Source organism: Pristis pectinata, chromosome 25 (genome assembly GCF_009764475.1).
Source record: "Pristis pectinata isolate sPriPec2 chromosome 25, sPriPec2.1.pri, whole genome shotgun sequence".
NCBI classification, from domain to species: Eukaryota; Metazoa; Chordata; class Chondrichthyes; order Rhinopristiformes; family Pristidae; genus Pristis; species Pristis pectinata.
This window is the reverse complement of record NC_067429.1, coordinates 7,580,795-7,716,125: the sequence shown is the minus strand read 5'-3', so window position 1 is coordinate 7,716,125 and position 135,331 is coordinate 7,580,795. Positions and strand designations below refer to the sequence as shown.

Here is a 135,331-nt window from a genome sequence, read left to right as displayed (position 1 = left end):
CTGTTATTCCATGTGTGTAGAATGTGTGTGAGCAGTAGTAATGTCCAGGTGACCCCCGCGTTACCAGGCCGGTTGCATGCCTAGAAAACCGTGCATGTTGTGATTTTCCACAACATGGAGCCAGGTCATTTGTGCACGTGTCAAAGAGCGTGGGCTGGCAAAAAAATAAATTTTGTTTGTTTAATTACTTTAATTACCCACAAATTCCCTGAGACCAAATTTTGTTCTGTATCTAAAATTTTTGGGTAGTGATTTGTGAATTCTGTAACCCTTATTCAAACAACTGTAACATTGGTTCTGTAACCCTTATTCAAACAACTGTAACATTGGGGTTGCCTGTATCGTGTTTTTGTTTGTAATCAATAGACATTGCCCTATTTGTGCAATTATTTGACATGTAGCAATTTGCACCCAACAGGCATTTACCTACCTCTGGAACCGATGAGGATTTATCTTTCTGCAATGAATTGGCAGTAGCAGATGTTGTTGAAAGGCTACTGTCAGGGTGTTTGCACTCTAGGTTGCAGCATTGGAATGCACCGGTAGAAGCTCCCAGAATCAGTCATGGGGAGCTAGTTGAATAGTCGTGTTTTATTGAAGTAGCCGAGTCTTGATGAGTTTGTTCAACACCTCACACCACAGTCAAACAGAGAATCTAGATACTACATAGTCTAACCAATGTGCATTTCCTATCAGTGCAATTAATATGCAAACAGCAATTGGCTATTTATGCAATGCAAATAAAAAGGATGCAAATTTTTGACTTAACAAGTACCAAGATTAAACATGAAGTAACATACAGATCCTAATGCAATACAGCATTGCTCCTCATGCTGCAATTAAAATGCACAAGTTTGGAAAGAGAAAATAACTGCATTTATATGTTCCTGTTCATACTGTAAAAACGTTTTTAAAAATGCATTGTTCCTTAAAGGATTAGTTCTTCTTCTCTTCAACTGAGTTTAATGTTTGGGTCCAAGTTGATTCTCTAAGAATCTCTGGAGCCAGAGAGACTGTCTAAAGGGTATCAGTTGGCAGTGGCAGCAGTGAAATAGAGCTTCATAAATCTACGTCTCATCAAATCTTGCTAAAGTTGTAACACAACGTTTCCTGTTCGATAAGATATTCTGATAAGCACAGCAAAGGGCTCTGACATGATCCCTTGAACAACACAGGAGGCCATTTGTTCCATCGAGTCTATGCCAGCTCACGGAGCAATCCCATTCCCCACTAATTTTCGCTGAAATCTGTTCTTCCCCCCATTTCCATCAACTTCCCAGAAAATCTAGCACTCACCTGTACTCGCCTCTCCTACGGTGGCTGGTTAACCTACCAGTCTGTGGCGTGGGAGGAAACCGGAGTACCCAGGGAAAACCCATGCAGTTGCAAGGAGCAAACTCTACACAGGTAGCACCAGAGGTCTGGATTGAAGCACCATTGTGCTGCCACAACGTAATTCAGAGGCAGCATAGAACAGTACAGCACAGGAACAACCCCTTTCGCCTACGATGTTGTGCCACACTAATTAGACTAACTTAAAGCTTAACTAAACTAATCCTTTCTGCCTACATACTGTCCACATCCCTCCATTCTCTGCATACTCATGTGCCTATCTAAGAGCTTTTTAAATGCCTCTATTGTATTTGCTTCCACCACCACCCCTGGCAGCCAGTTCCAGACACCCACCACTCTCTGTAAAAAAAAATAAAAGCTTGCCCCACACATCTCCTTTAAACTTACCCCCCCCCTCACCTTAAATGCATGCTCTCTAGTATTAGACAATTTGACCTTGGAGGAAAGATGCCGGCTGTCTACTCTATTTATGCCTCGTAATCTTTATAAACTTCTATCAGGTCTCCCCTCAGCTTTCACCGCTCCAGAGAAAACAAACCAAGTTTGTCCAACCTCTCCTTTATAGCACATGCTCTCTTATCCAGGCAGTATCCTGGTGAACCTCTTCTGCACCCTCTCCAAACCCTCCATATCCTTCCTATAATGGGGCGAGCAGAATTGAATACAATACTCCGAATGCAGCCTAAGCAAAGTTTTATAAAGCTCCAACATAACTTCATGGCTCTTGAACTCAGTGCCTCAACTAATAAAGGCAAGCATGACATAAGTCTTTACCACTCTATCAACCTGTGCGGCCACTTTTAGGAGCTATGCACTTGGACCCCTATATCCCTCTGTGCATTGCCGGAGGCAAGAGTACCAACTCTGTGCACACTAGCTCTGGGCCACCCTGATATCTACGCTTCCGTACACCGTCACAATTATTAATTCACTCATTGAGAGATTGACACTGACAGAACAGTTACACTCTTTGCTGATTGGGAGCATTTACCTAATTCTGAAATGCCGAATCTGACCACGATTTTCATGGTGGACAATTGCAAGGCTTCTTACAATATCAACAACTAAAAGTGGTCTCAGCACCCTCTCCATTCTATTTAATTTCCAAGCTTCCTTCCTGAATCTGGGCAAAAGTGAAATGTGTTTGACTCTGCAGTCTTGCTCATTTTTCTTTCCACTCTGTGAATTTTTATGATGATTTACTTTCCACCAACAGATTCACGGCTTTCAAAATTGTGCCCGATCCACATTTACTGACTTTTCATCTGAAAGTCGAACAGATGGGCTGATCTACTCAATTTCCTGAAACTTGTAGCTGTTTTGTGCTCGCTGCTTTTTACTTAACTAAGCAGAGAGATACCATCTTGTGTGGTGTAGAGGTTTTGCTTCATTTCTCTCTTAAACACACTCAAAATAAATATCAAAAAATGTATATCTAGCCTTAAATAACAATGCTATTTTTAAAACTTAAACCACCAAAATGATTAAGCTGTGTTTCTAAAAACTTCTCTCGTGCTTTGAGTGATTGAGGAAGTAGAGGAACTTGCCCATTGTTTGTGAAACATTTTATTTTTGAAGATTTTTGCATTGAAAATTATGAAATGCAAAGCCTTGAAAAACAATGTCAGAAGGGGAACATCTGACTACACCTGTCCAAACAAGACAAGTTTTAATAATGGAAGGGTACAGCTCAGAAACAGGCCCTTTGGCCCACCATGTCCATGCACACCTTTTTGCACATCTAAACTAATCCTGTTTGCCCCCATTAGGACTGTATCCTTTTGCAGCAGCAGTACAGTGCAAAGGCATAATTACTGTAAATTACAAAAACAAATAGTGCAAAAAAAAGGAATAACAAGGTAGTGTTCATGGACCGTTCAGAAATCTGATGGCGGAGAGGAAGAAGCTGTTTCTGAATCATTGTGTGGGTCTTCAGGCTCCTGTACCTCCTCCCCGATGGTAGTAACGTGAAGAGGGCATGTCCCGGATGGTGAGGGTCCTTAGTAATGGGTGCCTCAAAGTGGTGGCATCCATCATTAAGGACCCTCACCATTCGGGACGTGCCCTCTTCACGTTACTACCATCGGGGAGGAGGTAAAGGAGCCTGAAGACCCACGCTCAGTGATGTCCTCGATGGCGGGGAGGGTTGTGCCTGTGACGGAGCTGGCTGAGCCTACAACCCTCTGCATCCTGTGCATTGGAGCCTTCATACCCAGGCAGTGATGCAACCAGTCAGAATGCTCTCCACCATACATCTGTAGAAATTTGTAAGATTCTTTGGTGGCATGCCTCTTAAACGTAGTAATTGTATCTGACTCCACCACCACCTCTGGCATGTAAATGAGTGCTAGATGGTTGTCGTGGACTTGTTTATTCTCTGAATGACTCTCTGACTCTGTAACAAGATCTGGTCTGGGCACTCAACCTGACTTCCTTTGGTTGGTATTGAACTGTTTTGACTATTTACTCAAGAAATCTCTTCACTTTGATTGCAACGATTGGAGATATTGGGCCTCAAGTCCATTCAAACCTTTTTTCAACTCTAGGTATTACAGAGATTTGAAGTGGAAATGCTAGGATTAACCTAACTTCTAATAGTTAAATGATTCATGAGTTGATCATGGTGCAATAGTTGATTAACTTAAATACAATGTAACATTAAACTGAGGCCCTGCCTGCCTCTTTAAGTGGAGATGAAAGATTCTACGCCACTAGTCTAAGAAGATGCAAGGGAGTTCTCTTCAGAGTCATTGGCCTTTGTTGATTGCAATAAATGAATTGCAATAAAAATTGGCTTGTAGTGTGTCCAAAATTAGAATTGAGATCAGACTTCAAGAGAATCCAATTAGCTGTAAAACACTGAGTTGTCTCAAATAAATGAAAGGTACAATATTAAAGCAAAGTTTTGAAATTAGAACATGAAATGCTGCACAGGGAAGGTAAGTGGGTGGTGTGGGTATTCTGAGAAGCAGGCTGGAATACCAAGAGTGAAAAGGTTTCAACAGACTTGAGGCCCAGTACCTCCAGTCGTTACAATCAGAGTGTAGAGATTTCTTGAGTAAAGAGTCAAAACACTTTGATGTCAACCAAAGGAAGTCAGGTTGAGTGCCTAAACCAGATCTTGTCATAGCGTCAGACAGTCATTCAAAGAGTAAACAAGGTCCTTCGGCACAACAAGTCCAAGACAACCATCAAACACTCATTTACACTGATCCTATACTAATACCAATCCCCCTTTATGATCCCCACATTCCCACCAACCCCCAGATTATACCAATCATCTACACACTTGGGGCAATTTACAGTGGCCAATTAATTTACCAAGCCACATGCTTTTGGAATGGGTTGGGGGGGGGAACCCATGCGGTCACAAGGAGAACATGCAAACACCACGCAAACATCACCAAAGGTCAGGATTGAACCCATGTTGTTGGAGCTGTGAGGCAGGTAGTATAGGAGTCCTCTCTGCCACCGTGTTGCTCACTTGTGATTATTTCTGGGTCTGTTTCTGCCCACCAGGGTAGTAGGGTCGACAGGCAGCCTCAAGAAACTGTTGAGACAAGAGCAGCGAGCCAAATTCGGTATCAGATAACTGGAATCGTCAGCTGCTGAGCTGTCAGATTTAGAAGGTTCTAGTTTGGGTTGTGGTAGAGTGGAATGGTTCACTGCCAGGTGAACTAGTGCCTGGAGGCCTGGGCTGTTGGAGGTGTGATTCAAATCCTCCCCCATCATCTGCGGGAGTTAAAAACTTGATTTAATAAATCTGGAATAAAAAAGACACAGGACCGCTGGATTGTGATTAAATCACAACTGGTTCACCAAGTTCTGTCACAGAAGGAAATATGCCATTATTATCCATCTCCGCAGACCCATGGAAATGTGATCAATTCTCCACAGCTCCCTGAAATGGCCAGGCAGAGGCAAGAAATGCGGGTCCAAAGACACGAATGCATGACTTGTGTCGAGGGGAGCAGGGGTTATGTTTTTGTGGGTGGTGGTCTATCCTCTGAGTCAGACCTGAAAAAGGCTCGTCAGCTTCGATGTAGGGAGGATGTATCTCCTGGCTAAGGAGACTAGAACCAATGATAGCAATTTATACATTGAGTATAAATTGGCATCAAGATCGGCACAACATTGTGGGCCGAATGACCTGTCCAGTGCTGTACTGTTCTATGTTCACAGTCTTGAAACAAAGGGAAAGCTGCTTAGGATTGAAGGATTTCTTCACTCAGTTGGTGGTGAACCTTTAGAACTCTCCATCCCCAATAGCTATGGAGGCTCGGTTACTGACTGCACTCAAAATGGAAAATTATAGATTTCTGGATATTAGATCGATCGAAGGATATGGTAAGAGGCAGGAAAATGGTGTTTGATGTAGAAGACTATCCATGGCTTTGTTGATTGGTGGAACAGGTGCAAGGGACTGAGCCAACTACCCCTTGTGTTCATCACTGCATTGAGTATGCCACACTGTAGGAAGAATGTGGTTGTGCTGGAGAGATTTACCAAGGTGCTTTCTGTAATGGAAGACATGGAGACATTGGATAGGCTGGGCTTGTCTTCCCTGAAGTAAAGGAGGCTGAGGTGTGACCTGATGGAGCTGTATAAATAGCATGGTATGGTACAGAAACAGCTTATGTATTTCAAGAATTCTTTCAGCTGGAATTTTCTCCTTGCATTTCAAAAGAAAGTAATCCTTTACATTTCAGAGTCGTTCATTTTAATTAATTTATTTTTCTGACTGTGGGGCTGTGCTGGCAAGGCCAACGTCAATCGCCCATCCTTCATTGCTCTTGAGAAAGTGGCAGTGAGTCACCTTGAACTGCTACAGAGCCTTTGGTAAAGGTATTCCAACAGTGCTGTTGAAGCGGCGACCTCCAGGATGAAGGAATGTGGTTCTAATGTGTTCAAGATGTGTTATTCAGAAAGTAACCTGTAGGTGGTTGAGTTCCCATACACGTGGTGGCCTTGTTCTTGCTGTCAGAGTTTGAGGCTTTGGGGGTTAATATTAATGAGTAATTTCAGTACAAACAGTGGCCCCTGTACACCACTGGTGGAGGGGATGAATGTTTAGGGTGGTTGATGGGGTGCTGATCAAATGGGCTGCTCTGCCCTGATGTTGATCTTTTTGAGAATCATTGGAGCAGTGCTCACCCAAGCAAGTGGGGATGCTCCTGACATTTGCCTTGTAGATGACGGAAAGGTTATGGGCGTCAGGAGATGAGTGTCTCACCACGTGATGTCCGCTCTCTGGCATGCTCTTGTAGCCGTGTTGTTTATGTTGCTGGTGCAGTTGAGATTCTAGTCAATGGTGACACCAGGACATTGATTGCAGGAGGCTCGGTGACGCATCATAAAATTGTACAGCACAGAAATGGGCTCTTCACCCCAATATGTCCATACACATCTACATGAATCCCATTTGTCCGCGTTAGGTCCCTATTCTTCTATGCCTTGTCTATTCAAGTTCCTGTCTAAATGTCTCTTCAACATTATGATTGATTCTCCAAGCTCCTTGGCAACAAGTTCCAGATATCAACAACCCCATGTAAAAGAAAAAAACTTTCTGTTCAAATCCACTTTAAAACTCCTTCCACTCACCTTAAACCTATGCCCTCTTGTTTTTGGTACCCCTATCACAGGGAAAAAAATTTCTGACTATCGACCCTATTCATGCTTCATAATTTTATATACCTCTGTCTGGTCACCCCTCAACCTCCACTGCTTCAGGGAAGACAGGCCCAGCCTATCCAATCTCTCCCCATAACTGAAGTTCTCCAATCCAGAAAACATCCTGGTGAATCTCCTTTGCACTCTCTCCAGCACAACCACATCCTTCCTATAGTGTGGCCGTCAGAGCTACACATGGGTGCAGTATAATCAGTGTTTTGTAAGGTTGCAGTGTGATGTCTCAACTTTTATATTCTGTGCCCCGACCTATGGAGGCAAGAGTGCCACATGCCGCCTACATAACCCTACCTACCTGTGTTGCAACTTTCAGGGAAACAATGGACTTGAACCTCAAGCTCTCTCTCTGTTCATTGACGTTCCTTGGTGCCCTACCATTGTCTGCAGGTGTTCCACTCCTGGTTGACTTCCAAAAATGCATCAACTTGCACTTGTCAGATTAAATTCCATCTGCCAGCACTTCACCCAACTTTCCATCTGATGTATGTTCTGCTATAACCTCAGAATGGTTATAGCATTCTTTTATTGGATATAGTCATATGTTCATCACTTAGGCAGTCATTCGGGATTGAGGATAACTTGCATCCACTCAGTTCGACAGATTCTGAGGTGACTGATGATCCAATGTGAGAATTGCACTCTTCCACAGATTGGACACGGGGTGAGTGGATGGGTAGTTTGGGAGGTGGTGTGTTCCTTCCTTGCCATCCTGAATCCTCTGAGTTGTCATTGTTCCCAGAAATCATTGTTAATGCTGCATTTTTTTCAAGGAATCTTTCAGAACGTCCTTGAATCTTTTCCTCTCTGCCTGGTAACCTCTTGCAGTGACAGAGCTTGCAACAGTGTGTCTGTTTTAGAAGCCTGGTGTCCATACCATCTGAAGCCGGGATACCCACTAAACGACAGAACTGATTATCCCTGCAAACCCCATGGGTAAATGTGCAATCTGCAAAACGTCAGGAAGTATAGAACTTGACTGAGAGTCAGAGTGTTGAGTGGGTTAAGTTAGCTGATCTGGTTCAGCTGGTTATAGGAATGCTGCATTCAACAGGGGCAGCCCTTGGCTAGGGAAGGGCTTCATTGCCTGTGTTCTTGCTGCTGCTGCTCGGTATTCTGTTACCCTGGCTGCCTGTAAACCTGTCTGTTCCCTGTACAGATCTGACTGACCTGCTCACTTCCAACAATTGCCAGTTTCCATTCTGAGTTTTTTTAAAATTTTAATTCCATTTCAGGATCTGGGTGTTGCTGACAAGGCCAGCATTTATTGCATATCCTTAATTGCCCTTGAGGGAGTGGTGATGAGCTGCCTACCTGAAATACTGTGCTCGCTCTGGTAAAGGTGCTCCCACAATGTTGTTGACCAGAGGGTTGCAGGATTTGGACCCAGGAACGGTGATAGATATCCAAGTGGGAATGACGTACAGATTGGAGAGGAGCCTGAAGGTCGCGGTGTTTCTGTGCATCTGCTGCTCTTGGTGAAAGAGACTGGCTTTGGCAGATGCTGTCGGAGTAGTCTGTGAGAGCAACTGCAGTGCACTTTGTAGAGTGGAGAGTGAAATTACTATACAGCGGCTCTGGAGGGAATGAATGTTTAGGGTGGCAGATTCAATGTCAATCAAACAGTAGAGCTTACTGAGTGTTATTGAAGCTGTACTCATCCAGGGAACTGAAGGGTGTTCCATCATGCTCCTGACTAGCATCATGTAGATGGGGGAAAGGCCTTGAGGTGTCAGGAGGTGAGACGCACGCTACAGGAGACCCAGCCTCTGACCTGCTCTTGTGGCCAACAGCATATGTGGTTGGTCCAGTTGAGTTTCTGATCAGTGGTGACCCCTGCAGCATATTGGATGTCTTGGGGGAGGTGGTTAGACTATCTCCTGTTGGATATGGTCATTACCTATCACTTTTATGGCGTATATACATCACTTACCAACCCATACCCGAATGCTTTCTAGGTCTTGCTGAATGATGGCGTGGACTGCTTCACTTACTGAAGAGCTGCAAACAAATTTGTCTTTCACTTTCATGATCTGGGGGTCGCCAAAGGTCAACGTTTATTTTTTCATCCCTAATCACCCTTAAGGAGGTGGCGATGAGTCACCTTTATGACCCGCTGGAGACGTTCTGGGGCAGTGTTAGGGAGGGAGTCCCATTGCACAATCACCTTGAACATCCCCACTTCTGACTTCATGATGAATCGAAGGCCGTCGATGAAGCAGCTGAAGATGAATGGGCCGGGCCACTGCTCTGAGCACTCCTGGGCTGGGATAATTGATCTCCAAAAATCCACAACCAGCTTCCTCTGAAGTGTGACCCCAACCTCTGGAGTATTTTCCCCTTTTAATGCTCACTGTCTTCAGTTTTACCCAGGGCATCTTCATGTCACACTTGGTCAAGTGCTGTCTTAACATCAAAGGCACTCACTCCCACCCACACCCCTGGAATCCAAGGGCAGGGTAGAGGCTGGTTCTCCTGTAGCCCGTGTCCCAACCCCCAGAAAGCTCAAGGCCTCTCCACCAGCCACATAGTGCTAGTCAGGAATACTCTTCACTTGCCTCCAGTAACACCCAAGATCTTTGGTCCATGTTTGGACCCAGGCTGTGATGAGGTTTGGAGCCAAGTGGTCCTGATAAAACCCAGACTGGGCATCGGTGAGCAGATGATTGGTGAGTAGGTGCTGCTTGATCAATGGCAGCTTCCTTCGCTTTCCCTGATTGAGAATAGGCTGATTGGGTGGTAATGAGTCAGATTGGATTTGTCTGGCTTCTTGAGAGGCAAACGTCCCAAGGCCAATTTTTTTCATTGTTGGGCAGATGCCAGCGATGTAACTGTACTAGAACAGCTGGGCTAGTCACAGCTAGTTCTGAAGAATATCAGTGCAATAGCTGGGCTCTTGTATAGTCCAACAGCCTAATGCATTTGTAGACAGCCTTCTATGATGGTGGGGATCACCTATTCTGCACTTGTGGCTGAACATGGGTGCGTGCATAACTGTGAGCAGTTCTGGTCTCCTTGTAGAACATAAAACATTACAGCACAGTACAGGCCCTTCGGCCCATGATCTTGTGCCGACATTTTATCCTGCTCTAAGATCGATCTAACCCTTCCCTCCCAAATAGCCCCTACTTGAGGTGCTCACATACTTGAGGAAAGACTTACTGGCTTTGAAGACAGTGCAGAGCAGGTTCACCAGGTTGATTCTGGAGATGAGGGGATTGGCCTGTGAGGAGGGATTGAGTTGCCTGGGACTATACTAAATGGAATTCAGAAGAGGGCATCTTACAGAAACATAAAATTATGAAAGGAATAGATAAGAAGGCAGGAAGGTTGTTTTCACATAGGTGAGACTAGAACTAAGGGACATAGCGTCAAGATTCGGGGGGGAATAAATTTAGGATGGAGATGAGGAGAAACTGCTTTTCCCAGAGAGTAGTGAATCTCTGTCCAGGGAAGCAGTAGAGGCTACCTCATAAGACACAGATTTTTGCATAGTAGGGGAATTAAGGGTTATGGGGAAAAGGCAGGTAGCCAGATCAGCCGTGATCTTATTGAATGGCGGAGCAGGCTCGACAGGCCAGATGGCCGCCTCCTGCTCCTATTTTTTATGTTCTTATGGTAGCCAATGTTGTGGCCTTCAGCACTCACGTACTGGGCCCCACCATCCCTGAGGACAGGACTGTTCTTGGAGTCTCCTTCCCTGGTTAGCGTATTGAATGTCCACCACCATTCACGACTAGACGGGGTAGGACAGTAGAAGGACATGATGGGATGTGAGGTGATTACATGATGTAGATTTCTGTTGCTGCCAATAGTCCACAGATCTATTATCACTGACATAGATGACGTGAAATTTGTTGTTTTGTAGCAGCAGTACAGTGCAAAGAATTAAAATTACCATAAATTACAAAAATAAATAGTGCAGAGAAAAGGAATAACGAGGTAGTTATCTGATGTTCAGAAATCTGATGGCGGAGGGGAAGAAGCTGTTTCTGAATCATTGAGTGTGGGTCTTCAGGCTCCTGTACCACCTCCCCAATGGTAGTAACGAGAAGAGGGCACATCTCGGATGGTGAGGGTCCTTAGTGATGGATGCCGTCTTCAAGAGGCGGTCTTCGATGGCAGGGTGGGTTGTGCCCGTGATGGAGCTGGCTGAGTCTACAACCCTCTGCAGCCTCTTTTATGATCCTGTGCCTTGGAGCCTCCATACCAGGCTGTGATGCAACCAGTTAGATGCTCTCCACCGCACATCGATCAAAATTTAGAAGAGTATTTGGTGACATACCAAATCTCCTCAAACTCCTAACGAAGTAGAGCCACTGGCATGCTGCCTTCGTGATTGCATCGACTTGTTAGGCCCAAGATAGATCCTCCAAGATGTTGACACCCAGGAATTTGAAGCTGCTCACCCTTCCCACTACTGACCCCTCAGTGAGCTCAGTTTTCAGCTGCCAGATCTGTTCTGAGTATCCCATTTGCCAAATTTATACAATGGAGGGTGTTTTCAGTGTGAAGATGGGACTTTGTCTCTGCAAGAAATGTGGGGCAGTCGCTTCCACCAATGCAGTCATATCTAGAAGAAGATTGGTGAGGACAAGGTCAAGTGGGTTTAATCCTCATGCTGGTTGACCCACTAACTGCTGCAGACTGAGTATTTATCACATTTACTTCTATGTTTAAGAGGCATTTGGACAGACATTTCTCATATATATTTATTCAAGAGATGCAGGCTGAACCAGTATACACGTGCCCATCCCCAGTTGCCCTTGAGAAGGCCTTCTTGAACGGTTGCTGTCCTTGATGTCTGGGTATAGAAGGATAAGTGTAAATGAGCAAAGAAGTTGGCATAGATGTGGCTGAAGGGCCTGTGTCTGCTCTGAATGACTTATTCTGGCTGTAGATCTGTGCCAGTGGTGTTCCTCAGGGATCAGTGCTGGTACCTCCATTGTTTGTGACACATAAAAGGTTTGGCTGAAAATGTAGGTGGGCTGATCAGTAAATTTGCAGGTGAAGTTGTGGATAGTGAGAAAGGTTGTCACAGGACATAAATCTGTTGGAAATGTGCATGGAGAAATGAGAGATGGAGTTTAATCCAGACAAGAGCGCACTTTGTGAGGTCAAATATAAAAGGAAAGTATACAGTAAATGGCAGTGCCCTTTAGAGCATGTACAGAGTGATCTTGGGGTGCAAGTCCATAGCTCCCTGAAAGTGTGAATGGTTCCCTTATATGATGAGATGGACTCTGATCTCACAATCTACCTTGTTGTGACCTTGCACCTTATTGTCTACCTGCACTGCACTTCCTCTGTAGCTGTGACACTTCACTCTGTACTGTTATTGTTTTTACCTGTACTACATCAATGCACTCTGTACTAACTCAATGTAACTGCACTGTGTAAGGAATTGACCTGTACGATCGGTATGCAAGACAAGTTTTTCACTGTACCTCGGTACAAGTGACAATAATAAACCAATTCCAATAGAGTGGTAAGTAAGGCATATGGCATGCTTGCCTTCAGTCAGGGCAATGAGTATGAAAGTTGGCAAGTCACATTACAGCTACACAAAACTTTGTTTAGGTCATATTTGGAGTATTGTGTGTAGTTCTGGTTGCAGCATTACAGGAAGGATGTGGAAGCTTTAGAGAGGGTGCAGAAGAGGTTCACCAGGATGTTGCCTGGATTGGAATATATTAGCTATAAGGAGAAGTTGGACAAACTTGGGTTGTTTTCTCTGGAGCGTCGGAGGCTGAGGGGAGACCTGATAGAAGCAGATAAAATTATGAGAGGCATGGATACAGAAGATGGTCTTTTTCCCAGGGTAAAAGTGTCAAATGCTGGAAGGCAAAGGTTTAAGGTGAGAGTGGGGAAAGTTTAAAGGAGATTGTGAGGCAGGTCTTTCACATAGAGAGTGGTAAGTGCCTGGAATGTGCTGTCAGGGGTAGTGGTGGTGGAAGCAGACGCAATAGCAACATTTAAGAGGCATTTAAACAGGCATATGAACAGTCAGGGAATGGTGAGATCACATACAGGCAGATGGGGTTAGTTTATATTGGCATCAAGGTCAGCACAGACATTGTGGGCTGAATGGCCTGTCCCTGTGCTGTACTGTTCTATGTCTCTGACCTTCAAGGTTTACCTACTCAGTCTGTGATGGTTCTGCCAAGACGCTCAAGTTCCCCAGCCAGAGTACATTCTGTTACTTCCAGTGCTTCCAAGTATTGTTCAACTGACATCATCCGAGGTTGGTGGTAAAGAGGAGGTTTCCTTGCTTATGTTTGGTCCAATACCACATGGCTTCATGGGGTGTGGAATTCACGTTGAGGACTTCAGGGCTACTCCCTTCCACCCATGCCACCACCTCTGGTAAGTGTGTCCTGTCAGTGGGACAAGGCACACCCAGGCATTGTGATGGTCTGTCAGATATGATTCTGCGAATGCAACTACGTCAGACAGTTGTTTGACCAGTCTGACAGTCAGCTCTCCCAATTTAGTCACCAGTCTCCAGATGTTTACACGCTAAACTTGTTACAAAATTTGTTTTAAGGTTTTTAGTTCAAAGAAGTAAAGCAGTCAGGTGTTGAACCCTTTCATCCCAAAACATAGGTTCGTCCCCAACTATCCTGAAAGTTTGTGCTTTTCCAGCATGTGTGTAATTATTTAGAAGAAACTGGCTTCTTCCTTAATGTAATAGAGCAAACATGCAAGTCCATGCTCAAACCGTTCATTAATTGTTGTTCCATGATTATTGGGATTGGGGGATGGTTAGAGCTGGGCTGTGCCTGATGCACCTGGGAATGGGACATCTTTCCTCTAAGAAGGGAAAATTTGTAAATTATTTGTAACAATTTTTAAAATGTAATATTTTTAAACTTTTTTTAAATCTTTAAAAAAATTAAAGTTTTATTTTTCAGTTCTGTAATTTTCTATATTGTTTTAATTACAGCAAAGTAATTAGTTTTTATCTATGCTTAAATTTTGTATGCATTTTAATATATGAAATTCTCATTATTTTGTAAAATAATTAAAAAATATTTAAATTATTTCTCGCAGATTGGGAATTGAGCATCTTTGCAGGGCTCAGCCTGTCAATCACGGAGTGGGCGGGTCTTCGCTGGGATCAGCCTGTCAGTCTTGCCAGGACTCACCTGCCAGTCACAGGGAGTGGGCGGGTCTTTGCTGGGATCAGCCTGTCAGTCACAGGCAGTTGCCAGGACTCACCTGTCAGTCACAGCGAGTGGGCGGCGCCAGAATGTTAAAGGGCGCCCATGCCACGCTTGTTTTTCCCGCAAAAATGACGTCCGGCCTCCGGGGCCCCGCCCCCTTTTTCCCGGAGCGGCTCCGTAAGGCCGCCAGTGATTGGGCGGCTCGGTCAGCTGGTGGCCCGAGGCGGAAGCGGGAGTTTGAGATGATTTCTTTAACCCCTGGCTTTGCGAGCGGCGGCTACTGAAGCGGGAGGGGGGGGGGAGGCGAGCAGCGGGGCGGCGGTGCCGGGCCCCTCAGCGGGGTTGGTTTAAACGGGAATGGTAGATTAAGCTGCGGTTAGCCGGGCGGAGCGTGCGGTCCAATCAGGTGCCAGGATGCTGGCAGGTGGGTGGAGAGTCCTGTGTGTTTTTGTTTTAATGTTTTTGTTGAAAAGTTGAAGCCGCGAGAGAATAAAAAATCCCCCCCAGGACCAGATAAACCTTCGAGCCGAGGGACGACGAGCGGGGCAGGGGGGCCGGAGCCGGCGGCAGGATGAATGGAGTCACCAAGAGCAGGTTCGAGGTGAGTGAGGCTGGGAGTTAGGCTTCGGTGCCCCCCGCTAGGCCCCCCCTGGCAACGGCCCCCGGGAGTGGGGGTCGGGCCCGTCCCGCACCCCCTCCCCCGGCCCCGCTCTTCCCCCCCCCCCACCCCGTCTGCACCAACCCTTCCCTTTGTGTGATGAGCAACAGCTGATCAACGTTTGCCAGCCCCCCAGAGTTACTCTTGTGTTTTCCTTTTGTGCCTTTTCCTTCTGATTCTTCGTTTAAGCTAAAATAGATTTAGTTTTATCTTTTTTAAATGTTCCCCCTGATGATTTGAATTTAGATTAAACGCATATTTTTATTTGATTAGTTGTTTTGTGAGTGGGTATAAAGTAAAAGACAAATTCTGTGTGTGTGCATATTAGTATGATGCATTAGCAGTGAACCTTTTTTTTGGGGAAAAAATAGTTAACAGATTCTTTAAAGTTTTTTCTTTAATTTTGGCTATAAAGGAATAAAATGGCTTGTTTAACTGAAGGGTGGAGGAGTTGAAATATTGACTTGTTGAGCATGTAAGTGATTCTGTCTGTGATAATTGGTGATAATCTCCTTCACAGATTGCTAGAGCACAACGCTGATGGGTTTGGTCTTTGTTTACTGCTACAGAATTGTTGGTTTTATTTGAATTGAATGGTAGGGAATGATGACTTTGCACTGCAAGGGCAGATTTTTTTTTCAGTTGGGCAAAATAGGCAGCCTTTTACTATGTAATTAATAGAATAATTGCTTGGTAGGTAACCTCTATTATAATGTCATTCAGAAAGGTGCGTAATTTATTGCAATTCTGGAAATTCAAGGTTTACTTTTTAAATTCAGGTACAATCCCTTCTGTTTCCCAAATTTTCTTTGGCTCTTGCTTGTCTTATGGTTAATATTTTATCTTGTGGGAATGCACGTACGTATCATCATGGTGAGGTAGTGAGTTAAACCAGGAAAATAATCTTCATAAACACGGGGACTAGAATAGACCAGCTGGTTGATGAGGCATGTCCTGAACAATTGCTGTTCACGAAAGTGTTGAGATTTTATGTGAGTGACAGAAGTGGGTATCCTTTGTGATACAGTAGATTAGTGGTTCTGTTGGTAAATTGGTAATCCAGAGGCCTGGACTGCTGATCTGGACACTGACTTCAAATGCCACTATGGCAGCTGGGGAAATCTAAATTCAATTAATGAAAAACTCCTTATTCATGTGTAATCGTCCAGCTGCTTCCTTTTGGGGGCTTCCTTGTACTCTCCATATCCTGTCTAACCTATTTGTGACTCCAGGTTCACACCAGGCTGTTAAAAGGCCTAGGAGGCCACACAGTTTGAAGCCAAGGGAGATTTAACAAAAGGTTGTCAAAACAGTAATAATAGAGGGAATTGGATCATTTTTATACTTGAAAGAGTAAATCAACAATAATTTGTTCACTTTCTGATCCTGTAGTTTAGCAGTGCTGGCAATGCTTTTGGATTGTGTGGATTTTTGCACAGTATTGCAAATTGTCTTAAATAGATGGAGGTTTCGATAGGTTTCTAAAGAGAAAAGGATTGACACAAAGGGCAAGTTAATGTGTCTGAATAGACTTGCTGGGCTGAATGACCTTTGTTCTCAAAACAAATTGTTGTAACTCGTTAGGACATGCAGAAGTTACAGTGCAAGTCTTGAGTAAATTCTTTCATGTGACAGTTAGACCTAGTGATACAGGAAAAAGGCTTTCTGGTAATGCCAGAATTTTAAATGATTACTTTGCTTACTGTTAGTTATTGCACATTAAGTGGCTGTAGTTCAGAATGGAAAGAACTTGCATTAGATGAAACAATGTGTTTTGCACCATGTGTGGTTTTTGGGTGTGAGTGTTGGGCAACATGATCCACAATCGTAAGGATTTTAGATTAAACACTGATAATAGGATTGTTGGATTTGTTGGCAATTGTATTATCATTATAACTTCTGCCACTATTACTGCCAGTCAAAAAAAAAGACTTTCTGAATGGTTGCTTAGGCAGCTTTGGTATACTTTTGGGAGTGATGTGGTGCAGTTCCCTTATTCTAAAGATCCTCATATTTCTTCAGATTAACAATTGTAACTAAGCACTATCTCTTCCCCCAAGTCTCTTTAAAATACCCCGGGCCAAGTTTTCTTTTAAATTGTCTGATCTTGGTTGGACCAGCAGCAGTGTGGCAATCAGAAAGTTGACTGGACCAGCCACACGGCTACAAGAGCAGATCAGAACAGGTATCCGTGGTGAAACGTGCCTCCTGATGTTCCAAAGCATTCTCGCCATCTACAAGACAGTTCATGATGGAGTACTCCTGCTTGCCTGGATGAGTGTAATGTCTAGTCTCTTGAGAGCTGCTGCCACTGTCCAGAACAAAATAACTTTGTGTATTGTCCATACCATTGATGCACAGTGATTATAGTGTAAACCATCCACAAAATGGACTCCTTGTCGAGGCTACTCCGATAGTACCTTCCAAACCCATAACTTTTACTTCCAATGAGGATAAAGGGAGCAAGCACATGGGAATGCCATCACCGGCAGATTCCTTTTCAATCTGCAGACCATCCTGATTTGGAAGTATATTGCTGGTCTAGATCTAAATCCTAGAACTCCTTGCCCAACAACACTGTGAGAAGACCTTTACCAGAAGGATGGGAGCTGTTCTAGACCAGCTGCTATTGAAAAGGCTCTTTATGGGGAGGAATCTGTTGATTGATTGGACAGGTAATGGAATTTGCTTTGTAGCTTTGTCACTCAGAAATAAAGCCTTGTTTTTCCATCAGGCTATTCTCACTGGCTGTGAGATCTGACGCACAATCGGGTGTTTTGGAGGGCAGTGTATGCCTTTGCATCAACTGCCCTATACATTTAATAAGCAGTGGTCACCTTTTGTTATTGCTCTGCTTGCTTGGTCTCCTTACCCACTTTAGTTCCCCCTCTGCTTTCAAACCTGCTGCATTTTGCAGTTACTGATGAGGGTTTTGCCTCTTCAACCACATCAGATAGTATCCATATTCCATATTTCTACATTAAAGCTGTACGAGACCTTGGTAAGGTCACATTTAGAGTACTGTGCATGTAAGGATATCATTAAACTGGATAGGATGCAAAAAAAATTTCCAAGAATGTTTGTGGGATTGGAGGTCTTAGGTTATACGAGAGGCTGGATTGGTTATGACTTTTATCCTTGGAGAGTTGGAGGCTGAGGGGTGACATTGTAGAGGTTTATAAAATTGAGGGGCATAGTCTTTTCCCCAGGGTAGGGGAGTCCAAAACTAGAGGGCGTAGGTTAAAGGTGAGAGAGAAAAAGATTTGAGAGGGACCTGAGGGGCAATTTTTTCCACAGAGGGTGGTGAGTATATGGAATGAGCTGCCAGAGGAAGTGGTAGAGACGGGTGCAATTATGATGTTTAAAAGGCATTTGGACAAGTACATAGATAGGAAAGATTTAGAGGGCTATGGGCCAAATGCAGGCAAATAGGATTAGCTCAGATAGGCAACCTGGTTGACACGGGCAAGTTGGGCCGAAAGGCCTCTTTCCGTGCTGTATAGCTCTATGACTCATGACATTGAAGGAGGCAATTTTGACTGAATAAGCCTATGATGGCTTGCAGCAATTCCATTGTCCCGTTAACTTTACTTGAAGCCCATGGTGTGGCACAGTTAGAAAAGCTGCAGCTTTACATCTCTGTCTACCTGGGTTCAGTTTTGACCTCCAATACTGAACGTGTGAAGCTTCCATTTTCTATGTGTGACTCTGTGCATTTGCTCTGGGTAGATTGGACACTAAAGTTGCCCCTAGTGTGCAGATGACTGCTTGAACCTTATGGGAATTTGATAGGAATGTTTAGAGAATAAAGTAGAATTGGTGTAAATGGTGGTTGATGGTCAGTGTGGACTTGGAGCTGAATGGTCTGTGCTGTGTGAATCTATGACTGTGAGGTAGAGAAGAGTTTGGACATTCTTTGTACTTTTTATCCAGTGAAACATCATGCTAAAAGTATTTAATTCCTTTGCCCACTTGTGTTAACACTTGAATTGATTTGTTGTTAAAAAATTAGTGGTGATGAGAGTATAATTTCATGTCCTTCCATCCCATTCCCTAATCATATGGTAACTCCCAGTTCTGAGCCCACAATTTAAGTAATATCCGGGCAACTGTAACTTTGCTTCAGTTCACCTTCTGCTAATCCTCAGGACTCTCTCAGCTTGGCATGCCACAGACTGGTTTTAGGTAGCTGGCTGTTTCAAGTGAATACTTTGAGGTAGCTTGCTGCTTCTGAACAAGTTCAAATTGCTAGCTGGTGGTTTATCATTGCTGGATGGTTCCTAGGAGACTGACTATTCAAGTTCTTGTTGGGCGCTGGATACCTGGATGGGCCAGATGCACAAGATTATGCATGAAATCTGAAGCCCCCTCCCCCTCCCCCTCCCCCCAATGGAACAGTGAGTTGGGAAGGAATACAAACCACATAAGCAAGTCCTCCTCCATTCAGCCATCAATGAGTTTGAAGCTTGCTTGCTAGCTATCAGATTTTTGAACCACTAGAAGCTGTCTGTCCACAATGAGCAGCCAAACTCTTAAGAAATATTCAGCTAGCCTCTGGGGTATATTTGAGCACAATCAGCTTGCATCAAAACACTGTGGTTTAATAGCCAATTGCTTAAAGCTAATCTATATTGAACTCGGAATCTGCAGCCAGTCATCTCTGCTAGAATGAGTCCTTGGGATTAGTGGGGTCGCTGAAGTGTAGGTAAGAGTATATTATGTCACCTAGAAGTTTTGAAAGCAGAATTGGATTAGTGAGTGAGGAAGAAGAGTGAGAGCAGTTGTGATAAGCAGTGATTGGAAATCCTTGTATCAGTGGTCTCTGTTGCTCACTAGATATATGTGACCTTTTGCCGAGGGGCAGGGAGGAGGAATCATTCAGAAGTGTTATTCTTTCTGTGTTTTTCACGGCCCCTAGATCTTAGTGCTATATCATGCAATGTATTTGTCCATTCACCCATATGAGAGGATGATGCTGGGTGGAAAAACTCAAGTGGCTGTTTTAATTTCCCCCACGCATTCTCAAGGTGCTGATTTGTGGAGTCCTCTGGGTGCAGGCAGCTGTGTATTTAACATAGTTTGTGAGATGGGAGGTGGCAGTATTTCAGTGAGCATTCAGTAACGTCGGGCCTGATCGATTTTTGTTTCATGTCCGCATTTGACCTTCTGACAGGATTCATGCACTGCTTTCTACTAGAGAGCAAGTGTGTGGTTGGTTTCCTTTTCTATCTACCTAGTTATGGAGCATTGAGGCTAATTGTAAAACTTCATTTGCCCTGCTAACTCATTGAGATCGGGAATCATGATTGAACCTTTTATGGTGGAATGTTACTTCAGGCTGGTTACTGATCCACAGGGTTGCCTACCCACAACCACTGTCACCTTCAGCCCCATCCTGGAAAAAATGGAGATTTTTCATTCCTTCATACAGAATTTTGACATTATTACAGATGTGATGGGAATGATTATCCACCATCTCCTGTTTTGTGGTCATACTATAAGGAGTTGTAGAACTGTCTTTCTAGTGGTGACCAAGGGCATTTTGAAGTTTTGGTAGCCTTACTGGGTTGTCTGATGTCTCTACTTTAACTATTTCAATTTGGAACAAATGTAATTGAGAAGATGATGCAAATCCATTCGAAATTATTGCATGTTAATGCAGAATTAACTCCTGCCTGAGCAAGGTCCTGGATCCGCTGCAATTTGCCTATTGCCACAACAGGTCTACAGAGGACGCAATCCCACTGGCTCTCCACTCGGCTTTGGAGCACCTAGATAACAGCAAAACATATGTCAAGCTGCTATTTATTAAATACAGCTTGGCATTCAACACCATCATCCCCTCAATACTAATCAACAAGCTTCAAAACCTGGGCCTATGTACCTACCTCTGCAACTGGATTCTTGACTTCCTTATCAGGAGACTGCAGTCAGTGTGGATTGGCAGTAACATCTCCTCCTCGCTGACAATCAACACAGGTGCACCTCAAGGATGTGTGCTTAGCCCACTGCTCTACTCTCTCTACACTCATGACTGTGTGACTAGGCAAAGCTCAAATGCCATCTATAACATTGCTGATGACGCCACTGTTGTTGGTAGAATCTCAGACGGTGATGAGGGGGCATACAGGAGTGAGATCGGCTGGTTGAGTGGTATCACAACAACAACCTCGCACTCAATGCCAGCAAGACCAAGGAATTGATTGTGGACTTCAGGAAGGGGAAGTCGGGAGAACATACACCAGTCCTCATTGAGGGGTCACCGGTGGAAGGGGTGAGCAGCTTCAAGTTCCTGGCCGTCAACATCTCAGAGGATCTATCTTGGGCCCAACGCATTGATGCAGTCATGAAGGAGGCACGCCAGCGGCTCTACTTCATTAGGAGTTTGAGGAGATTTTGTATGTCACCAAAGACTTGCAAATTTCTACAGGTGTATGGTGGAGAGCATTTTGACTGGTTGCATCACCACCTGGTATGGAGGCTCCAATGTGTAGGATTGAAAGAGGCTACAGAGGGTTGTAGACTCAACCAGCTCCATCACGGGCACAACCCTTCTCGCCATTGAGGACAGCTTCAAGAGGCAGTGCCTCAAGAAGGCGGCATCTATCATTGAGGACCCTCACCATCCGGGACATGCCTTCCACGTTACTACCATCGGGGAGGAGGTACAGGAGCTTGAAGACCCACACTTAATGTTTCAGGGACAGCTTCTTCCCCTCTGCCATCAGATTTCTGAACGGTCTATGAACCCATGAATACTACCTTGTTATTCCTCTTTTACACTATTTGTTTTTGTAACATAGTAATTTTTATGTTTTTGTGTCTTGATCTGTACTGCTGCCGCAAAACAACCAATTTCAGGACATGTCAGTGATAATTCTGATTCTGTCACCTGTGCTGTAGAACTCACTGCACCTCTAGGCAAGATGTTCTGGTATACCTACACAACTGGCATCTATCTGACAATGTCAAAAATTGCCCAGGCATGTATTCAATTCAGTCCACACTTGACAGTTCTACGATGCAACACGTACTTGCTCCTGCTCACCGGTGCCCAGTTAGGGTTTTGCCTGGACCACTCGGCTCCAGACCTCAGCATAGCCTCGGTCCTAGATCTGAATTCCAGAGGTGAGAGTGGTTGCCCACCACATCTAAAGCTGAACTTGGTGACCATCAAAGGGAAAAACCCTCCAGCAGTTGAAGTCATATCTTGCAAAAAGAAGGTGGTTGTTGAGGGCACATGATCCCAACCCAGGACATCATTACAGGAGTATTCTGGGTGGTGTCCTAGGTTGAATCATTCACAGTTGCTTCATCTGTGACCTTCCTTCCATCATAAGGTCATAAGTGGGGATGTTTGCTGATGGTTGCGCTGTAAGAGCAAGTGAGAGGGTGGGCATTTTGCATTGAGTGTCTCACCTCCTGTTAACCTACTCAACGTCACTGTGGAATCACCTTCACCAGAAGGATCTCAGTGATTCAAGGCAGCGGCTTGTCACCACCTTGTGTAGTTTTTGAAAGCCAGTAAATACTGGCCTTGTCAGTAATGTCTAGATCATAGGGAAAATTCAAACTTTTCAAAGAACAAGTTTCAGTGGCCGTTTCTTATCCTTCAGTAACTTGCTATGGAACTGAGTGGTGCATCTTGGGATTGCTTGGTTCACTTTGGGCCTTTGGTTTGGAATTTGCACGATATCTTGACATCTCTTTCCTGGGTAAGGGCCAGATAACCTACTGTTCAACTATTTAGGAAAGGAGTATATGGAAGAATTTAAAAATGGCTCGGAAACTTCATAGAGATTTTTGCATGATAGCCCAGTAACATGGGTTGGGTCCCTATTTATCTATGGCATTAGGATGCATGTTTGTGAATGCAGAAGCTAATTGGTCTTTTTAAAAATTCATACTTGTTTGTATCCCTTGTTGGCCATAGATTGCACGGTGTGTACCATATAAACTGCCTGTCCCAGGGGAAGGAGGCAGGGAAGTGAGCTCATGTAATAGTTTTTATAAAGTTATTTAGTAACTTCACTTGTAAAATGCCCATATTTCACTTTTTCCTTTGCTTGGTGGGAATACAAGGACTCTGCATGAATCACAATATCCAAGGTATGATTGACCATGGGTATAAAGTTTCTTGAGGATGGTATAATGTTCTGAATGGAGCATTTGGCAGAACAATCAGTGACAGTGATGCAATTCCCAAAGGGTTAAAGCAATACTCATCTATTGTGATCCACTCCCGCAATCCATATTTCTCTTTGTATGGAGTTGTACGGGATGGGGACAGGCCCTTCAGCTCACAGAGTCCAGTGCAACCATCAGCTTTCATCTACACTAATCCCATTTTATTCTCCTTGTGTTCCTGGCAAACCAAACCCCCCCCCCACAAGATTTGAAGTGGCCATTCAACGTACCAAACCACATGCGATGTGGGAGGAAACTGGAGCACCCAGAAGAAGCCCATACAGCCATACAGTCACATGGGCAACATGCAAACTGGGGGCTGAGGAATGTTAAAGATGTTAATTGTTTAGAAACACAAATGCAGAGATTTTCTTTGTCTCTTAAAGATAAATGTTAACCTCAAGCACCAGATTTTTTAAAAATCTTGGTTGCACGTGTTTCATTCATAGCTTCCAGTGTGACAGTACACCACATCCTGGAGTTTCATTGCAGAATTATGATAATTGGCATTGGACTTGAGGGTTGGTTTAGGAGTTGCTGGTGGGTAACATTTGAGTGACCAATCCAAATGGCTTAATGGTATGTTGTATGCTAAAAGCAAGGTACGTGGAAGGTGGCGGGGTGGGGAACACTTGGGGTAGGGGTTAATGGCTTTTCCTCATGCCCTGCATTGGTGCTTCCTTTTGCATTATAATTGTCTAGTCAGAGTCATACAGCACAGAAACAAGCTGTTCAGCTCACCATATCGATACTGACCATTAAGTACCCATCAATACTAATCTCATTTACCAACACAAGGTCCATAGTTTAGTATCCTTTGACGATTCAAATGCTCATCCAGATGCTTCTAAGGATTGTGAGAATACCTGCCTCGCCAGTTTCTCGGGTAGCACTGCAGATTATAGCACTTCTCTGGGTGAAAAATATTCTTCCTTCTGTTCCCTTTAAATGCTACTCATCTTAAACCCATGACCTCTGGTCTTAGACACTGCCACCACATGAAAAGTTTCTTACTGTCTACCTTATCTGTGTCCCTCATAATTTTATATACCTCTATCAAGTACCCCCCGGCTGCCTCTGCTCCAAGGAAAACAAACACATTCTATCCAGTATCTCCTCATAGCTGAAGCATTCCATCCCCGCAGCATCCCGGTGAATCTCCTCTGTGCCCCTCTCCTGTGCAATCACATCCTCCTTTGTAGTCTGGTGACCTAGAACTACACACAATATTCCGGCTGAGGAGGGTGGGCTTGTTGTCAAATTTATTCATTTTTTTCCTCCTGATTCCTGCCACCAGTTGTTTTTCTCTTAACATCTTTACCACAGAGGTAGTAAACCACGTCTGACAAATGTTATGCAAGGGATGTGCTTATGCTTTATGAATGTTCTGTGTACCTTTTGGGGATGTGCTGTGCTGTTACTTATGTCTGGACTTTGTTCTACTAGTGTTTATTTGCAAGGAGTAGGGTAGATTTTTATTTGCAGGTAATTTGTATAGTTTATGTCTGTGTTTGCATAATCCAGGAAAATAAGTGATTTATGAGGAATTCAGCTGGTGTGAATAGTTAGTAAATAGTTAACAAAGTCGCAGTTATACAGCACAGAAGCTTGCCCTTTGACTCACCAGACCCAAGCCAATCTTTTTGCCCATCTATACTAATCCTATTAGACCTGCATCCTTCTATGCCTTGCCTATTTAAGTGTCTGTCTAAACGTCTCTTAAACCTAGTGCTTGTATCTGACCTCTTCTGGTAGCGAGTTCCAGATATCAACCACTCTGTGTATTTCTGTTCAAAACAAACTTTGCTCTCAAATTCCCCATTAAAGCTTCTTCTTCTCACCTTAAACTTGTGCCCTTCTGTTTTTGATACCCCTACCATGGGGAAAAGGATTCTGGCTATCTATCCCATCTGTGCCTCTTATAATTCTGTCATCACCCCTCAGCCTCCTGTGCACCAGGGAAAACAAACCCAACCTATCTGGTCTCTCTCCATAACTAAAGTTCTCTAATCCAGGCAACATCATGGTGAATCTCCTCTGCATTCTCTCTAGCACATCCTTCCTGTGGTGTGGCAACCAGAATGGTACAAAATATTCCATTTGCGGCCTAACCAGTTTTTTGTAAAGTTGCAACATAATGTCCAGTTTTTATGTTCTATCACCGAACCTATGAAGATAAGTCTGCCTGATGATATGCTGCCTTAACCACCTTATCTACTTATGTCCCCACTTTCAGGGAACTATGGACTCAACCCAAGGTCCATCTGTTTATCAGCATTCTTTTACGCCCTGCAATTTACTATGTCCTATCCCTATTTGACTTCCCAAAATGCATCACCTCACAGGATTAATTTCCATCTGATCTTTATCTTGCTGTAGCCTTGGACAACACTCCCCATTATCCACAACTCAAAACCAACTTTCTTGTGATCTAAACTTTTTAATCATAACTCTTACATTTGCTTCCAAGTTGTTAATACATCACAGATTAAGTTTATGTTACGCATTGAGCCCCAAACTATTCTGATCTTGAACAGGAAGCTCTTGAATTATTTCATTCTTTATCTTTTTGAGGGACCTTCTTAATGTTGGACTAGCCAGACCTGTCACTAGTGATTCTGACAGAACTTGTATCAGTATGGCATTTCTGATTGCACTGTGCAGTGGTATATAGAGAGTAGCACTCCAGGTAACTATTTGAGTTCAGTCATATGTGGTCTGAGGCGGTAGGTTGTGAGTGATAAGTGATTGTCATGTATAAGATAAGATATATTTATTAGTTACGTGTATTGAAACACACAGTGAAGTACATGTTTTGCATAGTGTTCTGGGGGCAGCCCGCAGGTGTCGCCATGCTTCCGGTGCCAACATAGCATGCCCACAACTTCCTAACCCATGCATCTTTAGAATGTGGGAGGAAACCGGAGCACCTGGAGGAAACCCATGCAGTCACGGGGAGAACGTATAGTCTCCTTACAGACATCGGCCGGAATTGAACCCGGGTCGCTGGTGCTGTAATAGCATTAGGCTAACCGCTACACTACCGTGCCTGCTTGAACGAGGAATGTTAGGAAATCTGTCTATCACTTCTCCCCTCCCTATCCTTTTCTGCAGTTTACCATGCGTTACCATATGTTGCCCATGGTTCCTTGGGTAACACCACATCCCACACCCACTTCCATCATTGTCAGCCTTGATGGATGTGTGCTCATAGAATGTTGCATTCATGCATACCTACACGGATTGATAGGAAATCTATTGAGGAAAAAGAGTGGGAATGTAGACATCTTGTTCAGACCGTGGGCTGCACAGACACTGCAAGTCTTCGTCATTATACCCCTTGAACATCAGAAGTTGATAGTTCTAAAATTTGCCATATTCTCAGACTGACCTACCGTGTGTAATTGTGTGAGGATTCAACTAGTACATCAGTTTCTTTAAAAGTTGCACAAATTTGCATTATGCATTGTGCAGACTGTTTATTGAAGTTATTCTGCATAAATTCGAACTTGGTATTACTTGAGTTTTGAGGCTTTGGTCAGAGAATAGACACCGGGATGGAGTTTGGCTTTGTGTGATAGTTCCAAAGAAATGCTAGCAAAGTAATGGCTTATTTTACATCTCTTGATTTTGATATCTTTGGAAGTAAAACTGAGGAGCGATGGAAGACTGGAGACTCGTGATCACTTGCTTTACACAGGCATAGTCAAAATTTGCCACTTCAAAATTCAAGCTTGGCTAAGATTGTATTCACCACCTGTAATGTCGAATCTACACCTCTAAGTTTATAGCATTCAGTTATTCTTCACCATCTCTATTTTGCTAGCAAAAGGGATTAGTATAGATAAATACTTGATGGATGGCATAGACATGGTGGGCTGAAGGGCCTGTTTCTGTGCATTATGTGACCCATTTTTTCTGGTGGCATTGCTTATCGTCCATTTCAGGAAGCAGCACAGAATAAGTTGGAGGGAATAGCACTCGAGCCAAAATGTGCTAAGAGTAGAAGGCCCAGGGAGAAGTAGAAAAGTTTGGAGCTGTCCGAAGCAATGCTGGCTGGAAGGGGAATTGCACGTTGGTTGGTGGTGCAGAATGAATCTGTGTGGAAGCTGGTGGATGTGCTTGTTGTTGTATTGAGAGATGCTTGTTTTTCCACTGTAAGAATACTGAATTGGTTTATGTAGGTGCAAGCTTACAACGGCCCAGTCAGAATGCTTGCATATCACATCTATTCAAACTGTCTGACATAATGCACTGCTGCAAATATTTGTAATATTCATTTGCTTGCCCAGCTTCATCACTGTCATACTTTTGATTTTGTTGCTACAGTATTTAGCCGTCAGTTGCCTTTGAATAATAAGATTGTGAGTTTGAGTTTCACCACAGTCTTAAAGCAGTTAAATTAAGATGCTTCCATTTCAGTTCTGATGGAATGCTGCTCCTCAGAGGGGCGGCCTTTTAGTTGAGACGTCCAAACCATTTACCCTCCTGGGTGGAGACAGAAAATCCCTTGACCCTTTTGAAGGACAGTAGGGTTGCCTTTCCAGTATTCTGGCCTATATTTATTCCTTGACCAACATTCATAAATCAGAATATCTATCTATTCTTGCGTTGCAATTTGTGAGATCTTGTGCAAAATTATCTTACTGTATTACAGCAGTGAATGGACTTTGATGTGCTTCATTGACTGTAAAGCACTTTGTGGCATCATGAGATTGTGAAGACGTGCATGTGTACAAAGCTTGATTTTTAACAAGTAGGTCTATATTAATAATAGATAATGCTGTTTTTTTGACAATGTTAACAATAGATTTGAGGAAGATCAAACTGACATTTGGAGTGGTTAATGCCAGTAATTAAAATGACCATCCTTGACTCTGAACTGCAAGTTGAAAGCTGGGTTCCAACCTGTGTTATACATAAAGCAGTGGACTTCCTTAAATGAGTGTGGCATTTGCTGATTGACAATGGCCAGTAGCAATGTGAATGAAACAAAGAATTATTTATTGTAGTTTTGGGCACTTCACCTCTGGAATAATTTCATTTTTCCATGTTACATTAATGACTTAGCATTGTAATGCTGTTTTGTTTAGAAAGATAAAATGCAGTCAACAGTGCAGCCTTCCAATGAGCCTGCAAGTGAACAAGTAATGTGCCAGAATGCATAAATTTAATTCTCTTGAATATTCAGTGCAGACCATGGAGGCCCTGTTCCATTTTGTCAGAGGTAACTGTTTCGTTTAACAGTGTGGGGTAGGATTATGGTATGTGCGAACACATGCATTTCTAGGGATAGGGGTTGTGGGTTTGATTTGTGTGCTTTATTCTGCTGGGCTTCAGCAACAACATTGTAATAGTTGCTGTAGGGTTCAAGTTAGAAGTTTTTTTGATGGCGATTCTGTAAAACAGTAGCCTCAATTAGTTTGATAGCTCCCTTTTTTATATCGGATTTCATTTTTTTCCCTTCATTCCTGTGATTTTTGCTATAAAGGTCTTAAAACCAGCTTCCTTGCATTGGCCTGACATGCTGGTGCAGTTTTCTGTTGCTCTAAGGTAATATAACTTAGCAGTGGTTGTCCACACTCTCAATTAAAACAGCCCAATGCAGTCTTTATACTAATTCAAAAAGCAATAGTTTGGAAACTAGCCACACAATTGGCTGCAGTCCCAAATCAAATTAACCACTGAGTTTTTGCAAATTATGTCCCTTTGTAGTTCTTGGAAATAAAATTAAACTGATTCATTTTTGGTAAAATTACTGTTAAATGTACAAGTTTTTTTTTAATTATAGCTGATTTCTATGCATCTAGATAGCTGAATGGTGCAGCGTGTTATGCAAGAATATTTGAGACCTTTGACAAATAACAATCTCTCGGGCAGTTTACAGGGCAGGTCAAACTGGTGTCATTCATTGTCCATGAGACTGGCTCCCATTAAATTCCCTATGTCATAATTGTGTTGAGCTTTCCCACTGAACCAACTTTGGTTCTCTTTGGTATAGCCTAGCCTACTGGGCATGTCCCATGGCCTTGCTATTAGCAATAGATAGCACAGACAGAGAAGCATAATATGCTTCTAACTGCTGCGTTAACTTGTTTATTCTCATCCTGTTCCTTTGTATGCCCATTCCTCCTCCACCTTTGCTACTGAAAACTGCCTTGATTTTCATCTTGCCCAGTTCTGAAAATGAGTCTCTGACCTGAAATATTAAGTTTTTCTCTTTCCACAGATGTTGTCTGATCTGAGTGTTTCCAGCATTTTCTGTTTTTATTGGTCCCATAGAAATAATGAAAATTAGTCCAGTGAATAAATCCAGCCAGCCTGACACTGAAGTGTAAAAGTGCTTTTAAACTGCTTTACTTTCTTTGTAGATCCTCGGTTCTGACGATCCTTAGTTCTGAAGATTGGTACTAAATAGCATTCAGTTGTTTGCTTCATTTGTAGTTTAAATGTATAAATATCTAACCATAATATAGCAACGTAGGTCAATAATTTGGCAGCTTAATGTCAGCAATTTTTAAAAAAAAAACTGGACCTCCCAATGTGTTGCTCGCAATCGGGTAATGGAGAGTGAACCATGTGTATTTTAAACCCTATATTTTGATAATCTGGACTTTTAATCTTAGAGAACATAGAACAATAGAGCACAGTATGGGCCCTTCGGCCCATGATATTGTGCCAACCTATATAAACCTTATCCACATTCCATTCATCCCCCTCTCTATTTCACCCTCCACAACCCTCTATTTTTCTTTCATCCATGTGCCTAGCTAAGAGTCTCTTAAATGACCCTATTGTATCAGCCCCTACTACCAACACCACCACCACCATCATCTCCCCCTTCCCTCCCCACCCCCCCATCCCCGGCAGTGCATTCTAGGCACCCACCGCTCTGTGTTTTTAAAAAAAAAACAAAACCTACCTCTGACATCCCTGAACTTTCCTCCACGCATCTTAAACTGGTGACCTATAGTATTGGCCATTACCACCCTGGGGAAAAGGTGCTGGCTGTCCACCCTGTCTGTCCCTCTCCTAATCTTTTATACCTCTATCAAGTCTCCTCTCATCCTCTGTCTCTCTGAGGAGAAAAGCCCTGACTTGCTCAGCCTTTCCTCATAAGACATGTTCTCCAATCCAGGCAGCATTCTTGTAAATCTCCTCTGTACGCTCTCCAAAGCTTCCACATCCTTCCTGTAGTGTGGTGACCAGAACTGAACACTATTCCAGAGGGTGGTCTAACCAGGGTCTTGTGGAGCTACATCATTACTTCTCTGCTCTTGAACTCAATCCCCCGGCTAATGAAGGCCAGCATGCCATGTGCCTTTTTAACCATCCTATCAACTTGTGCAGCATCTTTGAGTGATCTATGTACTAGACCCCAAGATCTCTCTATTCCTCCAAACTGCTAAGAATCCTGTCATTAACCATATACTCTGCTATTCAAGTTAGATTTTTCCAAAGTGTATCACTTCACATTTCTCTGGATTGAACTCCATCTCCCACTTCTCTGCCCAGCTCTGCATCCTGTCAATATCTTGTTGCAACCTAGGACAACCTTCTGCACTATCTACTACACCACTAACCTTCGTGTCATCTGTAAACTTACCAACCCACCCTTCCACCTCATCCAAGTCATTTATAAAAATCACAAAGAGCAGGGGTCCCAGAACACATCCCTGTGGAATACCACTAGTCACTGACCTCCAGGTCGAATACTCCCCTTCTGCAACCACCCTCTGCCTTCTGTGGGCAAGTCAATTCTCAATTCACGCAGCCAATTTTCCATGGATCCCATACCTCATGACCTTCTGGATGAGCCTACCATGGGGAACCTTGTCAAATGCCTTGCTAAAATCCATATATACCACATCCACTGCTCTACTTTCATCAATCTGTCTTGTCAGTTCCTCTCAAAAGGCTCGTGAGGTATGGCCTGCCCTTCACAAAGCCATGTTGACTATCCCTTATAAGACTATGCATCTCCAAATGCTCATAAATCTTGTCCCCAAGTATCCTCTCCAATAGCTCACCATCACCGACGTAAGACTCACTGGTCTATAATTCCCAGGATTATCCCTTTTACCTTCTTGAACAATGGCACAACATTTACCATCCTCCATTCCTCCGGTGCCACTTCTGTGGTCAGGGAGGACACAAAGATCATCATTAACGCTCCAGGAATCTCTTCCTTGCTTCCCATAGTACCCTGGGGTATATCCTATCTGACCCCAGGGACTTGTCTATCCTAATGCTTTTTGGTAGCACCTACACTGCTTTCTTAACCTCAACATGTTCCAACACATTTGCCTGTTCTATGCTAGCCTCCCCTTCGTCTAAGTCCCTCTCCTCGGTGAACACTGAAGCAAAGTATTCATTCAGGACCTCCCCTACCTCGTCCTAGTCATCCTCTTGTTCCTCACGTGTGGAATGCCTTTGGGTTTTCCTTAACTCTACTTGCCAAGGCCTTCTCATGCCCCCTTCTAGCTCTCCTAAGTCCTTTCTAAGCTCCTTTTTGGCTACCTTAACTCTCAAGAGCCCTGATTGATTTTTGCTTCCAAAACCTTAAATAAGCTTCCTCCTTCCTCTTGACTGAACCTTCCACCTCTCTTGTTAACCATGGTTCCTTCACTCTACCATCCTTGTCTCAATGGGACAAACCTATCTAGAACCCCATGCAAGTGGTCCCTAAACAATCTCCACATTTCTGCAGTACATTTACCAGAGAACATCTGTTCCCAATTTACACTCCCAAGTTCCTGCCTAATACCATTGTAATTTGCTCTCCCCCATTTAAATACTTTCCCATAATGCCTGATCCTATCCTTGGCCATGGCTGTGCTAAAGATCAGAGAGTTGTGGACACTATCCCCGAAATGCTCACCCACCGAGAAGTCTGTCACCTGACCAGGTTCATTGCCTAGTACCAGATCCAGCGTGGCCTCTCCTCTAGCCGGCCAGTCTACATACTATGTCAGGAATCCTTCCTGCACACACCTAACAAATTCTGCCCCATCTAAACCTTTTGCCCTAAGGAGGGGCCAATCAATGTTCAGAAAGTTGAAGTCACCCATGAAAACAACCCTGTTATTTTTGCACCTTTCCAAAATCTGCCTACTTATCTGCTCCTCAGTGTCCCGGTGGCTATTTGGAGTCCTGTAGAATACTTCCAATGAAGTGATTGCTCCCTTCCTGTTTCTGACTTCCATTCACAATGACTAAATGGACAATCCCTCTATGATGTCCTTCCTTCCTACAGCTGCAATACTATCCCTAATTAGCAATGCTACCTCCCTCCCTCCCTATCTCTTTTGAAACATCTAAACTCTGGAACCTCAAGCAGCCACTCTCTGTGATGGCCATAACATCATAATTCCGTGTACAGATCCATGCTCATAGTTCATCACCTTTAACACTTCTCACATTAAAGTAAACACATTTAATGCTAGTAAGATGTTAAGTTGCTTTTGCACATTGTGTAAGTGCTGTACACAGCAGTTTCAGCACACAAATGGCGAATGTTTAAGATGGTGACAGATTTTCAGTAAAGGTATTGCTCTGTCTTTGTCAAACTTTGTGTTGTTGAATCTTCAGCCATCTGGGCAATTGCTGAACATTACATTGCACTCCTACCTTGCAGATGGTACAAAGGCTTGCACAGCTAAGTTTTTGGTCCATGGTGATCCTCCCAGGTTGTTATATTTGTGGATCCAATGATGATGCCATTCATTGTTTATCTTGTGAGATGCTTAATCTACCTCTTGGAGATGATTATTGCCTGGCAGTCATGTTGTGATTGTTACTTGACACTGTTCATCCCAAACCTAAATGCAGGTGGATATGGGTTGCTTCATCATTTAAGCTAATTAAGAATACTGCAATCATCAGTGAACATGTCTACATCAGACCTTAAGATAGAAAGAAAAGACATTGAAGCAGCTGGAGGTAATTGGATCTTGCTCACTGCCTTGAGGAACAAAACATTGGCATCCAACAGCCATAGCGGAATTTCTTTATTCTAGATACAACTCCCCATATTGGAAAGTAATCACTGGATTGCATTGACCAGTTTTGCCAGGACTACTTGAGGCCACGTTGTCAAATGCTGCCTTGATACGAAGGTCATTCACTCTCAAGTCACCTCTGGAATTTGGTCCTTTTGTCAGTGTTTATACCGGGGTTGTAAGGAGGTCCAAAGCTGAGTGGTCCAGGTAGAACCCAAATTGAGCTGTGGGGAGCAGGTTGCAGGCGAGTCAGTGCTGCATCTGTTGACAACCCCTTCTCACATCATTGGTGCTCCTCCTATTTCACTTTGGGATGGGCTGTCTCATGTAAACGTTGCTCTATTCAAGCAGTTTAACTATTGCTTTAGACTAAGTAAATGTCAGAAATTTTTGACTACTCCACAAAGGTGGGAAATAATTTCTATATCTCACTCTGACCGGAAGATTATAAATCCAGACATAGCTAGGACCTGGATTAGCATCAGTCTTAAGCTGTCCAACCCCTGGACCTGACTGGAACCATTGGATGACCTGGGAGCATACATGGGAAAAATTGTCAGGGAAGAGCAAAGGTTTTGTATCTACAGTTTAAAAGTGAAAAAGTTGGCAAGGCTCCTTTTTGGACACATGCTTTGTCCTTTCCAAAATTCCTGTAATAGTGGGATAAGGACAAGGAGTTTGTACATTCTCCTGTGTCTGCATGGGTTTCCTCCGGGTGCTCCGGTTTCCTCCCACATTCTTAAAAAAAATGTACGGGTAGGTTAATTTGGGTTTAAAATGGGCGGCGCGGACTCGTTGGGCCGGAAGGGCCTGTTATCACGCCGTAAATAAAATTTTAAAAAATGGTGATGCGTGACTCAGTTGAACATGCTATGCATCATGTCCATCACCCTATCCAGGTAGAGTTGCCAAGTCCTGGATTGTCTTGGAATGAAATATTTCCCAGAGATTATTGAATGTAACTCAGAAGGCAAATATGTTTTGGAAAAATGTGTTTCTTTTTAAAAGCAACTGTGCTTCACATTTTATCTGGGTTTGCAATCTGCTTGTTTCTGTTAATCGCAGTCATACTAAACTGAGTAGCATTGATGGGGTAGATGGCAGAAAACTTTTTCCTAATCAGATTCAAAATCTAGGAGCCATATGTCAGGGTAAGGAGGAAGAGGTTTAGAGGGAGTCTGAGGAATTTTTTTTCACCCAGAAAGTAGTTGTAAAACTGACTGGGTAGTGGAAGTGGGCATACCAACAATATTTAAGTATCTGGATAAACACTTGAATTTCCAAGGCATACAAGACTATGGCCCAAGTGCTGTTAATTGGGATTAATGTAAATGGGTCGGCATTGCCATGGTGGGTCGGAGGGTCTGTTTCCATGCTGAATGATTCTATCTCATTGGGAATCTGATAGCGTTTAAAAATGATAAAAGTTAGAGGGCAGGCACGGTAGTGTAGCAGTTAGCGTAACACTTTACAGTGCCAGCGACCCGGGTTCAATTCTGGCCACTGTCCGTAAGGAGTTTGTATGTTCTCCCCGTGTGTCTGTGTGGGTTTCCTCCGGGTGCTCCGGTTTCCTCCACATTCCAAAGATGTACGGGTTAGGAAGTTGTGGGCATGCTATGTTGGCGCTGGAAGTGTGGCGACACTTGCAGGCTGCCCCCAGAACACTACGCAAAGGAGGCATTTCACTGTGTGTTTTGATGTACATGTGAGTAATAAAGATATCTTCTTCTTAGAGATATAGAGCAAACCATCCCATTGGTGGAAAGGACAAGAAATAGTGGGTGTAAAATGGTGAATGGCAAAAGAACCAAAAGTGAAATGAGGATAAACTAAGCAGTGAGTGGTTACAGTCTGGAATGCATTGCTAGGGTAGTAGTGGAAGGAAGTTTGTTGCAATATTCAAAAGGGAGCAGATAAGTATCTGAAAGTTGTAGGGCTAAGAGGAGGTAAGGACACGATTGCCCAATGGCCACCTTGCATGCTGTAACCATTCTCTGATTCAATACTAGAAGTTTTCTGTGGTTTCTCCTTGCCATTGACAGCAGATGTGTTTTCTCTGTCCATTTAACATGTACTGATACATTGTTAATATTGCATAACTTGGAAGCATTATGCATGCTGATTCTTTCGTGGCAGTAGTTTCCCTGTTCAGCCTGCGCCAGTCTGCCTTTTTTAGTAGGTTATTTTCTGCATAGTAACCTTGGAGTTGCTGAGTTGGAGGCCAGTAGGACTGGGGAGAAAAAGCCTTGAGTAGAAATGGAAAATGTTGCAAACAGCATGTCTGTTTGCATCAGACCTAAAGGTGGCTTGTTTCCAGTTTTCTTGAGAGATGCATACCTCAAAGCAAAAATGATAGACCTACTGTGTATTCCTGTCTTTTATTTCAGAGCAGTAAGTGGTTTGTTTGCTCCTTGTTCTTTTTTTTATTTAAATGGGATTAAATCTCCTAGAAAAAATTAAGAATGTTATGACTGCTTATCCATCAAAGATTTCATGAATTTTCTTTGTTAGGTAATGAGGATTTTTCACTTGCTATGTCTGAAGTGCTTGTAAGGTCAGTAATGATCTATAAAGTTTTTTCAACTCCATTTTTCTCCCTGCTTACTCTTGCTGCTGTCAGTCCCATGAGCATGGGACTGAGAACAGCTTTCCTGCAAGCTTTCTTGCAACCCAGAGGAAGTGTTGGCTGGTCTTTCAGTGGGTGGCATCACAATTAATCTTAACCTTGCTAGTCGTCCATTAGGTTTTGTGTGCTGCAGTTCAAATCCTCTCTGAAATTGTTCATTTTTATGTGGGCATCTCTAGGTGTAACCAGTGTTGATTGTTTACTATGTGTGCATATATATATTAACTTGTTCAGAGAGTGGTTATAATATATCATTGACTATCAGCACCTGCTCAGTTACTCCATATGAAAGATTCTGACATCCACTGGGGAGGTACCAAGGGATAACCTGGCGCAGTCTTTGTCCATTTTCTTCACTTATTCTGGCAGTTAATTGAAACAGACTTGCAAGTCCCTGCCCTCTCAATTCTAACAAGAGAACAACTGCTACTCTTTCCTGCTGTGTGTTAAAATATCACTGGTTTAACTGCATATTGATGTAAAGTGCAGGGGTGATGATCGTATATAATGTATAACAGAAAACTAAATTACCAGAGGCACTGAAACTGCTGGTAAAGGCTGAAAATAGGGGAAAAGAATTAGCAAAGCTTTCTTTTGAAGTAACTATATAGTGGACACAAGCTTCTCTGTTCTGTCTATGGAATGGATCCTGGCATAAACTGGGGTATTGTATCGTATTTTCAAGTTATTCGGTCATCTCACTCATGGGATAAAGTATATCCCCTGTATTTCTGGAAACATTACAAATGTATATTTGTAAGTAATAAAAAATTCAATACATCACCCCAGCTATCATGAGTAATGAAATGAATATTGACAAAAATTGTCTATGATCATACACAATACACACATCAATAAGAGAAGCTTAATATTTAATGAATTGGTTTCATTCTCGAAACCACAAACTCCATGGCTTTTGTTTTAGAGTTGCTCTTGAATGTGTGTTGGGATATATAGCTTGAAGACTTGGGTGTGCTCTTACTGATTTTGTTACGAGATATGAATGCATTTTTAAAATTAAATGTAAACGGCACATTAGCACAAGTTGCTTATGATGCCATTGCTTTGGAACAGCAATGCACCAGTCCATAGTATCGAACACTGCAGCACAGTACAGGCCCTTCGGCCCACAATGTTGTCCTGACATTTTATCCTGCTCTGAGATCTATCTAACCCTTCCCTCCCACATAGTCCCCTATTTTTCTATACTTCATGTGTCTATCTAAGAGTCTCTTAAATGTCCCTAATGTATCTGCCCCAACAACCTCCTGCAGGCAGTGCGTTCCATACACCCACCACTCTGTATAAAAAAAAACTTATCCCTGACATCCCCCTTATACCTTCCTCCAATCACCTTAAAATTATGTCCCCTCGTGTCAGCCGTTGTTGCACTGGGAAGAAGTCTCTGACTGTCCACTCAATCTATGCCTCTTATCGTCTTGTACACCTCTATCAAGTTGCCACTCCTCATCCTCCTCTCCAAAGTGAAAAGCCCTAACTCGCTCAACCTATCCTCATAAGACATGCTCTCCAATCTAGGCAACATCCTGGTAAATCTCCTCTGCACCCTCTCTAAAGCTTCCACATCCTTTCTACAATGAGGTGACCAGAACTGAACACAATACTCCAAGTGTGGTCTGACCAGAGTTCTATAGAGCTGCAACATCACCTTGTGGCTCTTGAACTCAATACCCTGACTAATGAAGGCCAACACTCCATACGCCTTCTTAACAACCCTATCGACCTGCGTGGCAACCTTGAAGGATCTATGGACGTGGATCCCAAGACCCCTCTGTTCCTCCTCAGAGAGGGACTGAGAGACACCAGTCAGTGTGCAGATATCCCCCTAAGAGAGAGGGACTGAGAGATGCTATGAGTTTAGTCAGTCGGCTTGGTTCCAGGTCTTGACCTGCATTGTTTAGAAAGGAATCTACAAGAGGAACTGTATAAAATTAATGGCCGGAGCAGTGATGAATCAGGATTTAGCACTTATGAATGCAAGATGCCACTTATTGGTGGGAGGGGATGGGGGGAGAGAGAAAGGGGGAAAAGAATGGATACTCGGAGTGCAGTAGCATAGTGATTAAGTTGCTGATTTAGTATCCAGAGGGTTGTACTATTCTGGAGACATGCTTGAGTCCCACCATATTTGATAAGGAATTTTAAATCGAAGTAATAAAATATGGAATTTAAAAAATGATGACCATGAAACTACTAGATTGTCATATGGTAGCATAGTGGGCAGCTAGTAGAACCACTGCCTTACAGCAGCAGAGATGCGGGTTCAATTGTGATCTTGGGTGCTGTCTGTGTGGAGTTTGCGCATTCTCCCTGTGACTGTGTGGGTTTCCTCCACGTCCCAAAGATGTGTGGGTTGGTAGGTTAATTGGCCACTGGGTGGTAAATTTGGGGAGAATTAAAAACAAATTGGGATTAATGTAGGATTAGTATAAATGGGTGGTTGATGGTTGGCATGGACACATTGGACTGTAGTGCCTGTTTTCATACTGTATCTCTATGACAATATCCCATCTGGTTTTCTAATTTGCTTTAGGGATGGTTTTCTGCTGTCCTTCGCTAGGGTAGCTCACATGACTCCAGGCACATTTTCTCCTCTTAAAATGCAGTTGGGGGAGAACAGTAAATGCTGGTCATGCCAGCATTGTGAGCAACCTGTGAATGAATTTTAAAAACTGGCTTTAAAGGAGCTAATGGTGACTTTGAAGTGAGATACAGGATTACCATTAGACTTCACATTTAACACGTAATTAAGCTGTAGAGTAGCCACTGAAAAAGCAAATGCTGAACCATGTGAGAGTTTCCAGTTAATTAAGCCATAGTTTCTATATGTTATCTAGTTTGTTTACATTGACGACAAAAAAATAGTTGGACTGTAAACCTTGTGCAGGAAGAACTCTAGGTTGATTTTCCAGTATAAAATAGCTGCAATAAATGACCAAAGAAACTTTTAACCTGTAGAAGGGTATGGTAAAAGCACTTTCTTGTGAAAAGATGTAATATTCTGAGATTCCATATAATTTAATGGCATTGATCACTCTTGTAAACAACTTGTGTATTAAGTTTGAACTGGAATTTAACGTTTCCAATATCTCCATGGACAGTAGTGAGACCAAGTGTTGAACAGGATTCATGCCATTGTTCTTTAACTTATGGGGGATGTCTTGTCCTTTCTGTGGTAGATGGATTTAATATATTCTCTATCAAACAAAATCTTGTTTTAAATTTAGTTCACAAACCCAGTTTAAGAGAGCAATTGCATTTCAAAGTGATTGTTTTCCTTGGAGCTCTCCAAACATGTAATCAGGATTGTTCACTTGGGTCACAGAAGGACTGAATAGGCCGTGGCTTTCCAGAAAAGAGGCTGAGAAGTGAGCCGATGTGGTGGAGGCCTAGATCAGTTGATCTGAATGGCCTAATATTGTGGGTGTAACTTTGTATAAATGCTTTGTATCTTTCACTAATCCCTCAGGCCCAGTTAAATCTATGCTGAAAACCTTTGTAAAACAATTGTCAGTTGAAGTGATGGTGAGGTGAACTTAATTCTTTTGATTTGTGACAGCTGTCGTAACTGACCTGTTTAAAGCTGCTTTTTTTTAAAGCACTTTGGAATGAATACATTGACTCTTATTTAGATTGGTTGTCCAAGTAGATTGCCCATGGAACAAGACTGGAGTCCTTGTAGGTCATAGATGTTAAATGAATAGCTTAGGCTAATTAAACAATGTAATTTTGCCTGACATGAGTCAAAAATCAAAACCATATTAATTGACAGATCAACGTGCTGAAACAGCGATCTGAAATCAATGTTTAATTTGGTTCAATCTAACCATTTCTTCAAGAGCAACAACAGCATGGCTGTCAGGAAAAATTTCTTCAAGCAAAGGATAATTGATCCTTGAAATAGACACTTGGGGAAAATAATGAAGTTAAAATGCCTGTTAAAGGTCTGTTGGCTAGACTAGGTGACTCATTTGGGACGGATAGACAATTGTCTTCCTTATTTAATTTTATCTTTTGATCTTGTAGTGCTGCTCAGCAATCCACTACTGACTCATCCAGATGTTGAAGATCCATGAGTCCTTGACTCACTGCTGAAGCAGCAAAGCTGGCATCCTGAAACTTCCTTCTTCAATGTGCCACCCACACAAAAAAAATTAAAGCATTCAAGACTAAATTTGGATATACTTTTTCACTTTCTTTTAACCAAAAGAATGTTATCAAAGGTGGACCAGGTTCACTATGTTCTAAAGTTGCTCAGAGATCTCCTGTGAATTTTTAACAGGTTCTGAATTTGTATTGTAGAAAGTTGCAATCAAGCAAATAAGAGGGTGGAAAAAGCTAAATATTAACAGCTTCCAAATGTCAATGGTCCTGATGACAAAATATCCAGTGTTAGCAATATCAGCAAGATGTAAAGCCTGGTCAGAGAGAGATAAGAGAGACTGCAGATGCTGGAAATCCGGAATAACACACACAAAATGCTGGAGGAACTCAGCAGGTCAGTAGCCTTTATGGAGGGAAATGAACAGTTGGCGTTTCAAGCGAGACCCTTCATCAGGACTGGCTGATGAAGGGTCTCGGCCTGAAACGTCGACTCTTCATTTCCCTCCATAGATGTTGCCTGACTTGAGTTCCTCCAGCATTTTATGTGTGCTGATCAGAGAGATGGTGTATTTCAGAAACTCAGTAAAAGTCACTGAGAAAATGGAGCATTCTCTGGGTGCTGGAAATTCTAACATAAAATAGAAAATGCTGAATAGCAGGTCAGGCGTCATCTGTGGAGAGAGGGAGCTGATGATTTCTTTTCAGCAGAATGCTAATGACATTGAACAAAAACTGCCTTTCAAGTCATATGAAATGCTAGGATGAGGTAACTGAATTTAGTGGAAGTAATTAATAACCAGAGGTGCCTTGGAATTTGTACTTAAAATAGGCTTTAATACTGCATCTCTTTAAAGACCTGATTTTATATTGGGAGTGAATCTCAAGCCTGTTTCTTCCCCCATACTCTTTCTACCTCTTCTCATGAAAGTAAAAGAGACGCTAATAGTGATCCAATAGCTCCCTAGGACATCATCCACATGGTTGGTCTTTTTGATATGTCCTGGATGCTTGCAGTCTATTCGGTAGCTATGATCCCTGGTATGCTTCTGAGATGGGAACTACCTTCAATCACCAGCTCAAAGCAATGGAGGTGTATCATGGAGGCATGCTGTCATGGCAAGAGATTACCAGGTTAAACAAAGGAAGCTATTTGAGATGCCACTGACTCATTCTATGACTGTGTGCAAAATGGAGAAATAGCATTCAATTTGGCTTTGAAAATCATGTCCTCTTGTTCGATGGAGATGTGCTCTTTTTGCTCTGAACGACACCTGCCTGCCCCCCTTGCCTGTGGCAGATTTTGTGGGTACCACATTGGCCTCATCAGCCAATTCAGAACCAATAGAACAAGCGTGGAAGTGAATCATTCTTGGCCTCAAGGACCTTCCCATTTTTTGGGAGCCACCTCTCACTGATGGAAGATGTTAATGAAATTCATCATCACCTTCAGTGCGCCAGCACAACCTTTGACTGTTTGATGAAAAGTGTGTTTGTTGATCAAGATGTCAATCCCAGCAGAAAATGCATGGTCTACTGAGCAGCTGTGGTTTTTAATGTCTTTTATTTAAAGTCTTCTCTCCTTGCCCTCTGAAAATCCTTCAATCTGTAGCCTTTTCCCTGATGCTCTATTCTGATTCTTTACACCCTTTGTTATGTCCTATCACTGATTCTCTTCCTTCAGTTCAATATCTGTCGTTCCTTTAAACTGCCCCAAAAATATTTGGGGACCTTTTTTCCCCAGTGTTTAATGTGCAGTATAAATGCAAGCTATTGCCTGTTTGTGCAGGTGTACATGAGAAATGAAACTATATTGTAGTAAGTACTCTAAAGATTGTGGGTTGAATAGATCTCTTTCTTTGGGGGAAAAAAAATTTGGATTCTAACTAGAGATAGTGACTTCATGATCATTGTATTTACTGATGTAATTCATTTTGAGTATAGACAGTCACTGTTTGGGCTTTAAGTTTATGAAGCTGACCTTTAGTTAATGATGTTGGGGGCTGATTGCCACAGCTATTTTTGTAAGTTTGATGCAAGTATTTTTCAAATGGTTGGAACAAACTTTGCTTGCACAGCAATCCCTGGAATATCTTCACTGAGTGATCAGAGGTGACATTATCCCTAATCCACCATTAAGCAACATTCCAAGTTAAAAGAAAAATGCCTCTGATGCTGGAAATCTGAAATGCTAGTTGGATTTCAGGCTGGATTTTGCCTTGTCCTAGTGACTGATATTTTCTTCTTTAAGTCGCATACAGGAAAAAAGTCTTAAGGGACAATTAACTAGAACTGGTTGCATGTCATTTTAACTCCCCTCCCATTCCCACACCAACCTGTCTGTCTCCTACCTTCTCCACTGCCACGGTGAGGCCAAACGCAAGCCAGAAGAACAACCCCTCATCCCACTTGGGTAGCCTGCAACCCAATGGTATGAACGTTGAATTTTCCAACTGAAGGTAACCCACACCCCCGTGTTCCTTTTCCACTCCCACCAGTCCATCCAGTGTCTCTCTCCCTTTTGTTCACCTTAATCATTCTCTATCTCTTTCTCTCTTCTTTCTCTCTCTCCTCCATTACCTAAATTCATTACCGTCCCCCACCTGGTTCCATCTGTCCATCACCCACACACCTATCCACCTGGGTTTCTGCTCCTTTGCCTTACCTTTCCTATTCCCACCAACTGCCTGTCATTTCCCCACCTCACCTGGTTTCATCTATCTCCTACCAGCCCCTGTTTCACCCTTCCCTTTCACTCCTTTATACTGGCTATCTTCCCTCTGCACTCTCGGTGTTGATGCATGGTCTTGACCCTAAACATCAGCCATTCCTTTGACTCCATAGATGCTCTTTGGCCTGTTGAATTCCTCCAGCAGTGTTTTGTTTTGCACTAATAACATCTCTGTACTGTGCCAGTCACACCAGTAGCTGATTTCAACTTGTAAAGCTGTTCCGTGTCCTTGGGCCTGTGCAGATTGACAGTAAGAGTAGGTATAAAGAGGAAGAAGACTTGCTCTAGCTTCTATTATCTAATTCGTTGCTCTTGATAGTGCCTATAACTGTTGGACTAAGCACATAATGGAGTGGGAAGATACTAAGTTAAGTCCCTTTTCATTTTGGAGCAAAGTCTTTCATTTGAAGGTGCATGGTTAAGGAGAAGGTTAAAGATCTTGTCAGTTTGACCTTGTGTAAAGCTTACCACGAAGTGCATGATGGATTCTCTTAGCAATTTTTTTTTCCCTTTCTCTCCCCCCCCCCCCCCCCCCCCCCCACTTGTCTGAGGTTGTTTATGTAAAATGGACTCTTGACCTCACAGTCTACCTTGTTATATGGCTTAGCACCTCATTGCCTGCCTGCAGTGCATTTTCTCTGCAACTGTAACACTGCATTCTGTTATTGGCTTTCCCTTGTACTACCTTTATATACTAATGTAATGAAACAATCTATATGGATGGCATGCAAAATAAAGTGTTTCACTGTGACAATAATAAACCAATTTGCCAATTTAATTATTTGTCTTTTGTTCAGAGGCTGGAGAGATGTACTGCAGCAATGAATTGAACTTCAGATGTGTGTGCTGCTACTTTACCATGTAGTTGAGGCTCTCATACAAAGAATAAATGCTTTCCTTTGTCTGGCACACACTGCTTTGAGGGAGTCTTCAGTCTTGAATGTTAGAAGTAGGGGTAGCCCCTTGTGCCAGCTTCTCCATTCAGTAAGGTCATGTCTGATCTTTTATCTTGGTGCCACTTTTGACTACCCACAGAAGTTCACTTCAGTCTTGTATCTGCTACATGATGGTATGCAAATTTCTTGTAGTAAAAGCCACCATACAGTTTCCCTTCCCAATTGCTTGCTGTACTGCATGTTAACTTTCAGTACTTTGTGTACAAGAGAACCTAAGCCCTTCTGAAGAGAAATACCTTTCAATCTTGCACTATTTTGGGGGATAAAAAACTAGGGAAGTGTGAGAATAAAAGCACAAGGGATGACCTCACATTTTTCCCCATTCGAGGCTTTTTAATCAACAGTTATGTCATACTTTATCCCAACACCTTTGTGTTGTGTTCATGACTCAAAGAGTTTCCATAAGCAAGCAATGTCTCTTCAACCAAACTCAGTATCCCTAAAACATTTGGTTTAGTGTGCTTGGGTTTAAACAATTAATTCCTAATTAGAGCATTGATTGTTGACTATTGTGGAAACTACACATTATTCCCTGATGTAGAGGCTGAAACTACCTGATCAGATTTCTTTACAGTTTAATTATAAATGGAAGGAAATAATGCAAAAATATTCATTCTTTTTATTGTGAGGATAAAAAAAATCCTTTTTCAAGCTTTAATAATCAGTTATCTTTGCTGAATAATGTGATTATTGAATTTATTGCAAGTTGCAAATAAGACACCCTCCTGAAGATAGATTTCCGGTAGTGTAGCGGTTAGCGTAACGCTTTACGGTGCCAGTGACCCGGTTCAATTCCGGCTGCTGTCTGTAAGGAGTTTGTATGTTCTCCCTGTGTCTGCGTGGGTTTCCTCCGGGTGCTCCAGTTTCCTCCCACATCCCAAAGACGTATGGGTTAGGAGCTGTGGGCATGCTGTGTTGGCGCCAGAAGCATGGCGACACTTGCAGGCTGCCCCCAGGACACTCTCCGCAAAAGATGTATTTCACTGTGTGTTTTGATGTACGTGTGACTAATAAATATATCTATTTTATTATCTTGGTAAAACTAGGTAAATACTTTTGATTTAAGTGTATATGTTTTGAAATATTGTGCTTGGATTATTGACCAATATTCTGTTTGGTTCCTTGAGGTCGAGGGTAATTTGCTTTCACCCTCTCCTCTGGGTTCTGAGGTGGCTGATGGGGCCAATATGAAATCTGCCCATTTTGTCATAGGTGGGGCAGGAGGTGCTCAATAGGATGGGAGAGTAGTAGTCTGAATCTATCGGCATAGACAAAACTCCTTTAAAATGTGTCTGTACTATATGTCTCAACCATTTCCACTGGTAATGAGTTTCACATTATTACCACTCATTGGATAAAGAAGTTTATTCTGAATTCATTGGTGATGTATTTTCTCCATTGCCATCTAAACCCCAAAATCTCGGAGCTTGTGATTGGTAATTAGTTTACAGGCAAGAATGATGCACTACATAATATAAGGTATAGGTTTGTGATCTAAACAACCAGAACTCCATACTCTAATGATACTGCTTTGTCTTTTAGTGACAATGTTTGATTATTAAGTAAATGCAGTTTAACGATTGTTTAGTTGGGAATTTTGTAAACTGGAACATTGTCAGTCTAGTCTCCAGCTTCAAAGGATGCCAAATTTCAGGGAGCTTTGACAGTGTGACGTCTGTGCCAGCAAATCGTTTTTAATAGATTGAAAAATCTGTAATGTTGCACACTGTGCTGGAAAGCAAAAATGCTGTGTAAAGTATTAAAAATTGTATTAAGGAAGCATTAATGGATTGTTCACATTTAGTTATGAGTATTATATTTAGATTTTAAATAAGTATTGCTTTTAATGTTTGCTTCCTTTTGCTCTGCTTCATTACTTTTTTTTAAAAAGGAAAAAAATCCAGGTTCATGGAAGCCATGTACAGTAGTGACAATGTATTTATGAAGTACATTTTTAATTATGAGAAACACTGAACCACTTCATGGGTATTTGTCCCCCAAATACCTGATTGTATTTAGATAGATGAGCAATAGCTTGATCGAGGGCCTGAGTAACTGACTCTTAGTTTATATGTTCGTATGTTTTTCTTGAGCTAGAAGTTTGCCAGTATTCACCAATTTACAGTAGCATTGACTTCAGGATTTACTGTAATTAGGCATTAAGTCCTAAAAGTAATGGTGGATTAATGACAGCTGAGTCTTGACAGCAGAATATTGAATGTATATAATATGAATCAAAAGGCATAATATATCTATTAAAATCATTATTCTCCATTAATTTTACCTTTTAAACAATACCGGATAATGGCAGTAATTTTGAGATATGTAAACTAATTATTATTAAGAGCAGTTGGCAAAGTGGAGGATTCAGTAGCATTGGTACCATTCAGTGACGTGTGTCCTCAATGCAAAACAGCTTGTACATTTACTATTAATTCAGAGCTTGGAAGCTAATTCCTTGTTTACACAATCACCTGCACTTTAAGCTAGGCTCAGCAGTCTAATCCATCAGTGCAGATTGAATGGATCTGGCCAGTTTGCCCAGATAGGCAACTCTGCATTCTGTGTATGCACGTTAAATCTCATTAATGCAATGTGTTCTCTTCAAACTTTAATTTAAAATTGTTCTTCAGAACAAAAGTCTGGTTATGGCAAAAGTAGAAGAGAAATGCAGTGGTTAGAAGGGAGGTATTTCTGACATGCACAGAACTTGATGCCTCTGCTTGCATTGGCTTCATTCCCTGAATGTAACCCAGGTCCATTTCAATGTGGGGTCATGGTAAAGTTGCCAGCATTTGGAATACATTTATTGGCCTAATTAACAGTGGTAAATTGGATTTCACCAAGTCTGACCTCAGTAGGATGTTATAAACAGTTTAAAAAGCTAGAGGGTCAGTCGCTGTTGGAGATCAAAGAGAAACATTGTCGATAAGTGCAAAGGTCATACTAACAATTAAGTTTGCCAAAGTCAGCCTCTCAGTCTCTCCACCCCATCCCCCAGCTCTGATAGCTTAATGAAACTTCCGTCAGTTTGGACATTCCCACTACTATATTTATGTTTGCTGCATAACTCGGGCAGATCTGCACCATGTGTGTGTTTAATTTTTATACGTTTGCATGTGTGTGAGCAGCTTAATGTGGCTAATGTAGACTGCACAATAGCTGGAGAGACACAAGATACCGTAGATGCTGGAATCTGGAGCAACAGTCTTCTGAAGGAACTCAGAAGGTACTTGGCGGGTCGAGCAGCATCTGGGGGGTGGGAAGGAATTGTCAAAAATTCAGGTCAAAACCCTGTATCAGGTTTCTACCCAAAATGCCGACAATTTCTCCTCCCTCTCCCTACAGATGCTGCTTGACCCTCTGAGTTCCTCCAAGTGGATTTTGTTTGTTTGTTGCTGTGCAATAGCTACTCTGGTCAAATGTGAAAGGCATAAGCCGCCACACACATTAATTAGACACATACTAATAGGCAACTTTACAGTACCTTGCCTGATTTTTTTTTTGGGTATATAATTAACAATGTGGTGATTGCTCAACTTGTGTTTTGCTATCCTTTAAATGACATGCTCCAAATCTTGGTACTTTTCAGGGTTTCTAGTGAAACCATTCCAACCCACTGCAGTATTGTGAAGGTAATCATGTTGCTCCTCAGGTTTATCTCTCGAGTAAATCTTAGACCTCTGTTTTTCCATAAGGTTAAGTTGTTTTTGACCTGACTCATCTGTCAGATAACCTGATACCAATATCTTGCATAAGGCTTAAGCTTGTGCTGGTTATTGGCTGAGAGCACTGATAATACATTCAACTTATGGATGATCAGCGGGACCTTTAGATAAGTGGTCGCACCTTTACCACCACTGTCTGACCCTATTGTCAACCCAAATAAAAAAAACTTGGCCATCCCTGGACAGATTCATGCACTGATTTCTTTGTGAAGAGGCCAAGGAATTCTTTTCTGATTTAGATATTCCTTGAAGATGACATGGGGCACTATATAAATGCACATGGTTGTTGCTATCAAAGATGTACAATTCCAGAGACTGCAGATGCTGGAATCTGGAGAAACGTACAATCTGCTGGGGGAACTCAGTGGGTTGAACAGAATCTTTGGGGGTGCGGGTAGGGGGGAAGGGAGGGACTAGACGATGTTTTGGGTTGAAACCCTGCATCAGGACAAAGTTGAAAGGAGAGATGGCCTGTATTAAGATGAGGGAGAAGTGCGATGTGAGGACCAGAGGTGATCGATGGACCGAACAGGAATGGGGAGGGTAGTGGGGTGGTGAACAACGATAGGCAGTTAGCGGAGGTTAGAGTTGGGAGACGGGCAGATATAGGCAACCCAAAAAAAAGGCAAATGGAGCCAGGTGGGGGGGAGGGGTTGATGAAGTGGAGACAGCTGGGAGGGTGGTAAGCAGGAAAGCAAAAGTTACCAGTGCTGGAATCTGAAAAGTAAAGAAGGTGATAATGGGAACCATTTGGAGAGAGTTGAAAGGCATATGGATCCAGAACCAGATGGGAGAGGGAGAGCCAGTAGATGAAATGTGTCGGTAGTAGGTTGATGTAATACACAAAAAATGCTGGAGGAACTCAGCATGTCAGGCAGCATCTATGGAGGGAAATAAATAGTCGACGTTTCGGGCCGAGATCCTTCAGGACTGGAAAGGAAGAGGGTCGACTGTTTATTTCCCTCCATAGATGCTGCCTGACCTACTGAGTTCCTCCAGTACTTTTTGTGTATTGTTCCAGATTCCAGCATCTGCAGAATTTCTTGCATCTCCCTAAGTTGATGTAACCTGGAGGAGAGGGGATTGTATGGGAAAGGGGACAAAAATAGAGGGACTGGAGGAGGATTAGAGAGTGGGAGAAACACACAGGTGAGGGTTGCCTGAAATTGGAAAACTCGGTGTTCATAACTATTGGTTTATTGACTATGCAGGCAGAATATGAGGAGCTGTTCCTCTAGTTTGCATTGAGCCCCACCCTGGCAGTGGAGAAGGCTAAGGATTGACAGGTCAGTGTAGGAAGGGGAACTGAAATGGCATGTAACTTGGAGCTCGGGATGCCTATTGCGGATAGAGTGCAGGAGCTCTGCAAATCGGTTGCCTAGTTTATTCTTGGTCTCACTGATGTAGGGGAGGCCACATTTGAGGACTGAATGCAGTGGACGAGATTGAAGGAAGTACATGTGAATATTTGCCTCACCTGGAAGGGCTGTTTAGTCCCTGGTTGGTGGTGAGGGAGGAGGTGTAAGAACAAGTGTTAAACGTATAATTCTAGGCATTTCTAGTTTGTGAAAAGTTGGGGTGTCTTTTCCAGTAGAAGATTTCTTTCTCACTACCATTCTCCTTCAAACTACTAAACCCTGACCTTGATGTCACTTGACTATTTTAGTTTTATCTTCTATTGTTACTCTTGTCAGTCTGGTGCTATGCTCTATGGTGGGAATTAATATTTGCCTGGTTACTCAATCATTTAAAAATTCAAGTCCTTTCTCACTGCTTGTACCTTATACTTTAAACAGTTAATGAATTGGATTATTTATATAAAGCAGGGTCATGCTGGTCTAAGTTCCCATGCATGAGAGAATATTTATTTCTGGGTCAGATTTTATCAGTCCCCTGCCACAATTATTAGTTCCCTAAAGCATTTGGTATACAACCCTATGCAACAATGTTGCACTGACTTGGTTCTTCCCTGGGTTTACCAAGGTATGTGTGTCATTAATGATGAATTTAATGGTTACTTATAACATTATTAAATATATTGTGTCTTTCATTGAACACTTGGTTCTGAGGTGTTTTAAAATAATTTTTAAAAATTTCTTGTCCTAATTTCCATCACAACCATATTTTTGGGTGAATGGTAGGTTATAGCCTAAAAATGCCCAAGTGTCAGGGTTTTTGCATGATTTGCACAATCTTATCTAGATACTTGGTTCTCTCTTGCATAATCTTTTGAGAAGATGGTCTTGAGGCTGATCTTCCCTCAGGATCACTTGCCAAATGTGCTAAATATTTTCCACAATGGAACTGACCCACACAATGACAAAGATTTCTGTTTCATATGAGATTTGTCATGAGTTCTGCCAAAAACGACCTCAGCATAGATAAGGAAGGTGAATGGAGGTGGAGATGCCTGGACTTGGCATTAGTTTTAGAATGTTATTTATCGAGATTTTTTTCCTTAAGTCATTAGTGTGACTTCAGATGTGGAGGAGGTTGTGGAATGTGGAAGCTTCAGTGTAATGATGACAAGAATGTAGGTTCCCTGTGATGGTGACTGGATGCCTGTTACGTGGACTCTTCCCATCAAGTGCATGTCTCCGGTGGGATATTTTGATGTTTTCAACTGAAAGTTCAGTGTATTAAGCTTGTTCTGGCTGCTTGTCCAGTTTTTCTCCTGTTCCCTCTCCCTGCACTTTCTCTGTAATTGTAAGACTACATTGTGCATTCTGTTATTGCTTTTGTCTTTGCACTACCTCGATGTACTTTGTTTTGAAATGGTCTGTATGGAAGGCATGCAAAATGGTTTTTCACTGTATCTTGGTACATGTGGCAATAATAATCCAATTATCTCCCTCAACCCTATTTACCTTACAAGCATGTTCCCAGTACCCTTTTACTACAAGTAGCGTACCCTTTTGGGCAAATCATTTCAAATCGTAACTGGCTGCACAAAACGTACTACTTGCGTCTTCACTGATTTTTGCCAGTTACCTTTAAATCCTCTGGGTATTGATACTCCTGCCAGTGGACAGAACCGTCTTTGGTCTTCAGGTAACGGAAATACTATTCAGAAAGTGGTTGAAAGCAGCTGTTCATTACTGGCCCAGTTCAATGGCTTTGAGCAACTTGGAGGAAGTAGGAAAAAAAACACCTTTGAAATGATCCTGCAATCTGGATGCCAGAAGAGGTGATATTTCTTTCTCATGGTTACTCAAAGATAATCAAGAGAGAAGATTTTAAGCATCACTGTTTGTTTTTACTGTTGATCCTTACATCTGCCTCTGAACCTTGACAATTATCTACTTACTGGAAAATAGAGTTAACAGCCAGAGCGTACTGAGTGGCTCCAGGAAATTGGGCTCAGAATAAAATGTAAAGCAGACCAACAGATAAGAATCGTGAGTTGAGTCCTTGTATGATCTGCTAAGAAGTGATATGTAATATAGTTTCAAAGAATTATCCAACATTGAAGCTGGAAGGGATTTTCTACATCTATGAACAATGAACTGAAATGTAAATGACTGACTGTCTTTATAGGATTTCAGGTTAATGTGTTATGTATGCCTGTCTGTTGTAGCTTGTAATAATTCATTTGAGCTGTAAATCTGAGATTTGTTACTCCAACAGACTCTATAATTGAAACCACTTTCACTGCAGGGGTCAAGAATTCCACCATTCTGAGGTCAGTTGTCTAGCTATTTTTAGGTCTGGAGCAAAAGGAAATATTTCACTTAGTCTCTGTGCAAGGTTCAAAGGAAAAGGTTGAATTAATATTTATTTGTGCTTAAATAAAAGTGGTATTAGTAGAAGAAAATGGAAAGAATGTTAGAAAGGAGACTGGGAGGGGAAAAAGAAACTAATAATGTAAACAGCCATTTCTCCAGTCAGAGTTTCCATACAAATTTGTGCTGTTCAGTTATTTGTGTCTTAACAATATGAAATCCTTATTTCCCTTTAATCTTTCATGGCCACATTGACTGAGGTCTTAACAACCTGGTTGCGAACCTCCATTTCTGTTCAAGCTTGACTAGCTGCCATTACTGCAACCCTGAGCAGAAATGGCTGAAGCAACTTCCTATTATAACTCTTCTCTTAAGCACATCCTACATTTAGCAGGAGAAACCCAGATAGGTTGCTTTATGGGTCCTTGCGTGTTTCTGTATTTTTCGTAATCATAGTGTTAATACAGCATGGAAACGGGCCTTTCAGCCCAACTCGTCAGTGCCTACTGTATGCCTATCTATGCTAATTCCACTTGCCTGTGTTTGGCCCTCTAAACCTTTCCTATCTCTGAATCTGTCCAAGTGTCTTCTACAATGTTTTATTGTATCTGCCTCCATCACCACCTTTGGCAATCTGTTCCATATACCCACCATCCTTAATGTGGGGAAAAACCTGCCTCTCATCCTTCTGAATCTTTTCTGCACCTCCTCTAGCTTAATTGTATCCTCGCTATAGCATGGAGAAAGCAACTCCCAAGTGCAGCCTAACCAGTGATTTGTACAACTGCAACATGATGTCTCAGCTCCTATACTCAAAGCTTTGGCTGTTGAAGTCAAGCATACGCCTTCGATTCTCTGCCTATTTGAGTCGCCACTTTCAGGGAACTATGTACTTGTACCCTAAGGTCTCTCTGTTCAATGATATTCCCCAGGGCCCTGACATTCACTGTGTTTGTCTTTACCTGGTTTAACTTTCCAAAATACCCCACACTTTTGCACCACGTTTAACTGGAAAGTTAAATGTGGATGCTTATGATTATCATTTTCCAGTCCCCTCTGGGTGGGGTGCTGGAGGACATGAAAACTGAAAGTGTTCCTGATGAACCCTAGCATCAGTGGTGGGCAAATCACTGTAAAAAGGACTGTAGGATAATACCAATTGTCATTGAGGAAGGCGCAAATTAATCAAGAACAGTTGGCATGGATTTGAGAGAAAGTCATGTCCGACAAACGATTGAATTTTTTTGAGGCCGAAACAAGGAGGTAACTCCATATGAATTTTCGGCAAGTTTTTTGACAAGCCTAGTTGATCAGGAAAGTAAATACTGTCAGGATCCAAAGGAAAATGGCAAATTAGATCCAAAATTGGCTCATTTGCAAGGAGCAAAGGTCTTATTGGCCGTTCGCAGCTGGTTTCTCAGGATTTGTGCTTTCCATTCTGTTTGTCAATAATTTAGACTTAAGTGTAGGAAAAGTAATTAAATTTGCAGGTATTGCAAATGAGGCAGTGGTTGGTAGTGCAAAAAGTTTTAGACTACAAGAAGATTTCAATATCCTGGTGGACGAAAAAGTGGCAAATGAAGTTGTCCATAAAGATTGAGTAATAATGCATTTGGGGGTAACGTGAGGCAGATGAACACATTGAATAAGAGATGAATGTTGAGGAAAGGAGGACCTTGTAGTGCATAATTGTCTTGCTATTTTCGCGTACATGTTGGGTAAAGTGACTAAGAAAGTAGACAAAATACTTGGGTGAATCATAGAGTAAAAGAATAATTGGTTCATATTAGAATTTGAAACAGTTGGCCACAGATGAGGGACTGTGTACATTTGTGGTCTCCATATAGCAGAAAGAAAGTGATAACACCACAACATGCAGAGGTTATTTCCAAGAATGTTGGTTGACGGAAAGGGTGGCTAGGCTTGGGTTGCTTTCTCAACTCTGGATTCTGAGGGGAGATAAAATTTGAGGCTTCTATAAGGTCAACAGGAATGATGCATTGACCTCAAGAGTTAAGGAACATAATGGGCTACATTCGGTTGAAAGAGGGGAAGGATTTTTTTTCACCCAGATAATGATTGAGGCAGTAACACTCAAATGAATATCTGATGTGGTATAACATGCAAAACAGTAGACGGAGAAATTTGTAGGATTAGTCTAGACAAGTAGGTATAGACACAATTGTGCTGTAAATTTCTGTTTTGGTTTTTCATAAGTTACTTTAATTGCACTGAATAGAATTGATGCTGGTACATTGAATTGGTGCTCGTATGTTTCTTGTCATAATTCATGAACAGGTTTCTTTGTAATGTCTTGGGTAACTCACTGGTGGTATTGATGGCTTTGAGGTTTTAGTGATGTTTCTTTGTTCTGTTTTGGGGGTGGAGGAGGAGAGGAGGGAGGTGGAGCTTTAAATGGCATGTCCTGACATGCTTAATGAATGTCCAGTCTTTATGTGAGTTGTCACAAAACAAACCTTTGTATTGAAGGGACCGAGTTTTGTCTTGTAGTCATGCTCATGAGCAGGAATGCAACTTTAAAACTCTGAAAAGTGAAGGTTATTCTACATGCCAAGTGTGTTTCTTCAAGGAAAGTTAATTGAGGGATGACCTCTGCATTTGGAGTGAAGTATTGTTGGTGAGATTTTCAACACTGGAAAATGTGACACTATGGACCAATTTAAATTTCTTTTCTCAATGTACAAAATACATGTGTTCCATAATTGAATGAGTTCCTGCTATAATCACTTCAATATTTCCCCTCAAATTTAAAAAAGCAACAAACAAAGCTTTCTGATGTCTTGAATTTTCTTTCATTTCCTCCTGATCATTGACTGTGAGCCTTTTTTATTTTTCATTGCAGAAATCCCTCTTTGTTCACTTGTGTTTTTTAACAAATGATATTTGAACCAATTTTGCTTTTGGTTCCAGTCTGACTCTCTGCCAGGAATGTCAATGTGTAAAGCTGGCCAGAAAGATACCAGGGCTATGTATTTTTAGCTAGTTTTCCAATTATGTATTCTATAGAAAAAGGTTGACAGTTGTGACAGACATTCCACCAGTTGGGAAGGGGAGTGAGGCCTACTGTGCTTTGACTTTGCAATTACTGCTTTTGTTTTTAATTCTTGTGCTTTATACATTGCCCCCCTTATCCACTTATGTACGTTTCTAAGCTGAACAGTTTGGATCTAGAGACTAAATCAGTACTTTTAAGTTTTTTTTCAACTGACAGATAACTCCAGATGAGACCTTGATGGACAGAAAGCCAGAAGTTCTTCCTAAGCTTTTAATGAGCAGCATTTTTTCTGTGTGCAACAACTGAATGCATCTTTTTCCAATAATTTTTACTCTTTTAACCTTGATGGGTAGATGAGGTAACGATTCAATTTCGCCCTTAACGTTACGCTGCTGGTTTTGATACCTATTGGACCACTGAATGATCCTCCTTTGAAATGGTTCCTATCACTTCCTTGCTCCCTTCCCCAGTTTTGCACCTATGTATGGCAGCAAATTAAAAATGGAGACTCGGCATACATTTCTATTCTCATTGTTTGTATAAATTTTGTTTTGCTCCTGACATGTTCTAACACTTAACCCTCTGTTTTCTAGATGTTCTCGAATAACGATGAAGCTGTGATAAACAAGAAACTCCCAAAGGAACTGTTACTCCGGTAAGAACAACACAATTCAAACCAAGAAGAAACCCCTTTCTGCTACTGTATAGAGGATATTTATCAGAAAGCATTGTAACATTTTAAATTGTTGCATTTACAAATTCATTATATTGAAATGTTGTTGAGAAGCATCAAAAGCTGCAGTTTGGAAGCTAAAGTATGGAAAGTTTGAGCCATGATTTGAAAATAGCTGACTTGCTCTTGTGTTAAGTTAGTTCATTCAAGCCACGTGTATTTAATTTTTAACCTAGATCTGGGCCTTTTTGTTCTTCTGCATTAGTTATCCCACTTTCAGAATGTCTCAAAATTGATCTGGGTTTTTTTTTTGGTAAATTTCTTCAAAGTATCGAACAAACTGTTTAAGAAGCTACTGGAAAGTTATTGTTTGAAATTTAATAAACTGGTACTGTAAACTTGAACAAAAACCAACAAAAATTCTTTGGGGGCTCTCATCTGTAATGTTGATACTGTCTCTGGTTTAGGGGTAAAGTATATAATTAGTTTGAATTAAGTTTAAACTGAAGTTTAATTGTACTTAGTGGCATTTGTACTTAAAAATTTGTTTTGTCCCTTTTGCAAAGTAATTCCTTCATAGTGGACAGGTGAACTACTTCAGCCATATGCCATTTCTCAGCAGACCCACCTCTTTCAGAATGGTATGGTAAATAGAGATGTTATGCTGCTCTTTTAATTCTCCAAATGGGCAAAGGTGGCAAAACAGAAATTTAATACTCATATCATCTGCCACTTTAAAGGTGACAGTCCTGTTTGTCTTGAACTACTACAGTCTGGGTGGTACAGTTTTGGTATAATGAGCTTGTTCAGCCATCTCAAAGGGGAGTTAAGTCTGGAACCTCACAGCCCATTCCAGGTAAGAATGGCAGATAGCACATTAGTGAAGCAGTTGGGTTTTTAATTTTCATCGCGTGATTTCGTGATTGTCATTAATAAAAGATTTAATGATAATGTTAACTGAATTTGAATTCACCAGCTTACAAAATGGGATTTGAGCGCTTGTCTCGTCCTCTGCATTACTAGTCTAATAATTTAACTGCTATACTAAAGTTCCTTTCATGGTAGTTTAGCAGTGGGTCTTGGTACAAAGTGGCTTCTGTCACCTGGGAATGCTGGTTGGGTGCCTCCCACTGTGACATGATGAAATGTCATGACAAAGATTCTCCATTCAATCTCTGCATTGGAATTTGCTATAAATTCACTTAGCATTGATGTTGTATTGTGAGTGATTAATGAACAGCTGCTTTCTGGCATTATGATGCTGGATCTGTAACAATGTTTTATTCCTTTTAACCCTTGAAATGCAGGTAATTTTGAAATCAAAAGTTGACCAAATCTGCTCAAGGTTGGGTGAACTTTAATACATCTGAGACCCCAAATTGAGGTGTGGTTAAGATTCTTGTGCCTGGAGGTAGAATCTAGGAGCACTTTATCCCTTTTCTGTAGCATTCCTGTGGCATTGTTTAAAACAAATTTTTAAGTGTGTCTTAATTTCTGAGCATTTTCCATAATTCTGTGTAACGTAAGCGAAGATGACATTCCTTTAGAAGAACTGGAGGTTCTTTAACAAAGATTTTGTGCGAAGTATTGATTTGAGATACAAGAAGATTGTTTTCAATATTTTATTTCTTTTGTTTAGCTCCCGACCCTTGAGCGTTGAGCAGTGGTTTTGTCGAAGTGGTAATGTTGTAAATTCACTCTTGGATTTGATGCAACTTTGGCTGACTCTTGAGTGTAGGGTGCTTCAGTCTTCTTGCTGTCATCCTTTGAGCCACGTGAGCTTCCATTTGCCATTTCCCTTTGCTTTTTAAAAATTCTTCAGGCCTAGCCAAATGACAATGGGAAATTCTTCTGATATTCCTCCAACTAGACCACCACTAGATATCAATTAATTAACCTTAATTTTTGATAGAGGAGTTAGTAACTTACTGTAGGTATAAATCAGCTCCTGAATATGTTCAGATATTAGTCAAATGAATGACATGGTAAAGTACTTCGGAGAAAAATGTTACTTGGGGTGGGTTGACTGTGAGGATGAGGGTGAAGCAAGGGAATGTAGCCTTGAGTGATTTAAGGAGAATGCAATTATAGAGGTGATTTATTTTGGAGAAGTGATGTGTTTGGAGGTGCAATATATCTGAGTTAGTGGCACCTTTCTGTTTAATTCAAATATAGAAAGAAGTTATGAGAATATTTCTTAACTTGGTATTAATGGTGATTTGAGTCTATCTAAATCAAGGTTTTATGTCCTGGGGAAGTAGTACTGGGAAAACCCAGAACTTAGGAATTTAAAGGGACACTATCCAATCTATTTATGTAATTTTCATCTGAAAATATTCCTTGTTCTTCACATTGCCAAAAATGATTTGGGAAGGAAGCACAATCGAATTAATCAAAATGTAATTAAAAACCTTTTTTTTAGTACGGTGGAAAAATACCAAGAAGTATTTGTGTAATCAAGGGCTATTGTACTGTGAGCAGTTAGGAATGTACATTGTGGTGGTGTGAAAGCTTTGATCATAAACATGCCATTTATAAATAAGTTGGGCCATAAGTGTTGAGGCAAACGGGTTTGTCTGTCATTGTGCAGCAAAGTCACGATTCACCCAAGTTCACAGCTGTGATCTCTATTAGATATTGGCAAAGGCTTATCTTCCGTCATGCACACTAGTGATTAACTTGATTGATGTTGGTCTATTCCAGATAAAAATAAGATGCATAAGGATTAGGCATAAAGAGAAAAGTCCACTGAAGATTCTACATGTATGAAGAAATTTAATTTTTTATTTCAAACATTCCATTTGAGGTTTGTCCATAAACTTCATGGACTGAAATTTCTTCACAAAATTCTTGCTTTCCAAAAGTAGAAGGCTTTGACTAAGGATGTAATGTGGCTATCAGTAGATATCTTCCTGATCACTTGCCATTCACGTGTTTTGTTTGGTCAGTGGAAGAAAGTAATAGAAGTTTGCGGACTTTTGTATGAGTGAAGCTGGTCAGTACGTGTTCCAGGACAAATAACCTGGTTAAGGAGTGAGATAGTAAACGTGAACTTATTTCATTTTTCTTTATGACATATGAGGCCATTTGGCCTATCAAGTCTAAACTAGTTTTGAAGTATTCCCTTCAATCCCATTCCCCCATTTATTCCCCGGTAACCTATTCCCCTTCACATTTCTACCAACTCCGCACTTGTACTTTTGCCACCTACCTGCATTTGATAATTTACAGTAGGCTATTAACCTACCAATATTGGGATATGGGAAGAAACTAGAGTAAACCAACATGACAACAGAAAGAATATACAAATTTCACAGACAGCATGCAAGTTCCCGATTGAATCCAGGTTGTTGCAACCATGTAGAGTTTTTTCTCAAAGTTTCCAGTGCATAAATAACCTGGTACATACTTCACAATAGAACAGTACAGCACAGGAACAGGCCCTTCAGCCCACATTGTCTGTGCTGAACATGATGCCAAATTAAACTAATCTTTTCTGCCTGTGCAGGATCTATATCCCTATATTCCCTGCATAATTATGTGCCTATCTAACAGCCTCTTAAATGCTACTATCGTATGTTTCCACCACTAACCCTGGCAACCCATTCCAGGCAACCACTCTGTGTTTATATATAATAATAAAAAAAATGCCCTGCACATCTTCTTTAAACTTTCCCCCCTCACCCTAAGTGCATGTACTCTAGCACTTGACATTTCTACCCTGGGAAAAAGATTCTGACAGTCTATCTATACTTCTCATAATCTCAGAAACTTCTATCAGGTCTCCCCTCAGCCTCCAATGTTCCAGAGAAAGCAATCCAAGTTTGTCCAGCTTCTCCTTATAGTTCATACCCTCTAATCCAGGCAGCATCCTGATAAATCTCTTCTGTACCCTTTCTAAAGCCTCCACATCCTTCCTGTAATGGGGCAACTCTAAGTGCACACAAAACTCCAGTGAAGCCTAACCAAGGTTTTGTATAGCTGCAGTACAGCTTCCTTACTCTTGTACTCAATGCCCTGGCCAGCGAAGGCAAGCATATGCTATATGCTTTCTTTACCACCATATCAACTTGCATGGCCACTTTCAGTGAGCTATGAACTTGGATCCAAAAATCCCTCTCTTCATCAATGCTGCTAAGGGTACTGCCTTTAATTGTATACTTTCCCCTTACGTTTGACCTCCCAAAGTGCAACACGTCACACTTGCTCAGATTAAATTCCATCTGCCATTTCTGTGCTCGTATCTGCCACTGATCTATATTCTGCTGTATCCTTTGACAGCCCTCTACACTCCACAACTCCTCCAATCTTTGTCATCAGCAAACTTGCTAATCCACCCATCTATACTTTCATCCAAGTCAAGAGGCTCCGGCACTGATCCCTGCGGAACACTACTGGTCACGGACCTCCGGCCAGAATCACGCTCTTCCACCAATACCCTTTGTCTTCTATAGGCAAGCCAATTCTGAATCCAAATTACCAAGTCACCGTGGATCCCATGCATCTTAATGTTCTAGATCAGCTTACCATGAGAGACCTTGTCAAATGCCTTACTAAAATCCATATAGGCAATATCCAATGCCCTATCTCATAAATCACCTTTTATCACCAGCTCAAAAAAAATTAATTAAGTTGTAAGACATGATCTGCACTGCACAAGGCCATGTTGACTGTCCCTAATCAGGCCATGCTTTTCCAAATACGCATAAATCCTATCCCTAAGAATCCTCTCCAATAGCTTCCCTACCACTGATGTGAGGCTCACTGGCCTATCATTTCCTAGATTAACCCCATTTCCTTTCTTGAATAGAGGAATAACATTGGCTACAGTCCTCTGGGACTTCACTGTTGCTGGTGAAGATACAAAGGTTTTTGATAAGGCCCCAGCAATCTCCTCTCTTGCCTCTTTGAATAACCTGGGATATATCCTATCTGACCCTGGGGATTTATCTACCTTTCTGTTCTTTAATAGACACAGCAGCACCACCACCTTGACCTCAAAATACCCTAGCACATTAGCATGCCCCACACTAATCTCATTATCCTCCATGTCCTTCTCCTGGACAAAGTACCTGTTTAGTACCTTGTCCACATCCAAGCAATAAATTGCCAGCTATATCCTCGAGTGGTCCTACCCTCTTCCTAGTTATCCTCTTGTTTTTGATGCGAGTATAAAATGCCTTGGGATTGTCAATCCTACTTGTCAAGGACTTTTTATGGCCCCTTTTGGCCTTCCTAACAGCCTGCTTGAGTTCTTCACTGCTATCTTTATATTCCTCAAGGGCCCTGTCTGAATTTAGCTTCCTAAACCTTGCATATACTTCCTTTTTCTTCTTGACTAAATTCATAACCTCTTTTGTTATCCAAGGTTCCTTCACCATGTCATCCTTGTCCTTCATCTTTAGTGGAACATGATGGTCTTGAGCTCTGATCAGCTGGTCTTTAAACAACTCTCACGTCAGATGTGACCTTGCCTGATAACAGCTGCTCCCAATTAACACCCCCTTAGCTCCTGTCTAATAATGTCGTAATCCATCTCCCCCCCCCCCCCCCCAAATTTAGTACTTTTCTGCAAGGTTCAGACTTGTCTTTATTCATAACTATCTTAAAACTGTGATCACTGTTCCCATAGACTTTTCTTATTTTGCTTTATTATATCCTCTTACCATATCTTCTTGATGCACTTATCTAGAACCTCCTTAAGTTCATCCCTACTATTTGGTTCAACTTCTCTACCTGATTAGTTCATTTCATGTTTCATGCATTTTTTAATTTATTCTTTTGTAAAGAGCTGGGTGGTGCTAGCATGGTCAGCATTTTTTGTTTATCTGAAGTTGTCCTTAAGAAGGTGTCATTGAGCCACCTTCTCGAAACGCTGCATTCTTTCTAGTGAAGGTACTCCAACAGTGTTACTGGGGAAGGAGATCCAGGATTTTACACTGTGATAATGAAGGTACAGGTGTAGACTGCTTTTGCAGATTACAAATTCATGAACATCACAATTTACTGTAAATTGGTTGCACCTGGCCCTTTGGAACTCTGTAGTGCTTTGTGGGAATATTTTCCACTTAATAGCCATTGACTCCATTTATCAGAGCTGTTTGGTGCCAAACTTGGTCAAATGCTGCCTTGAGGTAAGGTAACTGTAACTGCCCTTGACTTCTGGAATTCAGCTGTTTGGTCCAGGTTTGGATCAAGGTAGTGATGAGGTCCAAAGCAGAGAGATCCTGGATAAAGCTAAACTGGGCTCTGGTGAGCAGGCAATCATTAAGTGTCACTTAATGCACAGTTGATTTCACCTTCCAGCACTTTGCTGATTGGGAGTCAAGCAATTGGATAGTAATTGGGCAGATTAGATTTGTCCCTTTTTGTGAATAGGACATATCTAGGCAATTCTCCACGTTGTCGGAAGGATGCCAGTTCCATAAATATATTGTACAGCTTGGTTTGATGTGTGGCTTGTTCTAGAGTGCAGGTCTTCAGTGCGAACCCTGTTACTGTTATCTGGCCAATAGCCTTTGCTGTATCCAGTGTTGTTAACTGTTTCTCAGTATCACATGGAATGAATTGAATTGGCTGAAGACCGACTTGATAATGGGATGTCCAAGAGATAGCAGAAATGGATCATCTATTCAGCACTTCTGATTAACATGGTTGCAAATGCTTCAGCCTTTTGCATTTGCATTGTGGGACCTGACATCATTGAGGCATGGATGTTCTTGGAGCTGCCCCTCTTGTTACTTAGAAGTACAGAGCTTTGAGCTGATCTATTGATCTTGAAATTGCTTAGCTGTGTATTTTCCATGCTGTTAGGACTCTTTAGTTGTTAAAATGGAAAAGGATTAGGCTGTGACATTTGCAGGAGGTTTGTAGCTCAAATTGAGATGTTCTTGACTTAAATTGTATGTTAATGAATCTTGAGAGCAATTGAATTTTGAAGTGCTTTTATGACCATTAAAGTTACCTTAACAACTGGTAAGATGTTCTCATGATATCTTGACCTACATTATCCCCACTGAGCTATACTGTTTAAGTGTTCAGTGATATTGTATATTCGTAAAACATTCCTACATGCAAATTGACTGTCACAATTGCATCTCTGGCTATAGTAACCAAACTTGAAAATAATTATTATGTTAAATACCTTGGGACATTATGACAGATGAGATAAGGTGATAAGTGCAAGTTTATTTTTATCTTTTGTCTATAAATAGCATATAAATTGATGTGGAAGATTGGGGAATATCCCAATGCTACTTGAGTATGCAAAATTAAGTAGTAAAAGAAAATGTGCTGAAAGATTTGCCTGACCTTCAGGGCTGGAAAACATTGAAGAAGTTGTTTTATCGTGAGGTCGTACTGCACAGAAACAAGCCCTTTGGCCCACCACGTCCATGCTGATCTGTTTGCCTATCTACACTCATTCCATTTGCCATATTAGGACACTATCCTTCTATGCCTGTTTGTCTAAATGCCTCTTAAAAATCGTAATTGTATCTGATTCCACCACCACTACTGACAGCATGTTTTAGAAATCAACACTGTGTGTGTGTGTGTGTTTATATATATATATATATATATATATATATATATAAAGCAACAATCAAAGCACTCCTCAGAGCTGCTTTAAACTGCTCAATTTGAACCTATGCCCTCTCATTTTTTTATGTTCTTCCATGGGGGATAAAAGATTTTGACAAGCTCCCATATCTATGCGTCTTATCTTGTATACTTCTGTCGGGTCACCCCTCAGTCTCCATTGGTTCAGGGAAACCAAGCCCAGTCTATCCAATCTCTTCCCAGAGTTAAAATCCTCCAATCCAGGCAACATCCTGGTAAATCTCTAATGCACTCACTTTCAGGGAACTATGGACATGGACTCCAGGTCTCTCTGTTTATCAACAGTGCCAAACTAATTTACTGTATACGTCCTACCCTCACTTGACTTGCCAAAATTCATCACCTCCCACTTGATGGGATTAAATTCTATCTGTCAATGCTCTGCCCAACTTTTCATCTGATCTTTATCCTGCTGTAGCCTTAGACAACTTTGCTTGCTATCCACAAACACCACCAACTTTAGTGCCATTTGCAAACTTAATCATAGCTCCTACATTCACATCTGAGTCATTAATATATACATCACAAACAGTAGTGGTGCCAGCACTGATCCCTGCAGTACACCACTAGTCACTGTGGAAGCACCTTCCCTGTGTAGACTGCAGTGTTTCAAGAAGGTGGCCAGTGTACTGCACTGCAATCTTATCCTGGAGAAAAGATTGAGAGGTGATTTGCAACTTTTTAAGATGCTGAGTGAAATGAATTTTGGGGATGAGCAGAGCATGTGAACGTTTTTAAATTAGACAGATTTTCTTGTAAAAGTTGTTGATATATAAAAGACACTATGAAGTAGTTTGGGGGGGAAATTGGAATCTACCTTTTAAGTAGAATTTCAAGACTTTATCAGATGCTGATTTGAATTGATTTGGAATGTGGATGGTTCTTTGATTGTTGGGTTTTCGTATGTCAGGTCACGGAAAGACAAGGAGGTTCAATAACAAATTGAGGGTCCATTATGTGGGAATCCTCAGGAGATGAAATGTATTCCATTGAGTTTTTAGTCTCAGTGGATTACATTTCAGCTATGGATTAAGTGAGCCTTTTCTCAGTCTGGAACTTTGAGTGCCAAATTGCTGATTAATCCCCACTACTGGTGGGAATAGTGTTGGTAATTCTTTAAGATTGCTTTTGAGTCTCTGGGGATTGAAGATTTGTTTATAGTTGTGCTTTGGAATTTAATCTCGGGCCAACATTGGAACAATAAAAATGATTTGTATGATTCTGAAAATTTTCTTTCAAAAACCTCCCTCTTTTAATCCTTGAATCACTTCTCTCCCCTCCTCACCCCACCCCATTTCTCTGTATTTGCCTCAAGCACTCTCTGTACAACTGCATTGTGCATTCTTGCTGTTCTCTAGGTAGTTTCTTCTGCATTACCTGTTTGATCTCTTGATGGCCATCTTGTATCAATGGACACCATTTTTGCTAATCGTATAAGTGAAAGTAGACCCTGTATTTACTCTTTGTATAGGATGTGGTTATTGCTGGCAAGGTCAGCATTCATAGCCCTTCAGAAGGTGGAGATGAACTATCCCTGCAGTGAAAGTATTATACACTTGATTTTGGCCTAAAGGTTGAAGTGATTACAATGTGGTTGAAGGGGAACTTGTGGGTGGAGTTCCCAGTTGCCCACTGCCCGGGTACTTGGTGGTCGAGTTTGCAGGCTTAGGAGGTGCTATCAGAGTAGTGCAGGATGTTGCTGCAGATTGTTGTGCAAATGGTACACAGTGCAGCCACCATCTGCTAGTGGTGGTGTGAGTGAGTATTGAGGATATTGGATGGGGTGCCATTCAAGCTAACTGCTACGTTTCAGTTGGGTTGATGTTCTTAAGTGTTGTTGGAACTGCAGGCAAGTGGAGAGAATTCCCTGACAGTTCTGATATGTAGTTGGGTTAAACTTGACATAATTCTTAAGAATAATTTTAGATAAAGACAGCTTTCTTCTTTCAGAAAAAAAGACCCAAACTGGTTATTCTTTCTGAATAGATCTCATTTTGTATCTTTGGTAACATCTTGTCCTTATGACCCTATCTTTAATATAATATCCTAACCAAAATTTTATTGTCAGTTAATCAAAATTGAGTATAAATTGAGCAAAACTTTGTTAACTTCTGCCTTTCTAAAAATGATTTTGTTGTGTTCTTGTTCTTGAGTACACCACTAGTTGCTTGAAGTATTTTCATTATACTGACCCATTGCATTATTTCAGTGATACATGCATGGAACTCCACTGCATCTACTGCTGAACTGATATAACTGTGTTTGCTTATGCTGATTCTGAAGATCTAAGGCACGTTGAGTCTTTGAAATGATAGTAGAGAATGAGTAACTAAGAAGATTGTCTGGTAATAGGATTAGGACATTTGGTTCCTTTTGTGCACGTATTGATTAAGGTTTTGGCTGACCTCCACAGCCCTCTTGGGTAGAGAATACCTGGGTGAAGAAATTTCTTAACTTAATCCTAAATGACTGAGTCTGACTCCTACTTCTAGATAACCCAAAATGAAGAAACCTCCATCCTTGCTTCTATCCTCTCAAACCCTCTAGGAATTGGATGTTTCGATGAGATTGCCTGTCATTTTCCTAGACTGAGAGTATAGGGCCAGTCATCATCCCCGATACCAGTGTGGTGAACCTTTGTTGCACTTCTCCTCTTGAGTATATCCTTACTTAGGTTGGGAGACCAGACTTCTCTACAGTATTCCAGGTGCAGTCTCACTAGGCCTCTTACTGCAGTTATATCCTCTTGTACTCAATTTCTCCTGTGGTAAAGGCCACCTTGCTGTGCCTGCACGTTAACTTTGATCTGTTTATAAATTAACCCAGGTCCCTCTGAATACCAATCTCTTGTCACTTAAAATAAATACTCCACTTTTCTACAAAGCTGGATGATGTCTCGATTTTTCACATTATACTCTGTGCCAAGTTCTCACCAATTAGCCTGTCCATCTCTGTGTAGTCCTTGGGGCTCACATTGCCTCCAGCTTTGTGGCGTCGACAAATATAGATTTGTCTATGCCACTTTTCTACTCATGGAAATTGTCAATATCGACCCAAAAATCGATGTCCGCTAGTCACTCAACCTGAAAATAACCCATTTATTTCTGCTGTCAACCAATCTTCAATCTACAACCTTTTTGTGTTTTTTCAATACGACCCAAAAATCGATGTCCGCTAGTCACTCAACCTGAAAATAACCCATTTATTTCTGCTGTCAACCAATCTTCAATCTACAACCTTTTTGTGCCAGGTCGTGAGATCTTGATCTTCAAACACTTTTCCTCGATCAACCAAAGGCTCTGTTGATACATGCAAGGTCATGGTGAATTTCATCAATGTCTGCCTTTTCTGAGAAGTGGCTCCTGAGACGTGGGGAAGTGGCCCAAATTTTCCAGGATTTCATTGTGAACCTTCAGTGTCAGAAGGCAGTGCAGTGTAGTGGCGGCGTGTTGGTAGAGAACCTTTGCTTTGTGGACGTTGAGTGCAAGGTCCATCCTCTCTTATGCTGTCAAACGATGGTACATCAATGCCCCAACACTTTTCTTAATCATTTTTTGCTGCAAAGTTGCACTTCACATCCAGCAAACATCCTACAGGAATGGAGCTAATATTTGGAACAAGTGGGAAATTGTTCAACCGATGGTGACTGTAATGCAAAAACAAGGTCACCCAAACCTCTGTCTTAGAGCTGCAGTGTGCAGACGACACTTGCATTTGCATGCTGAACTCCAAGTGTCAAGTTACTACTACTTTAATGACAGATTTGAGTTATGTTGTTTCTCTGATGACTGAGGAACATTTCTGCTGGATGCAATGTCTTTTTTACGGGAGAAAAAAAACACCATTTTAAATTTAATTACCAGTCTCATTAGAGCTCAGACTTGATTTCCCTCTGATTATTCATCAGTCAACCCATCAGAACAACTGGAATTAAGTGGTTCTGAAAAGAATTTTTTTCTGAACCCAGTTACTTCATACATTCTGAACCCAGTTATTTCATTTTGAGTCAATACTCCAGATGCTAGTAATCACTTTCCCAACCCCTGCTGTATATATCTACAATGACTTTGAGTTTTGTTAGAGGTGAATTTTCCGATATTGCTTAATTTCAAAATTAATAGTCTGTATAAATTACACAGAAATATATAATAGTGTAGATTTGAAAAGAGTAATTGACTACAGTGGTATGTTTCATTATTGATGAGTTGTATGGGAGGTTCATTATTTGGCCCTCTCACTTTGGTTTTTATACTAATGGGTGCTGGTGACCAGAACACTTGAAATATTCAGTTCAATCTTGGCCAATGCTCTGGAACTCTTTACATATACCTCTGCTTCCCTCTTCTCTGCTTTTTAAAACTGCCCAACTGCCACTCCTGTAAACTAAGCAAAGGCTTTGCCTTTGTATAAATTGGGGTGGGTACTTATGTTGAAAGATGCTGTACTAATATGTGGAGTTGCAGCCTCTTTTTATTTAGTTTGTTTCAGTAATATGTAGAACAGTTGAGGCAAGGAGTTTAAATTGATTTAGGCTTTTTAATATGCTGATGAAAACAGTTTTGGTTTGAATTTGGTTTTATTTGCAAAAAAATGTATAGCTTTGTGATTTGGGCCATTTATCTTGTCTTTTTTTTAAACTTAGTTATGAGATTGACCATGTTATCTGCTGCTGGATGTGACCCTTACCAGATTCTTATAATGGAATCCAATATTTAGTTAAGGTTTGGAATACAAGTTAGAGAGCAGAATATCCCACACATATTGCAAATTAAACATTTTATGACATTATTTTAAAAGGAAAAATTGCTCAAGTAGATGAAAGTAAATCCAAAATGCCTCAAGCAATTTGGATCAGCAAACAAGGATGTGTTGTTGGTTTAAATCTGCCCACTCTTACTGCAGAGAGATTTTGTGTAATTGAATCTGATTAGTTCAAAGATTCTGTCTGTTAGAAGTAGGCATCAGTTGATCTCATTGGTTAGTTTTCCTGGCCCCTTGCTGGTTAGAGCTGTGTTCTGTAATGTGCTGTCTTTTGTTTAAAATGTGAAGGCTGTAAAGTTAATTGAGATCCACACTGATTAGTTTTTACCATAATGGATCCAGGTTAATGACTGCAGTTAAATCCTCATGTTCTTGCATTAAGTGCAATTTTTATTGGCAGTTATAAAACCCACTAAAGACCTTGTTTTAAGAGAAACTATGTGAATCTTGGAGTTGCATCTGAACTAGACTTTCACTACTATATATAAAAAAAAGAAAGCTTGAATTGATTTATTGATGAATTGGTTGTGGTATTTGAACGTCCTTTTTTCAAAAGTTGATATATAACATTGAAGTTCACTCCTATGACTATTGAAAAGATAATGTTTTCTGATTGTCCCATTGCCCTTGGAAATTCAAATAAACTGAGGTATTGATTAAAATGGATACAGTTTTAGGAAGTGCAAATGTGTTTCCTGACAACAGGTTGGTCAGTGGTTTTGCTGACATGAGATTAAAATAAAAATATATTTCTAAGGAAAAGGAAAAATGATGCAGACTTCCAAGATTTCTGAGCTGAGCAGCATTTCACAAAATCCCAAATAATTCGTAGTAAATTTTCATCTGATCAATTATAGCATGGCTTCAGGTCTTCCATTAACAAAGGTATAGTGGGTAGGTGCACAAACTGAGACGGAAGTAGGGATGCAGGCAGATGTGCAGCCAGGATCAGGGGGCAGAATCGGAATATACAAGACCATAAGATATGGGAGCAGAATTAGGCCACTCGGTCCATCGAGTCTGCTCCGCTATTCAATCAACATATTCTCCCGCCTTCTCCCTGTAACTTTGAACCCCCTTACCAGTCAAGAACCCGTCTATCTCTGCCTTAAGTACACCCTCTGTGGCAACAGATTCCACAAATTCACTGCCCTAGTCCGGTGGGAACTGAGGTTGGGGAAGCAGGATTGATATGTGGTGGCCCATTCACTGCAATGCACAGCAAATAGAGATTAATGGTGAGAATGCTTGATCTTATTTTTTTAAAATTGTTTTGTAAAACAAAGCACCAATATATACAGTTTACTTTGGGGAATGGAATGTGCAAAATGTAACACACTCCCCTCCAACTCTACCAGAAAGGTAGGCCAATGTTTTGTTTTTAAAATGACCGTGCTCATTTATGTCAAAGGTTTCTCCCAAAATGTTAAATTTCAACAGGAAGAAAAAACTTGTTATTTGTATTAAATAGAGAAAGCTTCAAATTGTTCAACTTAATTACACTCTAGTGCGTGTGCCTTTATTCAAGTTTGAGTTTGTATGCACTAATCTGGAAGTAAAAAAACTGGGGGGAAAAAAAGCTGTGACCTTAGGAGGTCTAAGAACATGCAGATAGAATTTGAAATATGACATTATCTGCAATGCCTCCTAAGTTGTTACTGAGTGGAGAAGTAAATCTTGCTGAACATGAACAAAAATTTCAACCTAAAACTACTTTGGAGCCTTTCTGAGAACAGTTTTTCCTAGTGTTGCTTTCAGTGGGGGATTAAAGAAAGACCTAAATTGGTGGGGAAAAAAATCATTTCAAAGTTGAGAGGAAAAGTGAGGGAATGGGGAAAGGGCAGAAGTGTGAAGGATGATGGGAAGCTGGCATTTTTGGACTTGCAAGCTTATAAGTACATGAAGGGAAACAAGATTAATTGGAGAAAAATATCATCCTTTGAGGGTGGTTCTGTGTGATGGAATTTTGTATAATAAAATCTTTAGTGTGGTTAAGGATAACTGATCAAAAAATCTTAGCCTTTTACAGTTTAACTATTTGCCAGGATACTTTTACATAGAGTTGTGTAGTATGACTTCTTTCAGTCCTTTGTGTTGCTAGGTTTTCAATCGTATGAGAAGATGCTGTTTGGCAGTATAGGGTAGGTATTCAGGCTTGAGTCCTGCACCTTGTTTTGCTTTTGTACAAGTGCATGTCCCCAAAAGTGTTTCCAAATTGACTGATGTGCCCCTCTGATTTGATGAACTGTTTTTTTTTAAAAAAATGCTGTAATTACATTATAAAAAAAACTATAATTAGGGAGACCTAGTTTAATGTCTCATAAGAGATGCCAGCACCTACAGTGTTGAACTCCCTTTGGATTGCACTGGAATGTCAGCCAAGATTCTGGACTGGGACCTGAATTTGGAACCTTCTGATTCAAAGAGCAGACTTCCAACTGATACAGACTTCTGAAAGTTTCAACCTCTAAGGTAACTCCAAATTTAGAGGGTTCCTTATCATTCATTAGCAGGGTTTCTGTATGTTGCTGATGTAACATTTGCTGCTGTGCGCATGTAGGATTTTGTGTATCAATGGTTGAGACATTAGAATGCAGGTCTATCTGCCTCCTTGGGTGGTTATTTTAAGATGCTGTTATTAGAAGATTTCAGGAGCTTTCTCCCTGGTATCCTAGCCAATTCTGAATTGCTATTTGTGGGAGCTTTCTGTCACAAACAGATTGCCACATTCTCTAAATCACCAAGGTGACTATTTCTTTAGACACAAAACACTTGGGACATTTAGTTTGTGACATTTTAAATTGTGAAAACTAAGTTGTTTTCTTTCTTGGTTCTGAATTGACATGGCACGTTCAGTGTGGCAGCTGGGGAAATCTGAATCCTACAATGCTGTCGTGGAGACAACCCTGTTTATTTACATTTGGCAGTGCTGTTGACTGAGACCTGCTTTGTAGGTTTCATATGACCAGAAGCACTGATGACTGTAGAGTAAGGACAATGATAAAGCAGACCACCATTTCTCCAGTGTGACCAGGAGAATATTATGGAGAGAATGGGAGTAAAATTATACTCTTTAGTTGTGTTTTGTCAGTAACAATAAATTATTCGTTTTAAATGCCATATCTGGATGGGCCACTTTAACATTCTGTTTGTAGTTAGCTTGACGTGTTTAAGTTTACATTAAATTTCATCAGTGTTAAATATAAACCTGCATCTTTCTGGATTAGACCAGCTTTTAATTTGTTCCATAATTTATCCAGATTGCTCATATAGAATCATTTGTTTGTAGAATTCTCTGACAGAAAATCATTGCATTTGTTTACTATATATTCAGGATGTGTGATTAGCTTGCTAAGTATTGCCAACATCTTCACTCATATTTAACCAGTGAAAATTGGCAATTGTGACAGCATCTTAAGACCTAAGAGCATAAGAAACAAGAGCTGGAGCAAGATGATTGCCCCTTGACTCTGCTCTGCCATTCAGGAGGTTGTGGCTGATCCAGTGAATGAAAATATAAAAAGAACTGTAGATGCTGGAAACCTGGAATAAAAGAGAAAATGTTTTGCTGCCCAACCTTGCTTTTGTAAGCTATAAAGTCAGCATTTTCCATTCTAAGGGTTTAGTAACTCTACTTGATGGGCTAGTAATCCTGAGAGTTTGATTACTAATCTGAAGGTATGAGGTTGAGTTATGTTATGGCAATTTAAATTCCATTTATTATACCTGAGGTAAAAAGCTGATGTGAATTGACAATAAAGTAATTAGTATATAATAATTTAAAAACCCATCTGCCTCAGTAATATACTTTAGGTTTGGAAATGTGCTGTCCTTGCATGGTCTGGCCAATCAGTGACCCGAGGGAATGTAGTCTTCCAATTGTCCAGTCAGCCACTTTGTTAAGAAAGGGAAAAATAGGATGTGGCAGTAATTGCTGGCAATGTCCACGTGCTTTGAATGAACAGAAAAGTACTTCTGTTATGCCAACTATCGTGTAGTCTTATGCAATGGTCATTGGGTGACCCTGGAGAGCATGCTGCCTAAATGTCTCTGCAGTGCATTACCATCTTGGATACAAGGGCTTATCCATTACCTACCTGTGGATAATGTACTACTAATAAAGTTTGGAATAGAAACAATACTTATTTTTAAAAAAGGATTGTGCTTTTGTCAGTGTTTGGGTGACAGACTTAAAATGCTAGTTTCTAGTTTTAAGATGTTTTTGAGACATTGCATTTACCTGAGCCATATCCTTTTCTCAAAGTACAGCACAGACAATGAAGTACAGTTGTTATTTAAATGAATCTGATACCTGTTTTGGGCAAATTAACACACATGAGCTGATTAATCAGATTGTCCACTTTTTGTGGTGGTTCAATGTTGAGGGATCCAATTAAAATGTGTCAAATATTATTTGGCTTGTTCACGAACTAGTTGAGGTAAGATGTATGATTTAGTAAATTTGCAGATGACACAAGATTGGTGGTGGTACTGATAGTGAGGAAGGTAGCCTTCATTTGGTAAGAAGGGCAGAGAAATGGCAGGTGGAATTTAATCCTGGAAAATATGAGGTTACATGGTTTGGGGGAACTTGGAAGGCTGTGATATGCACAGTCAATGGCAGGACCCTAGGAAGTACTGAGTCACAGAAGGACCTTGGTGTGCATGTTCAAAGATCCCTTCAGATTGCAGTACAGGTGGAATGGGTGGTCAAGATGACTATGGGGTATAAGAGTAAGGAGTTGCAGAGCAGATTTGCCAGGATGGAGCATTTCAGCTATGAACACAGAATGGATAGCTGGTGTTTTCTTAGCAGAGAAGTCCTTGCAGGCAACCTGAGTGAAGGTTACAAAACTGTGAGGGGCACAGTGAGTGAGAAGTTTCTTCTTTCACAGTGGTATCTGTAACTAGAGGGCATAGCTCAAAGGTAAGGAGGAATTCTTTTCGCTAAGAGGAAGGTTGGAATGTGGAATACATCACCTGAGGCGGTGGTTGATGCAGATACTTGCAATATTTAAGAAGGTATGAAGATGAGTACTTCAAATGCCAAGGCATAAATGGCTATGAATAAAATGCTGAAAGTGGTATTAGTATGGATGGTTATTTAATGCTTGGCATGGACACTGGGTCAAAAGGCCTGTTTCCATGCTGTATGACTCTAATGTTGAATTAATTGTTTCAAGAGCAGCAATAGCAATGAAGATGATCGGACAAGATAATTTACAAATATGGAAGTGAAACAAACCTGCAGACAATTTTGAGACCACTATGACCAAAGATAGTTATATGGCAAGAAGCTGAAATTGTAGTTTGAATAGAATGAACCAAAACTTTTACCAAACCAAGATGCTTCCTGTGAATAGAATGCACAGCTGAGCCATGCAGATGAGCAGGAATTAAGTCCAAAGTCAGCACTGAATTAGATAGTTTGGTTTGGGTGGTTTTCGAAGTGAAGCATTTTCTCTTTGGGAGTGGGAGAGAAGGATTGTGGGGTGTGTGGGTGGGGTGGGGAATGGATGAAAATGAAAGACTGCAGATGCTAGAATCTGGAACAAGTAAACAACACTGGAGATGCTCAGCTGGTCAAGCAGCATCTGTGGAGACAGAAGGTGCAAGTTGATGTTTCAGAAGAGATTCACCAGTATGTTGCCAGGGATGGAGCATTTCAGCTGTGAGCACACAATGGAATTGTTTTCTTCAGAGCAGAAAAGGCTTTGTAGGTGACCCGAATCAGGTCTAGGTCCTGAAACATTGACTAGAGAAACAGCACCTCACATTCCAACAGCATGAACATTGAATTCTCCACTTTCAGGTAACCTGTTCCCCTTCTGTCCCTTCACTCTCTCTCTGTCATGCGTTCTCTCTCTCTCGCATGCACTCCCTTCCTGAAAAACCCAGTTCCTCCTATACCTCCCCCCCCCCCCCCAACTTCCTTTGTCCTGTTCCTTTCCTCTCCAGCCACTCCATCTGCCCATCACTGTCCCACTAGGTTCCCTACCCCGATTGTTCCCATCTGCCCACTCCACCTCCCTTATTTGGCTCCATGCTCCACCCTCCCGTTCCCATCAGATTCCAACTATCCCAGTCACTTTCGCTATTTCCATCAATCCCCCTCCCCCTCCATCTGCCTATCACCTATTCCCTTACCAGCTCTTGCTCTACCCCTACCCTCACCTCTTTATACTGGCTATCTCCCCAGTCCAGATGAAGGGTCTTGACCCGAAATGTCGACTGGCCATTTCCCTCCACTAATGCTGCCTGACCCGCTCTGTTCCTCCAGCGGTTTGTTTTTTGCTCCGGATTCCAGCAGTTGCAGTCCCTTGTATCTCAGTTCTGTTTTGTTCGGGGGATGGATTCCTCTTACTGATCACTGTTCAGTGAGTTTTTAAATTAATTTTTCACTAGCATCTGCAGAGGGGCTACCGAGGGGTTATTTAAGATTGACTCCTAAATAACCTTTGGAGGTTATTTAAGAGTCAATCACATTGCTATGGGTCTGGGGTTACATATTGACCAGACTGTAAAGAGAGATTTTCTCTCCTGATTTTTAATGACAATCCATGAGATTCATAGTAATTACTAAGACTAAGTTGTTGAATTGCAGATTAATCTGAATTTAAATTTCACAGCTGCAGTGGATGTATCTGAAATATGGTCTCTGGTTTACTATATGCTGGTAACTTTACTGCTAGACCAATGTTGTGCCTCCACGTGTGAAGCATACACGTGGAATGATAAGATTAGATAGTGTGAGCACTGTCTATATTTGAATTACTTTTTCCAAGGTTCATAGTACAGAATCACTGCATGGAAAGAGGCCAACTGGCCCATCAAGTCCATGCTGGCTCTATGTGAGACCAATCTTGTTACCCTCCCCCATAGTGTTAATGAGGAATTACTTGTAAAGAAAACATCTACAATTAATTTTTGAATGCCATGATTGAATTTCTCCCCACCACCCTACCTGGCTGTGCATTACAGATCCTAACTGCTGTTATTGTCAGTTACCTTCAGATAGTGTGAGGGTGGTTTGATGGACGGCACAACGTGGTGGGCTGAAGGGCCTGTTTTGTGCCGTATGGTTCTATGGTATGGTTATATCCACTGGTTCTTGACTCTTCTACCCATTTGAACACTCTGTCTATTTTGTTTAGAACCTTCATAGCATTAAATGCCCCCTATCCTATTTTCTGCATGACCTCCTCTGTTTTAAGGAGGACACCACCAATGTTAAGAGGGCCATCTGGATCTTTGCCAGAGATATGAAATAATCTTTTAAATGTTGTTAAATTTAGCTCCTTTAGGAGAGGTGGATAAAACTGAGAGTGAATTGTGTGGAATGCATCAATTGAAGGTAGGGGAACCAGACCATGGAAGTCGGGGTTGTCACTCAGAGTAGTGAAACATGAGGTAGTTCCCAGCTACCTGAAACCTGAGATTTGTATGTTAAATTGTTAGAGCTAATCTTCTGCACAGCAATCAGTGAAGGCATATTGAGTGTGTGGGGTTAATCATTGTGCTGAACCTACCTGTGGGCCTGCAGCTACTTAATGTATTTACTTAAAGCATTCTGCTTCAGTTAAAGATTAGTTGGAGAATAGACCTGCTGAGTTTTGCAGTTCCTTTAGTAATTTTTATGATCCATTTAGTTTCATTATTAATAAGTAATTAATTTTAACTTTGCATTATTATTAGATATGAAATATCTTCAGGGCAGAAGTGATTTAGATTAGTGGGAATGTTGTCCCTGGTACTGGATCATCTCATTGAGGAGACATGCTGGGCTTCCCTGCTTGTTCCCATAGTGATGGCAACAGAATATATAAATACTGTACTTGGTTACATTCCTCTGTGGACACTGCTTGAAGTCCTTGCAGGGAAGGGAATTTTTGTGTTTTAACCATACACCACTTACTAAATTTTTTAAGTAATGGCTTTGCCCTGTTCCTCATCTCTACATAATAACCTCAACATCGAGTGATGCTGCCAGACATGTCCGCTTCCTTCTCATTTCTTGCATTTTCTTTTGCACAGGAAGAGATTGTGTTTTTATTATTTGTTGACAGGATGTGGATGTCATTTTAAATTCAGAAGGGTTTTTCTAATTATTCCCTGAAACGTGGCTTGTTGAGCTATTTCTGATGGTATTTGAAAGTTGGGAGTCAAATAGGCCAGATCAGATAAGGATAGGAAATTTGCTTTTGGAAATTAGTAAAGTAGATGGATTTTTATAATCTAATAATTTCATGGTCATTGTATTCTGGATTTATTTAATTTGTGGATTTTAAATTTCCTGGCAGCCTTGGAATTCAAGATTGTATCTCTGGATCAACCAGTTTACACCTCTTTATATCAGTCTGAGAACTTAGTGAAAATGTTAACTTACCCCCAGATTTCCATAATTAACATGAAAGAATAAAACCATGATCAAAAAAATGTTTTCTGGTGTATGATTTTTCTTTAATTTGGTAGCTTGGCGAAAATTGTCCTTTCCAAACTCCATTTGCAAACCAAAAACCAGGTCCAGTTATGCCATTTGACTGAAGTTTGTGTGCTGGATTTCGAGCCCTCGGTGAGCTAGAGGTGTGATACAAGCTGTGAAATTTGGTAACCTCGTTGCAGATTAATGAATAGCTTTTTGATAGGAGGATAAAACTTGATGGATTGCATTTATACCTTAAATTATTTTTGTGCTTGAAGTGGAAAACCTCAATTAATGATCATCTTTAATGTGAGAAATGGAAATAGAAGGTGCTGGAAATACTTAGATCATGCAGCATCTGTGGAGATATAAATGGGTCATTTTTCAGCAATCTTTCAACATTTTTTTATTTCTGATTTCTATTAGCTGCAGTTTTTTTTTGTCTTTCCTTTAAATTAGTTTTTCAACAAGGATACAGGCTGATCCTGGTAAGAATAAATGGCAGCTGGTAAAGCTGTACTTGTCAAAGGCTTGTTTTGTAGATACATGAACCTACATGGTGCTGTAGGTACTGCAACTTGCATGATATTTCTGAACCTTGTCGCTCCAACAGTATGTGGGATATTAGTTTTTATGCATCCTGATAGCTGTTGTCTGATGCCCTGCAAGGTACCAACTTCCATCCCTGCAGGGCCTTGACAGACTCTGTACTGGAAGAGCACTACTTGTAGGTCATGGATCTTCAGTTGAGTCTTGACTTCCCACACAGTGTCAACTCTGCATCATAATTTTCAGATACTGTGATGGTGTTTTCCCTTCTGGAGAGTCCTAGAACTAGGACACATAGTCTCTGGGTAGGGAATTAACATCATAGTCTTGGGCAATCCTGCAGGATTGAGGGTGACTTGTATCTACTCTGGTTCTGTGGGTTTTGAGGTAACTATGACTTTTTTTTTACTCAATGTGAATTGTTGGAATTAACTGAGAATGCTTGGTCATTGAGTTGATTGAAGTCGAGATCAGGAAGATCTTCGAACAATAGTGAAATCCTGATAGGAAGGTCAGATGATAAAATGGAGAAATGGTTGAGAGTTTGATTTTTACTGAATGGAAGTGTAGTTTGGAGGAGTTGTGGTTTATATTTCTTATGTTCTTAACAGCATGAGCTTTGAGTCTTTTCCACTGTGGTTGCATAGAATCAGTGAAGATATGAAAATCTATTTTGCTATAATTTATTTTAGAGGAAATCGGTAGCTTCATCTGCCAGCTTCCAAGTTGAGGTAATTGTCCCTGGAAAATTATTGAATAATTATACTAAAAGGAATAAGATCTGTTTCAGGGATTTTAAACACAGTTTCCCATTTAGTAGTGGGATGAGCACAATAACTTGTGCCTTTTTTTCCCCACTGCTCCCCTTCACACCCCTTTTCTCTCCCTCCCTCCCTCCACAAAAAAAAAACCTAATGTTTGTGAAGTAAACATCCTACTTAAAAAGATTTGTTTGGGTCACAAAAAGAGACTTTGAGTAGTTGCACGTGCGTGACTACACAATTAAGATTAATCAAACAAAATTGTTAAATATTTAATTACACTAATTTTATTAATCTTAGTTTATCTACATCCATTATTGCACAAAGATTAGTTGATTCTGTACAAATCTGGGATGGAGCCCAAGACTTCCTCACCATTTCAAAGTTTCACAACCCTCTGATAGAAGAAATTCCTCTCCATTAAACCTTAATATGGGCATCTTTATCTTAAGACCATGCCACCCAGTTCTAAGTTCCAGGGAGAATGATCACTTAGTATCTACCCTATCAAGCCCCCTCAATCTAGTGTTTCAACAGGCATAGTTGGTGGCATGGTGGGACTGCAATTTGTGTATTTATACATATTTCCTTGCAACATAGAAGGAAGCCATTTTAGCACATTGCATCTATACTGGTGTACAGAGTAATCACACTCCTTTATAAATTAACTCTGTAACCTCTTCTCTCTCCATTCTCATCAACTCCCCCCTCCAAATTCTATCATTCACATATATAAGGGAAATTTGTAGTGGTCAATGAACCTACCAACCTGAACATCTTTTTGTGATGTGGGAGGAAGCTGGTGCACCCAGGGGAAACCCAGGCAGTCACGGAGAAGGTGCACACTCCACGCTGCACCAGAGGTCAGGGTTGAACTCGGGGCACTGGAGCCGTGAGGTAGCAGTTCAGCTCGCTGAACCTCTGTTATCTCCTCTTGATGCTGCTGCCTCCACGCCAGGGAACTGGTTTGACCCTGAGCTCAAGTGCAGTTAACATGGAGTTTTCATGTTGTCACCACAATGACGTGGATTTTTGCTGGGTTCTCTCAGTTTTCACAACCCAAAGATGTTGCCAATATGTTAAATGGCTATGTTAAATTACTCAGTGCTGGTGAGTGGCAAAAGAAACAAAAGGAAGGAGATGGACACACAAGTTACAGGGTGCCAGAGGGTGGTGAAGGGGCAGAAGAACAGGATTGGTCTGCTGGGAACCAGCATGGACATGAGCTGCATAGCCTCCATCTGTGCTATAATAAATAAGAAATAGATCTATTCTACCCTATACTCAACCCCGAAATAAATTTTGCACTTCTTCCCACACAGTTATATCATTCCTTAAACAAGGAGATTAAAGCTATTCAGTATTTTGGCTTTGGTCTCATCAGAGCCCTGTACTGGTGTAGCAAGACTTTTGTACTATATCCCTCTTGTTTGCTAAATTTGTGTCCCTTCTACAAGGCCTCCTGCCCTTCCTGAACACCAGCACTTATTGGACTTGCACCAAGTAAATGGTTGTTTTTCTGTTCTTCCTATCCAAGTGGGTCATCTTGCTTTTCCCCACATTATACACAATATAATCCAGCTCATCCAAAACATTTGCCCATTTCCTAACATGCACCCTTGTGCTTCCTGATCTACGTTATCTTCTGATTTCCTTTATTTAATATCATTGATTTTAAATCATTTAAAACCTTGCTAATTGCTATTTCTGTAGCCTTTTTACAGCATTAACAATCTGAGCTCTCTAGTTCTTCAGCCCTGATATCTTTTGCTGCTCGTGTCCTTTTTCTCTTCCAGCTACTGAGGCCTTGAGTTATTTGGAGCAGGTGGGGTTAATCTTTTCAAGTGGTGATCCATTGTTAGGGAGCATGTTGAACAGTTGGTTATTAAGGCAAACACATCATTTGTCCAAGAGCTTGAGTGCAAATCTTTATTCTTAAGTTTTCATTTTGCCTGCTTTTGCCACTTAAGCTTGTATGTACAGTGAACCTCCATTATTTTGGCATGCTAATGCTGTTGCTGGACTAGCAGATTTTCTGCACTATCAGATGTTATTCTATTAATACTCAGATGCACTTTTAATTCATTTTGTTTTTAAGATTGTACATAGAATAATTTTTCCAGTGAACCTTGTAAGTTTCAAGGAAACACAGGAAACAAGGCCCTATAAATTTCAAGGGAACATGGAAAACTGAACAAATGGGGCCAAGTCCTTGGGCTCCCTTTGAACTCACCTGGTTCTATCATCATCTGGTGAGACAGATGCCAAATCATTGGGATCTCTGAATAGTTGGATAATGGATTATCGAAGTTTTATTGTAATGCTTAAAGTAGATACCTATTAACTTGCTTTCAAATTCCTCACCCACTTCCTATTTCTGTCATTTCCTCCAGCCTTGCAACTCAGATGTTCAGACCTTTTTTGTTGCCTCTTGATCAACCCCGTATTTAATTGATGCACCATTTATAGCTGAGCATGCCACTGCAGTATCCAATCTCTTTCCTATTCTTAAGGTGCTCTCTACCCTTCTCTCCTTTCTGCTCTAAAACTCCCAACACCTACCTCTTGAACTAAACTTTGTCATTTGTCCAAATATCACCTTGTGACTGGGCATAGAAGTTTAGCAGCATTCGCTTGGAGCACTGTGGGACGTCTAGATGTGTTAAAGGTGTTATGTAAATGCATTACAAAAGATATCAAATATCTTTTTGCAATGAAAGTGTCAAATGATTAAAATATCAGCTGTAATATTTCCTTATTGTAGTGTTTCTTGAGTAGAATTAGAGCAGGTTTCATTTATTTCATCATTGGATAATTGTCCTTGATTGTTGCTTCACTATTTTGAAACCTAGAGGAAATGATTAGAACAATTATTGATTGGCGTACTACTGTCATATGCAGAACCAGAAAAAAAAACTTATGTCGTCTTGGGCAGTGCCTTGTGATTGAGGAGTTTTTTTTCGTGGGTGAAGAGGTTGATGTGGAGCCCAGATTTTACCATATATGGGGCAGGAGATGTCTGATGGGATAGGCAAGTGGTTAGTTTATGAAGTGAAATGCTCCTTCCACCATTTGCAGCTTCCACCAGTTACTCCTTCCACCATTTCCACTTGATGCTCCTGGTGCCACCCTGAATTCTGCTCCTCTACTTCTTATGTTCTTGTGGGCCAGGGACACCCAGACATTGGTGGGGATGTTGCCTTTTTTCAAGGCCCACATACACACATCCTTGAATCTTGCATTTATAAAATCTAAGTTGAGCACTTCAAGAAATGGCTCACAAAAGGCTCCTGAAAATAAGTGGAGAAAGGGGGCAGCCAGTACATTGTGCCTATCATTTAGCTGCAAGACTCAGATCAAATGTTTTGAAAGGCTCAGCATCAGTTGATCTTTGTTATGAAATGCTCAACGTGATTCAGATATGCAGTGTCTGAAATACTGCAAAAAAAGAGACCCATTTCAACTGACAACCTTGTATTTTCAAGTATTGAGCATATATACACTTTGGCCTACTTCTGTGTTGTATATTTTGTATAAATCTATGTAACTGGTGGATCAGCATTGCAAGGTAATTAGGCAGCACCACAGCCATTATAATAATAGAGAGACAAACACTGGATAGTGATCAGGAATATGACCAGAGGCTAATGTTGCTCAAGCATATTGAGCTCAAATTTATTGCCTCAACTGTCAGGTGAACTGAAATTATCTGACCAATAATCAAACAAACATTTTTCCGTACGGTTTAACTGCACACTGCCAGCGGAGTTTGAACAACAATGTAAGTAATTACCGGAGATGACAGTGCCCGTCTTTATTTTCTGATTGCTGCGGGTTCACTGCTAAAAACCAGAGCCTCTGAGGTCCCACAACCAGAAATGAAAGTTGTGGGTTGCCACTTGAGCCTGTGCAGTGATATAACCAGAGACCTGATTCTATAGCCCAGGAAATCCATTACATAACCACCTCAACTAGAAGCTATTTGGTATACTATTAATGGTGAGAGTTATAATATTTGGAATGACCTGTACACCTACGTGCACATGAAATTGCTGGTGTATTCATACCTATTTATTGTTCAGCTCTGTTTCAATTACTGTCTCTTCCCACAGAATATTCTCCTTTCTGGATGTAGTCACCTTGTGTCGCTCTGCTCAAGTCTCCAGGGTAAGGCTTCTTTAAGTATCTTTCTGACATTTTTTTTGAAGCTCTGATCCAGGCTGACCCCATTGGCTAAGCTAATTGAAGAAGTGAATAATGCAGACTAATAAAGATCTAGTTTTTGCCCCTGGTAGAATCAACTGATTCAGTACCAAGGAGGGGAGAATTGGCAAGAGTTACTGTAAGTTACCATCTATTTTGGAAATGTATGTATTGTTGTTGAGGTATGAGAGAGGAGCACATTAATGAAGGGTGGAGAGGCAAAAAGAACATTGATATGAAAGCAATAGAGGGAAAATACTAAGATTCATTCATTATAAAATAATGCAAACTATGCTGTTGATGAGCTAGTGTTACTTGGGCTGCCTAATTGGTATGATACTTTACAATGGACCATCTGATATTAGTTCAGTGTTTTACTTTTCCCTGTTGAAATGAATTGTGTTGCTGGGTTTAGATCCATGGGTTTTATGTGGCCTCTGGAATGTGTGACCTCAATATTATGCACAATTGCCTTGTATGTAGGCTTCCGGCAAAAATTGCTGGATGGTAACCACTTGAAATTTGTGCAATTTGAGCTTGTGTCTCAGTCCAAGGACGTCAACTCAGCTGTCAAGACCCCATTGCTGACTCTGCTGATCAATAGGTTGTCACAGTGAAGGGAATAAACCTCATATTGCTTGACTCCAAACTTGTGCTAGGCCTGTGGGGAACCTCACAATGAATTAAAACATGATTTAATGGAGCTATATATACTATGCTCCAGTTAGAGGCAAGCTTCTATATCTGCAAAATAGCAGTGCTCTTCCTAGATATGGAAAATCTCTTCCTAGATATGGAAAATTAACTCCTCTAGCCAACTAAAAATGTTTTAAATTATAACCTTTGTTTTGATAACCATTGTGTAGTGTTGGATCTTCAGAATATCTAAACTTTTTTTCTTTTCAATTACCACTGAGAAGACTATAATGAGAATTGTGGGTAGTTTAAACTTAATAGGATATTTAATGCTATGGTGAAGATTTGGAGAAAAATGTTTTTGGAAACCACTCTGTCATAGCTAACCTTCTGAGAAGAAGATTGAAAGAAGTTCCGATCTAGTTCCTCAAGATGACCTGAAATAATTTTTATGAAGGTTTCTTATCAACTTTAAACTGTGATCAAAGACTAGAAATCATGAATAATGGCACAAATTCCTTTCCCTTGATCCTGAAAACAAAGTATTCCCTGTATTTTTTTTGATCCTTGTCAAAAGACTAGTGTTGAGGGGGCAATTTAATATGTATGTGATTAGACATTACAAAACTTCTGACCCTGTTAGACTTCTTAAAAAGCAGCTGGTCAGATTAAAAATAGTATGAATATCCAGTTAATTTTGTGAAATTTTTGGTCAAATTTTATTCTTGAATAACTTGAGACATTTGACTTTGAGGATCAGCCAGTTATGGTTTGCATGCATGAAGAATCTGATTAACTTGTGAGAAACAGTTACAGACTTTTACATTTGACCCAGCTTGTTGGATGGGGCCTTAATGAAAAGATTGGTCTTTCCTTGCAATGTTTTTTATGACATTGGATTTGTGTTGATCTCTTGTCCTGGATGTAAAAGAAGAAAGAAAGATTAAAAAAAATAAAGTTGCATGTTATAAATGCTGGAAGGAAAGGTAAGATCATTCAGCCCACTTCTCTCTTGACCTCAACTTTCCAAATCAATATCTGGTTGCATTTTGATCAATCCTCACGTTCCTTTTCCACCCTATTGCAAATTAATTTCAAGCATTTGTCACCACTGAATAAACCCATTCAGCATTGCCAATCTAAGTTATTTTTTAATGCTCTAGTGTTGCATTTCTGGTCTGATATAAAGTCCCCAGGGTTAAAGGGGGCAGTTGCAGTATGGACATGCAATTGGCTAACAGATAAAGTGCAGAGAGTATTGGTAAATGTAAATATTCATAGTTGGGTAGCAACTGCGAGGAGAAAAATAGAAACATTAATCCCTAGATTGGTGAGCAATTACACTTTCTGTTCTTTCAGCATCTTCAGTATTCTGCTTTGCAAATATTTTGCAGATTCATCAAAATCATTTATATAAATAATTAATAACAAGGGTCCCATGGTAGCGTAGCAGTTAGCATAATGCTAATACAGCACCAGTGACCTGGGTTCATTTCCGGCCGCTGTCTCCCTGTGACTGTGTGGGTTTCCTCTGGGTGCTCCGGTTTCCTCCCACATTCCAAAAATGTCAGGGTTAGGAAGCTGTGGGCACGCTATGTTGGCGCCGGAAGCATGGTGACACTTGCCCCCCAGACTCCATGCTTTCTACGCAAAGATGCATTTCACTGTGTGTTTCGATGTACATGTGACTAGCAAAGAAATCTTAAAGACTCTTTTAAACACTAAAACTTGTTTGTTACTCATGGTTAATTATTTTATACTTGAGATCAGGTTTGTTACTGCATACCTTCTCTGGTGCCTTTATTTTAGACTTGTGACTTAAGTCTAACTACACAACATTGTGGTCTCACTCTATATTGTCAAGGACTCATGTAACCTTTGTACTTCACTGTTCTGGCTTGTCTGGGATCCTATTAATTTAAAGAACTATTGCAAATGCAGAGATTGGGATATTTACATTCTCAAGGAAAGGAAGCTGAAGGGTACAAATTATCACAAGCTTGTTATACAAGTTACTTTGCAGTGCTGAGTGAGCTTCCTTAAAAGCTGGCTTTGAGCCCCTACTGTTACATTTCATGAACTGATTCAACATCTTTACAAAGTCAAATTCACAAGTGATGTCAACCCAGAAGAAGCTCTTGGATCTGATCTGAATGAAGCAACTCAAACTTCAGATGAGTGGATGAAATGCATGTGGCTGCAGATGATATTTAATGAAGTCAAATATGGAAGTGCCACATAGAAAAACAATAGTGGCCTATTTAGTTCCATGAAGGGTTTCAAAAGTGTTGAGGATAAAATTGTGAAAAGAGAGCTTTCGAACTATGAATCTCCTAAACATGTCCAATCACTGCTGAACAGTAATCAATAAAATACATAGGATTCTGCAACAAAACTTAGAGCCTTACTTTGGGGGGAGGAGGGGTGGTGGGAGGAAACACCATTCAGATTGAGTAATCTTCTGGTCAGATGCCCAGAGTACTTTGATATTTGTTACAACACTGAACAATTGGACACTAGTTCAGTGAAGAGCCATGAAACCAATACCCACTGTCAATGGCCAGAGTTATGAAGCAAAACTGAAGACCAGGCCTTTCTGTTTGAAGATGATTTAAGTAGTACATTTTGAAGTCTTCAGAATATCATTTTTATGTCTCTTTCTCCTCTGCAATTTTCACACTCAACTGTGATCAGACAAAGGGATAGATGGGACTAGTAAAAAGTACAAATTAGGATCAATGTTAAGAAATTCTTTCTGAAACTATTTAAGTTCTTGATTGAGAGACTGGAACTGTAGAGCCTTTCTGGGTGGTTAAGATGGGCAAATGACTACCATTGTCAATTGCAGTTTGGAGAAACTTATCGAAAATTTATTGAAAGACTGTACACAATTTGGCTGCTTTGAAATAAATCCAGTAATATTTAATTTAAGAGGATTAGTCAATTAATATTAAAATATTTATAAATGGCAGTGTTCTGCAACTGTTTAAAGAAATCCAAAATTTAAAACAAAATCTTGCATCCATATGGATTTCCTGATACAAATCCATTTTCCACATAATGGCAGTGTTTCCCATTATAACTTCATATTTTAAATGTAACTGTAATACTGTCATACCTCACGGTCATCCCTTGAATACTTCTGTCACCTTCGTTCATAGTCTAGATTTTGCTATTTCACTAGCAACAGTAAAAAATATAATTTCTGTACATGGTCAACATAACAGAAGAGGCTGGGAACAGATTAAATCTTTACCTGCAATTGTCCCTGTTCCATCTAAAGATTAAAATTAAGATTTGTTCTACGAAGTCCTTCTATCTGGAATCGACATGGGTCTCTGTTAGCCTTGGGGCTTTGGATCAATTTGGAACCCTTTGGGTTTATCAAGTAAAACTATTGAAAAGGTTTCAGAAGTAATAATCAGTGATGTACTTGTTGATTTGACTCTCAGGATTTTAGATTAGTGTTCACGTAGCCCATACAATTTCACCGCCTTTGAATATTGACTTTTTTTGTCTCACCTCTAATATATGTCCATCACCTTGATAATAGAAATTAGCAATGTATAATTTGAAAAACTAGAATGTGAAATGAGAGTATATTTTTTGTGAAACTTTTTAAAGTGTAGAATTGTTACTTATTTCTGAATAAGTCAGTTTGTTTTTAATGTTTTGCAAATAACATGATGCATGAAAAGTATGAAATACTTGTTCTATAAACAGTCCATAATCTCATCAGAATTAGCTGATGATAAGTAGTTTTGTTTTTGCTAAATATTAATTGAGAAAAATCCTTTTTGCTCAGAATTAAGAATAGAAAAATCTTTGATTTTAGTTGACAAGAAAATGTACCATTGCTCTGTGTACATTGATCTTGCTCAAATCATTGGTTACAGGGCAATATACCCATTTAAAAAAAACTCCCAAGTAATGTTAGAGAGAGATTCCAATTTACATTTAGAGATATAAAATACCAGGGAGGTTTTTAATGTTCTGAAATTTGGATAAGTATTGATATCTAACAATGCTATTGGAGTTCTACTGGCCATGTGCAATGAAAAAAATTATTGCTACTGAATACAAGGTCATGAGAAATTGCTTGCAAGATGGGCTTGACCCACATTCAGTCATTTAGTGTGTCTCATGGTAGAAGGGTGTTGCAGTGACATCTGAGTTTCAGGTCACTTTTATCATCCTCTTTAAAATTTACTGTTCAAAATGGTTGTGTTTTACATTTGAGAGGAGTTCAAGTCAAAGGTTTTTTGCTTCAGATTTGGATGCAGGAAAGTGAAGCGTTTTTCTGGTAATGGAACCTTAATATTTTAGGCTCAGTGTTTGCAGATCTCCCGATGTGTTGCTCAGGCCGTGTAATTACATTTATAGTTTTTCTCTTTACCTCGCTCCACCCTGATCTGACCATTGCTTCATGATTTCTGTCCAATCAAACTTTTTATGGTTGATTTCCCCATCCGCTACTTCCTGTATCTCACTGACTTGTGCATATTTTTGTTTTTGGGTTCTACGTCTTGCCTTTGACGAACTGGAGGACGGTGCAATAAATTGGCAGCCAATAGTTGGAAGGCAGGTACTGGATACTAGGATAAGATGGGGAAACACAGAATACTCAAAAGGGAATTTGGGCATTGAGGTTGAGCCTGGGAGAGTTTGGTAATTGCATTTCAGGGTTGATATGTGAGAGAGTGTTGGGCCAGGTTCAGTTAGTTACGCAGGCTGATTCATGAATGGCATTGCACTGCATGCTAATATTTTAATGGTGAGTCCATCCATGGAGGGAATGGCCAGATGCGATGGTATATTGGAGTCTTCTATGACATTAGCATTACAACCTTCATTTGCAGAAGTCTGAGCTCGCTTGCAACAAGGTGGTCACTGGGTCAATGGAACCAGCAAAAAACAGCCTTTGTGACATGCTTACATTTTTGTGTTTTATTTTGTTCCTCATTTTAAAATAACAGCTAGAAAACCTACTAGAACTTGCCCTTAGAGGACTGTTAAATGTTTTCCAAAGAGGCATTCCGTTATGTTGTATGTTCCCAATTCCTGTAAATGAATTTGAGACTGATGATCATATAGTAAAACATAGTTGATTGCAGAAGATTATTTTCAATTAGCTTATCTATTCATTATGTAGATAATGACAAAGTATGTCCTGACTGCTAAAAGCAGAACCGATTTTAAACTTGGCTGTCAGCTTATTCTTCATTATCAACCGATGGAAGGACTTGTTAACTGTTATGAGGCAGCACTTAGGCTTGCAAAGGCTTAGCAAGCTCCACTAGGACTACTTGGCCAAGGCACAGCCAAAAGAGCAGATTTCTAGGCGGGAGATGGGTGTGAGGGTTCTTGACATCGAGACAGCATTCAAGTTAGGGACACTCATTTAGGGAAGCACTAAACAGAGCTACTCCTTCACATCTCCAGTGGCTCCACTGCTGTTGGGGTGGAATTTGCACGTTCTCACTGTGACCATGTGGGTATTTTTCTGGATGCTCTCGTTCCCTACATATTCTAAAGACAAGTTGGTAGGCTAATTGGCCTTTGTTAAGTGAATATGGTGGATTGAAAGGTTCCTTTCTGTGCTGTACAACTCTAACTCTCTCAAGGTATGACTATATGATCTTTATAAAATTGTGGTCAGTGAAAATCAGGAGGAAAACTGCACTGTGCTGGAGTTGTACTCAACAAAGATGATAAACAAGGTTGTTGGAAGCCACATATCTCAGCCCCAGGACCTCTCTGCAGGAGTTCTTTTGATGTATATCCTGGAACCAGACATTGCTCCATGAAGCATTCCACACACATGTGCAACAAGGTCATAAAAGCATTGTCCTTGGCTTGAAAAGTGACAGCTAGCCTTCTCTGGGGCTGGGGTTAGTGCTGTTGCCTTTCTCATTTGAGGAGAGGGACAAATAACAGCATTAACAGTTGTTTCAGCTCACTTTTGTAAAGATTTAAGCGCAGTCTACCAAGAGAGCATGCACAGCATTTTAGTTATAGCAGGGCATTTTGCCATTTCAAATAAATATGAAAGAAGTTCATTTCTCCACCTATGTGTAATTTTAGCTGTTGCTAACTGTCACATTGCTATGATGCTTCCTGCAATTGTGTTCCCACAGGGCGTATTCACAATGTCTTGAGCTTCCTTAGAGACCAAGTTGGAAAGTTGGTTGTTCTTTTTCAAGTTTAGTGTAACACCTTTGTAACAAAACAGATGAAATTTTAGTTTGTTAAGCATTAGACTCCGAGCTCCCAGCAAATGAATTAAGCGACATTGAAATTTGGCCTCTTAGGAGGAATATTTTGCTGTAAATGAAATGTGAATTGATGTATTCCTTACTAAAAACTCATTGACTCTCTAGCTCGACGGAGCTACCAGATGGTAGAAAATTTGAACTGAACTGACACAGGCTGTATAAAACTCAATGTAGCAAATTATCTAATGCAGGCTGAAATGTTAATGCATTGCTGCAGTTGATAATGTAATCCCTCATCAATATGACTATGGTTGTGCTCAAAATGGATAAGTGATTTAGAGTAGAATTTTATTGTCCATCAATACTTTGATTGTGCCAGGGTATGGAAATCAATGTAAAGGTGCTGATGGACTGAAAAAAGTGCAAAATGCTGCTGGTGTTCCAATACCCTATTCCTTCATTGCAGGAAAACTTTCCTGTACCTTAATTTGAGCAATTCCTCATGCTGCAAAGAGAGCAAGAATCAGGATTGGTTGCGTTTATGTTTGGGATTTTTGAGATATTAGCCAATGTGCTAATGTTCTCATTACAAAATAGCATACAAGGAAGGTGAGAGACAAAATAGGAATTCAGACATAAATATGAGAGGTATTCTGATTGAATAGACTGAAGCACTCCCAAGTTTTTCTAACAGCCTAGGTGATTCTAATTTATGGCCATGGCTTTATGGGATAATGCAACTCTGGGGCTGTTGATCTTGGTCGAAGCTTAGCTTAGGCTAGAACTGGCTTGGGACAAAATTTATTACACTAACTTCCCAGGAAATTGTTTTTATTATACACACAACCTCAAAAGGGAAATATTATTCAACCTTTTTGTTCACATCCTTCCTTATAAATCCTTTTCCACACCTTAGTCTGTTTATTTACATTTTCTCAGATTAACTGAATTATTTTGTGTTTTCAGTACTGGAATGTCCTGGCGCTGGATGGTAGTAACTGGCAACGAATCGACCTGTTTGACTTCCAAAGAGATATAGAGGTATGATGTACAAGGCATCCTGAAGAATTACTGATGGAAAAGCTGAATATTGCAACAGAAATTATTGAAATGATCTTTTATTTAAATTGACCACAATCTCTCATAGAAAAATATAATTGTACTGTACTTTGATTATCATGAAGGTTCTGGGTGGACAACCAGCATAACTTGAGCCATAGAACAAAATTTTGAAACATTTGGTTAATTGCAAAGGCATTACACTTGATTGGTAATGAAAAGCAATTTCTTTGCTATGTCAGTTTGATTTGGATGATAGTACTGATTTTATAGTCATGAAGTTGTGAATTCGAGGACCACTCCCAGTCTTGAGGCATTGTTTTATTTTGTTGGAGGAGTTGTCCTTGAAATGAGAATGTTCCAAGGCCCAGATGACCTTTTCCAATGGCTCATCCCATGATGTACCACTCAAAGAAGAGCACAGAGGGTTCTTGCTGTTCTTTTTCCACCCAGTTTGATCAGCAAAACTCCCTCATTTATCTGGGTATTTAGCTTGTTTATGGAATATAGCAGTCATTTTGTGCACAGCTATACTTCATTCCCAATAGTGATTTTACTACAAATGTAATTCAATAGTTGTGAAAAGCTTTGGTGTAAAATCACTTGGTGAACTTAAATTTGTTACTTTAGATTGACAGTAGCTGAATTTTTGGTGATAGGTGTGAGCTTACACTTCAGTTGCTTAACTGTCTTTGTGATGATAGGAACATTTCAAATTCTATTCCTGTGAGCTAATTTTCAGCCAAGGAATTAGAGACTTTCGTGATTGAATCTCAGCTGGGTACCATAATAACTGTTACTAATGCTAGCCCTTTTTTTGCATCAATTGATGCATTGTTTTGAATTCTAAGCAAATTGCTTAAAAGAAATTCATTCTGATACAACAAGAAAGAACTATAGGAAGCAAGCAGATTATTGGGGGAGAAAAACTCACACCTCAAAAAGGGTATTGTTCCAAATTGGTGCTTATTAACCAGAAAAGAGTTCTGTTTTCTCCCCAACCCTCTCCATTTCACCAACCCCACCCATTAATAGATTTGACACATCAAAAAAAAGCATGCTTAACTAAAGACAGGAAGTAAATAACTGCATTGATCAAAATGAATGTGTCATGCATTCTCTGTTTAATTGGGTATGTTGGAATATTCTTCCATGATGTATCCAGGGATAACAGAAGCACTCAACTTTCAGTAAGGAACAAAGGAACAGTTTTCAGCTGTATTCTAACATTTGTGTGAACTGAGCTAAGTTGGGCTTTTACCATAAGGTCTTTGTGGCCTTTTACATCTGGGAGGTGTATTGTGGAAGCTGCCAGCTTCCCAAGATTTTGTTTAGCATCATCTACTGGAGTGCAGGAATAGAGATGGAGAAAACATGGGCTGCATTAGAGAATAAAATAAGAGTGTTATATAGTCACAACAGGTCTGAACTATTGGTTAGTCAGTATGGGAAAATTTGCATGAATTTGTTTGGGGACCAATGGCCAAAGTATTAGGGGAGGGGATGTAGGCACTCACTCACCCCTATCGAGGGACTTGGCAATGGTGTCATTCTGCGTTTTTTTTTTACAGTTTTAGCTCCTTTCATTGAATTTAATTTATAAAATTTATGTAGGAAATTAATTCTGTTTAATTTGTTCTGAGTATCATAGGTTTCATGTTGCAGACATCATAATTGCAAAAGTGAAATCTATAATTGTACTCTGCCTACCTTTCTTGTATTGTCAAGGGCTCGCAACATGTATATGCGTATAGTGTCATCTTGCTCAAAAATGCCCTATGTAATGCTTCATGCACTACGCAGGACACGTCTAATTTTGTTCAATCAGTAAGCATTAATTTCCTGTGGCTGAGACTGGCTCTAAATCAATTCCCTTGATTCTTGATTATAGCAATTGTATCTTTTTGTTTTGCTCTTCTTCTGTGAGAAGAATATGATAAATTAATCTCTGATATATTAATCTGCATAGGCTCTGGGCATTTGTGTCCAATCAGAAATGTCAAGCAGCTGTTCTCTCCTACCCTACATCAGCCAAATACACACATGGTTCTGAGAGATCTTGGATCGTAGATAATGCCAATCAGGAGCTACCTTGTAGGTATGGGGGTTAGACCAAATACTTGTCCACATTTTGCCTCACTAGAAGGGCCTTGACCAATGCTCTGAAGCTCCCCTAGGCATTTGGTTGATGGAGACTTGACATGTGGAACAAGAGGATCAATGCATTTTCATGATGATACAGTGGGACACTAGGTCAACAATGGGTGGAAAAGGACAGGGGAGTGGGCATGGTGTCTGTAGATTGCACAGTGCACAAGAAAATAGGAGGCCATCAGATCCTTCATGCGTTTTAATATGATCATGGTTGATTTATGCTGGCCTCAGCTCTCTAGTACCATTGCTCCATACAGCTCTATACCTCGATCTATCAAATAGTTATCCACTTCCACTTTAAATACTCCTAATGATCCAGCTTCCACCAACCGCTGGGGCAGAGAATTCTGGAGATTCGCCACCATCTCTGAGAAGAAATTTCTACATTTTTTTTTAAATGACTGGCTCCTTGTGGTTATGACCCTTTGTTGAGACCCTCCCAATAGTGAAAATATTTCACCATCTACCCTGTCAAGCCCTCTTAGGATCTTGTATGTTTGAATAAGGCCACCCATTCTTCTAAACTCCAAGGGATACAGGCCCAAACTATTTTTAGTCTCTCTTGATAGGACAACCCTCTCATCCCAGGAATAGTTTGGTGAATCTCCTTTGTACTCTCTCCAATCTATATCTTTTATTGTATGTAAGGACACCAAAACTGTATGCAGCATTCCAGGTGAGGCCTTGCTAATACCAGTACAATTGCAATAAAACCTCTCTATTTTTAAACTCCAATCCCTTTGCAATGATGGCCAAGATGTCATTGGCCTTCTTAACTATTTATAAGACCTGCCTGATAGTTTTGTGATTTGTGCACCAGAACACCTTGATCCCTCATTACTTCACTCATTTGCAGTCTCTCTCCATTTAGATAATCTGTCTTTTGATTTTTTTACTGAAGTGCACCTTACAATAGCTGTTTAAAATTTTTTTTAAAGTAATTGGGAAATGGAGACAGTGCATGAAATGATGTAAGGAGAGGAGTGAAAATGTGTTTTGTCTCAATGTAGGACTTGCAAATTTGTTAGAGAATTTAAAAGGAACTTGGTGCTTTTATTGTAAGAACATAAATACAGGAGCATTGTAAAATTTTGCCTATGTTTAAAAGGATAAACATTTATTTTGGGCCAGTAGTTAGTTAATTAGATGGCATTATATATTAGACCTATTATGTACTGCACCAGACATTCACTTTGTTCCATAGATCTGAATGGAACAAAATTGGCTCTGTGCATATGAGCATTGCATGCAATTATTGTCTGGACAGTGCGACTGCCAAAGCTGAATTTGTTCATTATTTCTTGTATATTGTAAATTCTTCAGAACTGTAACTTAAATGGATTCTTCAATACTGAGTTCTTTTAAGGTTGAAGGAGGAAAGATGACGCAAAATGTCATCAATGTGGTCTCCCACCACACATGCTGAACCCCATTAGCAGTCTTGCTGACACTTTCTAGCCCTCACCAGTCTGGTTACGAAATCCTAAATTGTCTTTACAGATGCTGATGAGCCTTCTATGGAATGCCAACATTTTTCTGTTTTTAAATATGTCTAGACTGCTAGGCATTTACAGTTGGTCATCTCCCTGACAGTTGAACCACCCATAATGCTCACATTGGCAGTTATGCAGCATACCTGTCATTCCACTGGTTACTTAACTTTCTAAGACCTGAACACCCTTTGTTGAACAAATCTTTTCATTGTAAACTGCTTCTATTGATAGTCTGGTTGCCCCAGAACATATCTACATTTTTTTTGTTTTTATTATGCAAGTTCTAACTCTTATCATCTGGTGCACACGCACATTGGGAAAGCTTGGTGGTTTGATACAAAAGTATAATTGTTGGAGTATGGAGCTTGTATCAGGTAGAATCATGACATTTTGATGATATGTCTTTAATGCCAAGTTCACATGGGGATTTAGGCAAGTGCCTTTGAAAGGCAAAGTGCTGGAAATTAGGGGATTTTATTGTTGGTTGGTCCTTCTTTGAACTTTGATTTTTACAATTTGATCACAGTATTTTTTCTCCATTTTTGTCTATTAACGGCATTTAGCCAGAATGTAGTGAATCTTACTACAATCAAGGGCCTAGCTCCAAAATGTTAACTTGCTTTTCATTTTCTGAACTTTGTGGAATTCCAGCATTTTCTCTTTGTACATCTGTCTTCATCTTATTTATTATGCAATTAACTTTTAATTAAAAATATTATCACTTTCTATCAGATTTTGAACGGAGAAATGGAATTTTTTCATTCAGGTTATGAAAGCCATTGAATTCATGATCTACATCGTACAAATATCTTCTATATTGTGTCAAACTCCTGTGTTTGAAATTATTTCCTTTTCCTTACACAGGGGCGAGTAGTAGAGAATATTTCTAAAAGATGTGGTGGGTTTTTACGGAAGCTTAGTTTGCGAGGATGCCTTGGAGTGGGAGACAACTCTTTAAGGTAAACTTGTACATGAAAGCTATTACAAGTGATGTATCTTTCCTAACTGGTGGTGCAGTGGAAAACTTTGAACGATGGCCAAAGAAATGAGTAATATGTCAAGATGAAAGGGCATCATACGTGGGATTAATTTTAAGTTCGTTTAATAGGGTGAATTCTTGTTCAGATGTGTATGCATAGCAAACATAGCATTTGCTTTTCTAGAACTGCAATGCATGTAATGATCTTTGAGGCTTCCTAGGCAAATGTTCAGAATTTTGAACATAGGGATGTAATTAGAGTACATGAAGGGAGCTGTGTAAAAGGAGGAGGCCATTTAAATCTGTGAACTTTTTCATTTAGATCAAGGTTTATCAAGATCTTAACTCTATTTTCCTTTTTAAGCTGCTTGTCACTTAATAATTTGCCAAAGAAAAATACCTGCCCATTTTAATTACAACAGCCCCAGCACCTCATGGAATTTTGGGGCAAAATTATTTGTTTCCATTTCCTTTTGTACTTCCTGATTTAGTTCCTGAGTTGCTTTACTCTGAATTTTCTGTCTCCATGTTCTTGATATAAGTTCCAGAAAAAAACTACTTCCTTATCTTTCTATCACATACTTTAACATTTTAAATGCTCTAATTAAATCATTTCTTCCTACGCAATGGAAAACAGCCCAAGGTTTTGCAACCTGCCTTTTGTGGGGTTCCCGTTATTGGAGCATGCATAGATTTCATCGCACTGTAATCCCACTGTAGACAGGTAATACATTAAGGTTCTCTATTAACAGTCTCATTTCTGATCACCCTTTTAGGGTATCTGACAAAGATGCACACAGGGTAGAGAATTATTTACAGAGGTGTGGTTAGGGGATGGGGGGAGTTGGAGTAAGTTTGTGGTGATGGAAATGTATTGTTTGGTACTGGAGTTAATACTGAGCTGGGGAAAGAGGTTCAGATAGTTAGGCTCACTCCAGACTGAAAGGCTTGGAGTCCATTCTTAGTCTTCTAAGGATGGATGGAATGAACTCAGCAGGGAAATTGCTGCTTTTCGAAGGTAATAATCAGACCGTGAGCATTTTGGATCTGAGATGCCCAATAGTCATATTTAATGTTTGGGAGGTCAATTCTGCCTTGACTCTTGGCTGCCTAGATAAAATGGCAGTTTGTTTCTGTATGGTCGATTAAATGTGTGCGATTAAAATTTCCAACAAAGGTGAATTTTGGAAGGCAGTTTTCTCCTCCTCTTGTTTTCCTCCCACCCCATTCACTAATGTCACTGATCTCTTGAGAATAGGAATAAAGAAACTGTTCTCCCAAATAACTATTATTTCTTTTGGAAGAATGGCCTTGTCAAGAGGTGCAAATTTATCAAAGTGCTGTGCCTACAAGCTCCATACATTTGGTGTCCTGCAATTTCATAATGTAGATATCAATGTAAACTTCTGAGAATTTAAATCAAAAGAAGAAATGGATAATAGCTCGATCATGTTTACTTTGTGATTAATGCAGTGCTGTGATCTTTGAACTTTGACATCCCACATAGTTGGGCGTGGTTGGGATGTTTTGTATGAAGGGTTCCTCTTGAGGGAGAAGGATTTGTACGTCTGGCATTATTATTCACAATTTAAAAGTACAGTTCAACAAAGAGTTAAAAGTATGTATCTGCCAAAATTATAAGTAGCGGACTGAGGAATTACTGTAATTGTAACAAGGAAGCGATCCAAAGGCCATTGTTGACTTTGATCATAGAATATTAATAGTTCTCCATGGTAAATTCAGAAAGATGCTGCTTGATTAGGGAAATGAAAGCCAGCCAGTCATGTCTAATTATCACTTTCATTCTACAATATACCCTTAGCTTGGTCATATTTAACATTTAACCCCAAATTGATCAGGAGTTTGTACTCTGGCTATGCATATTTGCCTCCTTTCATCAGGGTGAAAGATCTTTGCAGCTTGATCATGTTTGTGGTGCATGGATTTTCCCTCCTAATGAAAGACCTTGTTGTTTCATTATTGCTGATTAGCCTAACAGTCTGCTATGCAAATGTCCAAGTGGTATCTTGCCAGTGATGGCTGGTTTAAGTTATGAGGAAATAAAATTTATTAGTTCTACAGTTAAATTCCCTTACCCTTGCAGTTTTAAATTGAGGTGATGTAATGTTGAAAACAAGTAGCCTTAAGGCTTCAAGGTAATTGGGTACCCAGCTAGAACTAGTGATTGAAGTCTGGTGACTCAAAAGTACTGGTAGTGGCAAAATAAATTTATAGGCTAGCTCTGAACATGGTAGTGGGTGTAGCATCCACAGGGTGTGATCTTTAGTGAGCAAAGGACTTCAGTGAAATAAGGACAACAGTAACAATTAAAAATTCGTTGTTAAATATTTTAAGATGAGCAAGGCAGGTTATGTGTTGCAGCTGTAGTATGTGGGAGTTGATGGAAGCTAATGGGATCCATGGCGGACACATACATAGTAAATGTCTGCAGCTCAACAAACTGCGACTCAGAAGCTTGCTCATCCGCACTGAGACTTGGACGTGGCTATTCATCTGGAGGTTGTAAGTTACCTGGACACAGTGTTCCAGCAAGCAGCCACGCTCCTTAAATTAAGTTTTGTAGAATCAGCCATTCAAGGAGGACAGGAGGATGTGATTATGAGTGAGATGGGTTTGGGGATCCAGATGGTTGGGTTGCAGGAGCCTTGGCTCTTGCACTTGTCCAACAGGTACAAGGTGGCTTTCAGCCTGTGTAGATAAGAGCAGAGCTTACAGAATTGGTATGCAAACTGCCACAGCACTGTGGTACAAGGTGGCTTTCAGACTGGGGTATTGAAAGGTTATGTAGTGGTAGAAGGGGACGGTATAGTTAGGGAGGTGAATAGTGTTCTCTGCAGCTGTGAGCATGAATCACAATGCAATGTTGCCTGCCTAGTGCTAAGGTTAAAGATATCTCTCCAGTTGTCATGTTCTATATGGACAACAATGCCTTGGAGCAAAGAGGGAGATTCTGTTGAAGCATTGTGAGCAGTTAAGGTTCACATTAAGAAACAGATCACAGTATGTGCAAATAGACAGGATAAATAGGTAAGAGAATTGGAAATGAGGCTCAAAGATTGGTGTCGGAGAAATAGGTTTCAATTCTTTGGGCTGATGTAAGCCTCGGAAAGAGGGAGCTGTTCCATTGGAGTGAGCTTCACTCGACTCTGGCTGCACTAATATCCTTGCAAATTGATTAATGAGGGCGATGGATAAGCCTTTAAACTAATAGAGAAATTAAAGGTACATATATCAAGGATGATGTAATAATCATGGGGACTTGAATCTACAAAAGACTGGGCAAAGTAGACTCGCAGCAACAATGTGGAGGATGAATTTGTGTAGAGTGTTTTCAGTTGATTAAGGAATCAATGAAGGTACTGGCTATTTTAGACCCAGTGTTGCATAATGAGAAAGGATTAATTGATCTGGAATTTTAGGGAATGATGTTCATAATCTGACAGACTTTTGTATAAAAATTGAAAGTACTTTGTTGAATCTGAAACATCTCAATTCTGAATAAAGCATAAAATAGATTAGGTAGATTTGAAAATTGTATGAAAAGCTAGGACAGTAAGCATTTGAAGAATCAATTCATAGTTTACAAGTAATATATATCCACTTTTGAGGTAAAATTAAAACCTAGGAAAAGTGGTCCAGCAGTGACCATGAAGAAGTTGAAGATAGTATTAGAACAAAAGAAAATGTTGCCAAGAAAGAAAGTTTTAGAAAAATTTCAGAATTAAGGAAAGGAGGATCCAAGCATTGATAAGGAATAGGAAAGTAGAATGAGAATCTAGGGAAAAAATGCAAAACAGGCCAAGAACTTCTACAGATCTTAAAAAGAATAAGCTAAAAGTAATTTGGGTCCATGCAAACTGAGATTGGAGAAGTTGTATTGTGGAATGAGGAAATGGAAGAGAAATTAAACAAATATTGAATGGTGGAGCAGGCAGAAAGGGCCAAGTAGCCAATTCTTGCTCCCATTTTTTAACTTCTAATAGATAAGGGCATGCCAGTGAATGTGATGTATTTGGGCCTCCAGAAGACCTTGGATAAAATGCACTGTGAGCTTATTGAACAAGATTAGAGCACATGGGATTGGAAATAATGTACTTGGTGGTTTGAGGATTGGCTTTGACAGGACTTTTGGTTTTGGAGAGGGTGCAACAGAGATTGGTGTTGGGGCCCTAGCTGCTCTCAGTCTATATCATTGATTTGGATGAAGCCGTTGTGTGTAATTTTATCGATGATCCAAAGGTAGGTAGCAATGTGAGCTATGAATAAAATGCAGAAAGTCTTCAAGATGATATTGACAAATTAAGTAAATATGCAGAGATATGGCTGATGAAATGTAATGTGGAAAAATGTAAAGTTGCCTGTTTTGATAGAAATATTAGAAAGACAGTGTAATTTTTAAAAATTGTGCCTTTGTTTACAAATCATCTGAAAGCTAACAATTAGAAAGAACAGGGGTTAGGGAGGCAATTTGTATGGTGGCCTTTATTGAAAGAGAATCTTTATTGAGAATTTGAGTACAAGATTAGAGATGTCTTGCTCCAATTATATCGGGCTCTGGTGAGACAACATCTCGAATATTGTGTGCAGGCCTGGTCCCTCTAAGATGGATGATACAACAAAGGGTTCCATCAGCTTGATTCCTGGGATGCTGAGTTTGTCATATGACAGGAGATTAAGCACACTGATGCTATCCTCTCAAGTTCAGAAGAATCAGAGAGGTATCTTGGTGAAATGTATAAAATTCTTATGGGGTTTGACAAGACGCATACAGACTTGATGTTTTCTTTGGCTACGGTGTCTGGAATTAAGGGTCATTCTTAAAAAAAGGTCAGTTGCTCAAGACATGAGAAATTCCTTCGCCCACCAGGCGACAAATCTTTGAAATTCTCCATCCGAGAGGGTTTTAGAAGCTCGGTCACTGAGCATAGACTTGGATATAAAGGGAATCAATGGATGTGGGGATAGTCCAGCAATGTGGCACTGAGAGAAAAGATCAGCTGTGATTTTTGTCTGCTTGCCTGTTCAGTGAGGGACCAAGTGGCCAATTTCCCCTTCCATTTCTTAGTTCCTTTCAGAACCACCAAATGAAACTAGAAGTGTAGCTTTCAGGTGCAGTCCTGTTCTGAGATGAAAACGTAAAAGATTCCAACGTGGTCATTGTGTTGAATATGATGGGTGTTAATGCTACTGTGAAGCTCCTTGGGGAGTTTGCCCACGTTAAAGGTTATATAAATGCATGTCATTATTTTTCATGGGCAGAGAATGGTAGTGATTCAGTGCCAGTATAATCCATTTGGTGGAACGTTTGTCTGTAATTTTGCAGTGCATTTAAAGTGTAAGTGCACTTTGTAACACCTCTGTTTTATTGTTCCAGGACCTTTGCTCAGAATTGCAGGAATATTGAACAGTTAAATCTGAATGGATGCACAAAAATCACAGATGCGTAAGTAAAACACTTTTCTAATAAGCTGTAGCCTTTGTTTTCTGATGTGGGCTTGGATGAATGGTAAAAGTCACAGTGCAAGCTGTGACCAAAGTTGGAAAGAGTAGGAGGGAAGTGATGTATCAGTAAATAAGCTACTTCCTTTGATGCAATAATGTGCTGTTAACTTTTTTAAAAAAAGCAGCTTTCTGTGTTTGTTTTCCAAGTCCGACATCTGCTGATATAACTGAAGTGTGAATTTCTAGCAAATTAATGTAAACCTCTAGTTTGTGAATTCATGGACATAGTGAATTACGGGCTAGTTTCAAATGTAAAAAAACAAGTTGTTTTCGACACTGCCTTCATAAAAGTTGTTCTTGTGGCCTGGGTTTTATAGCAGTCAAAACTATTGAATTCACCATTACACGGGAATACAAACCTCTGAGGTACTCCTAGGAATCGAAGTTGCTGTTGGTGACTTCCTTTTCCTCCTCAGACATTTGCAACTTTCTCCAATGTAATCTTAAGAAATCAGTCAAACAGTAAAAACCTCAGCTATTTATAAACTATTCAAGCCATAAAACATTAAACATTGCAATGAGATATGAGTATTTCATAGTGTATTAAGCTACTGTTAAGCAAACACTCTCCCCTTAAAAGCACTTATCCTGGATAAATTAAAATATGAAGAAAGTTTTTCTAAAATAACCTTGTAGTTTGACATTTTCACCTGCTCGTCGATCTATTGTACTTCATAATGCTTTTGCTCCTGCAGTTCAATCATTTACATGTATGTACCCTCCCTAAACTGTACTTTTTAAAAAAAAAAGATATCTGCAGTGCCTGAGTGCACTTGTGCCAGGAACCTGGCATAAACCCCTGTCCTTCCCCCATGCTCCTTCAGCAATGAAATGGTGATCTCATTGTCATTGACGCAGTGGTTCCCTCCACACGAAGCCAGTGAATAGTCATCCAGCACGGAAACGGGCCCTTTGGCCCAACTCATCCATGCTGACCAAGATGCCCATCTGAGCTGGTCCCATTTGCCTGTGTGTAGCCCATATCCTTCTAAACCTTTCCTATCCGTGTATCAGTCTAAATGGTAGGCTGCTTGGGAAGGTTAGATAGCATGGAATCCAGGGAGAACTAGCAAATTGGATACACAATTGGCTTGATGGTAGAAAGGAGAGGGTGATAGTGGAAGATTTGTTTCTTGGACTGGAGGCCTGTGACTAGTGGTGTGCCTCTGGTTGGTGCTGGGCCCATTGTTGTTTGTCATCTATATCAATGATTTAGATTTAGAATGGGCTGCCGGAAACGGTGGTGGAGGCGGATATGATAGGGTCTTTCAACTTTCAAGAAACTGTTAGATAGGTACATGGAGCTGAGTGAAATAGAGGGCTATGGGGTAAGCCTAGTAATTTCTAAGGTAGGGACATGTTCGGCACAGCTTTGTGGGCCAAAGGGCCTGAATTGTGCTGTAGTTCTAATATGTTTCTAATGTACAGGGTATAGTTAGTAAGTTTGCAGATGACACTAAATTAGGTAGTATATTGAAAAATGGTTTTCAAAAATTACAGGGGGATCTTGATTAGTTTGGTCAGTGGGCTGAGGAATGACAAATGGAGTTTAATTCGGATAAGTGCAAGGTGTTGCATTTTGGAAAGTCAAATCCAGGCAGGACTTTCACAGTGAATGGCAGGGCCTTGAGGAGTGTTGTCGAACAGAGTTGAGTATAAGTACGTGGTTCACTGAAAATGGAGCCACAGGTAGACAGGGTGATGAAGAAGGCTTTTGACATGCTGGCCTTCATAAGTCGGGGCATTGAGTATAAAAATTGGGAGGTCATGGTGTGGTTGTACAGGATGCTGGTGAGGCTGCACTTGGAGTACTGTGTTCAGTTTTGGTCGCCCTGCTATAGGAAGGATGTTATTAGACTGGAAAGATGCAGAAAAGATTTACAAGGATGTTGCCAGGACTTGAGGGACTGAGTTATAGCGAGAGGCTGGACAGGCTAGGACTTTATTCTTTAGAACATAGGAGATTGATGGGTGATCTTTTCGAGGTGTATAAAATCATGAGGGGCATAGATTGGGTGAATGCACTCAGTCTTTTTCCCAGGGTTGGGGAATCAAGAACTAGAGGGCATAGGTTTAAGGAGAGAGGGGAGAGATTTAATAGGAATTTGAGGGGCAACTTTTTTTTTTACATAGAGTGGTACGTATGTGGAATGAACTGCCAGAGGAAGTGGTTGAGGCATGTACAATAACAACTTTTAAAAGACAGTTGGTCAGGTACATGGATTGGAAAGGTTTAGAAGGTTATGGGTCAAACGCTGGCAAATGGGAGTAGCTTGAATGGGGCATCTTGGTCGGCATGGACCAGTTGGGTGGAAGGGCCTGTTTCCGTGCTGTGTAACTCTGACTCTAAATGTTGTTATTGCACCTGCCTCAACCACTTCCTCTGGCAGCTCTATCCATATACATGCCACGCTCTGTGCTGAAGAAGTTGCCCCTCAAGTTCCTTTTAAATCTTTCCCCTCTTACCTTAAACCTCGACTGCATAGCATGCCCCAGCCTGACTAGCAACTACCTTTCAGCCAGAAATCTCTGGGTAAGGGAGAGCTGTGCAACAAAACCAAGAAAGGAGCAGACAACAGTTTCCATCATATCCAACAGGATGTGATGAGAGGGACTGTAGGATCCAGGCAGGCTATCAACACATGAGACAGCCTACATCTTAGGCAACCAGGGAGTTTTCGATTAATCTCTAAAGAACTTTGTTTGAATTGATGTCTAGAAGTCGTATGACAATGTCTATCAGCACTACCATTTACCATATTCTTTAAATGTCAGACCTTTTTAATCGATTTTCTTTTTACTCAGAAGTCTGAGGCAGGGTTTTAATCAGCCCAAATGCTTCGTCACTTCTGTTTCTAATTGATTCTTGTAATTTCCCACCTCAGTGCAAGATGTCAAATCTGCAATTATAAACCTGTAGCTACTGATTTCAGTTTTGCATCCTTAAATAACATAGGGAGTTTTGTTTTGCAAACCAGTTACCCAATCCTGTGCTGACATTGCAATAAATTAGTGTTTACATTAGAAATTGCCTGATATGCTAAAGCTGCTGAATTAATTGTAGTTAGGTCACTGATGTCATTTTTATTCCTCATGACGTTTTGGTGCCACATATCGTCTAATCCAGGTTGCCTATTACCATCGCTCGTCACTGCGGAAAACAAAAAGTAGAATTCTTTTCATTTTCCTCCGAATGACCTTGCACTTCAAACGTAGTGCAATTAATTTATTCCGACAAGTGAAGTTTTTCGTGAAACTAAATCTTTCAGTCAAGCAAAACAGTGTGAGGATTTTTCTTTGTGCTGTTGCTATTATCGGAGAGAAGGGACAAAAGCAGAAAATGGTTGAAATACTCAGCAGGCCATACATCAGCAGTGAAGTAAACAGAGGAGGATATGATCCCTTTGACAGTCTTGTTGGAAAATTGGCATTGAGCAGATGAAATGGATTCTTGATCACTTTTTGTGTTCTTGTTTTACAGAACCTGTACTAGTCTAAGTAAATTTTGCTCTAAGCTAAGAAGTTTAGACCTAGCTTCATGCACATCTATCACAAATCTTTCTTTGAAGGCTCTGAGGTGAGTTTCAATGATAGACCACTTTATTATCAGATTCATTTTCTTTTATTAAACATTTTCAAAGGTTTTAGTGGTTATCTGTGATTTTAATCCCACATTTGTACCCACATTTAGCATTGCCATTCAGTAAATTAATGCAAAGTTAGACATCCCACTGATTTAATGAATAATTATCAGTTGAATAATCTGATGGCATTTGGATAATGAAAGTACTAGCGTGAAGTGGATAAACTATTCTAAAGAGAAGCAATTTAACAGAAAAAATTCTATTACCACAACATATAAAATAGCCAACAAGGAACCAAATAAGGCATTAAAAATCTCATGAATTTTATTTTCTGTTGGGAGTCAATATTCTTAAGACTGCAAGCACATGGCTGAAGTTGCCTTTCTTTAATCCAAGTAATAGGTTTGTTTATTTTCAAAATACAAAAATAAAAGCACTGGAAATTCTCAGCGGGTCACCCAGCATCAGTGGAGAGAAAATAGATGCAAAAGCAAGTACAGAGATGGGGGAACAGTGGCAAGAAGAAAAGGGAAGATCTGTGACAGGGTGCTATGCACGGTAGATTAAATTACACTGGATAATAGTATAAAAATGGATGCAAATGGAACAAAAGAAACGTGCATCAGGAGACATATATCAATATATTGATTATATTGAATATAATCAATATCATTAATAACTACTCTGGGCGTAGGGAGGAATGAGTGGTGTTTGGTCTGAAATTAAGTCTGGAAGGCTGTAAAGTCCTGAACATAGAGATACGTCAATTCCTCATCCAAGCTATAAAATATATGGAAAAAATTGCTGATATCCATTTAAAGTGAAATGTCAAACAGATTTAAAAATTAAGAATCTTTGTTTTCTTTTGGAATACAGAATTGAGATTAAGGTGTAAAGGGAAGGCTCAGCACTTGTACTATAGAAACCACCCTGTATCTCAAATTTTCCTGCACTACAAGATTTAGAGTGCTGCATCAAGAAGCAGCTGCTTGCCTCTTATGCAATAGAGCATCCCGAGACAACTTGTTATATAATAGTAATAATTTTGGAGGTTAAATACCTCCACTTCCCACAACTAAAAGTGCAAGAAAAACCTACCATGGTAGGTACGATAGTTTAATGGATGTTTTCCTGGAAAAATGTGGGGGCTGAGAGTTCAAGTTTCATTCGCACTTTTGAGAATTCAGTTTGAAGTAATAATGAAGCTACTGAATTGCCATTCAAAAAAAAAAGGGTTCTCTGTTGTCTATTAACTGTTGCTTGGTTTAATCCTAGTGTGGGGCTTACCTTAACTTCCATGTGAAGTGGCCCTGTAAACCCTTCTGCAAAGCACAGCAGTGCAAAATGAAAGCAACCTCCCAACACCCACATGAGGGGATGAAGGATGGGCAATAAATGCTGATGCTGTCAGCCCACAGCCACAGGATTTGAAATCCTTCTATGAACTGTAAACAACCTTGAAAGTATCCATATAAATGAACTCTACAGTTAGATTAAATACTGCAGTGGACTCTTCTTTAATCTTGTATATTGATTTTAATATTTCTTTGAAACTGAAATTCTTCACACTTCCCATAATTTCAAAGTGCCAATTTCTGGTTATCGCAGTTCTCTCTGGAGAGCGTTGTCTCTTTCTTTGGTAGTTTGTGTCATTAGGGAGTCATCTGCAATAGATTATTTTCTCACTAATGTGTGATTTGTTTTTTTTAATAGCACAGCGTAAAAGGCCATTGGATTTCAAAGCATACAGCCAGTAAAATAATATACTCGCATGACTGGGCCACAAGGGGAATTAAACTTGCTGGGTCTGCATTTATTTCCAGTGCTATTCCTTGGTTAAGTTGATTATTACATTGGGCTGGAGTTTGTTGACAAAGTTTGGACCTCTTATGCAAGTACAGAATTCTCAAATTCTGAGTTCCACTAGTGATCTCTCAGGCATGCTATGATGCTGGAGTCTGGGAGGTGAAGCACAGGCTTGCTGAATTCCCCAGCAATTAGTTTGGTAAAAACTACCAACAGAGCCTACATTAGGTTAGACCGAGCAGAGGATCCACAAGTGGGCTTTATTTGAATGGGCAGGGACTCTAAGGAAGAATGAAAAAGAAGATGGATTGCATTTTTAATTAATTTTGTGTTTACTTTAATATCACTACTCACAATATTAATGTTTTAATTAAATTAAAAGTAATTAAAAATGGAATTTCGGAGGAGGTTCAGAAACATTCAAAGATTTTGATGGCCAACAAAGCTGGGTTTACAGCTTATCGAGGGTTTTGTCAGCTATTTCACTGGTGGAACTTGTAACGACACATCCATGTGACAAAAGTTGCATGCACTAGACCCAGCTGCTTTCCAGGGCCTTGACTTTTTGGGTCTGGACTTACCTTTCTGGGTCTGGACTTGCCTTTCAAGAAGTTCAGCCTCTGGTTGCAAATCGGGTGAGTGCATGAGTTAAATGCACCTTACTGATGACTGTGGACAGCTGAGTGGCTCTGGGTCCTTCCCCAGGTTAAAGGCTGCAGTAAGGTTTGGGAAAATAAGCTTGGCGAGCAAAATTCTCACAAACCTGCATGGTATGGTTCCCCAGATTTAGTCTGATAAAGTGGATAGCTCACATAGCTAGAACAAGCTGGGCTGTGTGCTGGCAGAAGTTCTCTGTAATTTCTGGTTCAGTGAATCCATTAATAACTAATCACAACATAGAGTGATGTTCCTTGTCAAATTGTGCCTATTTTATATTGGTGGGGAAAGGAATCAATATAACCCTGCATTTGGTCTTTAATGTGTTAAGGTATTTTTGGGGTTATGATTAGAGCATTTGAGCTTGGTGGTTCTTGTGGTATAACCTTGCAATACACTGCGAATACTTATCCCACATCGCTTTGATTGCATTTGTTAAAGTTGCAAAGTAAGTCGTGTTTTTGGGGAAGTAATTATTTTTTCACTCCTGTCAGGTTGCCGTTTTCTCATTTAGGATTTATTGTGATCTTCCACTTCGAGCAGAAGCCTCGGTCAGTGGAAGCTCTGATAAGAGTACATGTTGCAATTCAATTGCCAGTCCGTTTTGCCAGTGAACAATATTCCTTGCTGGGTGCTCATTAATATGTCCTTGTATAGTTTAAGTTATAAGTGCAATTTTATTTTCCACCACTGTTGCTTGTCTGCAGTTATTTTTGAAGAATTGTTTGTTTCTAGTGAGGGATGTCCACTTCTAGAACAGCTGAATATATCCTGGTGTGATCAGGTGACGAAGGATGGAATTCAAGCACTGGTGAGAGGCTGCGGAGGACTGAAGGCTCTGTTTCTTAAAGGATGTACACAGGTCAGCACAGTGATCCATCGTATACACAAGCATGTTGTGTGCCTGCCAGCCAAAACTGCTGCAAGAAATAATTTAGACTGACAATAATTGATAATTACTCTTTAGCCTTTGGGTTCCATCTTTTTCCTTGTTGATACTATGCTCATTGTGATTTATAGCAATATGATGATTGAACTGAACAGGTTTTGCAAGTAACTCAGCAATAACTGCAATGTTAGAATTTAAAAAAAGAACTCTGCAAGTGCTTTAAAATGCTAGAGTTGAAGGTGGTGGGTGTTGTCACTGTTATAATTTGGGACACAGCTAATTTATACCCTAAAAAGACTGCAGTCTAAGTTTTGCTATTTTATAATCTTTCACTTTACAATCCTCACACTCTGACAGTAGAGCCAGTCTATCAGTGGTGATGTTAGGAGGATTATTGAGGCAACTGGAACTAAGGCAAGGTAGAGGCTGGCTTGATATAATTAGATGGCAGAATCGACTGGCTTCAGGCTTATGTTCCTTTTTAAAATTGTCATTTATGCAAAATATGAATTTGTGCATTGACTACTATTGTCATTTACTGAAGCCTGCTTCCTCAGGTCCCAGTGATTGAAGTATTTGCTCAGGTGTTTATTTAAAGTTGAGTTGAATTTCCACTTTGCCAGTAGTGGTGTAAAGTTTCACTTTGCACTGAATAACTGCTGAAAGATGTAAGCACCTTAATCCCAGGGTCACGGCCACCTTGACAATAAAGTGCAGTGAACTATGACTCCCTCGAGCGAAAAAAAAAATCTTGTAATTCGCCTTAGAATTAGGTCAGGTTTACACTTGTTTTTAATGTCTTTTGTTGAGGTACTGCTGAACCGGCCTCATACCAGTTGCACCTCACCTCCAGTCTCCCAGTTAGAATGGAACTAATGTGCAGGGCTAATGGAAGACTGTTTAACCCACAATGCCTCCATTCCAGAACCAAGGTTTGGGGGCTAAGTTCCGGGTCATTATTGACTCATTCACTTCGCATATGAGGAGATTGGCCTTGTGCTCCACACCTACAAGGCTGAGGTCCTTTACCAACCTGTTCCTACTGTACCACACTGCCCTCCCATAACAAAGGTTCATGGCAGGACCTGGAGAACATGTACCACTTCACATATCTTGGGCCTCCTCTCCACTATGATGAAATTCACCATAGTCTTCATGCCAGGACAGCCTTTAGCTGTCTGAGGAAAAAGCTATTTAAAGGCAGCAAACCCAGTGCAGAGCTCATGGTCTACTGGGCAACAGTAATTCCTGACCTCTTATGTGCTTCTGCGACCTGGACTGCCTATAGCAGATACTTTTAAGGCACTGGAATGATGCCACTAATGCTATGACTGGAGAATCTTCCAAATTCACTGGAAGGATAATATCTGAACCAATGTCATCTTCTTTCTCACCAACATCCCCAGCATGCAGACTCCTGGTTGAACTCGCTCAGCTATGTTGGCTAATCCATGTTGTTTACAGCCCTGACATCAGACACCTGAAAGAGACATTCTATTCTGAGCTTTATCTTGAAGAGATTGAGATTGCTTCACCAAAATGCTGAAGCAATGTTCTGGATGACCCTGAGAATCTAGAGTTTGTATATCATGAGTGCACAGAAGCCCAGTGTAAATGGCAGAAGGAGCATATCACCTCCAGCTACCTACCTACCTGTCCTTTCAGGCACCTCATGACCCATTGGCCTCATGGAAGCAAGTTGAGGGTATTATAGATGCATCCTGAGAGTTCCATTTTGAAAATATTGCCAATGTTTTAAATCAAAGGCAACAACATTACGGTTCCAAGACTAGGAATAATCATTTGTAGCAGAAATATTTGGGTCAGGTCCCATCTATAAAGGGAGAACCAGAGCTATTGTTTCAGGCTGATGACTCTTCAGAACTAGTTTGCCTGAGAGCTATTATAGTCGTACAACATGGAAGTAAGGCCTTCAGCCATTGAGTCCTTGCCAACCATCAGACTAATCCTACGCTAAATCCTCTTTTATTATTCCATTAATTGCCCCCAGATTCTGCCACTCACATACACACCTGGGACAATTTACAGTGGCCAATTAACCTACCACCTTGCATATCTTTGGGAGGTGGGAGGAAACTGGAGCCCCCAAGGGAAACCCTCGTGTCATAGGAAGAACGTCCATGCAGACAGCAACGAAGGTCAGGTCTGAACCCATGTCAGTGGAGCTATGTGGCAGCAGCTCTGCTAGCTGTGCCATTGTGCCACCACTGTGGCTATTCTTGCCACTTGGGGTTACTCTGAGTCTCAAAGTGCTGTGATGCCATGTTCAATGTTGTGTAGTTTCTAAAGGGAGTGGAATAGCAACACAATGGTATCTTGTATAGCATTGAAGGTTAGATCCAGTCATGACTGAGTCATTAGTTCTACTTATGTAATGATTTATAGTTGACCTTGGATTTCTTTTGGGTAAATAACACGTGAATTTTGAAATAACTTGTACTTGTTTTCTACACAGCTTGAAGATGAAGCTTTGAAATTTATTGGTGCTCACTGTCCTGAGCTGGTCACTCTGAACCTACAGACTTGCTCTGTAAGTGCAACTGATGAAAAAGGAAAAACCTTCTGCTTATAAACAAAAAACCATTTAAAAATAACATGAGGCTAAACATTGCTGAACCCGTGGTTTCCAGAAAAGCAAAATATATTTTGTCAAAAGTGCAAGGAATGTTAATTTGAAGCAGTACTTCACATTTGCTAGAGAAAAGGTTACATTATGTCAAAGGGATATGTTCATAACTCCAGCCAAATTTCCAGTATTTTGCCTCAAAGATTGGACCTTTTTTGACCACCTTAATGATTATTCAGCTGTGGTGGGGTCTTGCCATCTGAGTCAGAAAACCTGTTTTTTTTATTTTACATTTTTTTTTATCGCCCTTTCCTCGCCTCTGAGGCATTTGGTACCTCGTGAATGGGGTGGTGGGGTTCCACCAGTGCAAATCACCCTTGATCTTTTGCCCAACCAGTGTATGAGCTATGACACGAGTCTGCCTGTAGGGCATTTCAACCAAGCCAGTTCTTCTTCTCAGCTGGCATTTGTGAACAGGTTTCAGTGGGGACAGCTACTTGTTAAGGAGGGAACCAACACTGGTTTTCTTTCTCACTTGCCTCCCTATCTCCAGTGCTATAAATACGCCCTCCGGTTAAATTACTGGACTATCAATCCAGAACCCTGCATGTAATCCAAAGACGCAAGTTCCAATCCTGCCACAGCATCTGGAGATTTTAAATTCTTAATTAAATAAAATTAGAATTAAAAAGCTAGTATCAATAGGGGTGGCTTTGGAACTTAGAGATTGTCATTAAAAATACATCTTGTTTGTTCATGTCCTTCAAGAAAGGAAATCTACTGCCTTCTTGGGCCTATATGTCATTCTAGAGTCATACAGCACTGAAGCAGACCCTTCAGCCCAACTGGTCCATGCTGAACAAGATGCCCATCTAAGCTAGTTCCATTTGCCAACGCTTGATCCATATCCCCCTAAACCTTTCCTATCCATGTACCTGTCCAAGTGCTCTTTAAATGTTATTGTACCTGCCTCAACCACTTCCTGTGGCTGCTCGTTCCATGTACACACCACCCTCTGCATGAAGATGTTGCCCCTCGGGTGCCTTATAAATCTTTCCCCTCTCACCTTAAACCTATGCCCTCTAGTTTTCGATCCCCTTTCACCATGAAAAAGACTGTACACATTCACCCTATCTATGCCCTTCAAGATTTTGTACACCTCTAAGGTCTAGACTCAGAGCACGTCTGTTGACTCTTAAGTATCCTTTCATGACAAGTAAGTCACTCAAATCAAGGGTGATAGATAATAAATGTCAGCCTTGCTTATGTCACCTGTATCCAGTGAATAATTATGATGCATAGTGCACAATAATTATGCCTCTGCAGTTTGCTGTGGGAATCTGTTAACACCACAGTTTAGGGAGCTCTCTAGTTTGTGCAACTCTTGTGCAATTCCCTGGAGTGCAGAAGAATGAGGGGTGACCTTGTAGAAGTTTGTAAAGTCATGAGGGGCATGGATAAGGTGGGCGGTCATGGTCTTTTCCCCAGGGTTGGGGAGTCCAGAGGGCACAGATACAAGATAAGAGGGGAGAGACCCGAGAGGTAACTTTACACAGAAGGTACCTGGAATGAGCTGCCAGAGGAAGTGGTCGAGGCAGGTACAATTGCAACATTTTAGAGGCATTTGGATAGGTACTTGGAGGGTTATGGGCCAAACACGGGCAACTGGGACTAGCAAGGAGGATGCTCTGGTTGGCATGGACCAATTGGGCCGAAGGGCCTGTTCCTGTGCTGTATTACTTCTATGACTCTTACTCACATGTAATTGTATAAATGTTACAGCAGAGGATGAGGCCATTCATTCCATCCAATCTATGACTTTAACAGGTCAATCCTAAGACTTTGCTTTTCCCCTATAGCCCTACAAAATTTTCTTCATGGGCTTACATGATACCTTTTAAAAGTCTCGATTATCTTGATTTCAACAACTTCTACAGGCTGCGAGTTCCAGATCATAACTACCCTGCCTCAAGCGGATCATATCTTAACAACAGCATTGCAAATAGTGAAGACCATACAATCCCTCAAGTCTGCTCTTTCTTTCATTAAGATCATGGCTAATCTGATCTTTGGCTTCTCTCTACATTCCTGTCATCTGAGACATAAGCAAGCTGAAGGGTTCTGCTTCAATTAGTCTTTTTAACAAGCTTACAGTTTTATTCCACCACCATTGAATAAAGCAGATATTGTTGATATTACAATACACACAATCACACTTTTCATAAAAATCAGCACATCCCTTACAGATGTACCATACATAGAGAATTATGCAGATGTTATAAACAGTGGTATCATTGAACTATAAGCTATGCAGTTTAACAATCGAAACATGTTGGTGATATTATCTCCTTCCTCCACCCCACCTTTCTAAAAGAAAGTTGCAAATGCCATGTTCTCAGACCACTGCACATTGCAGCAATCTGCAATTTGCTCTCCACAACATTTTTCTTTAAACAAAAAGTCCTCCTCCTTCCCCTTGCCAAGCCACCAGTTACAGTTTGTGTCAGTGTGCAGTCCTCTGCTCTTTTATTAATTTTGGACGTTTCTTGTATTTGCTCTGAGAATGTTGGGGAAATCCACCTCTGGCACTTCCTTGCAGAGGAAGCACAAATTGACTCATTTCAAATCCACTTCCACTTTTCATCTCTAATCTTTATGCTCTTAAATTTCTTAGTCTGTGAGGCCCATCTTAATGTTTAATCTTTTTTCAGTTGTTATAAATGTGTAATTGCAGTTTACTGTATGAGCAATCCTCCAGCTGAGTGTAATTTGTGTTACTGAGCTTGTCATTGTATGAATGTCATAATATTTTAGTTCTCATTACCAGTAGGAAGATCAGAGCTCTTTGCAGTAATAAAAACCTATTTTACTCAACAAATTAGTTGTTTGTAATTCCTACCCACTTCAACCCCTTCCCTCCATCCTCCTCAATCCTTTTCCTGGAGGAGAGCTTATAACTTTGATCAATGAAGTCATCAGTATTTTAACCCTTCAAAATGTTGTTTTAAGGCTGGGTGTCTGCAGAGTCCCTTTATTTTCCTACAGCTCCATGATTCTTCTCCCCTCTGTTCAGCCCACTTTCTTAATCTCCTTTCATCCGCCTCCAACATTGTGTGTTGTGTCCTGACAGAGAGTAAGAGGGGGTGACTTTTCCCTTGGGAAAGTGAAGGAAAGTGGCCACCTACTGCTGTTTTCCCTGCTGCTGCTCTCAGTGAAGATCAGGAAGCTGTTGAACAGGACATCCCAACCACCTGTGGCACAGCACTGTGTCACGTGACTACCTCAAATATCCTTGTAAAATTTTACTTTTGTTGTGATTTTTCTTTTGCAGCAGATCACAGATGAGGGGCTGATAACGATTTGCAGAGGATGCCATAAACTGCAGTCACTCTGTGTCTCTGGCTGTAGTAACATCACTGATGCTATTTTGAATGCATTGGGACAGAATTGCATTCGACTTAGGTAGGCATGAAGCAAGGCCTCATCTGTATCTCCATCGCTGAGTTGTGACAGTATATTCATAATATATTACACTTGCTTTCATTTTCTGCCTCAGTTCTCTGGCAACCACTTCCATTGGCGTGACTGGGAGTTGGTCAACTGTATACCTCGAACATGACTTGCATTATGAAAGCAGATTTTGGAGAGTCGGATCTTTGTTTTCAATTGAACTTGTTCCATGTTTTAAACTACAAATTCCAAGAAAAAAAATTATACAAAGTCCTACAAGTACACATTTGACTTGTATCCAACAGATGAGGAAAGGATGCATCACTGTTATTAATTTGTTAGTTTTTGAACCATCTTAGTTTAAGTTAAAGACAAAATAATTAATATTATTTGGCAATTTGGCAAACTTTATATCCCAGTCCCCATTAGAGCTAAGGAGGTATTTTTTTTTAAGAAATGTAACACAAAGTTATTTCATTGATTGTAAATATAACCATGAAAAATGGCCTACGTAAATCAAAGCATGGTGAGATTGTTGGACAAATTTTTCCTACTTTAATGAATTTTGATTTTATTTTCCAGAATATTAGAGATTGCTAGATGTTCACAGTTAACAGATGTGGGATTTACCACATTAGCCCGGGTAAGTGCTCCAATAACCTGAGAGTTGCCTTGTGCACTGAATTGATATTTCATTGGCCTAGAGGGTAATTGTCTATCACATGAAATGTACACAGTCCAGCAGAGTACATCAAGTCAACTGAGGTCACAGAGACTTTTTGTTTTGAAGTATTTATAACAAGAGCACTGTTGAAATCGGTCAACCTTGGAGTAAAGTATTGTGGTTGACAATTTGCGTCAAATTTTTTCCATGGAGGAGTGCGGAATAAATGTCAATCAATTCGGGCTACTGATCCTGTAGCTTATCTAAAGCTTCACTGAAGATTAGATTTTTGTTGAAATTTTGGTTCGTTTAAAAATAATTCAACACTCAGATGCAAAATCCACAAAAGATCTTGCAGTTCTAGCCAAAACAAAGCTGCTATAGAAATGAGCTGCATGGGAAAGAGGACAATTGGTACACTTCCTTAATTTTAATAAATCTTGTTTTCATTTGCAGAATTGCCATGAGCTTGAGAAGATGGACCTGGAAGAGTGTGTTCAGGTGATGGTGCTTTCACTGGTGTTTTTACAATTTATTTTGTTTTGTATATCAAGAAGTGATTATTTTTTTAAAAAAATCTCATTAGAAGCACCCAGGACTTTGGGCAGCATCTGTGGTGTGAAAAGAGGAACAGGATTAATGTCTCAGGTTGAAGACCCTTCAATTATGAACCTTCTGCTTGCATCAGTTTTGGTGCTAACCATTCTTTGTCAAGCATCTGTTGTAAAACAAGTTCGTAAGGTCTCAAAGGGCAAGGACTCTGGGCACAGTCTTTGGAGTTAAACTGATTTTATTTACAAAGACAAATACAGGAAAAGGTAACGGGGCAACACACATACACACGCACACGGGTGATCGCGAACGTTGGGGGGGTCGCAACAAGGGTGAGATCCGTGTGCACACAAAAAACTGGGTACAAACGAATCAAGGAAGAAACAATACGGTGCCTGCCACCCCTCGACTCAGTGCAAGCATTGGCTCTCTGGTCCCAGGGATCCTTAACTAATTACTCTTAAGCAGTGCACAGCTTACTTCAGTGTCCCTCGGAGACAACAAAGAGGCAGAACCAAACATGTGGCACTCTTTATACTGCTGGAGGGCTGGGTGGTCCAGCCCAGGTAGTTCAAACAGGCCAATTACCCGAGTGTGCCAGGTACAAAGGTGTTTAAAGCAACCAATCGTCAGGTGTGCCCAGAGAGGCAGGGGTGGAGCCAAACCTTGATTGACAGTGGTGTGTCTTCTGACCAGATGGGGTCAGTGTTGTCATCCAATCCGGTGGGGTCAGTGTTGTCACATGACAGCCATGACTGTCCACAATACAGCATCAACACCAAGTTCCTATGTGAAGATGATTTCAAATCTGAGTCAAAGTTTGCTGGCACGAAAGAAAGCTGAGAGTATGAATTCCCAACCAGAAGTGTCACTAATACTAATAGCAAACTCTCTTTGCCCAGTAGAACTGGTTAGAATGAGCTGGAAGAATCCTCTGTCAAGGACCATTGGATATAAATTTAAAGTGAAGGACAAAAATTACAGGGTGAATGCTGAGAAATCATTTTCCCACCATATTGATGATCTGGAGTTCACTGCCTGCGAGGGCAGTGGAAACAGCAGGGATTTGGGTAGGCACGTGGGAAAGAAATTATCTGTGTTCTAGGGTAAAGAGTAGGGGAATGGAACTGAATAGATAGTTCTGTGTGCAACCAGTAAGAGCTCAGCGGGTCAAATGATGTGTTTCTCTGTTGGATCAATTTATGATTTTTCCACATTGTGTTGGTAGGAAGTAGATTAATGAAACTGTTATTGAGTTTTCATTTTTCATGAATATGATCAATGTTATCATGTTGGAAGTGAAGCAAGATGGAAGTTAGTCTCATCTCTGCTAACCAAGAACTTTGCCCCTTTATCCAGGTGTCCTGGTCCCATCCAGAGTGGACTTTAGAGCATGCATAATAGGTATTTTGTATGAAGAATCACACCAGGTCCCTGTAATTCTTTCAAACGGGAGGTCATTGACCACTAATGTTAAATGAGTAGGCAGAGCTGACCAGTTAAGTATAATGTGGGAACATATGAAGTGGTTCACTTTGGAAGGAAGAATGATAAAACAATTCTTATCCATAATGAGAAAGATTGCAGAAAACTCGAGCAAAGTGGGATTTGGGGTCCCCGTACATGGAACACAGATTTAACAAATAGGTGCAACGGGTATTGGCAAAGCTAATAGATTACTTGTATTTCAAGAGGTTTGGATTATAAAAGTAGGGAAGTCTTGCTACAACTGGGCAAGGCACTAGTGAGTCTATATTTGGAGTACTGTGTACAATTTTGTCCCCCATATTTAAGGAAAGGCATTGGAAGCGGTTCAGATAAGATTCACAAATATGATCCTGGATATGGAAGGATTGTCTTCTGAGGAAAGATTGGATGTTGGGTTTATACTCATTGGGGTTTAGAAGAATGAAAGACTGTTGTTGAAATACTTAAGATTCTTAGGAGGGTTGACAGGATAAATGCTGGGAGGATGTTTCTCCTCATTGGAGAGGGCTAGGATCAGAGGGCAATCTTAGTATGGAGACATTCATTTAAGACAAGCTGAGGAAGAATTTTTTTTCTTCTTTCTTTTCTTGCTTCAGGAAGCTGTAGAGGCAGAAGCCTCGAACATATTCAGAGCTAAGAAGGATAGGTTTTTAACCAGGAAGGGAATTGAGTGTTATGTGAGAGGGATCAGCCATGCTCTTATTGAATGACACAACTGGCTTGAGGGCTGAAATAGCTTCTTCTTATGGACTTATGAACTGATGTTCTTGAAACTGATACTTCTGCCAAATAAGCCAAATTTAGTTAGAGTTGGAGCTGATTTTTAACTTCAAGATGAGGAATAAATCCGCTATTACCATGATGAAAGAATGACATTTTTTTTTTGATTTCCCAAGAGGCATCTAGCAAAACTCACGCCAAGTCATTGCTTTCTTTCCCTTAGTACTCCACCAAACAATAGTAGTTCTTCCTGCCTGTCCTTTCATTTGTTTCATGTTCTATGGCTGGAACTAGACATGTTCAGTTTCTGCTCAACCACGATTGTGATATAAATCGTCTGACTGACTTAATTGTGATGTTGTAACTGTAGCCACAGGGCTTCAAGTGAAAACTAAACACAAATACTGTTATCAGATACTGTGGCACCATGAAGCATATCCTAAAAAAATACATAGTGGGCTGGAGTGTGCCGATTTTTAAATGGTGGTTACGTTGAGAATTGCCAACCAGCTGCAGTGCAGAAGTACAGACTGCCCTAGAGGTCTGATGGCACTGCATCCATGTGATTTCTTACCTTCCAAAGTATGATCCTGCCAACATGTAGCCCTTTCAATGTTACACTCCATGTCTACCCTATCCAAAACTAGTAACCACCCCTCCCCCTCCCCACCCCCCAAATGGAGAGGAGGAGTGTGGCTAGCTAAATTAAACTGATGTGATCTCTCTGGAATTTTGTACCTATTTTGCACCCTCTGATTTTTTCTATTTTGCAGTTCAGAGCAATTATTAGCATTGATATATTAGTTCTTTTTGACCAATGGTTAAGGAATCCCAGGGAAGACTGGACTTTTTTTTGCTTAAACGTTAAGTATGTTTTCTCATGCCTTCTGTATTTAATTTCCAATGATAATTAAGTACAGCATTTGTTTATGGGCTCAGTATCTATTGCATTTTGAAAATAAAAATGGGTATCATTTTGTAGCTTGCGATACTCTTTTTAAACAAAAATATCTTTGTTCGTTTCCTGAAACAACTACCGTGGAAAGGCAGGCTGTTTAGTTCAATATGGCTTTTGGAATTTATCTTGCATTCATTACAAAAAAAATGCACATTTTTGTGGTTGAATGGTTTGTTTGATGTTTTATTTTGGAAGGTGCAAAAATGGCTAACTGCTAGATGAGTGAAAAAATAAAATACTTGAGTGAGAACTACAGAATGATCTGTTTATAGACTTTATAATTTTTCAAGTTTATTGTCATGGGCACACATACCCAGGGTATAAATACCATGAAAATTAGCTTTTTGCAGCAGCAGCCCAGTACATTACAAACATGACAGCATAAATTACATAAACTTAACCAAAATTATACTTAAGTTACACAACAGAATAAATACAAATAAACATAACAACATTAGTGTAAATTAAGGGAAATATAGTCCGAGGTAGAATTAGGGTTTTTCCAGGTCAGTTCAAAAACCTGATGGCAGTGGGGAAGAAGCAGTTGTTGAACCTTGAGGTGTGGGTCTTCAGGCTCCTGTACCTCCTACCTGGTGGCAGCAATGACAAGAGGGCATGGCCTGGATGGTGGGGGTCCTTAATGATGGATGTCGCCTTCCTGAGACATCACCTTTTGTAGATGTCCTCAATGGTGGTGTGAGCTTTTACCCTTAACACATTTGTGTGATAAAGCTATTAACTGAAGTTACAGTTTGTCGTTTGTGCCCTGTAACAATTAGTTTCTCTTCCCTTCACTCTTCCCCTTCCTGAAAATGGTGACTCTTGGCTAAGTTTGCACTTGGGTTCTTGTCTTTGATCTATGACTCAAATTATTTTCATTGGAGCCTGATTTTTTCATCTGAGACATCAAGACTAAACTGTTGTTTAATGTGGCCCCAGTAATTGGGAAATTGGTAGCTGAAAACTGGACATCGTTGTAATAAGGGCAATTGGAAGCAGATGCCTCTGCAGGTTATGCTTGTATACTCCTTTTTAGGCAAGGTTTGAACATTTTTCTATCATGACATTGAGGCATGAAAGTATATTGATCTACCAGGTTATAGTAACCAAATCATTGCAGAAGACAGCATAACCTTCCCACCTCAAAATGTGGCAACTATCTATTAGAACAGCTGATGTTATCTGAAAGCAGATGCAGTAGATGTCAGTAACCTATGTTCAGTCATTTGGTGTATTTTATGTTTTCTCTCTGACAGATTACAGACAATACTTTAATTCAGCTCTCTATTTACTGTCCACGGCTCCAAGTGCTGGTGAGTAGAAATGGAGCAAGTATTCATCATGTCAAGTCTGGTCACCATTTAGGTTATGGTTTCATATGTCCACAAGAGTTCAATAACCCTTAATATCTTTAACAGATAGCTTTGTCTTGGTTTTGAAACTTTTCATTTGAGTCCAGGTTCAATGTTTGGGGAGATGGCGAGTTCTGGATTTCTATTATTCCTGAAAGAAAATGTTTCTGACATCATTGCGCATGAGCCCACTTCTAATTTTAAGCTTAGTACTCTATTGTAAGAAATAGTTACCACCTACCTTTTGCTATCCAACCCCCTTTAATCATCAGAGGTTTAATGGTGTTGTTCAGGAAATATCTGAATTCTGACATCTGTCACTTGCACTCTGTCCAAATGCCTTTTAATGATTTGGATTCTTAGATTCTTAAACAGTTACTTTGTTTTGAAGTGCCCTCAAGGCTTTGATAATTAGGAAAAAGTAATGCTTTTTTTCTCCCATTTGCAAATTGACATAACTTTACCATGTATTAGTTCTATTTTATTTCTTCATCTTTCCTCCTTGCCTCCGTCTTTCTCCTGCCATCCCTCAGATATATTTGGTGACCACTTTACTGTGTAACTGTTCAGGAGAGAACAATGGTAAGCTTCCAGCTACTCGTCAAGCCAAGACCACACTACCCCCTGGGCTGCTGGCTTGCAGGCCTAACCTCTGCAATTCCATTGGCGCTTTAAGCTAGCTAGCCAAATACATTGAAGTACTCTGGACTTGAAGAATTACCAAGTCTGTCTTTAGTGTCCAATTTAGTTCAAATCTACCATCAACAGAAACTTCGTCTTCAACTCTTCCCCAAAAATCTATGCTTAATCTGTGTAAATGGAGAGAAAATCAGAATGGCTGAGGGTTTTGTGATTTTTAAAAAAAAAATCAAGAAGTCAGATTTTGTTTTTTCTGTCCCTCCAATTTTGCTTTTACTTTCTTTGTCTTTATGGTTTTGTTTTCATGTTCCTGTTAGTCAAGTGCACTGTTTGCTGCTGTTCTTGTGATCTGTCTTGTGCCTTTCTAGGGTGGTTTCTACTGTAATGGCTCCTGATTTTCTATGCTACTGAGTTTTAGAATCTGCTGTCTTTTGATGTGCTTTTTCTCCTTTCCCATGGACAACAACTGCCGGAAGGCAAAGCATTACGAAATATTTGGAGTGTGACTAAACATCCTTTGCAGGAAACCTCCATTTGGTAGAAAAACAAATCCCAGATTTTAACAAAAATTTTATTTGTGCATTAAAGGAACTTGTGCTTTGGGAACCAGACTCAGAAGCAAATTCAAATCCTAAATGTTAAATCCTTCCCTTGCCTTGCCCTGTACATGTCCATACCAGGTCTCAGACTGACCCATATCCACTGGAATGTACAGTCCACTGACCGTGGTTTCATGTGCTTCACCCCCTCTCTTGCTGCTTTAACCCTACTCTCCAGAATTCCTTCCTTAATTTCTTCTTTCTCTCCACTGTTCCCCAGTTTTTCTCAACTCTTTTTGACCAAGCTTGCTTTCAGTCCCTCGTCTAATCTGTTTTCTCATTTCCTTTGTTTTTTGGGACTCTCTTATGTTGAAAGCACTAAATATAAGTTATTGTTCACAATGCAATTTTCCCATCTACAGAGTTTGTCTCACTGTGAATTGATCACTGATGATGGTATCCGCCATCTTGGGAATGGGGCCTGTGCTCATGACAGATTGGAAGTGATTGAGTTGGACAACTGCCCACTGATCACAGATGCCTCACTCGAACACCTAAAGAACTGTCACAGTCTGGAGAGGATAGAGCTGTATGATTGTCAACAGATAACACGTGCTGGGATCAAGAGACTCCGAGTAAGTATGTTGTTCTCTCCAGGGTATTTGACTTGTACTAATTTCTATATTACATCATGGGTGCTGTCCAGTTATAGAGTGCAAATCCATACTACAGCTGTTGGGCTGCAGATGTTGTGGCTCCAGATGATTTTCCATTCATAGATTTTATTTTTCTGTGCACGGTAAATACCTGTCTGAGTGTGAGCAGTATAAATGAAAGGGGTAGATCAAAATAGTCAGAGATGAGGGTAACCCAGTACCTTACTTTACAAACTATCTGATCAAAAGTAAATGTTGCCCATCACTGAGTGACTAACACCAGTTGGTGGCGCTCATCTGCAGCAAGGGAAGGAAGAGGGATTATACTGTATTTTAATAAAAACAACTGGCATTTATGTAACATCTTTGGCATTGCAAAATGCCCTAGTACATTTTATTAACTCCTTTGATATTGAGTTTTAAAGAAATCAGAACTGGCCAGAGTTAAGGTTTAAGGAACTTCTTAAAGGGGATGTGGAAGCATGAAACAAAGAAAAATAGGTGCATGAGGAGGTCATTGAGCCCTTCGAGCCTGCTTTACCATTGAATATGATCGTGGCTGATCCTCTTAACTCAACACCTTATTTCTGTGCTCACCCTGTTACCCCTCGATGCATTTTATATCTAAAAATGTATCGCTATATTAAATATATTTTCAATGACATGGCCTCCACAGCCTTCTGTGATAGAGAGTTCCACATTCACCACCCTTTAAGTGAAGGCAGTTTTCCTCAGTTAAGTCTGAAAAAAAAATCTTGTATACTGAGACTATCTTCCCTGTTTCTAGACACCCCAGGTAGGGGAAACATTCTTCCTGTATCCAACCTGTCAGAACTTGGTACATTTCAATGATTTCCTCTCATTTTCTAAACTTCAGTGAATGCAGGCCTGTTTGACCCATTTTCTCCTCCTGTGACAGTCCTGCCATTCCAGGGATCAGCCTGGTAAATCTTTGTTCCATTCACTGTATGGCAAGCATTTCCTTTCTGAGGTAAGGAGACCAAAACTGCACACACTACTTCTGATGTGGTCTCACCGCTGCCTTGTACAACTGTAGTAAGATATTCTTGCTCCCATGTCGAAAGCCTCCTGCAACGTAGCTTGACGTAGGTGGACAGGTTTAGGGGATAGAATTCAGGCCTTAAAAGTTTTAATGAGCAGAAAGGAGAAGGAGTAATGGTACAATTAAAGTCAGTAATGCAAAAGATGTCAAGATGGTATGATGGACTACAAGAGTTAGAGATGGGGAGTGGCAAGGTAAGTATTTAGGCAATAGTGATTTGAAAAAGATAATGAGTACTTTTAAAACTCAAGAATTCCATTAATGGGAGACAGTGGAGGCAAGAAGCAGAGGGTAATTGGTCAATAGGACTTGGGGTGAATTGGCAAAGGCAGCAAAGTTTCTGTTGACCAAATTTACTGGTGGTGCATTGTGGGAGGTCAGCTTAAGGTATGTTGGAATGGGCAAGCCTGAAGGTACAAAGATGTGTTGAGGGTTTCATCAGCAGACGAGGCAAGGAAGGGGGTAAGTTAGCCAGTGTTACAAAGGTAGTAATAGATTGTCTTGGTGATGGCATGAATGTGTGGTCCAAAGCTACTCTTGGTGTCAAACATGTTACCAGGTTTGCAAACAGTCTGGTTTAGCTTAGGACAGCTTCAGTGGCAAAGGAATCGATTTTGTTGGAGGGATTGAGGGAAGTGGGTTTACTATTTCCAGTATTGTCTCTTTTTGAACATTGATGTTTGAATGTTGATATCAGAAAGCAAAGAAAGTTTTTTTTCATGCTGCAGTGTATTTCTTGACTTCAGCAGAACAAAATTTGCTTTAGCTGTCAAAATATTTTTTTTGTCATGACCATTACAAGTAAAACAGGGTAGCCAACTTGTACCCACCAAACTCCCAAAAATGGCATTGTAATAAATGACCAAATCTGTGTTGATGACCTTCGGAGAGAATAATCTTTGCCCGGAAACCAGGGCCAACTCCTCTGGTAGACTTCAGAATGGGACATTTTATATCTAGCTGAGACAGAACAGTTTCGCGCGCTCCTTCTCTCGCCCGTAAGATATTGCCTGCACCTCCCACAGTTCTGCAAGGGAGTGACAGCATTGGTTTTGTGCTCACATTTCTAGAGTGGGATTTAAACGCACAATCTAATAACTCTATTACAAATGCTTGTGGAATAGGTTCTGAGCTCAGTAATTCTCCAAAGAAGTCTACCTACCTTGCTGCTATTTAAGTGTTAACAGTAATTATGGCAGCAGCAAGTGTGTAAATGTGCACACAATATCCAAATTAACTGGTGACATTGAGTGTTAAAGGAAATGTTTGGAAAAAGACTGTGGCTAATTGTGTATTGTCTGATTTCCGCACAGTTTTGATCTGTCCTTTTCCTTAATTGCAGACACACTTACCCAACATCAAAGTCCATGCCTACTTTGCTCCAGTGACACCTCCTGCATCAGTGAGCGGTGGTCGCCAGCGTTTCTGCAAGTGCTGCATCGTCCTATGACACCAACTTTGTTTTGCCGAAATCTATTTAAATAGCATTGCAATGGAGACGATTGAACATGTCGTCAATTCTGATCCTGGTGCATTGTGAGACTGTACAGTAAGGGCTGTCCAATCACTGTGGCTATGACCGATCACATGGTTACCAGGCAGCACCTGTGATGCCCATGCCCATGGGTGCAGATATGTATTAGTTCTGTCACTGTATGATTCAATTCAGATTTTCCCAAGAACATGAATAATTTATTTTTTTGGATTTTGGAGAAAAAAATAGATTCCATGTATTGCAGTGGGGAGAAATCTTTACATACCCGCTTCTGAAAGATATTTTGCAACCCAGCAGCACACAAGAACTGTGAGACATAACCACATTAAACTGTGCACTAACCCTTTTGCCCACTAGTCTCTCTACATGGAAAAGGAAGGGAATTGTAACATGGAATTTGTGGCTCCTTTGACCTATAAAAGTTTTGCACAAGAGTTTATTGTTGGTCCAAAACCACAGCATATCTGTCATTCCTTCCATGGAAAAGAGGCTGTCAGATAGTATTTTAGGCTCTGCAGCTCACCATTTTGGTTGCCTTGCACAGCTTCTCCCATGCTACTGTCCTGCACTGTAGCATGGTTTCTGTAGCAGCAAGGTGATTCGTTTTATATTCTGAATATTTTGTTTCCTGTGAAATGTTTGGGTCAATTGTCTCTCCACCTGAACACATGGAGTATGGTTCCGCGGGTTAATGGATGCCTTCAGTACCACGCACAATTGTCCAGTGTTGATGTGTGAGTTGTGACTGTGTGTTGACATTACTGTTTTGAGCATGATTAGGGTTGGGGTGGGTGCAGTGCAATATGGTGCATTCTGTCACAATTCCATCTTCATTTGTCACATTTAGGTAGAATTGATGGATAGAAGTGTCGACCAGCAGCCCAAGTTGAAATTCCCTTCAATGATTATTTAGCTGAAGCTAATTGTATAACCCCTGGCGAACACTGATAGACTCGGTACAGATGAGGAATTGTACTTGGTTGGATGAACTTACTGAACCATTGGAGAACTGATGGGGTTTTCTCTTTGCTTGTTTACAAGAATGGGTGGATATTTTTTAAGCCCTATTAACATATTGTGCAATACAGTCAGTTTATGATGCATCTTAACCCTGTGTGTTTTGGTGTGTTGGTTCTTCACTGGTTCAGAGTATCAGAAGTGGTCAGTGGTTTTTGCAGTTCAAAACAATTCAGATATGAAATTATAGCATTTCTCTCATCTGCCTGCCTCATTCTGTGTAACCCAATGTCAAACAATCCCTATCTTGTTGCAGATAAAACACTACAAACCTACCAATGTGTACAAGTTCTGTTTTCAGATCTAAAACATGCCAGATGTTGGAGGGTTGGAGATAAATGTTAAGAATTAAAATGTGAAAACTGTAAAAGTCTCCCTTTTATTTTGAATGTTTTCAAATTTTTCATTTCAGATGTGGGAAAGAGTGAGGACTAAAGCAAATCTTTGTGTCCATGTATTCCTTCTTTATATTTTAAACTGAGCTTGTAGGAACTTGCTTGAAGTTCTGAGATCAGTTGTGCATTCCTGACTTATTATTGAAAGTTTCTTGAAAACATTCACTGATAAATGAAATTTAAGCATTTAACATCTTTTTAAAGTTTGACCTCTTGCCATTGGATCCATAAATATTTTAGTTTGTGGGGATCACTTTGATTTGAGATGAGGTTATACAAGGAAATGAGATTTGGGCTGGCCTTTGGAGGAGTAATTGTTGGAACTATCTCTGTGTTTATGGCTCTGCAATTTCATCAGGTGGCTCTGGAATCATTGTCATTTTAATTCAAGTTGCTTCTGAATGCAAAGGCACAATGGGTGGTAATCTGGCCTCGTCACATGCTGAATTTGCAATTTATAGAGGGAGTATGTTGGATTCTTCAGGAATTGAGTTCCATTGAAGCCAATGAAACAGATTGAGAAACTGAATACAATGTAGGGCCATCATTTAAAATTGCATGTTTAGTGCATGCAACTTATGTCAAATCTCTATCCCATTGTCCGTACATTATGGAATGGGATAGGCCATGGAATGTGAGAAAGTTATTGAACCCAGTCCCTCTTTTTAAGAAAAAAAATTTTGCAAATCAAATACACAAGAGTCAGTAACTGAGTCATTAACTTATTTATTGTTGTATATATCCCAACAGTTGTATGTACCAGATGGAAGTAATGGTAAAATGAAGATAAAAATTAGTTTTTCTGTGACTTGTCTGTTATTATTGATGTACGGGTTCCCTTTTAATTTATTTCTTTCCTCCTATGCTATTCAATCATTTTTTTTACAGCAAATTCATTAAAAAAAGCTAATTACCTTTGTGTCCTTTCCATTCATTAACACAGTTTATTTAAAAGAAAAATGCAATGGAAATTTGCTTAAGGCTGCTCCCAATTGGCTGCCATAACTTTGGCAAGAGACCAAAGCTTGAAATCTTCCACCAAAGGAATGGCAGCTGATCGAGGGAAGCAGTCAAGAAATTCTGGCAGAGCAGTTTTTTTTATATAGATTCTTTCTCTAGCTCTGCCGTTTCTCTAGCAGAGACTGTATTTTCTTGTTGCTTTTGACGTATTTTTGGGTTGCTTGCAGCTTCCTTTGCAACCAGTTTTCTTTGCTTCAACTATCGGTTCCTCTTTATTCTTCCCTTTTCTAGATATTGCCTATTGCAAATGTCTTTCAGCTGACTGCCTATTAAGCAACTGCTATTTGTATTGACAGCTGACTTGCAAGGACAGCTGACTTGCATGCCACATTCATAACATACCAGCAGAAAATGTTAAATGTCTGTGTGATTCAGCTTGCAACAACTTGTTATCAACTCTGTCTCATCCAATTAATCAACTTTTCCTCCAGTGGAAAAGTACAGGAGAATGGGTCAACACCTAGTTAAAACAAACATGACTTTGTCTGTAACCTGTATAACAACTTCCTGTATTCTTGGACTTGAATCGAAAATGAAAAGAGAGAATGCTGGAAATGCTTAGGTGGGGCAGCTTATATGGAGGGCGAAATGGCCAGTATTTCAGGCTAATGACTTCAGTTTTGATGAGATCAAGCTAGATGAGCACAAGGCAGGATTTGAAGTTTTGCTTGATCTGCTCAGTGATTTATTGGAATCCGATTTCTTAGTCTACTCAATGTCCTTGCAGGTTATCTGTATTTTGTCGGTGCCTTGGGATGCTTTACTAAAGGAGCTATATGAATACATCTTGTCTGTCCTTTGTTATCTCCAGCAGGCATCCACAGCCCATGGCCTTTCTGTCCATTCATCTAAAGCTGTTGACTTGTTTGCGTCTTCTGAGTAACATCCAGGGGTGAACGTCAGGCAGATTTGTAGATATCCATAGCTTACAATGGCTGTTGTCACTGATCTAGCCCTGGTGAGTCTGTGCGCTCCATCTTTCTCTGTGGCATTGTCTTTGGCATATCGTGAATGGATTTGTTGTCCTATTTGCCGTGAGTATTCCCTGTAGCTTTGTTGCTGTGGTCTGTTTTGGTCTTGATTCAATAGCCTGGCTAGAGTAAGGGAGACAGATTTAGATTATTTCTGGATGGAGGCTCAGAGCTGAAAGGCCGTGCATAGAAAAATGTAACATAGATGAAGGTCGTTACGTCAAAGTCCGTGCTAGCTGAAAAAAGCCATTAAGACCAATTCCCTCTCCAACTCTTCCTCTTTACTTTGGTGCATATGAAATGCTTATTCAGGCTCTTTAGTGATGAGGGTTTTGGCCTCAATCACCCTTCTAACCGTAAGTTCAATACCCTTATTCATGAAATGAAAATATTCTTCAACTTTCTTCTAACTCTTTCCGTCTACCTATTGCCTTAAATCTATGTCCTCTAGATGTTAACCTCTCAACTGAGAGGAATAGGTCCTTTCTATTAACTATGCAGACTTCAATTTTATACATCTTAATTAAATCTCTTCCCCCATAATTAAGTTAATAGCAGTCTGCCATGGAAATAGCACCACAATGGTAAATTTAGTGGATGTACCCATTATTGGTATCTAATAGATTTTGGAACTTAGCCATTTATATAAAATGAATTAGGCATGGTCCAACTCACTTGTAGGGTGTGAACTTTAGAAAATGCATCTTTGAACCAATCTAGCTTGGATTACTTAATTGAAACCAAAAAATATTCTCTTTATGAACCTAATGCAAAAAAAATGAAAACTGTGGTACTTGGCCAGTAGTCCATCAGGATCCTGTGATAGTAAAAAATTTTGGTGGGTCAGCTGTCCCCTTTTGGCTTATAATGTCGATGGGTACGTCTGCTTAGTCACAGTCAGCAAGCCTCACTACTGCACCCCAAAAATCAATTGACACTGGCCAATACTGAAGTGATGTTGCTGTATTGGACCAGCACCAACCTCCTTGTTTTTCTTCTTGGACCTGTCATACATCCCTTGGGGTTGAGCTTGTCTTTCGAACAAATGGGTAAGACATCCAAGGAGATAGCAGTAAAGTGTTTAGAAAATGAAGCACCAGAGACCTACTAGTCACCAACAATACTGAAATCCTTCCTGTACTTCAGTGTAGAGAGGGACGTTGATGATTCCATCTTTCAGGCACAGGGGACTTAAAAGTGAAATAAACTACAAAAAAAGATTTGGATATTGGCAATTTAAAACACAACTTTGGTAGAAGAGGTAGTTTTCCAGTTGTCATATGGCATATTAATATGATACAGTTGCGTTGGTACTAATGCAGGACCTGCACTGTGAATGCCAGCATTTGCCTGGCTTAGATGCATGTGTGTTAACAGTATCATAACCCATCAGTGCAGCTCGCTGTCTCTGTGGGTTCTCTGGCAGGCTGCAGTGGATCCTGATTCCAAAAGGTTATTTTTTTTCTGTGCACTTTAGGATGTTGCATTTCTAGTTTCTGTGTCTGCACATAGGATGTGGGTATTGTCAGCAAGGTCAGAGTTTATTGTTCATCCTGAATTTCACTGAGTGCAGTAGTGGGCTGTTTTGTTGATAGCATTTTTGTGACAAAGTTTGCTTGTTTTGGACATCACAGAAGTAGCTGAGAATAAACTCCGTTGTTGTGGTCATGGAGTCACAAACAGGCTAGTTTGAGTTTTTTTAACCAAGCTGGAACTTTATGACAATCACTACTGACAGCTTCTAGTAAGTTTAAATTTCCTAGCTGCTGTGGTGAGAGATTTGAACTCCTCTCAGAGCATTAGTCTATGCCTCTGGATTACTAATGTAGTAACATGACCACTCTGCTGCCACCCCTGTATCTCCGTATGTGAAGTGGCAATCTATATAATCTTTTAATTAAAATGGTTATAGTGTGCCACGTTTTTGTGAAGGGAGTTTCTGTCCTCCAGTGGTAATGTAGCTTCAGCATTGTGAGCTGCTGCTCTTGTTTAAGAACAAGCAAAGGTAAACAAAGAAAAGGTGAATAATTATATGGAATTGTTGAAAAATGGCAATCCAAAGCTTTTATCCCATTTTGTTTTGTCGTGTTGGTAAAAATAGTTGCAGAACTGGAGAGTTTGGGTGAAGTGGCCTTGTGGTGGGTTACAAAGTATTATAGAACAGCTTCCATGTACCCTCTCATCTGATAAAGCTTTTTTGCATAGCTGTGTGAACATTATGGCTTGCACACTTTGCAAGACTTGAAGTACATTTTTTAAAAATGATCTTTTCAGTTCAGTGTTAATTTGACAACTTTCTGATCACTGTATCAGAACATAATATGCAACATTGCATTGATACAGCAGAGTGCTCTGCTGATAGGACTGATAAAGTATAGTATCAAGTTAATGTAGCAGTTCTTAATTGTGATTTGCCTGTACTGCACTTTATGCAGGATACACATTTGCTCACAGTTGAAGTTACACAAATTAGTCCAAGCTACTGAGTTGATTTTAGTCCTGGTCTTCAACCAGTTGAATGTTTGTGTTAAATCTCAGTTGTCCAGTATACCCTGTATTCAGCATGGTAGTGATCTTCTTTGGGGTGATGGCTTGGCGTTCATCTTTAGGGCATTTGAAGGTTAGACATTTTAAGCTCAGGCCAAGTTATTTCGGAAGTGGGGGATGGTTGGCCTGATTTGAGAGAGTGCAAACCACTTAACAAAGAGTATAGTTCACTTCCATTTTTTTGAAATAACTAGTACGTTTGTTTTGGAGCCTACTTAAAGCAAAATCTAAAGTTAATGTATTCTGCACGATGACTGCAACTCTGTGTGCAACTTAAAATATGAATTTTTTTTAGATATTGTGTGGAAAATGTAAGCATTTACTGATTTTTTTTAAATCCACTTCAAACTTTTTCAGTTGTTGGGATATTTGAAGTGAACAAATTGATACAAAAAATATCTCAATTTTCAAATGAAATTAAAACTGGATTAATGAGAAAAGCACTGTAATGTTGATTGGGGCCATCACAAGCATAAGCAGTCAATGCTGCTGCCATGAAAAAATCTTTTAGCTTGTGATTCTAAAGGTATGATTGATCCCTGTCTAGGTTCTTGGTTGCTTTAAGTTTCCAATTCTCGTGTTCAATGGAATAAACTAGTTTTGTTCCTTTTCTCCAGCACTCATTTACCCCCCACCATAAATAACCAAAAAAAAACAAAACTAGATGTTACGTAAAAGAATTGAGTTTGATTGTGAGAGGTCGCCACTAACCTGCAGAGGCAAAATGGCCACTTAGTAATCCAGCAGGACTTGAATCTTTTTGGCATGTTGGGTGGGGCGCATGAACAAATGGAAGTCAAATTTAAGATTATAAATTTAAGGCTTCTGTCAGTACACATGCAGATATAGGCAAACCTCAACTCTGGTACAAGCTTAACAAGAGGTATCGAGTGCAGTAACAAGCAAATTTGATAATGCAAAGAGGATGAAAGTGTTAATCTGATCAGAAGAAAAATGATCACGTTTTTGCAGCTCCTGCATAATCTAAGGAGCTAAAGCATTGATTGTTTTAATATGTCTAATGAAACAGTGCAGTTCATTTTATTTATGCAAGGTAAAAGCTACTTGAAAAAAAAATCATTTTAAGAATGTACATATTTTGTAAAAAGGAAGAAAAATCCCAAAAAAATCTATAGGGTGATGTGCGGCCTTAAATTGTCAATCATCAGGATTATTCTGTTTATAAATTATGTGAGGGATTGAAGTGATTAGTTATTGAGGACATGATTCCTGACACATTTTAGTCCCAATACCACTGTCTTGAGGAGGGGATGCTGCACTTCAGTGATGTCAGTGGTTGGAGCATATGTAAATGTGTAGAACTATCCTCTCAATTGTTTTTAATGTGTTTGTTCCTCAATGAAATGAGAATTAAATGAGCTGCAGACAAACCAGGTCCAGCGCAGGCTTACACTGGGGCCTGTAGCAAGGTGATGTTGAAAGATCATTCCCTATTGCTAAACTGAGTGAGATCATAAGGCCCCTCCTTCTGTGTGGTGTGTGAGGATGTGCCTGGTGGACCATCCATGGATTGGCTGCCAAAGTAAACCTGTGATTTTAAAGTCTGCTAATTTTGAAATCTGATCATTTCCATGTGTAATTTTCTGAACAGCAGATTTGAATTTTACTCCCTTTTGTTTTTGTCTTTTTGTATTTCATCAAATTTCAACCACTAAAATGAAATGAAGGCAGATAGCTGTTTCATTTCTCAATACCAAGAGGGATTGGGTCACTGCAGTAGAGTCTATTTAGGCCTTACCAATGAGAAATAATCTGACAATTTGTGTTTCAGCTTTAAAACAATGTGTTACATTTAAATGTTACATTTGATAAATAGGTTGAAATCTTGTTAAATCCCTATATATATTATATATAAACCTGTGTTGTACATACTGTATTCCAATTATATTGTAATCTGTGCTAATATTCTCAAACACTGAGTGTTCATAATATAATGCCAATGTATTAAATAGTGAAGTATTTCCTTTACCGTGCCTCTGTTTCTTTTTCGGGAAAAAATCTTTTTGACTTAGTAGCAATATAATAATTGACTAATTCTTTGGGTTTAAAGAATAAAAGGCAAGAATTTGGTTTTCCAATCTTGGCATCAGTCGTTTGAAGAGCTTGAAGATAAAGTATTTCTGCTGCTTAGAGCAATAATCCTGAACAAGATGCAAAGTGTTGAAACAGAGAACACTTAGACGCCAGAGACGCAAAATTCATAACCTCCATTATGTATGTATTATGTTTAGATCTGTTCGGATCTCTCTCAACCCCTTTGGACTTCATGAAGAGCCCAAATAGAGAGAAACTATTCCCATTGGTGTAAGGGTCAAGAATCAGCAGAGGGAGAGTTGGTGGACAGAATGGTGACCTTTTGTTCTATGACCTTTAGGTTCTGTGGTCTTAACACAGTTCCTGATAGGGATGTGGTGTAGACCAAAATAACTGCTTGAGCAGCCAGGGTGCTGTTGGAACTATTGGTATGGAAAAAATTTGGCCCAGGAGCAGATTGCTGTTGACTGCCTTGACATTGAATAACAAAGCTGGGAAGTGTATTCTGTATCTTTCCACTGGCATTCTTCACCAGAAAAGTGACTAGAAACAGAACGGTGAATTTGATTTGTACATGCATTTACTGATCTCTGCTGGGCCTCAAGCCAGAGTTAACAGTTCTGCTTTCAACTGAACCATTCCTTCCATGTTCCTCCACAATGCCTATTCTCTCTTCATTGATTTGCTTCCTCTCTACCTTCAGGAGGGTAGTGTCTGCAGCTCTTTTCCTAAAAGCCAAATGTTTTCTCCAGCTCTTACCCAGTATTTAATCTTTCACTTGTAGTGCATTGGCAGACATCAAGAGGCACTAGAGCTACAGAGATTGTTTGTTGGCAAGAGGGGAAAAAAACTGCAGATGCTGCAAATCTGAAATAGCATTGCTGGAAATGCGCAGTAGGTTGAGCAACGTCTGCACAAACAAAAATGGAGTTAATTTTCAAGGCTGAAGACCCTTCATCAGAACTGAGAAAGGGAAAGCAAGTTGGATGGATGTGTATGTAGAATGACTTGGATGTAAATATAGCAGGTATGATTGGTAAGTCTGCAGACGCCATGAAAGTTGGTGGTGTGGGTAGTGATGAAGGTTGCCTAAGGCTGCAGTAGGATATAGATCAGAAGGAAAGTTGAGAGGTGCATTGGCAGATGGAATTTAATCCCAACGAGTGCAAGGTAATGCATTCTGGGAAGTCAAATGGGGGTAGGGCATATACTAAATGGTAGGGTCTAAGTAATGTTGATGAACGGAGGGACCTTGGGGTTCAAGTTCATTGTATTCCGAAAGTGGCATCACTGGTAGATAGGGTGTTGAAGAGAGCATATGACATGCTTGCTTTTTATAGGTTCGAGCATAAAATATAAAAATCGGGAGGTTATTTTGCAACTTTACAAAACTCTGGTTAGACCACACTTGGAGTATTGTCTGTAGTTCTGGTTGCCACACTACAAGGTTGTGCTGGAGAGGGTGCAGAGGAGATTCAGCAGGATGTTGCCTGGATTGGAGGATTTTGGTTATGGGGAGAGATTGGATAGGCTGGGTTTGTTTTTCCTGGAGGCAAAGAGGCTAAAGGGTGATCTGATATAGAAGCATATTAAATCATAAGAAGTGTGCCTAGGGTAAATGGTCAGAATCTTTTTTCCCCATGTAGTAGTAACAAAAATGAGGATTTAAGGCAAGATGAAGGAGTTTCAAAAGGGATTTGAGGGGAAAGTTTGTTTTTCACACTCTTGGTATGTGGAACTCGCTGCCAGAGGAGATGGTGGAGTTGGATGCAGTCACTACCTTAAAGGGACATTTAGACAACACTTAAATAGGCAAGGCATAGACAGATGCAGACCTAGTGTGAGCAAATGAGATAAATGGAGCTGGGCATAAAGGTCTGCATGGATGTGGGAAAGAGATGGATAGAACAAAGGGGATTTCTTTGAAAGGATGATACCTGTCCTACTGCAGGGATAAGCTATAGATGGCTGTTTGATTAATGATGGTAATTAGAGCTTGGCCAAAGCAACATAATAGCTATAAAATGATGGCTGTTAGACCACATAAAGGAATGTATAAACTGCAAGTTGCAGCAGATTAAGTGGTTCTAATGAAGTGAGGAATGTATTACAGATGGATACCTCTACAGCAGAGCTGGCTAGTTCTGATACAGATAAATTCAATATAGGGTGCAGAAGGCTGCAACGTGTCCAGAAGGAAGATGAGGTCTGTTCCTCAAGCTTATGTTGTACCTTGTTGGCCTTGTAAATGGTCAGAGTGAGAATGGGATGGCAAATTAACAAGGCAGACAACAGGAAGCTCAGTCACTCCTGCGGACTGAATACCGGTGCTTTGCAAAGCCATCACTGGATCTGTGTTTTGCTTTCTCCATTGCAGAGGAGACCACATTGTGAACACTGAATGCAGTAAATTAGATTGGAAGGAGTGCAAGGGAATTGCTGCTTCACCTGGAAGGACAATTTGGGTCACTAGATGGTGGAAAGAGATGAGCGTTGCATCTCATGCTGTTACATGGGAAAGCGCTGTGAGAATTGGGATTTGTTAGTGGGACAGAAGAGTGGACCAGGGGATCATGAAGGCAGGGGTCCAGTTGGAACACTAGAAGGAGAGGGGATAGGAAGATGTGTCTGGAGGTGGAATCTCATTGAAGTTGGTGGAGACACAGACTGCAGGAGCTGGAATATGGAGCAACAAAAAAATGCTGAAGGAACTCAGCGGATCAAGATAAGATATCTTTATTAGTCACATGTACATCAAAACACAGTGAAATGCATCTTTTGCGTAGGGTGTTCTGGGGGCAGCTCACAAGTGTCACCACGCTTCCGGCGCCATCATAGCATGATCCAACTTCCTAACCTGTACATCTTTAGAAAGTGGGAGGAAACTGGAGCACCCAGAGGAAACCCATGCAGACACGGGGAGAACGTACAAACTCCTTACAGTGGCCGGAATTGAACCCGGGTTGCTGGTGCTGTAAAGCGTTATGCTAACCGCTACACTACCGTGCCTGGGAGATCAGGAAACATCTGTGGGAAATAGTCAACGTTTTGGGTTGAAACCCTTCATGTGGTTGGTGGAACGCACACAAAATGCTGGAGGAACTCAGCAGGTCAGCCAGCATCTGTGGAGGGAAATAAACAGTCGACGTTTCGGGCTGAGAGCCGCCTTAGGACTGGAAAGGATGAAGGCATTTTGTGTGCGTTGCTCCAGATTCCAGCATCACAGCATCTCTTGTGGCTCTGTGGTTGGTGGAAGTTGTGACGGATGATTAAATGCAAAGATGAGGAGCAGGGGATCTCTACTCTTGATCTGTCTAGAAGAGAGGCTGGGAACAGGTGTGAGAATTAGATGAAATGCTGTAAAGAGCTCTACAGACTGTAGAAAAGGTGGAGATGTAATTCAGGAAGACAACATCTCAGGCACTTATGTGATAAGTCTTATCATCAGTGCAGAATAAGTGGGAGAACGGAATCAAGTCCTTACAGGAGCAGGATGGGAGGAAGTCTAGTCGAGATAGCTAGGAAAGATTGTGGTCTTGTAATGGATTGTTGTTGCTAACCTGTCCCTGAGATGGAGAAACAGATTCTGAACGAGTGAAGAGACAGATGGACAGAGATGAAAGTGAAAGTAGGTGGAGATTGGTAGCAAATGTAATGAAATTTTGAGACCAGCGAATTGAGAAGTCAAATGGTGGAGGGCATTCAGAGGTAAGTAGGAAGGGACTGGACTAGGAGGAAAAGATGGGGGAAAGCTATGAAGAGATAAGTTGGGAGGCAAGAATGGGCTGAAACATTGCACGATTGAGGAACAGTATCTCATCTTCCAGACTCTATCGAATTCTACAATCTCAGGTAATCCACTTTCTCTGTTTGTATCAGAACTGGCCAGTGCTGCTCTGTGTCACCAGTCTGTAATATTGGCTCAATTGTTCTCTCTCCATTAGCATTGTCAGGCATTTCCTGCAGCTCTGCATTTCACAGCTTTCACTTTGTGTTCTCTCACTCTGTCCTCATTAACCGGATGACTTCATCTACAGCTTATCCCCACAGCAATCCTTGTCAGATATTTGCTTCGCCCTATATCCCTACCTCACTCTCCAACTTAAAACTATCTTGGTTTCTCTCCTTCCCAGTTCTGAATGAAAGATCTTTGATTTGAAGCCTTACCTCTGCTTCTTTTTCCACCATTGCTGCCTGACCTGCTGATTGTTTCCAGCAACTTCCACATTTCTTTGTTGAAGGGTTTGTTCCTAAAGAAGCCAGTAGAAGAGTGACTCCTGTTTGGGAAGGCCCCCAAATCTGGAGCAAAGAAAGAACTGGGAACGATGTAGAACTTTGCAGAACTGCCAAACCACCACAGACAATTAACTTGCTGGAACTGTAAATAATGTCACTAACTTGCATAGGCAGGGGTTTTGGAATACCTACACAGCAACTAGATTGGTAGCTTATAACCATAGGTTAACAAGTATGATCAACTTTTATATCATTGAATCAGGAAGGCAAAACTTCTGGAATCATTTAGTCCTTGTTATGGTAAAACCATTGACCCTAAGATATAGGAGCAGAATGAGGCCATTTGGCCCATCAAGTATGCTCTGCCATTCAATCATGGCTGATTTTTTTTTTGATCAACCCCATTCTCCTGCCTTCTCCCTGTAACCTTTTAACACCATCCCCCACCCCCCACCCCTGCCTTACCAATCAAGAACCTATCAACCTCTGCCTTAAATTCACCCAATGACTTGGCCCCCACAGCCCTCTGTAGCAACAAATTCCACAGATTCACCACGCTCTGACTATCCTCCTCATCTCAGTTTTAAAGGGATGTCCCTTTATTCTGTGGCTGTGCCCTCAGATCCTAGACTCTCCTGATGGAAACGTCCTCTCCACAGCCACTCTATCCAGGCCTTTCAGTATTCGGGAGGTTTCAATGAGATTCCTCCCCCTCATCCTCTGAACTCCATCGAGTACAGGCCCAGAGCAATCAAATGCTCCTCATACATCAAGCCTTTCATTCCTGGGATCATTCTTGTGATCCACCTCTGGACCCTCTCCAGGGCCAGCACATCCTTCCTTAGATACAGGGTCCAAAATTGCTCACGATATTCCAAATGCAGTCTGACCAAAGACCTCAGTGATACATTCTTGCTTTTGTATTCTAGTTCTCTCAAAATGAATGCTAACATTGCATTTGCCTTCCTTACTACCAACTCAACCCGCAATTT

At 40.5% G+C, this 135,331-nt stretch overlaps 1 protein-coding gene across 4 annotated transcripts; it reads left to right on the top strand.

Annotated features, from left to right (window-relative positions):
- The first annotated feature begins 14,413 nt into the window (after positions 1–14,413).
- Positions 14,414–130,002, top strand: LOC127582905 (F-box/LRR-repeat protein 20). 4 transcript variants are annotated; one of them, XM_052038549.1, is made up of 16 exons: positions 14,414–14,805; positions 54,545–54,606; positions 80,850–80,904; positions 86,123–86,161; positions 88,758–88,832; positions 93,362–93,456; positions 98,872–98,940; positions 102,481–102,576; positions 105,782–105,908; positions 108,412–108,486; positions 111,857–111,984; positions 112,555–112,615; positions 113,093–113,137; positions 117,611–117,667; positions 119,307–119,519; positions 121,946–130,002. In XM_052038549.1, exons 1-16 carry the CDS (start codon positions 14,776–14,778, stop codon positions 122,051–122,053), a joined length of 1,335 nt encoding a protein of 444 aa, XP_051894509.1. In that variant the 5' UTR covers positions 14,414–14,775; the 3' UTR covers positions 122,054–130,002. The 4 variants fall into 4 exon arrangements, with proteins under 4 accessions (XP_051894509.1, XP_051894508.1, XP_051894511.1 ...); XM_052038548.1 differs by having other exon boundaries at positions 111,854–111,984; XM_052038551.1 differs by lacking the exon at positions 86,123–86,161 and having other exon boundaries at positions 14,414–14,628; positions 111,854–111,984.
- The last annotated feature ends 5,329 nt before the right edge of the window (positions 130,003–135,331 follow it).

What these genes read in the sequence shown, in the direction of transcription:
- LOC127582905 (XM_052038548.1), top strand. Translation starts at nt 14,776, where the DNA reads ATGAATGGAGTCACCAAGAGCAGGTTCGAG. An exon ending in CCAAAGGAACTGTTACTCCG is followed by an intron (nt 54,607 to 80,849) that starts GTAAGAACAACA and finishes CTCTTCCCACAG; the next exon opens with AATATTCTCCTTTCTGGATG. An exon ending in AGCCAATAGTTGGAAGGCAG is followed by an intron (nt 86,162 to 88,757) that starts GTACTGGATACT and finishes TTGTGTTTTCAG; the next exon opens with TACTGGAATGTCCTGGCGCT.